At 45.3% G+C, this 144,179-nt stretch overlaps 1 protein-coding gene across 5 annotated transcripts; it reads left to right on the top strand.

The window, feature by feature from the left end:
• The first annotated feature begins 6,587 nt into the window (after nt 1-6,587).
• ptch1 (patched 1) lies at nt 6,588-110,746 on the top strand. 5 transcript variants are annotated; one of them, XM_038804796.1, is made up of 24 exons: nt 6,588-6,752; nt 14,103-14,295; nt 44,662-44,851; nt 45,128-45,197; nt 45,347-45,438; nt 49,758-49,956; nt 51,074-51,195; nt 53,134-53,281; nt 54,699-54,830; nt 60,147-60,302; nt 62,434-62,532; nt 63,466-63,591; nt 66,803-66,921; nt 69,741-70,146; nt 70,785-71,097; nt 77,047-77,189; nt 78,634-78,817; nt 83,565-83,845; nt 86,320-86,457; nt 97,804-97,946; nt 102,150-102,249; nt 103,344-103,598; nt 105,445-105,972; nt 107,791-110,746. In XM_038804796.1, the coding sequence occupies exons 1-23, from the start codon at nt 6,750-6,752 to the stop codon at nt 105,970-105,972; spliced, it is 4,140 nt and encodes a 1,379-aa protein (XP_038660724.1). In that variant the 5' UTR covers nt 6,588-6,749; the 3' UTR covers nt 107,791-110,746. The 5 variants fall into 5 exon arrangements, 4 of the variants coding, with proteins under 4 accessions (XP_038660724.1, XP_038660722.1, XP_038660723.1 ...); XM_038804794.1 differs by lacking the exon at nt 6,588-6,752 and adding an exon at nt 12,139-12,924; XM_038804795.1 differs by lacking the exon at nt 6,588-6,752 and adding an exon at nt 13,782-13,930.
• Nucleotides 110,747-144,179: the final 33,433 nt, after the last annotated feature.

Below are 144,179 nucleotides of genomic sequence, written 5' to 3' on the forward strand. Positions count from 1 at the left end.
TATTTGCCCACTCCACCAACTTATCTATGTCCTTTGTAAGTTCTATACTGCCCTTTTCATAGTTTACAATACTTCCAAGTTATGTATTAACCACAAATTTTGAAACTCTCTCTTGCACACCAAGGTCTTGATGATTAATATACATTAGAAAAAGCAAGCCTGGGAAACACCACTACAAACCATCCTCCAGCCCAAAAATATCCATTGACCATTACTCTCTGCTTCCTATTTTTTTCATTCAATTTTCTATCCACGTTGCTACTTTTATTCATAGAATCATAGAATTTACAGTGCAACGGTCTGTTGTGTGGCACTTTATTAATTTCCTTCTGAAAGTTCATGTGCATCACATCAATATCATTACCTTCATCAACACTTTGTGTTATCTCCTCAAAATACTCCGACAAGTTAGTTTACTGCAATTTTCCTTTTAGAAATCCATGCTGGCTCTTCCTAATGAACTCACATTTGCCATCTGACTATTAATTCAATCCCAAATAATTGTTTCCAGAAGCTTGCCCACCACTGATGTTAAACTGGCTGGTCTGTAATTGCTGAGGTTTTCTTTTCAACCTTTTCTGAGCAAGGGTGTAACATTTGTAATTCTCCCATTCTCTGGCGCTCCGCTAAGTCTAGAGAAGACTGGAAGATTAAGGCCAGTGCCCCATGCAATTTCCATTCTCATTTCCTTCAATACCCTTGGATGCATCTCATCTGGTCTCAGTGCCTTGTCACCTTTCAGTACCAACAGTCTATCCAACACTTCCTCCTTATCAATTTTGAACCCTTCTAGGAACAGAATTTCATCCACTGTCACAATGTAATGGGTAGCAACTACCTCCTTGGTAAAGACAGATGTAAAGTATTCATTTAATACCTCTGCTTTTTACCTTGACCTTTATACTTTTATACCTAAGTCTTTAATCTTGTGGTTTGCTGAGATAAGCTGCAGTTCTTTGCAACAGCTCAGCCCCAGGTTAGGTATTGTATGAGCAGGATGATATTACTCTGTGCTCTGGTATTAAGCGTCACCTTTAGATTTATAACTGTGTTTATTTCTCACCCTCTTCATGATCTGACTGTTTGAATGAATTTATTTTCTCTGGGGTACATTGCATCCAACCATTCCATACAAATGTATGGCACATGTATCTATTGTGTCCTCAAATTCATCATCGTCTTCCAGGGTTTGGGTGTTTAGGTTCTTTCCATTTTTTTCATTTGCCCTGTTGCTCTGTCTCTGATAACTTGTTTACCATTGTCTTTCGTTGTTCTGAATATCTTTTCCCAGTGGTTGGGAATTCCACAAGCTTTGCAATTTGAACCGTGTGCAGGACATTTCTTACTGTATGTAAACTCATGTGGTCATCCACAGCTCTTGCACATCTTACTCCCTATCTAGTGTGCATTCTTTTGCTGCTGTTTCACTGCAACAACCGTGCTGCCTTACTCTTGACTTTACTGAAAGTTAACCATTTTGGTAGTCAGCATCTTCAACTGTCTAATTGTGGTTTCATGCACTCTGGAAGTGCTTACAGGCTTGTGATATTGTCACTTACCCTTTCCAGTTAAATCATTTTTGTGCTTCAGAGTATGCAGGTCCCCAGTTGAACTGATCTAACAGCCTATCTTCTGTATCCTTGAATTTATATTTTCCAGCTGGATTTTTCAATTTTAGAGTCATAGAGTTTTTACAGCATGGAAAGAGGCCTTTCGGCCCATCGTGTCTGTGCCGGCCATCAAGCACCTATTTACTCTAAATCCATTTTCCAGCACGTGGTCCATAGTCTTCTATGCTATGGCATTTCAAGTGTTCATCTAAATACTGTTTAAATGTTGTCAAGGTTCCCGCCTCTTCCATCCTTTCAGGTAGTGAGTTCCAGATTCCCATCAGCCCCTGGGTGAAAATGTTTTTCCTCACATCTCCTCTAAACCTCCTGCACATTACCTTAAATCTTTCCCCCTGGTTATTGACCCGTCTGCTAAGGGGAAAGGTTTCTTCATATCCACCCTATCTATGCCCCTCATAATTTTATGCACCTCTGTCAGGTTTCCTCAGCCTTCTATGTTCCAAAGAAAACAACCCCAGCATTTCCATAGTCTCTTGATAGCTGAAAAGCTCCAGCCCAGGCAACATCCTGGTGAATCTTCTCTCTAGTGCAATCACTTCCTTCCTATAGTGTGGCGACCAGTACTGCACACAGTACTGGGGCAGCAGGGTAGCATGGTGGTTAGCATAAATGCTTCACAGCTCCAGGGTCCCAGGTTCGATTCCCGGCTGGGTCACTGTCTGTGTGGAGTCTGCACGTCCTCCCCCTGTGTGCGTGGGTTTCCTCCGGGTGCTCCGGTTTCCTCCCACAGTCCAAAGATGTGCGGGTTAGGTGGATTGGCCATGCTAAATTGCCCGTAGTGTCCTAATAATAAGTAAGGTTAAGGGGGGGGTTGTTGGGTTACGGGTATAGGGTGGATATGTGGGTTTGAGTAGGGTGATCATGGCTCGGCACAACATTGAGGGCCGAAGGGCCTGTTCTGTGCTGTACTGTTCTATGTTCTATGTTCTACTCCAACTGTGGCCTAGTCAGCGTTTTATACAGTTCAATCATAACCTACTTGTTCTTATATTCTAAGCCTCGGTAATAAAGGCAAGTATCCCATATGTAGCACAGTGGTTAGCACCGTTGCTTCACAATACCAGGGTCCCAGGATCGATTCCCGGCTTGGGTCACTGTCTGCGCAGAGTCTGCACGTTCTCCCGTGCCTACTTGGGTTTCCTCTGGGGTCTCTGTTTTCCTCCCACACATCCCAAAAGACATGCTGTTAGGTAATTTGGACATTCTGAATTCTCCTTCATGTACTTGAACAGGCACCAGAGTGTGGTGACTGGGAGATTTTTTTGCAGTAACTTCATTGCAGTGTTAATGTAAGCCTACGTGTGACAATAATAAAGATTTTTATATGCATTTTTAACCACCTTACCTACCTGTACACCAAGATCAGTCTGATCCTCTGTACTTCCTAGGATCCTGCCATTCATTGTATATTCCCTTGCCTTGTTAGTCCTTCCAAATGCTTTACCTCACACTTTTCAGTTAAATTCCATTTGCCTCTGTTCTGCCCATCTAACCAGCCCATCTAATAATAATAATAATCGCTTATTGTCACAAGTAGGCTTCAATGAAGTTACTGTGAAAAGCCGCTTCTATAATCATCTATCATCATCTATAATCGTCCTGAAATCTAAGGCTTTCCTCGTCACTATTTACCACACCACCAATTTTGTGTCATCTCCAAACTTACTGATCATACCTCTTACATTCACATCCAGATCATTAAGGTATACTACAAACAGCAAGGAACCCAGCACTGATCCCTGCAGAATACCACTGGACACAGGCTTCCAGTCACAAAAACAACCTTCGGGCATCACTCCCTGCCTCCTGCCACTAAGCCAATTTTGGATCCAATTTCCTAAATTGTCCTGGATCCCATGGGTTCTTACCTTCTTGACCAGTCTCCCATGCGAGATCTTGTCAAAAGCCTTACTGAAGTTCATGTAGACTACATCAACTGCACTACCCTCATCTACACATCTCGGCTCCTCTTCAAAAAATTCAGTCAAATTTGTTAGGAAATTCCTGATCTGATCATTTGACTTCAGCTGAAGATGTATGCTAAATTTTTTAAATTTTTGAAAAATCCCAGCTATTAAACAAATTTAACCTTTTCTCTCTGGCCCCACAAAAGGACATGGTTGACCTTTTCTTCTTCGCCATTGCCTTTTAGAAAGCTGATGAATGTCAGTTTGCACTTTTGCTTAAACTTCTCAAATGCCTCCATAACATCATCAATGTGTTTATTGCTGTGGAGACCATTTCATTTTCGCATGTTTCACTAGTTTCTCTCTGGCTCTGTCTGGCACTATTTCAGGCTGATTTTTCACACTAAGCTTTATGTTGGTTTAAAATGTTAGGGTTTTTACTCAGAAAGCTCACTGCCACCATGTTATATCTCCTCCTTCAGAGAATTCAGAAGAATCACATTTTTGAACTCAAAATGTTGGATCTTCAATGAATGTATTTCTTACAGTTTTCCGTGTGGCTGAAATAAACTGATACATTGCTATTGGGCACGTGTCTGCGGTGCAGTGTTGTGCCCTGGGCTATATATTTACATGACAATTAGTTCCTAGCTTTTTAAGAATAATATAACAGTATAGCAATGCATTTTTATGGAGAGGTGAACGATGCTTTTAGACCCATTAATTAAACCTGGGACGCCGCGTTCTCATGTGAATTGCATTTCAAACAGTTTGCAAAGCAGGGCAAGGCCCGGCCATGAGCAGTCAGTTAGCCTGTTACGATGTGCATCCTTGCTCGGTGAAAAAGCCCAACACCGGTCTTCGCCTCCAGACCGGGAGATATTAATGACAACTGCCGTCTCCCACCAACTTCACTCAAGAGATCCCCAACTAATAACACGGCATTAAACAAAACAACATATTGCTTTAGTTAGTGTTACTGTTATTGGAAAATGAGAATGGTTTCACTCTTGTCCCCCCATGTGGCAGTATCTCAGTAACTTCTCTGTCAATCTCCTGTTGCACTGTTCCTACATAACCATTTGGCCATTGAGACCGCGAGTCTGCGAGTGGGAAACATTCTGTGACATATTAAAGCTGCTGTTCGTTTCTACTGGCAGTACGATTTTTAAAGTTACTTTAATAAAATGTCACAGAAACTATTAACCCTGTTTGGGGCCGACTGTGCAAAACTATGCAGCCAAATTAAAACTAGAAAATTCGATTTAAAAAAGAAACAGGGTTAGTGCAATTAAAAGAGACGGGATTCATTAGGGGTTAAAATAAGTGTTTTTTTCTATTGTCTTCCATCTCTGTCTCCTCGTCCAGTAGAAAATGCAATTAAATCAGTTCAACACATATTCTGACATCTGATGAGTGTTCTCAGCTTCGAGGATGAAAAGAGTTCTCTTTAACTAAAATAATAATTTAAAGATTATCAACGTGCAATAACGATATCCCTTTTTATGATAAGATGACCTCCTCTAAAAATGAACCCGTCCAGCGTTGTCTTGCCCTCATACTGTTCATTTCTTGTGATGAACCGAATGGCCATTATTGATCGTTGTTCACCATGGCACAACCATGAGTGAACAGAAATCTGTACTTATATAATATATATAATAGGAAGTAGTGCTCTGAAAGCTCGTGTTTGAAACAACCCTGTTGGACTTTAACCTGGTGTTGTAAGACTTCTTACTGGACTTTAACCTGGTGTTGTAAGGCTTCTTACTGTGCTCACCCCAGTCCAACGCCGGCATCTCCACATCATATATAATATTTGTATAGACTACAACCAACAGGACAAAAATCAAGAATGACAGTTCTGCAATTACCCTGTATTTCTTGGTTCTGGTACATGGATTGAGACCAATCTATAAACCAATTAACAAAAAAAATAGCTACTACATATTGCACGTTGATGCATTAATCTCTTTCGCATATGCATTTATTTGCAAGCTGACCTCTTTGCTCACTGTGTGTTTAATTATCTATCACCCCCCCCCCCCCCCCCCCAAACAGACGCACACACTTTAACACTGTCTATATTTGATGTGTTTCTGACATTATTTCTTACATTTTTATGTCTTTCACTCTATCTCCTTTCTGGTGTCTCATTATTTCTGACACACTGTTTTTCTGCCTTTCACGTATTGCTTGGTGTCTCGTTCTCTTCCTGTTTCTCTTTTTCTCACCCATACACATCTTTTTGTCTCTCTTTATCCCACTGCCACACATCTTTTTTTCTCCATGTCTTTCCATGACTATTGTCTTGAATGTTGCATCCTCGTCTCATTCGCTATTATTGATCCCTTTTCGCCTCGTGTTACAGTTCTTAGCTAACGATGTAAAAATAATGAACAAAATAACGGTGACATTTAACTTCCAGTGGACTCAAATACCTTTGTTGAATTCTGTCGCAGGATAGCGTGATAACAATTCATGCCTAATGCAACTTCTAGATCGGGGGCGGATAACAGCATGTAGTTAAGGCTTATCACAATCAAATTATTTGGGCCAACATTTTGGGGTGTTTGAACAGCTATTTGTGAAAATAGATGAATTAAATGGCTGTCTCTCACAGAAGCGTGCTGATGTAAAGTATGTCGTTACACAACTCCATCTTTTCAAACTGAGTGATGTCTATGTACAATTGTGTTGCCATTCACTTTGGTCCCATTTATTTTCTCCACACAAAGAATTGTTTCGTGCAATTCCAAGCGCTCGATAAATCTGTCCTATTTTAGTTGTCAATATTTTGGAGAGCTGAATATGGATTTCACAGCAACTGAATGCATGGTTCCTCATGGTTTGTGCATTGCAGGCTGTTTACACAGGACTGATAGCATGCTAGTTTCGTTTAGATTTAAGTTTAGTTTATTGTGCAAGGGAGGGGGGTGGTGGTGGTGTCGGGGTAGTCACGTGACGGTGACAGGTCCTGCCTATTGAGAGCAGACCACCCACCTCGAGGATCGCGCTGCTTAATAGAAACAGGCATGTAATTGTGAGACCTTCCAGCACACAGCAGAATGACTGCAACCTAGCAGGATTATTACACTCCTTGTTCCTTTAAAATCACTTTTTAAACCTTGTGAAAAATAACATCGTACACTCCCCGAAAATATAAAGCAAAGCAAGACCAGTACGGTCACACAGGGGAGCCTCGAGGAAGATGGTAAGTAAAATTACCTTTGATGAAAAAAAAAGGGACTGCAATGCTCTTGGGGTAAACTCTTGGCAAATAGCATGGGCTTGTTGTGTTACTGATATAGTTAATGCAGCCACTGTTGCTATAGCTAATAGTGGGATTATTATGGTTGGGTGGTATAAGAGCATTGATATGTATCTGAGGTGATTTTGTTTTCTGACTGTATTCGGAATACTCACAGTTAGACTTGGTTGCTGAACAGACGGGGTCATTGATAGAAACGCTGACAGAGTTGGGGGTCCTTAGGATCCCTGTAACCTATTTTCACGCTCCGAGGGGTCGCCCCCAGCTTCCGTTCAGTGCAATTCCTATAGAGATGCACCTCTGGGACAAAAAGAAATCACTGATTACTGCTGTCTCTCAGCAGGAAAAAAAAGACATCTAGATTGTTTTTCCAGTTGTACCTCTGTAAGTGATGTGGTGTGCCATAAGATTGCTGTTTCATTTAAACTATTTCTGTCAGTGGGCATTGTATTCTTTCTTTGTTTTACTTCCAACATGTTTAACATTTTAAAGGTATTTAAATCAAAATCTAACCTAGTTAGCCCGCCCATAAAAGTAATCCAAAACGTGGGTGATAAACCGAATAATGTATTTTTGATCAAAGGCGACAATACAAAGTGCAGCCAGATAATTATATTTAAAGCGTAGCCCTTTATTTAAAAAAAATCTTCAACCACGAAAAGGGATGGTGGAGATCACTGCGTGTGAAGAAACGTCTTAATCTTTCTCATTTTCACTTAAATAGTTTCCCCCCATAGACATCAGCAACCCCCACCCCTTTTATTTTTTGCTGGTAATAGTCCTATTGAGTGATGTAGGCGTGAGGTGTAAACCGGATTAGTAGAGTCAAAGGGTGAACACAATGAGGCGCAATTGTTTTACTTCCTTTCATTTCTCATGCCTATATATCTAATAAATTTGTTGCTACAGCGGTAGGTCAAAGGATCGTGTCGCCAATCGTGTTCGACAAGACGTGATGCTAGGTTGTCAAATGAATGGCCCCTGAAATGATTAAAATTACTTACTGAAAGCAGATCTTTTTGTGTGTGTTTGTCAGTGTATATGTGCCTGTGTTGTACCCCTAATTCGGTGTCCATGCTTCGGACAGCATGCAATCCACTTCTCTTTCAGCTCGATCAAGGGTAATTAGTTGCATTATTTTGACAGATTTTGTGAGTAGCGCCCCCACCCCACCCCACCCTCCATCGTGTGTGGGAGAAGTGGGGGTGGGGGTGGCTTGACATATTGAAACGGGTTACAAGAAAACTGTGTTTGAAGATTAAAACCTATTGGGGGACAATATCTACTTCGGTTGAAAATCCGTGTTAACTGAAAATAGTTCAAAGGAAGAATTGCAAGCAATATTCGCAATCTGATGAATTGACCTTGTTAATTAGTCCTGACAAAAAGCTACACTGAAAATATGTTGCACTGAGATGAGTCAATGTGATCTGTGATGTCCCATCACTCAAAGTGCTCCAGGTGTAAAACCTAGTGTATGAGAAATTCAAAAGGAAACTAACGAATTATAGATATCGAAGAGAATTCTAATTCAAGATCAGTGGTTGAAACAAATAGCTCCAAAGAAACACTTGGTACGAGTTGGAAATGATGTCCATAGTCCCAATTCACTTGTAATTATTTGACTTGAAAATGGGATGAATGATCCATGTTAGTCAGTGATAGGCATTTATTTTTTGTACCGTTGGCGCCAGAGCTGCTTAGAAATGGGTGGAGTCTTTAAATCTTAAAAGATTCAACACCTTTTATATACGTTGGATTTGGAAGAGTACAATGGGAGCTGTGATGTCTAAATGTGCCACAGTCCATACCTGATGGCATTGCCTGTTTAGCGGGAGCTAATAATGCAATAGTTCAACATCTAAAGACTGGTGACAGCATGGACGGAGGGGCAAACAGTCTTAGCACAGTATAGGGATGGGTGGATAGACTGAAAAAAGCAGCAAATATCAGCCACATTTCACAATATGCACGGAATTACGCAAATACACATGATTGGATAGACTACTAAAACTTGTAACACCGATTCATAACAGTTCAAAAGATATATCCGTATTGCACATTTAAATACTAAAATTTGCTGATTCCCTCCAAATGAGACAATGGTGCTCAAAAAAGCATTATCCAGCAGTTCGTGATATTGGATTGTATGTATGTCTCCACCTAACCATCATGTTCAATGAAAAATACCAGAGTAAAGTTAAAAATCCACATAACGTAAAACATGGGTATCCAGTTAATGTACGAATGGATGGTTGATTAAAAGTACAGAAATCCTGTTAATAAGTGCCATTACAGGAAAAAAAGGGGTCAAAGGCAGGAGAGTCACACTAGCTTGCTAGTTGTACTCTGCAAAACCCAACTGACAAATAAAATTGATTCAATCCATTTGAGAAAAAAAAACGATTCTGACCACTATGAGGAGAGCTTTAGTGATTTGTTGAAGTTAACCCAACCGGGCGTCGAGCGCCGTTTACATGAGCAAGGCATGCATATTAAAGACAACAATGCTTCCAAATGTAAATAAGGCTAGATTGATTACGAACAACATTATCGCCTCGGAATGGAACACTCGCATGCATTAGCAATGAGGCAAATTGAGGGCATCCATAGCTGACCACCCAAGTTGTTAGTTTGTGCTCACACTTCTTCCTTTCTCTCCAGCCATACAGAAGCAAGTCAATTATATGCCAAATGTACTCCATCCAATCGCTTTGCCTTTAAAGCAGTTCACTCTGGACCACAAGATTAAAATGATTTTTAAACGTTTTCCTATTTAAGTAGAACAACCATTTATAATAAATTGGAGGAAAAACTGCCATTGCAGCTGGCACATTTTGTCAAAAACGGGACTCTGAACACGTTTGTTTTACTACAAACCAAATTTTTCACATATCGCAGATTTGCACACCTTAAGGAGGTGCGTGACAATGTTATCCACAGTTTCTGATTAACAACGCCTCCTTTCAGACAGTTTTGTAATGTTAAAATAGCAAATACATTCTCATGCAGGCCAGTGTAATTATCTCAGATTCAATCAATAAGAATTAATCACGTGAAGCTTTAAATCTACAGAGGTTTAATTATGCAACCGCGCAAAAAATGACCATTCTTGAGAATTCCGATATGGAAGATATATTTTGTGCATTGATTAAAATCCACATGCAAATATGTCATCCAATTAACAGAATGATGTTCCTTTAACATTTCGTGGTCAAAAAATGTGGAAAATGATCAATTAAGATGCATTGATTTTTACCCAGATTATATTTGTTTCATGGAATTGAATATTCTTTTCTCACGTTTCATCTGTGATTACTATATTTAAAGATGTGTATTATAAACGGAATACAAAGACCCCTAAGACACACGCATACACTTATTTAGAGAATGCATTTTGAACAGGAACAGTTGTCCTGGTAATACATGCTAATTCAGAATTTGGATTGCATTTCGACCAATTTATCAATCTTCAAAGTGGTTCATTGCAGTACCTGTTGGGGTCTCTAAGGGGCGTAGCATAAAATGTATTTTGGAGGAGAGGTACCATTAGAAACGTATGGTTAACGATATCGTACTGCATTGCAATTAACATATTGAGCAGATGTGTGTGTGTATTTGCATGTCATATATTCATAATTGGGACCACATTTGCTTTTCACTGTCCTAATACCAACAGAAATCCTGCTCCATGCAGATATATTGACCACATATAGGTAGTGTTCATGTAAGTACAGTCGAACTAAACTGAAACAGACAATGATTGAATAATAACTCACGCGGATGTAAACAGCTCGTGTGTATATTGAATAAATTATATCAGTAAAAAGTGATAGGTAATGTTTAGCTATTTGTAGTAGTGGGCAACGTTCTTTCCATTTACTCAATAATGACTTCTAATTGTGCTAAGAATTAAGATGTTTGCTTTAAAATAAAAATGCGAAAAACATTCGTCCTATAAAGGAATCGATTTATTTTCAATATTGGAATAAACATTGCTCTATTATGCAAAGTATGGTCAATTACTGTTAATTGGCACTTCATATTTCTGAATTTATAGATCGCGACTTTTGTGGTTATGTTAAACTTCTGCTTTGGTATTTCTGTAATATGACCTTACTTCCGTTTGATCTTATATGAAAAGGTTAGAAACGCTGAATAAACAATTCCGTATGTCCACCCGGTTCATCATCTGCCTTACCCACATGCTCATATTTCAGCTCCTACATTCCATGTGATTTCTGGCCCCTGTGATTTTTGAACTGTTATTCTAATTTAAACTTGAATTTGTTATAACATACTTTAAGTGTCACATTACAGTATTGCGCTCGATAAAATAATACACCTCAAACGAGCCCAGCTTAAGGCCTTGAAATACTATCTAATGGTGACATTGAATGAAAGGAGGACTGAAAAAAAAGTTCCTGAAGTTCGAACTTCCACCAGGAAAACGTTACAGTTTTCCGCGAATGGGTTAGATCTCGTTAGGAATGCCGGCTTGTCTCAAATTCTTTAAGCACCATCGCATACATGACGGTGAAATGCAATTAAGCGGGTTTATTCTTTCCCGGCCACCTCCTTTCCTTCCAGAAATTAACAGAAGTGAGAAGTCTGTTAATTAGCCATGCAAATCACATTGATCCTGATGGAGTTTGACAGGACCACTGAGGTTTTTGTTTTCTTCCTGTGCTCCTACAGTAATTCAGCCATTCCCACATTGTTGCAGCGCGTCGCCCTGGGTACGCCGGTCACATGACCTCCAGTGAAACTCCCCTATTTCAATGAATAAAATGAATGTGTGTGTGTGTGTGGTTTGTACGGGGGCGGCCGGGAGGAATGTGGGAGATTTTTATGATAAAAATTAAAGATAATCTTATTTGCATCCGAAATCCCCCGTGGTTTAGAAAGAAATAAGGTTTAATCGTTCGTCCAGGGATTTTTTTTTGCCCAGTCGGATAACTTTCCCATTTTACTCTGGGAGATTTTTCAACAAAAAAAAAGTTTGTTTTGATTTTCATTTAGTGTGGGTTGGGAAAGAGCAGCTATTACGGTTTCGAGTGAATGCAAAAATCTGACACTTCCCACTGCACGGTCCAGGCACTGTCATTATTTGTGCAAGCTGGCGATTCAACCGAGACCTCCCAGCATTTGTTACAACTTGAGGCCAAGATGCCGCTAAAGGATTTTCTTTAAACAAGAGCAAGTGCCTCCAAAAGTTCAATCTCCTCGCGAGAATCGGCCGCTGTGTAATCGACAGAAACCCCGATGCGCCGCTCAAGAAAGAAAAATAATCCTAGGATCTTTACATATCAACTCTTGTTTTAAACCAAATGCGTGCAAAAGAAGAGGGAGACGGGAGTGAAGAGCTATGATTTCTTTCAGGCGAACCGCGGCTCCCCTGAAGTGGGCACAGATGCATTCACCGCCTGGGTGGTCTCTACTTTGGTGAGCTGTTGCTAAGCAGCTAATAATAGTCGTGTTTGCTGAGTAATTTCTGCCTTCCTCAGCCAATCAGAGCCAAGCAATACAAGCCTTCTCCCAGCCATCTGACGGCCCTGGAGGCGGGTTTTTGCTTTCCTTCCCCCCCTAAATGGAGAGAGGCTTTTTTTCTATTGAATCAAGGCTCACAGAGTTCCAGGGCCTGGTGCATAGAATGGTTCAAGCGAGTGGTCGGTCCGGGTAAACGTCCAAGACTCTGAAAGAAGGTGAACGTTTTCAAGCTCCCCTCTCCGGTCTCTTTTAAAGCGCACAGTTCCCGTGAATGTAGAAGATCGCCAGGATCCCCCAGATCGCGAAATGTGGGAATGGAAGGCGCAAACTTTGACTCGCCATCGCTACGAGGAGTATGAAGTTTGCCAGACAGCGTCTACTTTCCTGAGGATTAAAGTGGCCGTTTGGTGGAAGCTAAGGCGGTGTGTGATTATACTAGCCCAGTCGCATCCACAACATGGCCTCGGCTGTTAACACTGCGGAGCGCCGAAGGACAGAGGAGGACCATGTTCAGCAAAACAGGAGGAGGAGAAGGAGAAACCTGCGGCATCCGACAGCGGTTTTAGATTATCTGGAACGGCCGAGCTATTGCGATGCTGCCTTTGCGCTGGATCAGATCTCAAAGGTGCATTTCCAGTTTGTAAAAAAAATAATCTTTTTTTCTTGTTTTTTTGCACACCGGGGGCCCTTTTGTATTCCCTATTATTATCCGAAAGCGAGATAGTGGGAGCTGAACGCTGCAGGATCATTGCTTTTTACCCGTGTTATCAACGAATCGCTGAAAAATAGTGAAAGTTTTAAGCAAGGGTAAACAAAGCTCAGCTCTCCGATCGGTGTTTGCAGAGTGCTGCAGTACAAGTAGCACGGAACATCGACACACTTGGATATGTGTGTGTGTGGGATTTCATGTCTCTTAACACGCCATTTTTCCACATAAATACTTTAAAGCAAAGAGAGGATCCCGGATTATCTTTTGTTTTTAAAAAGCACAAGCGGCAGCAAAGATCCCGGCTGCGTGTTTAAGTTTTAAAGTAAACAAGAAGCGAAGCATTCTTTAAGCGATGGTATCTGTTGAGTGTAGGGTTCTAAGCTGAAATCCATGTGGCTGCCCTCTTCCGTTCGCAAATATTGTTGTAACTCTCAGATGGCTGCTTCACTTCCTAATTCAGATCACAGCGTCCTGATACTGCTATGGAAATGAATTACTCCAGCTTATGATGTTACAGCAGAGCAACCACGTGGATGTACTATTTGCTACTATGTATCCCATTAGATGTTGACCCTATACATGTGGTTGTTATATGGAACACGTTAGTTGGGAAAATTTAACATGTTGATGCATTTTGATGTTTAACCATTTTGCAAACAGAAGCATAAACGCATTTGTTATGTCACCTTCATTCATTTGCTAATACATGTAGATTTCAAACCACGAGTATTTAATCTGTTTGCAACGCCTGCGCTTCACTCCCCGGAGTATCCTGTCACCACTGTCGGTAGATTGCAATGGATACTCCCCCCTGAGATGAAGTGACAGTCGCTGTAGTGACTGGCCGTCATCTTTAGTAACATAATACCTTTACGTCAATGTGTTTTGAACATGAAAGAGTCGCCGAATGGTGCTAGTTTGGGTAACCACATTGCGACATGAGAAGCTATTTATTTTCCAAGTGAAACGCTTGGTGTAGCGCTGGAAATGGTCTATCGGAAGGGGTGCTGCTGTCTCTTTAAGGGCGCGCGCGCGATTGTCCGCTGAGCTCTCTCGGTTCCTTAAGGTGTCTCTTCTGGTCTTTATTTTTTTAGGGAAAGGCTACTGGAAGGAAAGCACCGCTGTGGCTTCGAGCAAAGTTTCAAAGACTGTTGTTTAAACTGGGCTGTTACATTCAAAGGAACTGTGGAAAGTTCTTCGTTGTGGGCCTGCTGATATTTGGGGCTTTTGCTGTGGGATTAAGGGCTGCTAATCTAGAAACCGATGTCGAGGAGCTGTGGGTAGAAGGTAAGAGCAAACCTTTCTCGCCATATTCATTCTGCGGAATCTGGCTTTAAAACAAATAATAAGTGTGCTATTAGCAAGGCGGGGAGGGGAGGGGGGAGATTGCAGAAACATCGTCCCAGAATGGGATTGTTTATTGTATAGCTGTTTGGCCAAGAGCCAAGGAGAAGTTGTAAAAGAATTTGCTGTAATCCATAAAGATGAATTTCTACATTTGTGTAAACCTGGCTGGGGTCTGGTGTTAGGGGGCGATGATGGTGATTTGTGGCATGTTGTTGAGAGGAGGCAGAGGAGGTATTGAGTTTTCTTCTTAAAAGTGGAGCTTGTCAAAGCCGCCATTTTGTGAGAGCCCCCAGCAGCAGAATGTGATCAGTGCAGCTCTCTGTGCGCCAGTGTGTGTGTGTGGTCCTGTTTTGGACAGCTTTCAACTTTCAAAAAAAACATTTGTCTCACGAAAAAAGTGAAGTCGTACAGACTGGAACGCATGTTTGCAAAGTAGATTAATGTAACCTAGCGGGTGGTGACGTATGTTTAATATAATTGGAGTTAGGATTGCATTTTTTAAAAAAAGTTTACTATAAATTGTGTTTCTTTTCTGTGGGAGGAAACTTAAGTGCAATTAAGAAAGATTTTGTGAGCTTTGATCTACATTCTACTGGTCAAAAACAATGGGGCAAAAATGGTGAATTGTTAATTGATGCATGAGTAGTTCTGGATCTGAAATGCTTTTGGTGAGCTTTTAGCACTGCAAATGAACAGTTTTTATTGTTTGTGAGTGAGAAGTGAAAACATTGTTTTTGTCTCAAATGTTTCTACTTTTTCTCATAATTAAAAGTAGACTGAAACGTATGTTTACTATGTTGTGCAGGAGAAACGATTTTTCAAGATGTTAGTGCAATATTGTATAATGAAATGAAACGTTAATTTGTGAAATATTTTAGTTATTTATATTGATAAAGTCTCATGAAAGTTAATAAATACTTAACTTATGATTTAACAAAGTTTCAGCATATGCTATTTTTATGCGTAACTGTACGTTCTTTTTATTTCATTTGGTCTAAAGTTTTTATTGCTACCTGTAGCTGTGATTTAAAAAAAAAAGAATATTTTTTGTCTTCTCATTCGCTTCACATATTGCCTTTGTCCCTCTGTCTTTCCTCCTCCTCCCCAAATGGCTGACAGCAGCAGGAATCTTGTGTAGCTGTGTGTGTTCTCAGTTGACTGTGTAACGCTTTGGTCACGATCATGGGCTCTGCACAAATAAGCCAAATGAGCAGCAGTTGCATATTTCTGTGGTTAAATGTATAAACAGAAGGGAGTGCAGAGTGAGGGATTGAGAGAGAAGTTGAGGGAGGGGGTGCGAAGTTCTGTATCGGGGGACTAGTTTTCTTGGTTTGCAAAAATTGACAACATAAATGATGAGGGGTGGGCAAACATCACTAACAACAATTTCACAACCTTTATGTTCAGCCCATCAATTGTCAATCAAAGAAAGTTTGAAGCATTTTACTGTAAATTTAATTTGACTTATTGCAGAAAATTATCATTTTCATACTTCACATCACTGGGTATTGATTAAATACAGTAATTATACCTTGCTGATGACAGTGTGCTGAGTTCCTTTTTTAAAAATGTGTTTCAAATTGATGTGAGGATACAAAATCATTTTAGTCAACTTATTGTTTTAATCATTTATCATAAGGACACATAGCTATTTCTATAGTTACTTACTGGATTCTCATTAGTCACTGCAGTAAGGTGTGTGTGCATCTTTGCATATTGAGAAATGTGTACCATATGAATGAGGATGAAGGAAGACAATGTTTACTATATCTAGTCTTCAAAAGATTCTGATTTCTGAAGGACTGCTCGCTGAATACAAAAGGATTCTGCAAATTTGCCGTTTTCTCCCAACAACTCTTTAAAGTTATAATATGGTTACTTGAGAAGTTAATAAATTGTGCTTCATAACACACCATTGTATCTTTCTACATGGATTTAAATGTTCCTCAAATTTATCGCCAAAATATTTAAATTATTTATAATGTACTTTTGGAACAGTGTTACAAGATCCATAATAAATTATCGTAATTTACTCAGTTAGCCATTTGTGCTTCCATTGTTACTTATCACTTTATGTGAGTTCTCTATTGCTCCACTTTATTTCACCAGCAGGCACACTTGAGTAATATGGGATGGTTACCAGCCAACTGTTTTCTTCTTGTGGCCATGAATGGCTGGTGCTCCTAGGAGAAACTTGAATGTAGAAGTAATTTGTTATTAAAATTGATATGATTATAGGCTTCCTGATATTTTTAAAACAATCATTTTCTTTTGCCTTCCTATCAGTCAATTGAGAATAATTGGGCACACTAGATCATCACTAAATTTATATACAGTGTCTGGCACTGGTAGCATCTTTCAGGCCAAACTACAACTTATTCAGGTCATGTATTCAGTTGAAGTAGTTGATGCCAACTGCCTTGTTAATAAACAAAAGGACCGAAAATATTGTTCAGTGTTTGGCTAAAACAACAACGTTCAAAGTCTTCGCGAAAAAGGACCTCACTGTTCAGATCAGATCAAATGTATTTCATGTACTATGCCATTGGATACTAAGCCATACCATACTCTTTGGCATTGAACCGGAAGCATTCAGTGCAAATTAAAATGATCATAATTGATTACAAATATAACTGTTCCGAAAACAAATTTCAAACTGGGGTCTTTGCACCTTATAGAGTCACCGTAATCAACAGTTTTTGAAGCATGGTTTGATGACCACTATTCTGAATGAAATAATAAAATGATCTAATTAGATGAATAATCACTATTTATGAAAAGCTTAAAATTTACAATAAGTTAAATGTGTCTATGATTACAATTATAACACCTGGGAGCAGGTCAAGAACAAAATAAAGGGTGAAATGGGGGCAGGATGGGGGGCGCTTCACCCATCAATGCCAATGCTTCCACAGGCCATATATCTATTGTATTTTAAGTGTTTTCCTCTCCAGCCCATTTGGATTTCTTCTTACTCCCAATGTCCAAGAGTATTTAAGTATTCACACCCAGTACAAACAAGGGGTGGGATTCTCTGATCCTGAGGCTAAGTGTTGACATCGTCGTAAACGCCGTCGCATTTCTTGACAGCGTCAACATGCCCTCAGGAGCAGTGATTCTGACCCCTACAGGGGGCCAGCACAGCACTGGAGCGACCCACGCCACTCCAGCTGCCGAGACCGGCGTCAGATGGGCATGTGCAGTGGGACTGGCACCAGTGCACGCATGAGCAGTGGCATCCTTCTCTGCGCAACAAATGGGTGCCGCGGGTCTGCGCCTGAGCTGCGACCACGCGCATGCACACTGTGATCGGTGCAATTGAACGCATGCACGGTGGCTTCCTCCTCCGCACCAGCCCTGACGCAACATGGTGCTACAGGGGCCACCGCGGAGCAAAAGAGTCCCCCAGCCCGAGAGGCCGGCCTGTCGATTGGTAGGCCCCGATTGTGGGCCAGGCCACAGCGGAGGCCCCCCCCCCCCCCCCCCCCCCCCAAACCAGGCCACCCCTGAATGCATGCATGCCGAGGTCCCGCCGGGTAAGACCATACGTGGACGGCGCCGGTGGGACTCTGATTTTTTGTGCGCCCGCTTAGCCCATCCTGGGCGGAGAATCGCCGGGGGGCAAGCAGCCAGCGCCACACCGGTGCCGATAGCGCTGATTCTCCACTCTCCGAAGAATCGTCGGGCCGGCATCGCGCGATTCGCGATTCCCCGGCCCAGCCTGGGCTGAGAGAATCCCGCTCAAGGTCTTTGACGATTTGGTATCTGAGTTCTCAAATCCCTCCTATGCACAAAATTGTGACACCATGATATAAACTATTATTTGGCATCCTCTTAAGAAATTTCATTTTTTAAATTTAAAGATTAATCTTTACAGAGCCTCCCGTTCCATGTGCTAACATAAGAACATAGCACTGGAGTAGGCCATTCAGCCCTTTGAACTTGCTGCGCACCCCCCCCCCCCCCCCCCCATAATCCTTGAGTCCTTGTCTATCAAAACTCTGTCTAATGCTGCTGCCTTGAATAAACTCAATGACTCAGCCTCCACTGCTTTCAGGGAAAGCAAATTCCACATACTTTGAGACGAAGCTCTCCTCATCTCTACCTTAAAACTCTTAATCTTAAACTATTCCCCCTGTTCTAGTCTCTCGCACAAATGGAAACATCCTTCTGATATCTACCTTCAGGATCTTATATGTTTCAATAAGTTTACCTTTCGTTCATCTATGGATATAGGCCCATCCTGCCCAATCCTTCTTCATACGATACAACCCTCATCCCAGGAATGAATAGAGTGAACCTTCTCTGAATTGCTTCCAACCAAAACTGTACACTGTATTACAGATGCAATCCCACTAATGCCCTGTACAGCTGAAGTAAAACTTTTTCTCAGTTATATATTCCATTCCCCTCCAATAAGTGCCAACAATCAATTTGCCTTCCTAATCACTTGCGGTACTTGCATACTAACCTTTTGTGATTCATTTATCAGGACACCCAGATCCCTCTGTACCATGAGTTCTGCAATCTATCTCCATTTAAATAGTTTACTGCTTTTCTATCCTCCTACCAAAGTGAACAAGTTCACATTTTTCCACATTGTACTCATATGGCAAAAGTTTGCCCACTCACATAAACTGTCTCTATGTCCCTTCACAGACTCTCTAACTTCTCTTGACAACCTACTTGCCTACTTATCTTGGTGACATTGGAAAATTTAGCTACCATACGTTTGGTCCTTTCATCCACATCATTGATGTAGATCGTAAATAATTGGGGCCTTAGAACTGATCCTATCATTTCCACTTGTCACAGCTTGCCAACCTGAAAGAGACCCATTTTTCCCAGTCTCCGCTTCCTAGCAGCTAACCAATTCTTTATCCATTGCCAATATATTACCCCAACACCGTGTTTTTGTTGAGTAATCTTTGATGTGGCACCTTATCAAATGGGGAAGCACAGTGGCCTCACAGCGCCAAAGATCTGGGTTCTCTCCAGTGTTTACGTGAGTTTCCTCTGGGTACTCCGGTTTCCTCCCACAGTCCAAAGATGTGCAGGTTAGCTGTATGGCTCTGTTGAATTGGGGATAGAGTGAAGAATTGGGCCAAGGTAGGGTGCTTTTTCTGAGGGCTGGTGCACAATTAATGGACCGAATGGCCTCCTTCTGAAATGAAATTAAAATTGCTTATTGTCACAAGTAGGCTTCAAATGGTTACTGTGAAAAACCCCTAGTCGCCACATTCCGGCGCCTGTTCGGGGAGACTGCTACGGGAATTGAACCATGCTCCTGGCCTGCCTTAGCCCTGTGCTAAACCAGCCCCATTCTGTACTGTAGGGATTCTATGAAATGCCTTCTGGAAATCCAAGTACACCACATCTACAGGTTCACCTTTATCCACCTTGCTTGTTACGTCTTCAAAAAAACTCTAGTAAATTAGTTAAGCACAGCTTCCCTTTCAGAAACCTATGGTGACTTTGCGCGATCAAATTATAATGATCAAAGTATCCTGCGTTGATGGATTCTAGCAATTTCGTAAACTGATGTTAGGCTAACTAACCTGTAGTTACCTGCTTTCTGCCTCCCTTTTTTGAATAACAAAGTTACACTAGGTATTTTCCAATCCACTGGGAACCTTACAAAATCTAGGAATTTTTGAAAGGTTCTAACCGATGCATCTACTGTCCTTGCAGTCACTTCTTTAAAGACCCTGGGGTGCATGCCCATCTGGTCTAGGGGACTCATCCACCTTCAGGTCTAAAAGTTTTCCCAGCACCTTTTGTTTAGCGATGGTGATTATTTTAAGTTGACACTTGATTTTCAGGTATCTCTGGGAAGTTTTCTAAGTCTTCCACAGTGAAGACAGACACAACAAGCCTTTCCCATCACCTTGTTTTCAGTATCAGTTCTCCAAACTCACTCTCTAGAAGACCAACACAAGTTTTAGTTATTCTTTTCCTAGTTAAATACTTGTAGAAACTCTTATGATCTGCTTTCATATTAGTAGCTTGCTTTCTGCCATTCTTGTTCTTTGCTGGTTCTTAAAAATTGGCCAAACATCTGGCCTCTAATCTTTGCAGATTTGTATAGTTTTTTTTCAATTTGATACTATCCTTAACTTCCTTATTCAGGAATGAATGATGCATCCTTCTCAAAGAGATTTTCTTTCTCATGGGATAAATCTTTGCTGAGAGTTATTAAATATCTCCTTAAATGTCTGCCACTGCATCGCTCCAGTCTTGCATTTTAACCTATTTTCCCAATTCACTTTTTCTAGATCTGCATTCATACTCTTATAATTATCTTTATTCAGGTTTAAAACACACTAGTCTTAGACGCACATTTCTCCCCTTCAAATTGAACATGAAATTCTGAAATTTTATTACCATTTTCATGAGAGGCTCCTTTACTCTGTGGTTATTGACTGATCCTGTCTCATTGTTCATTAGTAAGTCCATAATCCACCGGCAGAACAAAATAAATCAATCTACCACTACTAAAAATGGCAGTATGGTAATTCAAAATTAAAAGTATAGTAAGATTGGTAATTTACTCCCAGATTATCCAACTACCGTTTATCGTGCAAAATAAACTTTATAATTTATAATTATAGCATATAAGTTGGAATATAATTAATTCATTAAGAATGCACTCCAACATGACCATTTATCAGTGGGCAATAAACATCAATATTTCCTATAACATACCTTGAGAAATACTGTTACAGTAATGTATAAACTTAAGATAACACAATTCTTTGAAAATTCCTTTCTTCGCTGAGATATTTTGTACCAGCTTATGTACTCACTGTCGAAAATACTGGGATTTGATCTTGATCACTAAAGTTTAGTTTGGAAATCAAATTAATTTCTCACCGAGAGTATACCTAAACTGTCCAGGCCACAGTGAACTTGACGGTCATTTATTTTCAGTTCACATTGTGTAGTGTAACAAAACATTTTGATCACCTCCGAGTTTACATACTTTTGTATCCTACAATTGTTCTGCTTCCAACATCCAAGTGCTTATATGCACAGGTGAACTAGGAGGAGGAATAGGCCGGTTGGTCCCTCTGAGCTTGCTCCTCCATTTAATAAGATCATGGCTGACCTGATTGTAACCTCAACTCCACAGTCTTGCCTATCCTGAACCATTCGCCCCCTTAATTAACAAGAATCTATCTACCTCTGCCTTAAAAATATTCAAAGGGCAGGACATTCCATGTAATCTGCTATGTGTTTCGCGGAGGCAGCCCACCGTTGGCCAACAGCAGGATCTTCTGGTCCTGCCATTGTCAATGAAGTTTCCAGTTGCAGGCACCCCTCACCAACCGGAAGATACTGATGGCATGAATGGCGAGGAAGTTCCAGCCGAACACTCTTCTGCTTTTTGAGGAAGAGAGTTGCAAAGACTCACGAGCCTCTGAGAGGAAAGAAATTTCATATTTGTCTTAAATGGGCGACCCCATATTTTTGAGCTTTTATTTATACAGCTTTTATTTTGCTGAGCATTATCTCCAAGTATCCAACCCCTGATCCCATTATTAATCAAGAACCTATCTTTCTCTGTCTTAAAGACACTCAGTGATTTGGCCTCCACAGTCTTCTGCGGCAAAGAGTGCCACAGATTCACCACCCTCTGGCTGAAGACATTCCTCCTCAGCTCTGTTTTAAAGGATTGTCTCTTTAGTCTGAGATTGTGTCCTCTGGTTCTAGTTTTTCCTACTAGTGGAAACATCCACTCTATCCAGGCCTCACAGTATCGTGTAAGTTTCAATAAGATCCCCCCTCATCCTTCTAAACTTCAACGAGTACAGACCCAGAGTCCTCAACCGTCGCTCATACAACAAGCTCTTCATTCCAGGGATCATCTTTGTGAACCTCCTCTGGACCCTTTCCAAAGCCAGCACATCCTTCCTTGGATACTAAGCCCAAAACTTCTCAAAGTACTCCAAATGGGGTCTGACCAGAGCCTTATACAGCCTGAGAAGTACATCTTTGCTCTTGTACTCTAGCCCTCTCGACATGATTGCTGACATTGCATTTGCCTTCCTAACTGCAGACTGAACCTGCACATTAACCTTAAGAGAATCTTGAACAAGGACTCCCAAGTCCCTTTGTGCTTCTGATTTCCTAAGCATTTCCTCATTTAGAAAATAGTCTATGCCTCCATTCCTCTTTCCAAAGTGCATAACCTCACACTTTTCCACATTGTATTCCATCTTCCACTTCTTTGCCCACACCTCTAGTCTGTCCAAGCCCTTCTGCAGCCCCTGCTTCCTCAATACTACCTGTTGTACAGTTGCTGCTTGAAAATGTTTTCTCCATGTTGTTCCACAATGCACAGTTCACACGAGTATGAGTATTGCATTATTGACTACTGTTTCAATCTCAAAGGTACATTGTCTATATTTCTAGTTATGCAGGAGCGACATTGGGCCAAAGCTCCCTTGGTTCAGATAATCTTCAATTTAAGTAATGGCCAACATTTCAGTTAACCTTCAATAACAGACATTCTAAAAATGGAATCCTAGCTGTTTGAAATGCTAGTCTTTTAAAATGAGAATGGACATTTTAGAAAAAGTTAACGATTTTGGTAGCTACTGGAACAATAATGTAACAAGTATTTAAAAATGACTCCAAATCCATGCCATTAGAACTCTGCAAAGGTTTTGTCTTTGGGACTTGCTAATAAAATAACCATTTTGCGATTGTATGAATTCATTCTGGTTTAAGCAAAATGCTTTAAATTTGGATTATAAGCAATATATTGCACAAAGCAGACCATTCTAGCCCATGCTAGAGTTTATGCTCTACACGTGCCTCATCCCATTTTTCCTCCACCTATCAAAACCCCCTATTCTTTCTCCCACTTATGCTTGTCAAGCTTCCCCACAAATGCAATTATTTTGTTCGCTTCAATCACTCGCTGCAATTGTGAGTTCCAAACTCTCATCACTCTTTGGGTAAAGAAGTTCCCTCTGAATTCTGTTTTTGTTGCTGATTTAGTCATTTCTTTCTACATAACTAGTACTTTAATTTTATTGAGAATCATTTTTTGTTTGTTTTCAACTCTCCAATAACAATTAGGCAGCACGGTAGCATTGTGGATAGCACAATTGCTTCACAGCTCCAGAGTCCCAGATTCGATTCACGGCTTGGGTCACTGTCTGTGCGGAGTCTGCACATTCTCCCCGTGTGTGTGTGGGTTTCCTCCGGGTGCTCCAGTTTCCTCCCACAGTCCAAAGATGTGCGGGTTAGGTGGATTGGCCGTGCTAAATTGCCCATAGTGTCCAAAATTGCCCTTAGTGTTGGGTGGGGTTACTGGGTTATGGGGATAGGGTGGAGGTGTGGACCTTGGTTAGTGTGCTCTTTCCAATAGCCGGTGCAGACTCGATGGGCCGAATGGCCTACTTCTGCACTGTAAATTCTATGAATTCTACAGCTTTATTTACCTGGTCATTCATTATCAAGATGTTCCAAAATGTATGAATAATTTCCAGTTTCAAATTCAACATTAATATACCAGTTTTGTTGATATTGGCGAATGTGGATGCATCTTCCACTAAATTACAGTCATGTCATGTGCTCTGCCCGATGGCAGGTAGTTGTCTCATTTTCTGCTGATGCTTCATCCTGAGCTGTTGTCAATTTTTGTCAGTGGTGGTTTTGCCATTGCCTTCCACCTTCAGGGGCCGGGTGAAGAGTGGGTCCAAAGCATACCTCAGTTGGAACAGAAATCAAACCCAGACTGTTGGTCCAATTATGAATCACACGTTAGCCACCTAGCCAACTGAGCTAATGACACTTCTTTAAATTACAGTGGAACATCTAATTTCTTGCACTTTAAAGAACATTAATCTGTTGAAATATTCACTCATCGAAGATCATTTTCTCCACTGTAAATCTAGAAACTATTCTAAAATTCAGGTCAATGGAGCAGCATTTGAGGCTGGCAGAAATACCGGTTATGTATTTTTATAATAAAATTTCTTAATATTGTACTGTAATCAGGTACCACACATTGCACAATAAAAAGCATCTTCTCTGACATAGGTCTCCTTACTGCATTGGACAACACAGGACGACATATGGGTAAAGCACATGGAGATTGTAAGATTTATTTTGCAAGGCTCTGACTCTGAAATGTGAAAAAAAGTTTGTATGTTGGACCAGTATTTAAACTGTACATGCGGTGCTTGAAGACTAAAATAAGACAGCTTCCAGATGTATGAACTGAGTGATCCATTTGTTTAGATTATGCTCCACAGCTGATGCCTAGATTAGTGCTGGCTGGACGAAGCTATGGGAGATTTGTCTGGTTTCCACGATGCCATGTTTATATTTCATTTGGATTCCTCCTTCAAAGCTGACCTCCCTGTGACCCGCTGATAGGCTACGTCCACTAGGATACTGGGGCTTCATCTTGGCTGCAACTGATCTCAATTGAAAAAATCAGATTGTATTTTCTTTTCTATTCTGTTTTTATTGTCCTGCTTTGGGATTAATTTTGTCCAAATAATTTGACCTTATACTGAGATGTTTCTGGTGGAAGTTGAAGGTAACTAGTTAATTACATCTTGTTGCCCTTTGGAAATGTATTATAGCAATAGACTGGATCACAGTATATATAGATGAAAATGTGCAGTTCTGTGTTTATTATTTAATTAGCTTAAAAGATAGTTTAGACCTATTGTTGATGGAAATGAGGGCAAAGTGGTTGATGCTATCAGCATATTTAGTGATACATTTCCAAATAAAACTGTTACAAAAGGGAAAAGGAAATAAATGGCTAGTGTACAGTTTTTAAAATAGTGTAGCTAAAAGGCTTTTGGCCCAAGGCTAAGGGATCCTGCCCAAAAATGCCATATGTATTACACAATCGAGCACTGCAATGTAAACAGAATACTGTGCCATGGAAGCAGGGTGGTCTAAAGCTCCATCCCTAGTTCCTCCCCCTTCCCCCGCGCAGTTAAAAAATCTTCTGTGCTGTGAAATGACCACAGTAGTTGTAGTGTTATTTCTGTTTTGGCTGCTGAGCCAGTTTTTGGAACAAAACTGACAGTGAACATTTGAATTATTATAGGCTCTGCACCGCCAAAGAACTGCAACTGAATTCAAAATCCGGTAGAGTCTGGGCCAGATCCAAATGTCTCATTGTTTTTCAACAGCTTAATATGCATATGAAATATATATCCACATTTATATTTGCCATTTCCAGTAACATAATGCATTTCTCTCTCTCTCCATATATATATTATATCTATATAATTTCTGCCAATGGTATAGCCCAATTTTAACCTCATTGCCTTTGGAGTAGAGAATCCCTTTAATAAAAGGGAATTTTAGTTGAAATGTATAACATGTATTTTAATTGCATCTAATATACAATCTTTCTTTGACAAACTCTGAAGGTGTTCGATAATTAAGGGGCTCAAAATATTGTGTAAAACCTTTTTACTTTAAAAGTAGAAGACAGTCTTTTCCCTGAGCATCCTGAAGGTGATTGTTACACAATACCTTTCAGCAGTCCAAGATGATTTTATTGTTAATTAGTAGTTCATTTATTCTCTGCAAAGCAATGGAGGAGGTGAACCTTTTCTATAACTTTTTATCCAACTAGTTTTATTGTTTTAATACCTGCTGTAAAAAGAACAAACGCGCTTCATTTTGGAGATCTTGGGAAGAAATGGGTGGATCTAGTAGTAGTTTTTCTTTTTAAAGCTACTGTTTCACATGGCTTGCAAAATATATCTCCTCTTTTTTTGTTTCCCACACCAATTGATTTATCATTTTGCTTGCAAGCAGACTTAGAATGTTAGGGCAGGAACACACTCACTTTTTTCTCGTAACTTTTTTGTTGCAGGCCGAAACCAGTTGACTTGAATAAATTTTTCTGCAGTTTGAATGAAGCCAGCAACGTGGAAAAATCTTGCCATTCAGGGTTGTCTGAATGTACATTTCAGCCACACAGTAAGCTGTATTTGTAGGCAGTGGACTGCTAAATACAACCATTTTTCGCAGCGGAGAGTTAGACAGGTGATTAGCATAATTAGCACAGACCAAGCTATACATATGGAAATGCTAAGTGTGTAAATGCCAGCTGCGGTGTAAAATTTATGTCAGGGGGTCGACAGGGCTGTGTGAAAGTATTGTGTTACAGCTGCAGGTCAAAGCCTCCATTGCTTACCCCCTTTCTTTTGATAGTGAATGCGCTAAACAGAAGAGAGGAGAGAAAGAACGGGAAAGAGAAGAGAAGAAGGAATATAACAGATAAGGCTTTGATAAAACATCATGATTGCTCTAAAAGTTTCCATTTTCTTTAGTGGGTTTGTTTTTATTCTTTTTCCCACCTTCAGTGCATCTGTGTATTTGTTGACATTAACCATTTCTCGCCATAATTTCCATGCAGTGTTGCCCTGATTTTATTCTCTGAAATTTGTGGAATACTTTTGAAAGGAAGCATCTGTTTTAGTTTGCAGTGAAATATAACAACCACTGATAAATACTTAAATGTACTTTTTGTTTAAAAAGTTTTTTTCCATGTGCATAAATATCAAATTGGTGGCAAAGCTGAATGAGCGTCTATTGTATCATGAGATGTGATCTAAAATGTCTAGATTTCTTTATTTTTTTCACATAGGTTATTAAATGTATTTTTTAAGTTTCTTCTTATTTCCTGACAGGAAAAAAACACTAGGGGGATATATTTGAATGAGCCCATAAATTTCATTTTCAATAAATTGTTCATTTAGCTTTTGGTTTTGTACCTATTTTACGATAGACTTGTGGTGTCGGTAATGGAATATAGTTAACATCACACTGACCCTGTGATGAAACTTCCTTGTGTCTGCAGGGGGTCCTTATGAGTCGGCCCCTAATCCAGCTAATCCTAGTCGCAACAAAATCATGAAAGTGGCCCCCAGTGATGTGTGTTTCCCTGCACAGATGCAGAAGGAAAAGTGTTGGTTATAAATCACTCTGAAATGATGTTCCATACAGACTGGGGAGCTTGTGTAAAGCTGGGGGCGGCCATTGTGTTTGCCCCATGTGGCCTACAGTGGAAAACCAATGAAAAGCGACTTTGTTGCTGAGAGGTGAGACCTGCTCAGAACTGATCAGTGATGTCAGCTTTGCAGAATGTGGATAAGAGGAGCGGGGTCCGTGTGACGCAACAAAAGTGAATGTAGTGACATGAGGTTGCAGATTTTATCAGAGTGTACAACGCAAGTTATTTGTAATAAGACTAACGTAGACATTGGAGGTAATTTTTATACTTTGGAACACCATTTTAATTCCTTTTGATATCATTAGTATTAAATATTGCCATATAAATTCAGGTATATTTTCCAAGAGGATAGTCAAAAGTTAATTTTGCATGGTCTTACAAGTTTGAATATTTACAGTTCAAGTTTACAGGCAGCAAAATTGTAAAAATGAAATTCTACAAAATTGCCATTTTTGGTTCTATATGCTCTTTTTATTTGCCTGTGGAATGTGAACATCGCTGGCCCCGAATTACCCTAGAGAAGGTGGTGGTGAACCACTTTCATGAATTGCTACAGTCTATTTGGCCTCGGGACACCCACAGTGCTGTTAGGGAGGGAGTTCCAGGATTTTGACCCAGTGACAGTGAAAGAACGGCGATATGTTTCTAAATCAAGATGGTGCGTGAATTGGAGTGGAATTTGTAAGTCATAGTGGTACACCCATGCATCTGCTGCCCTAGTTCTACTAGGTGGTAGAGGTCAAGGGTTTGGAAGGTGCTGTCAAAGGAGCCTTGGTGAGTTGCTGCAGTGCATAATGTAGATGGTACACACCATTGGTAACCCCTAAGAGGTTGATAATGGGGGATTCAGTGATGGTAGGCCATTGCATGTTGAGGGGAGATGGTTGGATTCTCTCATGTTAGTGATGGACATTTTCTGGCACTTGTGTGGTGTGGATGTTACTTGTCACTTATTAGTCCAAGCTTGCTGTAGCTACGTGCACTGAATGGTGCACCGATTTATCAAGTCTAATCTGTAACTAAGTATCTGTTAACTGATACAGTTAATCAGGCACTGTAGTTCTTCAAACCAGCAGTTAGGGTGAAGCAAAAATTAGGCCAAGGTTTCTGGGTGGAACCAGTTTAGCTATGCATTAATGCTGAATGCCTGATGACACTTGCTAGTACATGGTACCAGAGGTTGCTAGTATCAATGGAATGGTATCTCAGCATAATTTGTCTCCTTCACGGCAGCACGGTAGCATTGTGGATAGCACAATTGCTTCGCAGCTCCAGGGTCCCAGGTTCGATTCCCGGCTTGGGGCACTGTCTGTGCGGAGTCTGCACATCCTCCCCGTGTGTGCGTGTGTTTCCTCCAGGTGCTCCGGTTTCCTCCCACAGTCCAAAGATGTGCAGGTTAGGTGGATTGGCCATGATAAATTGCCCTTAGTGTCCAAAATTGCCCTCAGTGTTGGGTGGGGTTACTGGGTTATGGGGATAGGGTGGAGGTGTTGACCTCGGGTAGGGTGCTCTTTCCAATAGCCGGTGCAGACTCGATGGGCCGAGTGGCCTCCTTCTGCACTGTAAATTCTATGTAAAAATTCAGGAGAGAAAACTGAAACAGTAGGGGTGATTTTCCAGCTGTGTTGCACCCAGCACAAATGCCACTATGTCAGTAGAATAGCGGGAGGCCCAAAACAGGATCTGTGCCGGGCACTGAGCAGTGCATGGTGCTACCGGCCTGGTGCAGCTGACATGGTTTTGTTCACACACGTTCACATTGGGCATGAACCAGAATAGCATATTGGAAACAGCATTATCATATTCAAAATCGGCTCTAAGCTGAATCCTTCCACTATTCTCCCACCTGCCAGCGCAATGTGAAGCTGGTGGGAATCATTACTGGTCTCCATCACCGGAGACTGGCGTGGGATTCTCGGACCTCCCAGCCACGTGTTTCTCGGTAGTGGGAGGCCGTTCGCTGACAGCGGGATTCTCTGCTCCAGCTGCTGTCAATGGGAATTGTCATTGATGGCCACTATGCCGCCGGGAAACCTGTGAGCAGGGGTACACTGCCGGCAGGACCAAAGAATCCCACCACCAGCGAACGGCTGGAGATATCCGGCTCAGAAGTGATGACCATGCGGGGGGCTCAGATATCATAGTAGCCCCCTGAGTGATCGGGGACATAAAGGGTATTGTAGCAGTGCCAACATGGGGCCGGATTCACCGACCCCCCCCCCCCCCCCCCCCCCCCCGGGCCGGTCGGAGAATTGCCGGGGTTCAGCGTGAATCCCGCCCCTGCCATCCTCCAAATTCTCCGGGCTCCCAAAAATCGGCCCGCCGTGAGTTGCGCTGCCCGCCTCGGAGAATGGCGGGGTCCGGCGCGACTCGATGGGCCCCAGGGCTGCTCGAATTCTCCAGCCCGCGATGGGCCGAAGTCCCGTCTGTCTTTTGCCGGTCCTGCCAGCGTAAATTGGAGTAGGTTCCTTACCGGTGGGACCTGGCAGCGAGGGCAGCCTCCGGGGTTCTTTGGGGGGGCGTGGGGTGATCTGGCCCCGAGAGGTGTCCCCACGGTGGCCTGGCTCGGGATCAGGGCCCACCGACTCTGTGCCGTGGGGGCACTCTATCCATCCGCACCGGAGGCTGTACCGGTCTGCCATTCCCAGTGCGGAAGCGAAGCCCTCTGCGCATGCGTGGGGTTGATGCCAGCATGCGCTGGCGCTCCTGCGCATGAGCCAACTCTTGCTAGCCGGCGGAGGCCCTTCGCCGCCGGTTGGCTTGGCGCCAAGCCCCTTTCCTGCCAGCCGGCGGGGCGCAAAGCACTCCGGGGTGGGCCTACCCCTGAAGGTGCAGAGGATTCTGCACCTTTGGGGTGGCTCGACGCCGGAGTGGTTCATGCCACTCCGTCCCGCCGGGATGCCCCACCCCGCTGGGTAGGGGAGAATCCCACCCCAGGGATTTGACACTGCCACGGGATGGGATCTGAAGGGGGTGGGGCATGTATAGGGAAACTCTTTCTAGAAATGATTCGATGCCAATGATTTTTTTTTGGGTGGGGGGAGGGAGCAGATTGATGCCGGCAAGAATGGTGGATGTGGAGGGAGCACTGAAGTCGCCATACCCACGATGTTGGGGGCTACACTGAAGCCCTGATGCCGGCAACGTTAGGGGGGTGGAGTATGAGTGGCAGTGAAGCCCTGATTTTATGGGGGTGGGTGGGTGCTCACTGTCACTTTGAGATCTCTGTGAAACCAGACTTGCTGGCATGTTGAGGCCCCATTCCCCTCCATGCCAGTGCAAATCATGGCCACCTCCAAAAAACATGATGAAATGCTGGAAGATCCTGATGGGAATCATGCCGGAACAGCTGGCGCGACTAGCAACAGTTTTCATGCCCCAACTCTCACAGTAATTTTTGGGGAAAATTCCACCCAGTATTTCATTTAAAGTAATTGAGATACAAATCTTAATCTTGCTTTTGAATAGCTAGGTACCAATTCATACATGATAGTGTAGTGAACCCGACTAAATTCTTTGTAAAGATAGTAAAACTTGATTCTTTTAGTTTTCACCTCTTGATGGAAGAATGCGGGTTCCAAATTTATTTAAATTGTGCTCCTGGAGTGGAGGTTAGACGCAATTGTACACGGTAGGACATTTTCCAGGACCTAGGGACGCTAGAACTCTATTCAGAGTCCTGTCTACTGGCAAATCAAACAGTAGCATGTTTTTTCCATCCATTGCAAGCATCAGTATCGGAGCAGCTGACGGGAGGAAATTCCAACCACTTGAGAGGAAGCTGGACATGGGATGACCTCTTGTGTACAGGTCTGCTCAGTGGCACAGTTGGGAGTGCAGCATTGTTCCATCCCAGAATCCCTGTTGGAAATCACATAGCATGAATGGCATCAGACCCCAGCATCATAGAACATAGAACAGTACAGCACAGAACAGGCCCTTCGGCCCTCGATGTTGTGCCGAGCAATGATCACCCTACTCAAACCCACGTATCCACCCTATACCCGTAACCCAACAACCCCCCCCCCCTTAACCTTACTTTTTAGGACACTACGGGCAATTTAGCATGGCCAATCCACCTAACCCGCACATCTTTGGACTGTGGGAGGAAACCGGAGCACCCGGAGGAAACCCACGCACACACGGGGAGGACGTGCAGACTCCACACAGACAGTGACCCAGCCGGGAATCAAGCTGGGACCCTGGAGCTGTGAAGCATTTATGCTAACCACCATGCTACCGTGCTGCCCTGAAGTATTAAGTATTTTTAAAGACTTATCAGTGACCATTTTTTCACCAAGCTTCCTCCAGCAAGCCATGTCCATCAAGACAAAGGCCATCCATAATTTGAATGCAAATCAATTATCCAATCTTTCATAGGATGTTAAAATCCCTATAATGCAGAAGCAGGCGATTCAGACCATCGAATCAGCACCGACCTTCGAATTTATCTTGGAAATGTCAACAAGGTTAGGAGTAGGGGCCACCAGTTCACACTCTGCCAAAACCTACTGTGGCAGAGCAGGCCTAAGGATTTTTGAGTCCATTAAGATTGGTTGTGACATTACCACGAATGCGAATCTGGTTTTCTGTATAAATTGATTACGAAGCCTCTGTTATTGATATTGAACGAGAGTGGGTTAGCAGGACATATAATAATAATCTTTATTGTCACAAGTAGGCTTACATTAACACTGCAATGAAGTTACTGTGAAAATCCCCTAGTCACCACATTCCGGTGCCTGTTTGGGTATATAGAGGGAGAATTCAGAATGTCCAATTCACCTAACATGCACGTCTTGTGGGAGGAAACACATGCAGACACTGTGACCCAAGCCGGTAATCGAACCTGCGACCCTGGCGCTGCGAAGCTGCAGTGTTAACCACTGTGTTACCGATACTAACAATTAAACATAATCTTCCCGTGACCACTTTAGATGGGATTTTGTATCACCTGTACATTCATCCGCTGTGGCAGGCTGGGAAATGGGCGGTGTGACCACCAGTAGTGCTGTTGTACAGACAGCAATAGTGATTCTGTGGGGATTAATTTTCTCATTCATCTTTTCCAATACCATGTCTATAAATGGTTTCTTTCAATCAAAAGGGTCCAGAGGAAGTTCACAAGAATGATCCCTGGAATGAAGAGCTTGTCGTATGAGGAACAGTTGAGGACTCTGGGTCTGTACTCGTTGGAGTTCAGAAGGATGAGGGGGGAACTTATTGCAACTTATAGGATGCTGCGAAGCCTGGACAGAGTGGACGTGGAGAGGATGTTTCCACTTGTAGGAAAAGCTAGAAGTGGTGGACACAATCTCAGACTAAAGGGACGATCCTTTAAAACCGAGATCAGGAGGAATTTCTTCAGCCAGACGGTAGTGAATCTGTGGAACATTTTGCCACAGAAGGCTGTGGAGGCCAAATCACTGAGTGTCTTTAACACAGAGATAGCTGGTTCTTGATTAATAAGGAGATCAGGGGTTATGGGGAGATGGCAGGAGAATGGGGACGACAAAAATATCAGCCATGATTGAATGGCGGAACAGACTTGATGGGTCAAATGATCTAATATAGCTGAAATTGGGAATTTGTTCTCGTGATAATTCACTTTTTAAAATGGCTTCTGTGAAGGTGGGTAACGGAAACCGTATTGATTTTGCACAAATGAAATTCAGTATAAATAGTTGACAGAGTAGAAATATTCGAATATGAAATAGCAGATTCCATAGGTCCCAGCGAAGAATATTGGCAAAAAAATTTGTACTTTAATAAAAAGGAGACCTTCCTCGTTTCTAGCAGAACTATCACACTTCTTGGATTCGCCATTGTGACTGCAGGCAGTGACATGGGATGGGATTCTCCCGTACCCGGCGGGAATGGGGTTTCCGGCAGGAAGGAGTGGTGTGAACCATTACGGCGTCGGGCCGCCCCAAAAGTTCAGAGTCCACCGCATCTTCAGGGGCTAGGCCTGCCCCGGAGTGGTTGGCGCCCGTCGGCCGACGGGATGGGGGCTTGGCACCACGCCAACTGGCGGTGAAGGGCCTCTGCCGGCCAGCACGAGTCTAATTTACGCCAGCGGGACCAGCTACAGACGGGCGGGACTACGACCCATCGCGGGCCGGAGAATTCGGGTGGCCCTGGCGCCCATTGAGCCGCGCCGGACTTTGCCATTCTCTGAGGCGGGCGGCGCGACTCACGCCTGGCCGGTTTTGGAGGGCGTGAGAACTGGGAGGACGGCGGGGGCGGGTTTCACGCCGACCCCCAGCGATTCTCCCACCCGGCGGGGGGGTTCAGGGAATCCCGCCCATGATTTGAGTTTCACACACTGCAAAATGTTATTCTGGCCTGATCATGCTCAGCAGAGAGTATGCAGAGGAGTTCCAAGTTCTGCAACAATGCAAAGTTTTGAATAATACTTCATGGCAGCCAATCGTGGTACGTCATTTCAGTAAACCATACACAACCTATAATACTTTCAATGAATAAGTGAAACATCGATGCCGTATTGTAATATATATGTGCCTATGGGCACGATTCACTGGAAAAATGTGAAAGTCGGGTTTCGGGTGGGTTTGGCGAAGGCTGCAGTGCCGAGATTGACACTGCTATTCAACGGCATTTAGCCATTTTCTTGAGTCTTGGAGAGTTTCCCCTGTCAGGACACACTTAGAAAGTTTTCCTGACTGGGGAGCTGAGCTCACCAGCAGGGCCGGCTGCTCACAGATCGAGGTGCCATTTTAAAAGGCTGCCCCATTCTCTACCCCCCTTCGCATCCCCTTTCATGGGCATGCCCCCGTCCCAGGCTCTGACCTTTGGCCCTGCCCCTTGGCGGTGCTAACCTGGCACCTTGGCACTGGTATGGCCAGGGTGCCAGGCTGGTGGTACCTGGGGGAGTGCCACGGTACTACGCTGCCCCGTCCCCAAACACCTGGGGAGCTCGAGTAACCTGTGCGACCTCTCAAGCTGACATCACTCCTGGTCCATGATTGAGGGAAACAGTGCAAAATACCACCTGGTTTGCCTCACTGAGTGCTGAAACAAGTGTGGCGGGATTCTCTGATCCTGAGGCTAAGTGTTGACGCCGTCGTAAACACCGTCGCGTTTCACGACGGTGTCAACAGGCCCCCAGGAGCAGCGATTCTGAGCCCCTCAGTAGGCCAGCATGGCACTGGAGCGACCCATGCCATTCCAGCTGCCAAAACTGGTGTCAAATGGGCCCCGCGGGTCTGCGCATGCACGCTGCGACCAGCGCGAATGCACACATGCGCACTGCAACTGGCACAATTGCGCTCATGAGCGGTGGCTTCCTTCTCTGTGCAACATGGCAGAGGGCTACATGGGCCGGCGCGGAGCAATAGAGGCCTCCAGCCCAAGAGGCTGGCCTGCTGATCGGTAGGCCCCGACTGCGGGCCAGGCCACCCCCCCCCCCAACCAAACCAGGCTTCCCCTGAGAGGACTCACGCCGAAGTCCCGCCAGGTAAGACCACACGTGGACGACGCCGGCGGGACTGGAATTTTTCTTGCGGCCGCTCGGCCCATCCCGGCAGAGAATCGCCCGGGGGGGGGGGGCGCTACCAGCACCGCGTTGGTGCCAATAGCGCCGACTCCCCGCTCTCCAGAGAATCAGTGGACCAGTGTTGGGGCGGCATCGCGCGATTTGCACCCGGCCCGGTGATTCTCCGGCCTGGCGGGGGCTGAGAGAGTCCCACCCGTGGCCTTTTGTCTTGCACTCATCAAGACAATTCCCAAGAGTAACAAATGTAAAGAGAACAATACTTTATACTGCATAAGAAGAGAATGCTGGACTCTGATTAGTAGAAATATTGTCATGGAGAATACAGCAGTTAATTGATGGCTGACAGTTAACTGTCAAGCTTTGTTTAAATTCAAACCAGGCAGGTTGACTTTCATTGGTCAAGGCATTGCCCTGGAGAATGAACGGAGAGTGGCTGTCACTTCTTTTTTTAGTTGAAAAAGGCAGAATGCGTGTGCATGTTCTTTCTGTCTACAAAAGCCTAGGTTATGTGTAGTAATAGATCATTTCTAACATGCAAGCCTGACCAATAATCTTAAATTGTTGACAGTGTAATTCTTAGCATTAAGTGTGAAGCAATATTTTCAGCAGTAAGTCAACATACTTTATTATGCAAATTTTGACTGGGTCATTTGAAGAGCTGAATGTAGATGAATTAGAGGAAGGAGCTAAGAATTGATCCTGGAATATCTCCCAGTGTAACCGTGTGGACCTGGGAAGGGAAGCCATTGATAGTTTGGTAACAATTGGGTAGATAATGGAACCAGGCAATGACCTTTCTATGGAGGTTAACATCAGGAGCAGGAGAATTTTGTGGTCAAGCACATCACAATGCAAAGGAGGAATAATGCTTTATGGCTGATGTCATAGAGAATTGTTTTCACCGGTGAAATGGAAGGATGTCAGATTGATCAACGTATTGGGAGAAATGACCATGGAGCTGGGCGACGAGATGGAGGGATAGTTGGAGAAGAGAAGGGTCAAGTGTGTGTCTTTAATGAGGAAGTAATGATGGTGACTTTTAAAGGGAGGGGTGCAATTCTGGAGAACAGGGGCATATTTACTCTGTCAGCTAGCGAAGGATGTTGAATGGCAACGAGTGGGAATGGTGCCACCAAACCAGAAGGCAGGTGAGCTTGTGGAGGATAGCATGTGTTGGAGAGGGTCTGGAGGGAGATAGGGATTTATGGCTAGAGTGGAACGCAATAGGGGCAAATGTACGGGAGGTGGGGGTAGAGCAGCAAGGTCGGGACTCGCCTGATGAAGGAGTTACGCTCCGAAAGCTAGTGATTCCAAATAAACCTGTTGGACTTTAACCTGGTGTTGCCAGACTTCTTACTGTGCCCACCCCAATCCAACGCCGGCATCTCCACATCTGTATCTTAATATGTTAGAAGTATCCTGACGAAATGGACCAAATTGGATTAATGTAAACATTTGTTTGATTTCAAATGTTACTTTGGACTCTTGATTATTCCAATAGCATGATAAATACTGTTTTTATCATTACAGCATTCAGTTGCAGTCAATGTTGAGTATCTTTTTATATTATGCATGATAAAGTTAGTTTTTATCAAAAAGTCCTGCATTCACCTGCTTAGATTTTCCTTTGAGTTGAAGTTTAATGGTTTGATGTGTATGGATATTGGCAGCAAAAAAAGTTTCTGTTGATCTGAAATCCATGGAAATGTTTGGGACACAGTGTGGAATAAGGAAATTGTCCCAAGATGATAAAGCAATCTTGTAAGGAAATCGGGAATGAAAACCTGGCAAATGTTTTGTTACACAGACAGCAGCTCACTTGGATGTTGGTTGAAGTTCCACTTACACCTACATTGAACAGACCGAGGTAATCAAACGCCAGCGCACTGGGGAGTCTCAAGACTCTTGTAGCTGAGCAAAGCATGTATAATCTGGGAACCTAAAAGTTTGTCTATTTCTATGAGCTGTCCTTGGTTATTGCAAAATGGAGTCGTATCAAATCTGCTTCTAAGAACGTTTGAATTGTGACTTTGACCAAACCTTTCTGGCCCTGCCCGCAAGCGGGTTTTTCTGGTTCTGCTGAAGTCAATGGACCGTTGGCTGGCTCACTGCATCACAGAGGAACCAGAAAGCCTCAGGGTTTGAGCAAATGTAAGTAAACCAAAATGTGTTTTGGGCAGCACGTTAGCACAAGTGGATAGCACTGTGGCTTCACAGCGCCAGGGGTCCACAGCTGGGTCACTGTCTGTGCGGAGTCTGCACGTTCTCCCCGTGTCTACATGGGTTTCCTCCGGGTGCTCCGGTTTCCTCCCACAGTCCAAAGACATGCAGGTTAGGTGGATTGGCCATGATAAATTGCCCTTTAGTAACCAAAAAGGTTAGGAGGGGTAATTGGGTGACGGGGATAGGGTGGAAGTGAGGGCTTAAGTGGGTCGGTGCAGACACAATGGGCTGAATGGCCTCTTTCTGCACTGTATGTTCTGTGTGTGATGGAACCATTAAGTGGCTGGTCAATGTGACATTTACATCAATTTAAAACACTTTTTTAGAATTACTTCAGAAAAAAAATTGATTTGAGATGATCTTGTATTCTGGGAAGTGTAAATTCTACTATGCTCCCACATTTGTTGTTGCTGCATCCCAGAGACAGAAGAAAATAAGACGCCAAGTGCTAGAAATTTGAATATTTTCATCCCCAGATCAGAATATGTAATCTTTGAATTATATTGTATACATTTTCAGTTTCCTACTTTGTTATGTCTTATTGACACTAATTGAAAGCTTACATTTTATATTTATATATAATTATTAACTTTCCAATGACCACAAGTTTTATATCTGCTGCCATCATTTTTTTGTTGTTTTGGCCGACCCAAAATCAGATGTGATTTAATGGCAAGAGAAACATGTTTTATATATTGCATATTACAAAATCTGTACTGTTGATCTCAATGTCTGTCCTAGATTTAAGGTACTATTAACCTGAAAATTATAAAAGCAGAATGTTTATAAAAATCGTGCACAAGAAGTCTATGAACTGCTGTTGAGCACTACTGTGCCTTTTGTAGCTAATCACTGAGGATTTGCATAGAGAAATCAGATGGACCTGGGCACTAAGAGTCAAATACTCATTTTGTATTTGTTGTAAATTAATATGGAACTATTGATTGTTGGATTTAGAGTTTTCCTTTTTTAAGTGTTGTGGCAATGTCATATAATGCAGATCAACAAACCATGCTTTTAAGATCTTTAATGGAATGTGACAGGAGCTTGTTTGGGAAATAATAACTAGTGTTGATAGTAAACAGTTGGCCAGTTTGAGAAAAGATGAAGAATGTCTTGTTTGTCCTGGCCAGGGTTTGTCTTTGATGCAAATTAGTGTTAAATTCCATTGATCCCAAAAGGAAATATCATCTCTGGTAAGAATTCCTAATGGAGACCCATTGCTATTGAATGAAAGGCTGGCTTCTGCAGTTGAAGTTTTTTTGTCTTGACCCTGATGGGGATTTAACAAATCTTATTAACTAACACTTTATCTGTATGGATGTCAGGGGTCTTTACTGTTTCAGCTCTTTGATTAGGGTGATAGTGCTGGAAAATGTTACAGCTGCACTGATACTAAGCACTGATGCAGACTGTCTCATTCGTGGAGTAATAGAATCTCTGTACTGGTGATTGTTAATGAACTGTGTAAGTGGATCATTTTGGGCTCCTTTTGTACACTGTTGATTGCTTTACTATTGCATGGCCTTTTATTTTATAGAAGTAGAAAATTCCTGCGGTGTAAGTTCCGCAATATAGTGATTAATGAGAACCAGGAAGTAATTGCTATGATGGGAAATAATGACATTTAGTGCACAAAATTACTTTCTAGGCCCTTACAATAATTTAAATTTGGCGTGAAACAAAGTAATTTATTAAAATCAATGTTGAGTATCTTTACCTCAATTGTTCTGGGGATAACCTGAAAGATTTCCTATAATAGCTTGCCAAGTGAACCATAATAAAAGTGTCCTTGGTATAGAATTTACCCAGATAGTTGTGGCAATAAATAGTGAAGTTTTGCTCGTTAAACAGTAAATTTGATCTCTGTTGAAACTATTGTATTTGGGCAGAAAAGCATTCAAATAACTTTAGAAATTACATAAACTATTAACGTTTTTCTACTTGGAAAGAGGGAAAAATCAATTTTATTGCCGCGTTTGCACAAGTACTGCAGAATATAAATTGAAAATCATTATCAGTACACATATTGTAAGTAGCCCATTTGTTCTTGTGAAAGGTTGAGGGAAGGCTGGTTTCAGTGCCAAAATCATGGTTCTTTAGTCTAGGACAATAATGGTAACATTGTTCTCAGAGAATCTGATGAGATACAGAAGAACATTTTCAGTGACATTTTTTTTAATAAGTTAATTTGACCCATTGCATTCTTTAGCGATGTTTATTCGGGCTACAGGTACATATGAACGATGCGGGCTGTGGGAATATTTCAGCTACGTGAACTAAAATCTACATAAATGGACAACGATTTAAGCAGTAGCAGTAATTTTAATACTGTTTATGCATTGTTAATCTAATATCCCAAAATTTAAAATGATGAGTTATTTCATATTCACTTCTCTATAATTTGTGCTGCAGTAAAGCTAGTTTATTGTCCCATACTGTTCTGGTACTTTGTAATCCATAACTAGTTTAAATTTAAAATAAAATGTAATTAGATCTATTCATACCTGGTCTAGGTGTGAATTACCCTATCATTAACATCATGAATAAATTATTTGTGGCCGTAGAGTTAATCTTTTAATCCCATCACACCTGTTTTGCAAAACATAGGCATTTAGCATTCTCATTTGTCAGTTCTTTGGCTTTCTGTTATTTCTCATTTTTTTCCCCCCGTTTTTTTTCAAAGATCTCTCTACTTAACATCACGTGCTGAGAAGGTATTGTGTTGTTCAGTGCTGAAGGTTTGTTTCTGTCCTGCAGAATGTATTTTGTACATTTTCTTTAGCTATAACGTTCTCTAGTGTAAAACTATCAGATCTTAACTCCCAATTTGGATTGGATTGGATTGGATTTGGATTGGATTTGTTTATTGTCACATGTACCGAGGTACAGTGAAAAATATTTTTCTGAGAGCAGCTCAACAGATCATTAAGTACATGGAAAGAAAAGGAATAAAAGAAAATACATAATAGGGCAACACAAGGTATGCAATGTAACTACATAAGCACCAGCATCGGATGAAGCATACAGGGTGCAGTGTTAATGAGGTCAGTCCATAAGAGGGTCATTTAGGAGTCTGGTAACAGTGGAGAAGAAGCTGTTTTTGAGTTTGTTCGCCCTTGTTCTCAGACTTCTGTATCTCCTGCCCGATGGCAGAAGTTGGAAGAGTGAGTAAGCCGGGTGCGAGGGGTCTTTGATTATGTTGCCCGCTTTCCCCAGGCAGCGGGAGGTGTAGATGGAGCCAATGGATGGGAGGCAGGTTTGTGTGATGGACTGGGCGGTGTTAACTACTCTCTGAAGTTTCTTGTGTTCCTGGGCCGAGCCGTTGCTATACCAGACTGTGATGAAGCCAGATAGGATGCTTTCTATGGTGCATCTGTAAAAGTTGGTACGGGTTAATGTGAACATGCTGAATTTCCTTAGTTTCCTGAGGAAGGAGGGGCGTTGTTGTGCTTTCTTGGTGGTAGTGTCGATGTGGGTGGACCAGGACAGATTTTTGGAGATGTACACCCCTAGGAATTTGAAACTGCTAACCATCTCCACCTCAGCCCCGTTCATGCTGACAGGGGTGTGTACAGTACTTTGCTTCCTGAAGTCAATGACCAGCTCTTTAGTTTTGCTGGCATTGAGGGAGAGATTATTGTTGCTGCACCACTCCACTAGGTTCTATATCTCCCTCCTGTATTCTGACTCGTCATTATTCGGGATCCGGCCCACTATGGTCATATCGTCAGCAAACTTGTAGATGGAGTTGGAACCAAATTTTGCAACGCAGTCGTGTGTGTACATGGAGTACAGTCGGGGGCTAAATACACAGCCTTGCGGGGCCCCGGTATTGAGGGCTATTGTGAAGGAGGCGTTGTTGATCATTCTTACTGATTGTGGTCAGAAAGTCGAGGATCCAGTTGTAGAGTGGGGAGCCAAGTCCTAGGTTTTGGAGCTTTGATATGATCTTGGCTGGGATTATGGTGTTGAAGGCGGAGCTGTAGTCAATTTTAACATGCAACTGTTTTCAGAATACAGTATTAAATTGAACTATTTTCAGAAACTTTTATCTCCAAAGGAGATCCTGGCCCCATACTTCGTCCTGAGTATTGTATTGTTATAATTCTTTCCTTCCCTTTACTTTTCCATGTTCCTTTCTGATTTCCTTCCTTTCCTCCTCCCCCTGCCCCTGTTCCTCTTTGCTCTATGCAATCTTGTCTTCCCTTCCCCCTTTCTTCCTAATCAGTATTGGCTTGGAACAGGTCATGGAACAGGCTGATGAATAGCTCCCATGCTTTGTTGAAGCCCTCGTCCGATCCTCGGATGGTGTAAATGATCTTCTCCAGATGGAAAAATTCCAACAGGTCTCCCAGCTAGACTGCAGCTGTTGGTGGTGCTGCTGATCACCAACTGAGCAGGATTCTCCGGCATGTGATTAAGGAAGCAAGAGCACTAGCTCGCTTTCCCACATGTAGTTCTGGCTGGTCCGATACCCCAAAGACTACCACTCTCGGGCATGGTTTCACCTTCACCCCACAATCTTGGATATCGCCTCGAAGAACGCCATCCAGACCCCGACAAGTCTGGGGCAGGCCCAGAACATGTGGGCATGGTTGGTCGGGCCTCCCTGGCAGCATTCACAGTTATCCTCCACCTCCGGGAAGAACCTGTTCATTCGATTTTTGGTTAGGTGTGCTCTGTGCACCACTTTAAACTGCATGAGCTTAGCCTTGCATAGGATGAGTTGGAGTTGGCCCTACTTCGTGCTTCGCTCTAGAGTCCCTATCCTACTTCCATTACGAGTTCGTCCTCCTGTTTCTGTCTTCCCTGTCTAATGGTGTTCTTGCCGTTTCTTTTTTTTAATAAAATAAATTTAGAGTACCTAATTCATTTTTTCCAATTAAAGGGCAATTTAGTGTGATCAATCCAGCTACCCAGCACATCTTTTGTATTGTGGGGGCGAAACCCAAGCAAACACAGGGAGAATATGCAAACTCTACACGGACAGTGACCCAGAGCCGGGATAGAACCTGAGGCCTCAGCACCATGAGGCAGCAATGCTAACCACTGTGCCACCCTGCTGCCCTTTCTTGCCCTTTCCAAAAGTCACCTGTACGTGTCCCCACAGTTCTCCTCCTTACAGTCCACATCCAACAGTTCCTCCAGCAATGTGTCCCTCGGGGCCCGAGGGTACCTCGTTGTCTCCTTGCGGAGAAAGTTGTTGATTTGTAAGTACCGGAGCTCCTGTCTGTTCGGTAGCTCCAGTCCTTCCATTAATTCATCTAGGGTTGCGCCTCTGTCCCCCGTGTAAAAGTCCCCGACCGCCAGTGTCCCCCCCCCTATCCTGTCTCCATTTCTTAAAAGTGGCGTCTAGCATGGCTGGAAGGTATTTCTGGTTACCACAGATGGAGGCCAATGGGGGACATCTCGTTTAAACCGAAATGTTGTCTCATTTGGCTCCATGTTCTCAAAGTGGCTGCCACCACTGGGCTGGATGTGTATTTTGCCAGGGGAGGAGGGTGGCAGCGCTGCCGTGGCACGAGCTCAGAGGGTCGTTCCCTTGCAGGAGGACTCCTCCAGCCTAACTCATTCCATATTCGGTTAACTTATCCATCCCCGCACTCTACTTTAAATCAAATCTGCCCAAACTAAACCATTGACATTCACCGTCTGGTTTGATAAAACAAAAACCTTTTGGAAAAGCAAGGATCTCTCAATCTTCACATGATGAAGGGATTTGCTTGTCTGCTTCGAATGCATGATGGGAAATTCTGCAAACTATACATGCTCAGAATGCACAGTTATAGTTGGAAGCTCTGTGCCACTTCCAAAGCTAAAAGAATCAAATCCAAGCTTAGGTTTTTAAGAAATGCTGAGACCTTGAAGTAAAGCTTCAAAAAAGACATCAGGGCACAAAATGAATGATAAATTTAATCAAGTTATTGTGAAATATGACTTTAAGTATTTTGTTTAAAACTTATTTTCGACATTATAAATTTCAGTTACTAAGAAAAAATTACAAATATAACATTTTTGATAAACATTTTGATTGGTTCATCAACAAACTGACAGGCAAGTGGTTAAACTGTAAATTAACATTATAAATATTTATATCCACAGTTTCAATTTTAAATGTTGACTTGAAAATTGGATGGAAATTGCATGCTTATGAAATATTTTAATAAGATGAATTGATATTCTAGAGTATATGGAAAATGCTATGCATCAAGTCCTGACATATTTCAGATCAAAATCCCACACTTAAGATTATTTTGTCAGCACAAGTGTGTGTGTGTGTATGTGTGTGTGTGTGTGTAAAGTGTAGTCGTTTAAAACAGTGGAAAATGCAATATATAGAAATCTCTCTTAATCAATTGTGACACAGTAGAAGTGCATCTGAGTACTTAATGGAGTGGTTAATATTCAAGCAAACCTTCAAATAAATTGAGAATGGTGCATTTTATCAGCTTGTTCCTGTAAGGTAATAAACAATCTGGCATATTGGTGTTAAATGGGCTGCAAGAACTCCCAACTAGGACAGTGTTCTTGAGAGACATAAAGAAACATTATTTTATTTGATTTCTTTGTAAATAAAAGTGATATAATCAATTCATGATCTACCAAACAACATCAGGGTAGCTTTTTGTGCTTGCCACCTCGACATTAAGCACTGTCAGAAAATAGTGCAGAGTAGAAAATTGGTTGGGGAGAATTGCATGCCTGGTGTAGAACCTACCCTGTTTTCTTCCCATTAATTTAAATGAAAGGAAAGTTAGGCAGGTTGTGTTACTGGGATGCAGTCTTCCTCACTCGAGTTTGCTCTTGTGACCCTGTCATTCAATGCTTAACTCTCAGGCAATGAGGATGAATGTCTACCCAGCAGTATTTAGGAGAGTTTCATGGTGAAATGTTTGTGAGTGTACATAAAAAGAATAACAATGGACAGAAGGAAGCCATAAAACAACAGTCTCATCATTAAATTAAATGTGCAAATTGAGATTGGATAAGTTTGTACCTATATTTTGCATATGATTACGTGATTTTAATTGCCCCGTTTTTTATTTTTCTGGCATGAACCATTTCAGAATTGGGTAATAATTATTGATGGCAAAGATGTGCCACATTTGTTACGATTAATGGTTCAAGTGAAGAAATTCCTCTTGTTGCTGTATTCTGAAGTTGTTTTATCATCACGCATATAGGAAGTGGCTCATCCCTGACATGCACCGGCCTGAGTCCAATACCGAATCACTGCAGTGTCGCAGATTACATAGACAATTAACTGTTTTTAAAAAATTTTATATGCAGATTTTCTTCCGTGCTTGGGCTTATTCTTAGAACTCTGTGCAATATGAAGTTAGATCATGACCAAACAATTCATGGTTAATAACAGAAATGATGCCTTATGATGGATATATGGAAAATTGTAGTATGTTTTACATTATGCAGCTAAAACCTTTTCACTATTTGGGGATGCATTATAAAGCATGAATTTGTAGAAAAGTTTTGCTTCATACTAATATAATTTTTAAAAATCTTGGTCATAATAACTGAAAATACCCTTTTTTCCCCTTAGTTGGTGGTAGAGTGAGTCAAGAATTATCATACACGCGACAGAAGATAGGGGAGGAAGCCATGTTCAATCCTCAGATCATGATTCAAACATCTCCTGAGGAAGGTGCTAGTGTTCTAACAGTTGAAGCTCTGCAGCAGCACCTTAGCTCTGCATTTAATGCCAGCAGGGTGCAAGTTTATTTGTACAACAAGTAAGTGACACTGATTCAATCACATCTCTTGATATTTTCTAAATTATGTGGAACAGTTTACAAAATCAAATTAAATCTTTGTTCTTTATGGAAATTTGAGCTTTCAATGTAGGCAAATATACCATGCTGTTACTTTTCAGACCTGTTTTAAGTCTGGTCCAGTCTTGTAGAGGTGCAGTCAGATCATCCGATTTTTTTTGTTTTCAATTTATCTTGCTGATACACTTTTTAAACAAAGGATTTTTTTGTCTCTTTTTTTTTGTCCTCCTCATTTAGACAGTGGACCTTAGACAACTTATGTTATAAATCAGGAGCACTTGTAACAGAAACTGGTTGGATGGATCAGGTGAGTTTGGATTCCCCCCCTTAAACTAAACTGAACTTTTAAAAATCAAAATATTCCATTGGACAAAGTAATGTCTCCTCTTTTAATTTTTGTTTTTTGATGCTTGCAATACTTGTTGAGCTAAATGCTTGCTTCTATATTTTCACCAGCTTATTGAAAAATTGTATCCCTGTGTAATAATCACACCCTTGGATTGTTTCTGGGAAGGTGCTAAGTTACAGTTGGGAACAGTCTACTTGCCGTAAGTAAATCTTAGTTGTCTTAGTTTTAGTTCCTTCAGTTGAAAATTATAGGCAGGATTTAACTAAATGGAAACAAAGACCAATAGCGAGCGCGTTTAGGCATGTGTTTCCCGGCGCTTGCAGCACCGAGAAACACAACACTATAAATTGGCACTCTGCTTAAGATAGGGGACCTCAGCGGGGAACTCGCGGCCTAGGCTGCACATAGCCACGTTTTGTGCACTGAGGAGCTTCACTGGGCAGAACTCAGTGTAGTGAGAGATCTCTGGAGCTGAAGTGATTCTTCAATGACCATTGCTTTTGAGCCAGGAGAAACAGGAGTGCTCCCCAATCCTACAGTGTCTGATTGCTGTTCCACATCTACCCAACCCCTGCCCTCCAACCCCACTTCCTGGGACTTAACCTTCAGGCCGCTTGCAGCGGAGCAAGTGACCCGATATTCATTTTTCAAATGGGTAAGCTGCCTGTGGAGTTGCGACAGGAGCCAGCAGCCTACCCACTTAATAGTAATGAGACTCGAGGCACAATTTCATGCCAGATGCAAACCACCTGGTTCTAGTCACTCGTTTTGGCCACAGTCACACCTAAAACCAAGCACCGGTATATTTTTACCCTCAATCTTTTTACCCAGTTCACACAGCAAACATTTGGTGCCATCAATCTCTGTTCTACTGCCCATTCACATCACTCAATTAAGACTTTTGCCTGCTGACATCAATTAAGAGGGAGTAGTGAAAACATATTTTCTCACATGCGACTGCTTATCAGTCACTTCCATTTCGTATTTAGACACGGAACGTTATGTAGATTTATAAGATGATGAGCCAAAGCAGAATTGTGAGTTATTTGTTCTCTCCCTCTGAGACTTTGGAGGTTTGTTGGAAGGGTAGGCAGGCACGGGGAATTGCTAAAGTAAAAATGGGATTGTAAATAAGGGTTTTGTGTTTTCTGGTTGGGAGAGTTGAAATAATGACTCAAGCTTGGTTAAGCAGATACAATGTGGTTTGAACCACAAAATAACCCAGCCAAAAGCCTCTCCAGTCTGTCAGCATCAGGAAGAAATTCAAAAGCGGGGGGATGTTGGTCGATTGCCAGGTTGTCAAAGAGCATAAAGAAGTAAGGTATCATTAGTGGTAATAAAGGTCAGGTACTATGATTGATTCAAATAGAAAAACAGTTATTATAATACAGGAGGACTGTAATCAGACATTATGTCACAATCTTTTGATGCTGCCAGATGCTAACTTCTTATCCGGTTAATGTGCAAAAGTGACATCACATATTTTCACAAGTGGAAAAGTCTCAGTAGGCACAGGCTGTCAGCACTTACATATCAAATACTAATTTATCTCACAGTATCAATCAAAGTAACAGGCAGAATTTCGAAGCGCATATCTGTTAAAATATTTATATTTCTTTAGATTTAGCAGAAACTAATAACTATCCAGGGAAAGAAATGTTTATTTTTTTGGAGATGGAAGGCAACCAACATTTTCGCTGTTCACTCCTTTTCAATTTGAAGAAACGTAGTCAATAAGACAGTATTTTTTTAAATTCCACTTCAGTGTCTCAACATATAAATACATATTTTTAGCCCCACACTCAAAATTCTTTATTTTTGTGAGGATTTTTTGATCTTTGGACTTTATTCTTTTTGCCTGTTCAGCCTGATACCAGTGTAGGATCGGCTTCCAGCTCTCCAATGCTGTTGGTAGCCTCCAGGAGGTGCTAAAGATCACCTAAGTATGTCCTTCCCTCTAAATTTCTATTCTTTCTACTGGGAATCCTTTCAACATCCCACTTGATGCAAGTTTTATATGGAACTTCACCCAACTCCATGGCATTGTCTATTAGCATACAAACACTCAACTTCACTGAGCCTCTGAAAATATTCATTTTGACCCATTGTGAACTGATGGATTTTAGCACAAAATTAAAATGTTAATTTTATTTTTCAAGAATGCAAATTTAGAGATTTTATGTGGTGAATATTTTGAGTAACACTATAAATCTTTGTAAAGTTTATGGTTCACGATACTCTTATCTGTTAAACTTCAATGAAATTGATTGGGAATATGAGGCTGAATTTCTTGCTGATGTATGGCAGAAAGTGGTGGGGAAGATTTTCAATATTGTGAATTGGGCACCCATTATACAGCTCAAAATTTTCCTTTCCATCTCTATGGAAAGAAAAATTGAGTTGATGTACAATGGGCAGTCAATATGCTACCACCAGTTTTCTGCCTGCTATTGGAAGTTATGATCGATCGCCGTGAATTAAAAATCTGTGCGCCAATTTCCCAACGTGCTTTTGGTGTGGCAGCTCATTTGAGGAGCGCCAAAGTTGAAAATTTACCCATGGTTTTTTTCACTTGCTTACAGCAGCAATGTTGCCATGGTTTTGACTTTTCTTCTCACGAGTTATAGAGCCACCCATGGGGGACACCGCGGAGATAAGGTGGTTCACAGGGCAGCCTACAAATATGGCTGCAACAAAAGTTGTACATTGTAACTTGCTTTTTTTTAAAGAAAATATTTTATTGAAGCATTTGTAATTTTCGCAATTTAACATATTGACATTTCTAAAACAACCGCGCGGGTCAACGCACAAAATACCCCCTAATATAACAACAACAATAGACCACGTACCCCACTTCTCCCGCCCTATCCCCAATGACCCGTATACTAAATTCCCTGTCTTTTTTTAACATTACCATGCCTCCTATTCCCCCCCCCCCCCCCCCCCGCCCTTATTCCCTTTCCCCCTTACTGCTGATGTTCAGTTTTGTTAAAGAAAAAGATGAACGGCGCCAACTCCGGGCAAATCCCTATATTCATCCTCTTAGAGCGAACTGAGAAACTCTACCATATAGCTGACCCACACTCCTGATTTTGGGGGCTCCGAGTCCCTCCATCTCAGCAAGAACCGGCCCACCAGGAAGGAGAAGGTCAGGATATCGGCCTCCCCCCCCCCCTTGCCCCCAGATCTTCCGACACCCCAAATATTGCTAATTCTGGACTCGGAGTTACCCTACCTTCCAGGACTTCCGACATAACATCTGCAAATCCCTGCCAGAATTCCCTCAGTTTCGGACATGCCCAAAGCATATGACCATGGTTGGCCGGACTACCCCCATACCGGCCACATCTGTCCTCCACATCCTCGAAGAACCTACTCATCCGATCTATCGTCATGTGGGCCCTGTGGACTACCTTGAACTGAATCAAGCTGAGTCTAGCACAGGACGAGGGTGCATTTACCCATTTCAAGGCTTTTTCCCACAGTTCAGTTTCCAGCTCCCCTCCTAGCTCCTCTTCACCTCTCTGATAGGGGCCCATTCCCACTTTAACAATTCCCTGGTAACTTGCTTTTGTCACTACAAAGAGAAAGCAAAGATTTGCCTGCCTTTAGTGAACTTGCTACGCTCTCTTAACATGGAAATCTTGCCCACAGAGTGATATATATATAACCATCTGCAGTATAGCATGTGAATATTTGATGCCATATGGTATCCTAATGAATTAACTATCTGAATATTTCATTAGATTGAATTTTTAGCACGGAAAGACACCATTCGGTACAATAGGTCTATACCAGTGGGCTAGATTTTATTAACTGGAACTAGGGTGTCCAAAAATGGCAAGGGAAGACAGAAGGTGGGGGTTGGGGGGAGGATGTGTCACCTTCCCATTGCCATGCTATCTTGCTTGTGGCAGAGAAGGTGTTGGACAATCCCCCCATCAGTTAAGTCAATTAAGGGCCTCTTTCCATCACTGGTGTTTTACCTGTGGCCAGTGGATCTACTGCCTCGTGGGGAAACTGCCAGGTGAACTCAGGTGGCCTCCCAGTGAGTTCAGTGGATGGAGGAGGAATCTCCTATTTGGGAACTTGGCCCAGAGAAGAGCTCCCTGGCAGAAATGGCTGCTTCCATGGCTATGACTGCCCTTGCCCATGACTATGCTTGCCCTCATGTGCCCACCACTAGCTCCATACATCAGTCTCACCAGGGCCTGCGTGATTGGTTCTGGAGCCACTCAACCTGGTGGGAGGATACTGTACTCTGTGGCGTCCTCTTCCAGGTGCAGTTCTAGCGGCGACCACAGCTCCCGGTGATGCTGGTGGGTTGCTGAGCTCTCTTTCTACCACCGCACCTGGTTGGCTGATAGCTCCAAGGGGTAGGCAGCTATCAATAGGGGTGGCAATCCTGACAGCAATCAATTAGTTCATAATGTAACTAAGCTCATAATGCGACTCCTGTCTGTTGTAACAATTTTTAATGTTATTTTGTAATTGAATACTATATCTATTTCTTGACAGGGGTAAACTGCCATTGCAGTGGACGAATCTTGACCCCTTAGAATTCCTGGAGGAGTTGAGGAATCTAAAGTATGAGGTGGATGGTTGGGAGGAGATGCTGAACAAGGCTGGGGTTGGACATGGTTACATGGATCGTCCATGCCTGAACCCTGCAGATCCTGAATGCCCACATACTGCCCCTAATAAAAACTCAACAACAGTAAGTAATAAATATAGACCTTCTACCTAAATTAGGATTCATACCATGGTAATTATTACTGACCGTTCATTGTGAAGCATAGAAAAAGTGATAATTATGGGCGTGATTCAACCAAAACATGTCCGATTTCGGGTAGGGTTTTTCTCGGTGCCTGCAGTGCCGAGGAAGACCCCCTATCCAAAGACAGTTGGCTGTTTTTGTTTTTTGATTCGGCGAGCAACGTCCTGTTGAGACCGTATTTGCGTAATTTCCTGCACTGCTGAGCTCAGCTCGACAGTGCAGGAAGATTACCCATGGATCGCGGCGGATCTTTTGACCCTACTCAGTGACCCCACCACGGCCTCTGGATTCCCCCCCCCCCCCCCCAACTTACCTCTTCCGGGGGTCCTCAAATCCCCACATCTTATGGGCAAGGCAACCTCGGGTCTGACGCCTAGAACAGGCAATCGGGCATCCGGGCACCTTGACACCGTCAGCCTGACGCCCTGTCAGTGCCCCCAGCAGCCTGGCAGTGCCATCTGGGCACATGAATAAAGCCAGGGTGCTACTGCTAGGGTCACTGGATGGCAGTGCTAAGGTGCCTAAGTGCCAATGGGAACACCAGGGTATCACACTGCCCAATATCCAACCACTCAGAGGTCTTCAATCGCCCACCACGTGCCATTACGACTGATCCTTTTTTGAGTGGGCCAGTACTAAACGATGCCCTGACGAGTTCTTCCAGGTAAGGACGTGTATTCCAGGCTCTGGGAGAATCCTGCAATTGCATATTTAAATAAGCCTAATAGCTCATTTAAATATGCATATCTTGATCTTGCCCAGCGAATGCGAGTTTCAGATCGCAACGTCTTGCGAGGCGCTGTTAAATCCCACGAGACATTTTGAGCGTCACATATCTCGCAAGAGGCCTCTCGTGGGATTCAACAGCCTCATCCCAACACCAGGCCGAGTGATGAGGCTGTTGAATCGTATCTTCTGGTAACTCGTCTATATCTAAGTGTTAATTAAAAGTCTATTTGAATTGTAAATTGAAAAATGTGGAAAATAATGGACCCTCTTGTTACAGTTTGTAATTAAATGTACCCAGTTGTCTAATGATGCTTTATTACGTTTGCAGCCTCTTGATATTGCCCGAGTGTTAAATGGTGGTTGCCAGGGCCTGTCCAAAAAGTACATGCATTGGCAAGAGGAGCTAATTTTAGGGGGGACCGTAAAGAACAGCAGCAGAAGACTACACAGGTAAACAACCAAACTGGACTAGAACTGAAATCAACCCAAGTTATGGTGTTTAATTCACAGTATACAACAATCCATAAACAATCCGAAAATAAGCAACATAGGATCCTTTGATCAAGGCCACACTATGGGCCCCTGATTTTGAGCTCCCACCGGGGTTGGTTATGGAGATGACAGACACTCCTGGGAATTTTATACCCTCCCTACGTCATGTGTTCGTGTGGTGGGTGGGAGCATATTTAATCGAGCATGAGTGTGCCAGGGTGAGACCCCACTACCTTCCTGCCTCTGCCCCAATTAAGTACAAATCTGGAAGACATGTTGATGGAATTCCAACACTGGCGCCAATTGAAGCCCTTAAATGGGCAGTAAATGCCTACTTTAGGGCTTCGCACTCGTACAGACAGAGGGTACAAAATGCAAATCCTCCCCAGGAGCATTGGGGGTGAGGAGGGGTGGGGGGTGGGTGGAAGGAGAAATGGGTCACTCGTTCAAAGGCACTCTGTGCCTGATTGAGTGACCTTGAGTGACCTGGCATTGGTACGGTGAGGAGGACATTGGGAGAAACCACTGCCCTTTCTTACCCTCCTTCTCACAGTCCCTCTTCGCCTGATGGATTTCTGTTCCCACGGTCCTTGATCTGAGGGAAGGCCTGTTACTGGCCACATAAAGAAACACCTTTGCTGTTTATTTGCAACGTAAGGTGGCAAGACAGAGTCCCAACACTGATGTTCTTGCAAAGGGCTGTATATCTGGCATCAAGAGCATATTCATCAGAACACAGCTTTATTGGGTTGGTTATGCGGTTCACATGAAGAATTCCCACATACCAAAGACAGTACTCTATAGCCAACCAACCATGGGAAATCGCACCACAGGATGTCCCAAGCTTCGATATAAAGATATTCTGAAAACCAATCTCAAAGCTTGCAAACTGGATCCCAACAGATGGGAGAAAAACCAACTTTGGTGAGACTCAAATAGACAGGTCTCTGTTGTTATGCGATTTCAACACTTGTGGAGTATTTTCAGGACATGTGAACACAGCACCAATCCAATACTTCAACACTGACTTACTTGTTGTATGTGTAATTAGTGATCTAAATCGAGACTTTGTCTAATGTTATACATGAAACAACTTCAACCTTTTTTTATATGATTTGGTTTTTTTTATGAACTCGCATCTGCCAAATTGACAGGAGAGTTACGCAAGTGCATAAATAGCTATATTTAAATGTATTTTTAAGCAAATATATAATCTAGATTAACATGTTTATTTATAATATTTTAGTGTGGACCAGCCTTGGTCTGGCACAGACCACACAATGTGTTACATAAAGCCACTGAGCGATCATTTGGGAGACATTTTATTAAACTGAAAAAGTCCATTATTTCTATTCATAGCCTTCCTTAGACAGACAGGTTGGTGGGTTTTTTTTGCAGTGATGGGAGAAAGATACTTTCCATTTTTGCCCTGCTTGAATTCAATCTTTTTTTCACCTGACTACCATGATAAGCCTACCCTTGATAACAACCTTGAAGTTCACAGTTCTGGCTTCCAGCCGTGAGGACATTGCCTCTTTGTAAACGGATCATGAGGGAAGTAAGCAGAGAAAAAAAAAATTCATCCCAAGAAAGGTTTCCAATCTGGCTTCAAGTGGTGTTCATCTTTACTCTGTACAATACAGAACTTAATGAACTAATTAATAAAATAGGTCTCTTTCAAAGCAAAACTACTCATGTTTTCTATCCTACTATGAATTGGCATGTTTATTCACGAGTTCAAAGTAGCATTCCAGCTTAATAAAAGTCAAGTTTTTAAGAGTGTGAAAGAAGTAGCTGAGAAATCGTGAGCATTTCATTTATGACTTTGTAAACTGAGTTCTCTTCCTGATGATGTTTATTTTTTCCCATCCCCCATTTCGCTGTGCCTCTGTTCAGTGCCCAGGCTTTCCAGACCATGTTTCAGTTAATGACCCCCAAGCAGATGTATGAGCACTTCAAGGATTATTACGACGTTTCGGATATCAACTGGAATCCGGACAAAGCTGCAGCCATTCTAGAGGCCTGGCAAAGGAAATATGTTGAGGTAAAATGGAAAATAAAAAGTAAATTAAAAATGCTTTTATTTAGATGGTGAGGCCAATATATTGGACCTGGATATGCGGTAAATATATTTTAAAATCCAAAGAAAGAGTTATTTACCACAATATTCACTCTACAACATTGTAGCCATCCAACTGTTTGTGGGATCTTGCTGCATGCAGAATGACGGCTGTATTTGCCTTACATAACAACAGTCACTGTACTTCAGGGTAGTATATTGCACATGAAGTGCTTTGAAAGATTTTACAGAGACATGCAAGTTTTCCAGATATTTTACAAGACCATCGATAATTTTAATTTATTCCAAATAGGTAAAATCCCATTAATATTGCAAGTTTTGTACTTTTTGACTTGAGCTGGAAGTGCTATGAGTTGCATTTCAATGTATAGAAAACTTTGCATATAAGGCCATGTGCAATGGGAAGGATGTGTCTGTTGAATGGTCTATTTAGCCTCCAGATGTGGCTTCCTGCAGTGAAGCCTGCTTCTGTCTCTTTTTGCTTGCACAGTCTACAAAAAAAAGTCTTGAGCTATGCAGTGCCTGATTTCAGATAAACCTGTTGGGATTCAGAATCATTGGTATTGCTTTTTTTCAATACTACCTGTGGAGATTGTATTTTTAATACAAACAAAAGTTGTGTTAATATTTCAACCAAACTTACAATAACATTTGTTTTCAGCTGCATTTACAAACATAATGTAGAAACAACAAAGCCTTCACTGAAGTGAGCAACTGTCGCCCACTGTGATTGTTACTCTGTTTATTAAAAAAGGTGTCTGGAAAACATTAGCTAGGCACAGAATCTGCTCACAGCTGCAGTCCCATTGGTAGGGTCATGTGACATCATCTGGCATTTGTTTCCCGGGCAGTGACCTTTTTAAAGCAGCCTGTGACCCTGTGTGCTGGCCAGCCAATGAAGCATGAATGAGAAGGCCAGAATATATATATTTTTTTGTTTGAATGAAGACGAATCTGATGAATTGCCTGAGCGGTGACTTTTACTGTCAGTGGGGGTGGTTGGGGGGGGGGGGGGGGGGGGGGGGGGTCGGTGCAAGAAACAAAGATTGTTTTATATATAAGCAGAATAGGAGGTCATTTTACATATAAGCAGAATAGGAGGTTCATTAAATATCTGTAAATCAGAAATGCGGTTCAAGAAGCATGAAATACTTTACCTTATTTTCTAATGTTGCTCATACATAAGATAAAATTCAAAACTACTACAAAGATTATATGGAGACTGTGAATCTCTGATCTCTGCACCAAATTGATTAATTATTCCTTTGTTGCAACAGTTTTAAGCAAGCTATAGCATTTAGGTACAATTTTTACTAAAAATGTTTATTGGCAATCAATTGAATGTTCCTTTAAAGTTGTTTTTGTATAATATTTTCGGTAGGTTGTCCATCAAAGTGTTGCACAGAATTCAACCCAAAAGGTTCTTTCATTCTCTACTACTACCCTAGAGGACATCCTCAAGTCATTTTCTAGTGTCAGTGTTATACGTGTGGCTGGTGGCTATCTTTTAATGGTAAGTCATTCTGTAAAGCAGAGATTGCAGCTATTGAAATTCTATTGAAAGCACTTGTACTTTTAACAATGAAAAATAATGTTTGGGATGGGAAAAAAATAAACATCATCAGGAAGAGAACTCCGTTTACAATGTGGAACTGCCCACTTAGTGATGTAGAGAGTAACATGATGGTAGACTGTGCAGTCGAGTCTAGAAGGAGACGGTACCAATGCCAAGCTGTACCTTTGAATATGTATATAGTTATGGGTTAATAATAAATGATTTGTGTTCAACCATACAAGCCTCCAGACCTCTTACTGGGACACCAAACATTGTGACAGTGAAGGATTGGCTCGGAAATCCCCGAGATGCTGGAGAAGGAACCCAGAATATCAAAGCATTAAGAAGTAAAGTCTGATAGGAGTGAAGAGCAGCTAAATTGAAGATACAGTTGGAGATCACCTGAAAAGAAATCAAAAATGAGAGTTGGAGTTTACTTTAAAAAAAGAAAAGCTCCATTGCAGACACGAAGGCTGAAGGACTCCTATCAGGAGATCCATTGCCATGTCTGATGGAACGTAATCAAGGAAGGGACCTAGCTAGATCACAGAAGACTGAGCAAAATTCAAAAAAGGAGAAAAGGCTGTAAAACAGCAGAATCCACAGAGCAGATAAAAAGCTAGACCTGATCGAACATAGAGGTGGAGTCATAGGTCCTGCCCAGATCACAAAAGGCTGAGCAAAATTCAAAAAAGAAGAAAAAAAGGCTGAAAGTCAGATGAATAATCCACTGCACAATTGAAAAGAACTTGAGTGAACCTTTTTAAAACAGACAGCTATCAGCATCAACATTAGGATTCCAGAGCACCCCTCGAAAGCTGCAGCAACAATGCCATAACACGAGCTGGCAGAGCTCAACTGAATGAAAAACAATGTTTTTAAAATGGCAGGCAGAGCTTAAAATTGCCTTCCATTTGATTCCCGGACTTAAAATACCAAGTAGCTGGGCCAAGCATGCTATTTTGACAATTTCCTGCAGAGAGCATGGGTGGGATTCTCCCATCCCGCGGCAGAGTGTCCACGCCGTCGTAAATGCTGTTGACATATGATGGCATGAACGGGCCGCTCCCACGACTAATTCTAGCGTCTACAGGATGCCAATACGGCGCTTGAGTGGTTCACGCCGCTCCAGCTACAGATCACAGCGCAAACTGTGCGCCGCGGGATCTGCGCATGCGCAGTTGCGCCGGCACCAACGAGGACATGCGCAGTGCCACTGGCGCCAACGCACGCATGCGCAGTGGGTTCCTTCAACATGCCGGCCCCGACGCAACATGGCACAGGACTACAGGGGCTGGCGCATAGGAAAGGAGGCCCCCAGCCACAGAGGCCGGCCTGCTGATCGGTGGGCCCCGATCGTGAGCCAGGCCACATCAGAGGCCCCCCAATGTCGGACCCCCCCTTCGCCCCTAAAGGCCGCCGCCCGACCCTTGCACGCCGAGGTCCCACTGGCCCAGAGCAGGTGAGAACGGCGCAAGCGGGACTCGGCTCTTTTCTTATGGCTGCTCGGCCCATCGGGCCGGAGAACCGACGGGCCAGCCACGTACAGTGGCCCTCGACCGGCGCCGTCCCAACTATGCCAGCACCAATGGCACCGATTCTCTGCTCTGCGGAAAATCGCGTGCTGGCGTCGGGGCGGTGTGGCGCGATATGCGCGGCCCGCTAGTGATTCTCTGACCCGTCTGTTTTTAAAAAACAGCCCCATCAATGCAATGGGTACCTGCTGAAATCCAACCAATGCAAGGAAGAGAAAAAAGGCAGCTGAGAAGCCATTGAGAGAAATTTAACGAGGTTATGAAAAACAACCATGGAAAGTAAATGAAAACTAATCAAACAATTTGAGATGATGCAAGGGGGCCAAACTAGACCCAAAATTGAGTGTCAGTGAGCATAATTTTTTTAGATCACAGAAATACATCAGGATTAATCAAGAAATCAGAAGAAGCACAAGGTAATATGTTTTATACTCTTTTGATGTATTTGCGGTGAAGTAATCCAAAAGCAAGGCATTGATAAATCCTCAACCAGCTCTGAGATATTAAACATCTTTGACAAATGTTTTAAGTTGTGAATGCACAGTGCTTTAAAAGAGGTATAGACCAACACCCAAGAAAGCAACGAAAGGGCAAAAGACAATACCCAAGCAAACCACACAATGACAAAAGAAAGGCATCCAGAAGTCTCAAAAATATATCTTTTTGAAAATGCCGACAGCGTCACGTCGGGTGATAGTACAGAGCAAGAAGCTGGCTGTGAATGATGGAAAGCTATCTGAGGTAACCCAAAAGTAACAAAACCTGAAAAAAGAAAATGAAGCTATTCAACAGAAAATGTTTGTATCGAAACTGAGTTGAAAGAACTCAACCGGAAGTATGGCCAGGCAGAGAGAAAAGGTACTCAAAGAATTTGCTGCCCTGAAAGACTCTTTGAAGAATCAATATGTAGGTCTAGAAAAACATGAATTAAAAAAGATGTTGAATATTACTTCAGAAAAAGCTGCATTTGAACTATCCGTAGTGACAAAACAATGCAGTTAAAATAATGTCTGATTGTTCTTCAAGTTCAAATGCAAATGTAATACAAAACCCTTGCAGCAAGATAAAAGAAATGAAGACTGGCTTGAACAGCAGAATTGAAGGACAGCAAAACAAAGTAAAGGCAACTCTGTTGAATTACGAGAAAACACAAAACTAGGCAATTGAGCTTTGAATGAAAGGCAAAACCCATTGAAGGACCTTCGGATGCTACAAGGATCCCTCAGATCAAAGTTTGTTTTTCTGGAAAATTACAAAGAGAAGCAAAATTAATTTATTGTCACTTTGAATGAACTGAAGAACCAAATGGCAGAGAAGACTCAGAAATGTTCCATATTCCAGGAGACAGGTACAAGAAAGGGACAAGAGCGGAAGAACCAGCTGAATGGAAAAGAGGAGGCAGTGAAAGGAAAAACCATAAAACATTCCAAGCTACAAGTAGATAATGAAGACATGAGCAGTGCACTTACAGAACTGAAACAAGTTAAGACTTCGCTGGAGATAAACCGGGCCAACAGTGAAACCGAAATGAAGGACAAAGCTCTGTTGCAGGTGGAGAATAAAAGACAAAAATGAAATCAGAAAATGTAAATTCAACTCTGAAGCTCAATGAGTTACAAGGGAAAAGCACAAGATATCACAAACATACTGAGGACCATTGAATTGCTGAAAAATTAAATGGTTGAAATGAAAATCAAGAACCTAGAATGCCAAGAAAAAGTTCAATTGTTTTAAGAGAAAGTCGAAGTTCTCACAAAGGAGTGGGAAGAGTCTCAGAAACAGTTAGCAAAATTAAAGAATGTGAGCATGAAGGATAGCACAGAGGAATGAGGCCCTGCCAAGGGGAAAACTGTAGAACCAACATTCACCTAAGGACAATGAGTTTGCCAATAAAAAAAAATAGTTCTGGATGAATCTTCTGGATGAAAAGTATCAAAATATCATAAAAATGATTGGGACAGGATCAGAATTACTGATGAATCTGAACAGTTGGTTGAATGCAAAATTAACTACCAAAAAGGTTGAAATGTTGGATTGGATTGTCATCTTGAAAGAGCAAGGAAATTCATGAACTTCAGTCCAATCTGAAGAACCTGAAAGTTGAGATGCAAGCTTGGAAGAGCAAATCCAAACATTTAAAAGCAGATGTCTCTGAAACAAAGACCTCACCTCTGAAACAAAGAACTCACCAGAGTAGTTGCTGAACTGAATGAAAAGGTTCATAAGCTTGAAAAGTGATTGAAAAATGGGCAGCACGGTGGCGTAGTGGTTAGCACTGCTATCTCACGACGCTGAGGACCCGGGTTTGATCCCGGTTCCGGGTCTCTGTCCATGTGGAGTTTGCATGACCCTCCCCATGTCTGCGTGGGTCTCACCCCACAACACAAAAAGATGTGCAGGGTAGGTGTATTGGCTACGTTAAATTGCCCCTTAATTGGAAAGAAAATAATTGGATATTCTAAATATATACAAAAAAGAAACAAAAGGAAATTAAGATTCAATTTTTTTTTTTAAATATCCGTGTCCAGCAAGGTCGTGGCAGCCCCTACAGAAATGAAAATTGGAGTCTCGGAATGAACAGTGAACATTCCTCTTAGAAAGAATGGGACAAACCTATAATATCTGAACAAATCAGACTGGTTGTCAAAGGAATGCAATTCAAAGGAGTGCAAAAAGCGAATCAAATGGAGACAAACAAGTGTCAGAAACATAGAGAACGAGATTTCCTTTACACAGAGTGGCGCGTGCGTGGAATGCACTGCCAGCGGAGGTGGTGTAGTCAGAGTCATTAGGGACATTTAAGCGACTCTTGGACAGGCACATGGACAGCAGTAAATTGAAGGGGTGTAGGTTAGGTTGATCTTGGATTAGGATAAGTGGTCGGCACAACATCGTGGGCTAAAGAGCCTGTGCTGTGCTGTACTGTTCTATGTTCCATGTACCCGTGGCATATTTCTTGGAGACAGGAGGTGGCCTGCGTCGGCCAGCAATGGAATCTTCTGGTCTCACTGCTGTCAATAGGACTTCCCATTGAATTCACCCCACCTCGCCAGGAAACTTGCGGCTGGGGGGTGCCGTCAGCGGGATTGGCACATCCCGCCGCCGTGAACAGTCAGAAGATCTCACCCAGAGTATTACAATTTCAACACCACAATAACAAAGTCAACTCAATGAAACTGAGACTATCATTCCTCCAAACATGATAAGAATAAGATTTGGAAGAATTGTCAAGCCTCCAGGCTGTCTGAAATTAAAAAGTCAGAGATTTGAGAAGGGGAGCATGGAAGTAAAGGAGATTGTAGGACTGGGGGACGACTGGGGGAGGTATAGCATAAGGGTGTTCAGGATAATGTGGGACCGGGGATCAATACTGCCCACGTAGTGATGTAGAGAGTCGCATGATGGTCGATTGTGTGTAGTAGAGTTTGGAAGGAGCCAGCATGGAGATGGCCCCCAAGCAGAGCTGTACCTTGGAGAATGTATATAGTTATGAGTTGTTAAACAGTTTATATTCAACCAGATAAGCCCTAGACTTCATAGTGAGACACCAAATACCCTTACAATAACTACAATGTTCCTAAAATTGTCACAATTTATAGCACTCCTATATTTTTGAGTGGACCAATGTATGATTCATTGTTTTATTTCATTTTGACCTGCAGTTAAGTAATTATTTATTTGGAGAACATCATGAAAAATTGTATTTTAATGCTTGTCTTCTCCCTTGTTCTGCTTGCAGCTTGCCTATGCCTGTTTAACCATGCTCCGGTGGGACTCCGCCAAGTCCCAGGGTGCTGTGGGGCTGGCAGGTGTCTTGTTGGTTGCACTGTCAGTGGCGGCAGGATTGGGCCTGTGTTCTTTGATTGGAATTTCCTTTAATGCTGCAACAACTCAGGTATAAGTCAATTACTTTGTGGCAAAATGAAATACATTATCTTTTCAGTCATGTAACTATTTAAGTAATGCTATGTGTTATAATGTCATAAGAGTGATACATCCCCAGGTGTGTCCCACAGATTACTATTGTTGTGCTTTAAGATTAAATCATAAATAATATTGTAATGGCTTCTCCTTAGAGCTGTATGAATAATCATTTTGTAAAGTGGAGGGGATAGATAGCTTTTTCTTTCCCTATCTCAATAAAGTCAACGAGCAGAATCAGAATGGTCTTTTTTGAAATCCCATTGCTAGCAGCAGGGCATTCGTTTTGTTGCCTGATTGATTAGGAAACTCTCTGTTGAGATTTTGATTTTCTAAAGTTTAGCAGAAAAAAAATGAGTGAAATACGTTTTAAAAGCTGCCCCGAAAATGTCACCGATACTAAGAGATGGCAGACATGATTCAAAAATGTCAGCAGAACTCATTTATTGCAATGTTTGACTCAACAGTAGGATTACTTGAACAGCTCATTGGAGAAATTTAAAATGCAATCACTTAAATAATATTTTTTCAGGAAAAGGAATTACATGGGATGCTTTCAGAGGTTAGTACTTATTGATCATAGTACTTACTGTTTGAGTAATGTTACCCTGAACAGAATTTTATTGTCTTAAAATATGTGCCAGAGTTATAATCCAAAACTGACAAAATTCGAAACAAATAAACTTGCATTGTCAAAATTACCTGGTTGTCAAAAGTATAAAGTAGCATCTTTGCTGTCTTCTCTCGCCTTAGACATTTTGAATGCTAAATTGAGGGTGCCATGGTAGCACAGTGGTTAGTACTGTTGTTTCACAGGGCCTCAGGTTCGATTCCGGGCTTGGGTCACTGTCTCTGGGGAGTCTGCACGTTCTCTCCGTGTCTGCGTGAGTTCTCTCCGGGAGCTCGTGGGGGAACAAAAGTGCTGTTCCCCCCTCCCCCTCCCCCTCCCCCTCCCCCTCTCCCCCTCCCCCTCTCCCCTCTCCCCCCTCCCCCCTCCCCCCTCCCCCCTCTCCCTCTCCCCCTCGCCCCCCTCCCCCTCAATGGAATGGTATCTCAGCATAATTTGTCTCCTTCACGGCAGCACGGTAGCATTGTGGATTGCACAATTGCTTCGCAGCTCCAGGGTCCCAGGTTCGATTCCCGGCTTGGGGCACTGTCTGTGCGGAGTCTGCACATCCTCCCCGTGTGTGCGTGGGTTTCCTCCCGGTGCTCCGGTTTCCTCCCACAGTCCAAAGATGTGCGGGTTAGGTGGATTGGCCATGCTAAATTGCCCGTAGTGTCCTAAAAAGTAAGGTTAAGGGAGGGGGGAGGGGGGGAGGGGGGGGGGGGGTTGTTGGGTTACGGGTATAGGGTGGATACGTGGGTTTGAGTAGGGTGATCATTGCTCGGCACAACATCGAGGGCCGAAGGGCCTGTTCTGTGCTGTACTGTTCTATGTTCTATAAGTTTAAAGTCTACTACTACTAAAGTAACAAGTTTCATTTATATAGCACCTATAGCATAGAGAAATGTCTCTAAGTATTTATTCTTAATACTTAAATATTAAGGAACCCCAGCGGATCTCCGGACCAAAGGCCAGAGAATGGGATGGAACCTGAGAATCTGAGATTCCATCCCATATTTCAGGTATGGGAGGCTATGGGAAAATGTTCAGTCCACGTCCACTCCCATCTCCCCTTTCATTAGGGTGTGAGCAGGAGAATTCCTGGACAGCTAAGAGCTGTTTTGAGGCCTTCGCAAAGACACCAATCTTTACCAATCCATGGTACTCAAATCATTATTCAAGGGTTCCTTTATAGGTGGACAGTTTCAAATTTGGGTATCAGCACAAATACAGCTTCCCCTGCTATACTTCTGCCAGTGATGCAGGCCAATTGGAATTTTGATCCCTGAGGACTTTGTTGCATTTTGCACCAAGTATTGCAAGCACATCATAGAATTAAATGCAGATGAAAAATATTTTGTGACAGTTGTTTACTCAGTTCACTGATATAGCACCAGTGATTATTAGTTACTTCATCAGAACCACTTTAATAGAACAATTTTAATTCCACAACTAAGATACTTGTTAAATTTAGATTGTACTGATGAGCCTTTTTCTGCAGGTTTTGCCCTTTCTTGCTCTTGGTGTGGGAGTGGACGATGTCTTCCTTTTGGCGCATGCATTCAGTGAAACAGGACAGAATAAAAAGATTCCATTTGAGGTAAGAATAAGAACTTAATTTCAGGGAAGCTGGCAAATGAACTTTCTTGCAGTCTGTTCCTTTTTTTGTATTAGTGTCCCTTTGTGTAGCATATTTGATGATGTTGCAGAACAAGTGCCATTTTTATAACTAGGTTTATTTGCAGCTGGAGATAGGGGAGTCCTTTGAATCGGAAGTACCCGCCTAGTCTTTAATTGGCTTTTAACAAAACTCATGTCTATGCCTGCAACCTAGGTGTGGGCTTCTGGAGTTCAATGACAAAATAGCACTCTAAAAGAAACCCATATTTGCTTGGCTTTCTTCCCAGCACCAACCAATCCACCCTCCTCACACGCCCCCAACTCCCCGCACGTAATATACACTGACTCTTCAGTTCCCAGTGTCTTTGTTAGCAAGCTTAAAGCATTTTGACTATCTCATTCTGCTGGAGCTTTTATGTGCTTTAAATCAAAATGTAAACAGTTCCCTTTGATAGAAAAACATTATCCCTCTGGTTTTGAATGACAGACTAGCTCAATGTGTGGTCCAGCATTATATTGCTTCATCTTTTTTTTAAAAGAGGAGTGCCATTCTGTGTTGGAAGCCCTGCAGATGTACCATCAGCTGAAATATGAGGTCAACACAGGAATTGTTGTATCAAAAACAGGGACTGTTTAGCTTTGATGAAAAAATGCCACTATTCTTCTCCAGCACAATCGGGTTATGGCGCATTTTGTGAGAAGAACATTTAATATATGATTAGGACATCTTAAAAAAGTCAATTGTTTTATAGTGTGGAGGCTGCTGTCCTGCATGCATAGAGTTTCTAGCTTACTATGAATGAAAAGCTTATTATGTTCCTTCAAAAGCAACAATTTGTTATTTGATATCTTATGGGAATAGCCATCATAAATCTTGTTTTGATATTCTTCCACCTATTATGCTCCTCCACAGGACCGAACAGGAGAATGCTTAAAGAGAACTGGAGCAAGTGTGGCCCTTACTTCCATCAGCAATGTGACTGCCTTCTTCATGGCTGCTTTAATACCTATCCCTGCTCTGAGAGCATTTTCCTTACAAGTAAGTGAATCAATACCATTTAGTCCACTTTTTGTAAAATCATGTACTTCCCTGTCATTGCTATTGAATGAGCTATATGCTAAATTGTTATAAAATAAAGTGCACTCCCGAAATTCTGTAAATAAATGAATTGTGATTTAATAAAATAACAACACTCATGCAATTCAATGAGTCTTACTGTTTTATCAATAATGTTATTGTGGTAAGATGAGAACCACTAGTTATCTTTTAATGGATGATTGAAGAAACATAACTGACATACACACCATTGCTCATAAGTTGTCACGATAGAGAAACTCGGAGGTGCCTTTACTCAGCAGCGTACAGTTTGAGAAAAATATTCTGGTGCATTTCTACAATTATCATGAAACTGTGGTAAATCCTTTGCAGTTTGAAGATGGTCAGTATTTATAATGGTGCCTTGCTTGCCAGAACTATAAACACTGGAAGTGAAATTCCTTGTGAAATCATTTAATACTTTGCAGCTGTATGTATAGAATGCTGCAGTCACTTTTATTGCTAGATAGGTAGGTTAAAATTAGTTCCATTGTTAAAACTATAATCTAATGTATTTTTTCTAGTCACTGAAGTGAAATTCCTGCTCCACAAATCTGCAAAAGAATTATTATTCTAAAGTAATCCAACTGTTAAGTAAAACATCCATTATCAAGTCCAGTCAAGGAGTTCAATTAATTGGCCTTGATCCTAACTACAAAATCCACATTCTAAGTATGATAACCAGTAAATTATTTTTCTGTTTTGAATAGCATTTTTCCAAAAGCATCAAAAGGTAAGTACCACAGGCTAGCTGATATTCATAAACTCAAAGCAGATCATATTCCTTTGCAATATTGCTGACTGGAGACATAATTTCTTCAGCTTAACATGGAGACAATTTATGAGGTCAACCAACCTTTGCAGTGCAGATAAACTGTACTATTTCAAAAGAGTAATTTTACTTTTCGTAACCTGTGTCTCCACTCATTTTTCATGCTGCTTGACCTGTAACCTCCCCAGCGGAAGGGAAGGCTTGTAATTTTTCTTGATACCTAGGATAATTTCAGCAGCTAGACACTACCATAAAGACAGTGCTTTGAAGCTAGGAGTGACAATGTGCTTACAGTAATTGTTGTTTCTAAATGTAGAGGACGAAAAAGTGTTTGGACAACTGTATACTTTCGAAACACCCAATTGATAGTGCAGAGGCAAATTTTCACTCTTCCAACTCCCTTGATGATATAGGTTTGAGTTTGCAAAGCACCTGTTCAAATCAGTTTGATTGGCTCGCAAAGCAGAAGTTTAGCATTGAATGCAACTTTAAATAGAGAGCTATCCTCATTTTTCAGTTTCGTTTGACTTTTTTTCAATGGCTTTCAAAAAAATCCAGTTGATTTATGTTTCAAAGAGGGAGTTGACTTTGACCTTTTCCTTAAAACAGTGTGAGATAATTATCAAAGTATCCACGTCTTTTGAGGCCCAGTATCTGTAAAGCAATCCAGCCGCTGAGGGAGAATGAATGGTTTCCTGATTAGTCCTTGCAAATGCAGTCTGCTTTCAGTCTTGCATGTCAACGGTTTCTTCTTTCCTTTTTTCCTATTATTTTGCTTGGAATGTTTGGCATAGTTTTCTCCTCCTGAATTGTTGGTTGAGTAACAGATCTAAATTTGATCAGCTTTTGGTGTCACAGTTGACAAACATGTTAAGGTAATCAGATCTAAGTTGGTAATTTTATGAAACTTGCACAGACCTGCGAAGAAGACTGGGTGAAATACTTTTAAATACAACTATGCGTATTTATTTATGTAGTATGAATATTTCATTGCAAAACATTACGGCATATTGAAGAGGAAAAATATAAATTCTTGACACCATTGTGGTAGATTGAATAAATGTGGTGAATGGCCTCCACAGCCCCCCCCTTCCCCAATTATTTAACCTTTGTAGACCCCTGCCTTGCACTCCGAAGAAAAGCTGTTGCAGCAGTTTAGAACTGGGTATTGAAATGATCAACAAAGGGAGGATCTAGCAGAGTTGCAAGCAGGCAAAAGTAAGGTGGGAACTGTGGATGACAGGCCTCATCATCTGCTCAATACCTCTGGCTATGCATTACACTCATTCTCTCTGGGTGGTCTAGCAGGAATGGCGGATACAGCATGTGCCTTGGACTGGGCCCCTACCAACCAGTCATGCTGGCTTCTCTTTGTGTACCTCATGCACAGGCTTTCATTCTTTTTAACCTTAGCATGAAGTAACCAGTTTCACCATGAACTATTGATTGTTCATGTTTGAATTGTTTGATTTATTTGATTTGTTTAAAAAAAAGGTTATTTTCTTGGAATCACTCCTAAATCAATCTACTTTAGTGCTTAAATCTTAATTCTGCTCCGTTCCAGAGTCGGTATGTTCATTCAGAAAACATTTTTGAAAGATTTTACTTTTTTAATATTATCACTGTAAAATATAATTATTTTAAAATTCAAAAAGTAACTCTAAAATTCAAGAATCTTGCTGGAGCAACAGTTCATTATCATTAAAACGTTGAAATGTGCTTCTGCCTTTTTAAACACCAATTTTATACTTAAGGCACAAAAACTCAGGACTTTAAAAACACAGATGTATTTTGGGCAATCTGTCCAACAAGCAATGAAAAGTTAACTATCAGAGAATTCTAGAGACCAGTGCTAGCCTTTCATTGCTGTCCTTATTGTTTAGTTGTGGTGCAATGCACATTATTACATGGAATGTTGATCCCAGCCCTTGTTCTTTTTGATAAATGTCATATAAGTTACAAATGGCTTGGGGTACATTGATCTCGGTGAAGCACTATAATGTGTGAGCAATGCATGGCAAAACAAAGCTGATATTTCATCCTTCTGAAAATAAAATAGGAGAATAGAGGTTTCTATTAAATCAATTGGGTTTTACTTATTTACAGAGTAGTATTTAATATGAAAAAGTTCAAACTCTCTTTGAAAAGGACTGTGATTTAACATTTGTTATTCATTAATTTATGTTAAGTAGTTGTGGGAATTACCTACCTCCCCAAGAGTAAAACCATTGTTCCATAAATTATGAGCGGCAAATGTTTAAAAAATTGATGCTATAATTACTTAACACAAATGTGTGTCCAGATACTTCCAGCAATGTGTCCACAAAGCCTACTTTGTCTCTTTCTTTTCTTAAATGGGCTATCTTTTATTTTCGTTTCCAGGCTGCTGTTGTTGTGGTATTTAACTTTGCCATGGTTCTGCTCATCTTCCCTGCTATTCTCAGCATGGACCTCTACCGCAGGGAAGATAGGAGACTCGACATCCTCTGCTGTTTTACTAGGTATGGGCCAACTGAAAAACTGACTTTTGTACATCTCCTAAAGGTTCTGTGGTATGAGAATAATAGACCTCACAGCTCTGCGGCACTGCCTTTCTTGAGAGAAGTGGATAAGAATGAGTTTTATGGCTCTTTTTGACTGGATAATTTACTAGAAGCAGAATTGTTTGAAGAGCAATAAACTCACTTGGCCCCTGGAAAAGTAACAGATAAGTCAGAAAGTTGGTCTGCAGAAGAGAATTACAGATTTTCCCATGGATTTTAGTAGAACTGATTAGTTCAGTTCATATTTAAATGCTTAAAGTTGTCATTCGATTTTTTTTAAAAAAACACTAGTTTAATAATATTGATGCAAAAAGTTTATAGGATTTCTTGTTGACACTGGAAAAAAAATCAATGATGCTATCATAAATTTAGAGTAATTTCTAAGGCGCAGGATTCTCTGGCCATGCCCACCCGGCCACCAGAAATTCCCATCCGAGGTCAATGGACATTTACATGGTTCGCATCCCACCCGTGACGATCTTGCGGCGAGCGGGCCTGAAGAATACAGCCCCAGACTTTAGTACACAGCTGGTTTGTGTTACAACAGATAGGCATACATGGTGTATTTTGTGTATGGTGGACAGATACAGAGAAATGGGTGGTAAGTCCTCCGGTATTAGGTTATAGATGGTGCAGGGTATAGCTTTGGAGAATGGTATTAGTTTTTAGATACAAGCACTGGTACAACTTCATATTACAAGAATGCTGATGGGATGATAGATCGCTGCATGCTTCTCACATTGTTCTTGGGCGATAGAGGGAATGTTGCTGGTCTGCAGGTCAGAAAATAGGCCACATTTTGGAGAATCTTCCTTCGTACTGTGCATTATATTTTCCAACTGGGTTATTTTCATTGCCACCTCAGCCCACAGTGACACTTTGGTGAGTTTCATACATAGAAATATACCTAGAAAATAGAAGCAGGAGGAGGCCATTTGGATTCCACAGATTCATCACTCTCTGGCTGAAGAAATTTCTCCTCACCTTAAAGGATTACCCCCTTATCCACAAACTATGAACCCTAGTTCTGGACTCCCCGCCAATGGAAACATTCCTTCTGAATCTACCCGTCTAATCCTATTAGAATTTTATACGTTTCTGTGAGATCCCCTCTCACTCTTCTAAACTCTAATGAATATAATCTTTTTTTTTTTTAAATAATTTTTATTGGAATTTTTTACAGAAAATATAACAAAAAGTATAGCAAAAAGCAGTAATATGCAACTAACAGCCCCATAATACCCATAATTCCCCCCATACCGTAACATCACATGTATCACATTCCCCCACCCCCCCCCCCCAACAAGAGAACTTAACCATAAATTAAAATTAGATAAATCAAATTTAAATAAAATAAGCTAACATAATCAACGTCACCCCCTCCCCCCCCCGCCCCCCCCGGGTTGCTGCTGCTACTGTCCCAGTACCCTATCGTTGAGCCAGAAAGTCGAGGAAAGGTTGCCACCGTTTAAAGAACCCTTGCACCGATCCTCTCAGGGCGAATTTAACCTTCTCAAGCTTAATGAAGCCCGCCATGTCATTGATCCAGGTCTCCACGCTTGGGGGCCTCGCGTCCTTCCACTGTAGCAAAATCCTTCGCCGGGCTACTAGGGACGCAAAGGCCAGCACACCTGCCTCTTTCGCCTCCTGCACTCCCGGCTCTACCCCAACCCCAAAGATCGCGAGTCCCCATCCTGGCTTGACCCTGGATCCCACCACCCTTGACACCGTCCTCACCACCCCCTTCCAGAACTCCTCCAATGCCGGGCATGCCCAGAACATATGGGCATGGTTCGCTGGACTCCCCGAGCACCTGGCACACCTATCTTCACCCCCAAAGAACCTACTCATCCTCGTCCCAGTCATGTGGGCCCTATGCAGCACCTTGAATTGGATGAGGCTAAGCCGCGCACACGAGGAGGAAGAATTTACCCTCTCCAGGGCATCAGCCCATGTCCCGTCTTCAATCTGTTCCCCCAGTTCCCCAATGAATATAATCTTAACCGACTTGGTCTCTCCTCATATGACAGTCAGGCCATTCCAGGAATCAGCCTGGTAAACCTTCGCTACACTCCCTTCATTGCAAGAACATCCTCAGATAAGGACACCAATACTCCTTCACAGCAAGAACATCCTCAGATAAGGACACCAATACTCCTTCACAGCAAGAACATCCTCAGATAAGGACACCAATACTCCTTCATAGCAAGAACATCCTCAGATAAGGACACCAATACTGCCCACATAACTCCATGCGTGGCCCCATCGATGCCCTATACAATTGTAGTAAAACCTCCCTATTCCTATACTCAAATATTCTCGCAATGAAGGCCATTTGCCTTCTCTACTGCCTGCTGCACCTGCTTGCTTACTTTCAGTGACTGATGCACAAGGACACTAAGGTCTCGCTATGTATCTACCTCTCTCAATTTACACTCATCTTTTGATCCCACCACTGTCGGTGGGATTTCCCATTGAATCCAACCCCCCACCCCAGCCGGGAAACCCAAGTGAGGGGTCACCGTCGGCAGTACCAGAAGATTCCGCTGGTGATAATGGCCAGAAAATCTCGTCTCCCCCACCCGCCCCCGTCAAAGATGTTTTTGTACATATGAGAAAGTTTAGACTGCAGTGATATGAGCCTGACTTGTTTGCGCATTTGGTGATATCTTTAATTCCATACAGAAAGAAAGAATTGCAACAATGAGCAGCTCAGAGGATTAAATGAATGTCAACTTTGCACTGTATCATGCAACTGTTTCTTCTCTTTCTTTCAGTCCTTGTGCCAACCGGGTGATTCAGATTGAGTCACAAGCATATAGAGATACCAATGACAACCATCCTTGTCAACCACCACCACCTTACATCAATCAAAATTTTACCCAGGAGACTCAAATTACCATGCAGTCTACCGTCCAGTTGCGCACAGAGTACAATCCTCATACCCAGGCATACTATACAACTGCTGAGCCTCGCTCTGAGATATCTGTTCAACCAGTCACCCCAACCACACAGGATTCACTTAGCTCTCAGAGCCCAGAGACTGCTAGCTCAACACGGGATCTTCTCTCCCAGTTTACAGACCCCAACAGAAACTGTGTAGATCCACCCTGCACTAAATGGACTCTCTCTTATTTTGCCGAGAAGCATTATGCACCACTGTTGCTAAAGCCAACAACGAAGGTGAGTGTTAGAGTTAAACTGCTTTACCTTGTTTACTGTTAGCTGAAATAAAGCAATGTTATGACAAGTTGTTTGCATTCAACTTTCTGGGTAAATATGGAAGTAATTTTAAAGTTTGCCACCTTGACAGAATTACTCCTGACAGCGGTAAAACACGATGGCGTTTACAACGGCGTGGACTCTGCTGCGGGATGGGAGAATCCCACCCCGGGTTCCTGAATTACTAACTTAATGCATACAAAATCATTTAGAATTAAGGAATCTAAACAGGTTTGCAGAAAATATCTTAACCATAGTTGTCACCAGGATTTGTCTATTACCTTTGGAGAAATTGAACCAGCTTGTGTATTTGCTATAGAGGACAGTAAAGTAAATGTAAGTTTTAATATTTGATATCTGTATCAAGGTCAGCTCAGTAACTACAGTAAAATAATAATATTATCTCTGCTGATCATCATAAGCCAACATCACTGGTTTGATTCCGTGTCAATTAACATTGGTACTAAGTCATCCATGATTAGTTTGTTTGCTTGGGCTATCACCAAGTGTTTTCTGAACTAATCTTGCCCAGTTCCCTTAATGTTTGCGCCTATGCATCTTGTTGAGTTCTAAACCAGATTTTTTTCTTTATGTCACAGATTGTGGTCACATTGCTTTTTTTGGGTTTACTTGGGATCAGTCTCTATGGAACTACAACAGTCAGAGATGGACTGGATCTTACAGATATCGTACCTCGTGAAACGCGAGAATATGACTTCATCGCAGCGCAGTTTAAATACTTTTCTTTCTACAACATGTACATTGTAACTAAACAAGAAACAGACTATCCCAATGCTCAACACCTGCTGTATTACCTCCACAAAAGCTTCAGAAATGTGAAATTCATTTTGTTGGAAGACGATGGGAAACTTCCGAATATGTGGCTGCACTATTTTCATGACTGGCTGCAAGGTAAGAACAGCAATCCTTTTCTCTTATTTTAAAATTATAAGATGAGAATATATGAATTAAAACATAATGCATTTGATATTGTCTATTTTTCTTAAAGTACCTAATAATGTAGAATGATATAGCTGCAAACAGCAGAGCTCTGCAAGAGTGTATTTATTAGATATTCTTCAATACTGAACATTGATATTTATATATTGTTGTTTTGGTCTATCTATACTTCTGTGAAAGAACATGGGGTGAACCAAGTTAGAAATGGTATGTAGGGCGGCACGGAGGTGCAGTGGTTATCACTGCTGCCTCACGGCCCTGAGATCCCGGGTTCAATCCTGGCACTGGGCCACTGTTCGTGTGGAGTTTGCACATTCTCCCTGTGTCTGCATGGATCTCACCCCCACAGCCCAAAAGATCTGCAGGCTAGGTGACTTGGCCACGCTAAATTGCCCCTTAATTGGGGGGAAAAAAAGAATTGGGTATTCAAAATTTTAAAGAAAACAAAAGAAATGCTATGTTGTTGATGCATAATGTTATGGAATGTCTTAAAGTCCAAATGTTTATTAATATTCGGTAAAATCATAATGGAGGCCTTTTTAAGAGCAGAAAGATTGCCCGTGGTCTGTAATTTAGAACCTTAATTGAAATCTTTTGGAAACTATTGGGTACTAAAGATTCCCACGGGTTTGGCATGTTGTGGTATAAATGCTGAGATGCTCTCATCTAGGAGTTCCACTGTTGAGTTGGTCAGAATTTGAGGTGGGAATAGGTATCCTGAATTGCTTTGCAGACAGTTCTCTGTGCCACAAGGGGTACATCTAGGGTGTCGTCTGCTAGAAACATTCTGGAAAGTTCACTAGAAGAGGCTGAAATGAGGCACGTCAGGCCCACATCTCTCCCAGAAACATATAATTATCCTCCTTATGGCCCCTTTCCAAACCTTTCTCCTGTGGAGGCTCTCCATTTCCTAACTGGTTGTCTGGCCAGGTATACCTCTGTCAGTCACATGCCAGGTACTTTTTGATGCATAACACATGGCATACATTGTCCTTGACCTATCCTTCCTAGTTTGATTTTAATTAGGTAGATGCTTCATCCTTGCAAGATCCCCCAGGTAGTTTAGTGCTAGATTGGGACCCACTATATTTGATTTGGATGAGATTCCACCAAAGCTGTGCTGGAAGCCCAGCTGCAGATTTTCAGGGGTTGCAGTTATAATGTACTTTGCTTTTTAAATAATGTATCTAATGGAGTAACTGGCAACTGGGGAGAATTGTCAAGTTTTATCACAAGGCACTTGACCCGGGGGCTATCTTTTATTTGGATAAAAGATTTTATGTTGCCTCCTAAATTGGAGGTATGATGAAATTAAAAATTCTTCACCATTCCAGCCAATTAAATAATTACCAGAGAAGAAATGAAATGCAGACATCTAAAAGAGAGAACAATTAGGGAAACTGTTTATCCCACTGGAAGAGTAAAGGGAAAAGAAAGAGAGCGTCAGTGATATCTCAACTAATAACAAGTAGTGCAAGTTTCAAAAATCATCATGGAGGCAAGTTGACAGTACCATGTCATGTAATTTGTATTCCAGTATTGTAGGAGTTTTTGGAGGGGGAAAACAAAATTGTTAATGTATTGCTTGTTCATTAGTCCTTGTAAAGTGGAAATTACGAAGTGTAATTTTTTTTTTTTTAAAATTTAGATTAGCCAATTATTTTTTCCAATTAAGTGGCAATTTAGCGTGGCCAATCCACCTACTCTGCACATTTTTGGGTTGTGGGGGTGAAACCCACGCAGACACGGGGAGAATGTGCAAACTCCACACGGACAGTAACCAAGAGCCGGGATCGAACCTGGGACCTCAGCGCCATGAGGCGGTTGTGCTAACCACTAGGCCACCGTGCTGCCCTACGAAGTGTAATTTTGACATAATTCTACATAACTCTGCTATAAACAAAACCTTGGCCGCGATTCTCCGAGCCCCGGGCCGAAGAATCGCCGCAACCGCGACACAACGCCCCGACGCTGGCACGCGATTCTCCGAGGTGCAGAGAATTTGCGCCGCGTTTGACGTGGCGCAGGCCGCTGGAATCGGCAGGGCCGCTGATTCTCCGGCCTGGATGGGCCGAGCGGCCGCACAGATACGGCAGAGTCCCGCCGCCGCCGTTCACCCCTGGGCGCTGCCGCCGGGAACTCTGCGCAAAGGGCCGGGGGTGGCCTGTGGGGCGGGGAAAAGCGATCCTTCACCGGGTGGGGGGGAGGGGGGGCTCCGATGGGGTCTGGCCCTCGCTCGAGGCCCACCGATCGGCGGGCTAGCCTCTTCTTCCCACCCCATGGCCTACTTTGTGTGTGTGTGTGTGTCTGTAACATTCTGTTCCATTCCCAGATTCACCTCTCACTGCCACTTCCGGCTCCTACCTGATGCTACTGCTTTGCTCCAGTTTGGGGCTCTGCTATGATATCTGGCAGGAATTATGTACCATGATGGTTTTACCAGATGAGGAAATCCAGCCTGCAGAGCATAGCAGAGTCTGATCCCGAAGCAAAACAGCAGAATTGGTAGATATCAGATCAATGAGACTTGTAGCAAGAAGCTTTTTCAGTTACTGGGGGAAGGAGGGAATGTAACATTTATGAACTGAGATGGACAGCATGAAATATTTCAAGTCTTTTCCCACAAAAATTTGGAAATATTTTGCCTGGTGTGTTCTATTCCAACATAAAATAAAAAGGTTAACATAGTTCATTTTAAAATTCTGTAAATAGTTGTTTTTTTTATTGGTCAGTTATAAAGTTTATTACTGCAGTGGTAGATTTTTGTGTTGATGGGTTAGTAGATAATCCAGTTGGATGATTATTATTTAGGGAAGCTAAGCTTTGAAAACATGTGCTCATGCCAAGGCCACACCGAGTGGAGTGCTTTGAAATCACCTAGGTGGTATTTACAAATTGGTTCCTCTTCATTTCAAGACAGGTCTGGGAATGTGCATCAAGTTTGGCAGGTGTGCTGCTGTATGTTATTTTTAAGCTGCTGCCATTGTTTCAGACCAGTTTGTTTTAAGTTGATGTCTGCAGGTCTACATGGGAGTTTTTTTTTTCAAACTGGAATGAGCAAGCTCAGCCCTTAGGCAATGGCATTTGTGCCTGGCTTCTTTAGCCTTATCTCCTTACAGCTGTAGTTAACCTATCAGATCTGTAATGATGGTTTTGATTACAGCTTCAGTGCAGCTGTGAGGTGGGTCTGAACGTCGGGGTATGTGGTTTGTCATCTGCTCACACAGAGGCGCGTTGTACAGGGTTGTGGCTTCCTGTTCCAAATCTGATCCAAATTACCTGCTTGGAACAGCTAGTGATCTTCCATGCTTTTTAAAAAAAGGGTACAGGGGAAAATCTCAGCTGAGAATGAATAGGTGTTGGCTGTGATCTTTACACGTGCTGGCAACAGATCTCACGACTTGTAAGTGCTGCCCAAGTCAAACAGATGGAATGAATTGAGGACACAGTGTTAACTCATGCTGTGCTCAAGGAACGGCTGAGTTCCTTTTACTTTTCAACTTGTGCATTCATACTGTTTTCTCCTTCAGTGCTGAACACATTTTCCTCCAGTCTGTTCCATGGAATTTGGTTGTGTAATATTGCTATTAGAAAAGTTTGCCGTGACTGTACTGTGCATACTGTACATAATTACAGGCTTCACATTCAGGATTTTATTGTAACATGCATCTATAAACAAGGAAACTAAGAGGGAGCTTAAAGATATTTATGGATCAATTTTAACCTGGTGCAGATTTAGCGGTGTGGAAATTGAAGCAGGTAGTGAACTATCCAACTCGCTGGTGTGAGGCCCAGACACTGACTCCTGTCCAAATACAGCAGGAATGCTATTGAAGTTGGGCGGGAGTGGAGAGTCACATGGCAGTGCGGCTTCAGGGCGGTCAGGTCACTGGTAGGGACCCGTTGAGGTGGTCCCTACCAAACTAAGTGAGTTCAGAGGATGAGCAAAGAACACGGGGGGAGGGGGGATCATAACCGAGCAGCGGAGGCCCAAGCATCCTCATGGGACCAGGAGGAGCAGCTCTGCTCCTATTTGCTCACAAGGACCGTTAAAAAAGAAAATGAAATTTACCTGGGTCTCCTCTGTCCAGATGGAACCTGCAACCAACTTTCACTGATGGGTTCAAAACTGCGCAATTCTTCATCAGTGTAGAGTTAAAATAGTGAACATGCCTGGTGACATTAATGTAATTAAATATTGCCATTAAAATTAGGCCCCTTTCTCTGGGCGGGCAGCCTTTCCCATGCCTACTTTCAGCCAAGTTAAAATGGTGGGATAGGGACAGGCAGTGATGGTGGGAACACATTGGACAAAAATTCTGTTCAGTAGGTTGGATTAAAATTGAATCTGTAGCCTCTAAATCTTCAGTTGTTAAATATTTGGGGCAATATGAATGTTTTTGGTATCGATCGTCTTAAAATTGCTTTGTGTGAATTTTAGTGTTGGTTGTTTGTGTGTAATTATATTCCTGCTATTTTAAGACCGGTATTAATTTCCCTAAAGCAACTGTTTAACATCCCTCTTGAAATATCAGTGTAGGAATTTGATTTGAATATATAATCCATTTGTATGTTATAATTTACATAGCAATACTTAAGACCTCAGTGTTTTAGATTAAGTAAGAATGACTATCTTCCTAAACTTTTCAGCCAGTCTGTGTATGCCTTTTCCTGCAAAAATAATCTTTATTAGTGTCACAAGTAGGCGTACATTAACACCGCAATGAAGTTACTGTGAAAATCCCCTAGTCACTACAGGGTGAGCATATTTGATGGCTGAGGCAGCCTTCCTGCCCCCTTCCACCAGTGCTCTGTGGCATGAATTGACTCCTCAGTGCTCTTTTTGGGAGAAAGAATGAATTGCTATCATAATTTTTTTCAAAACATTCCAACTGAGACAGCAAGCTCACTATGTGCAGAATCTCAGTCATAAACTCCAGACCCCGCACTGTGAACACAGCAGGATATCAAACTAACTTGCTGTGTACCAATTTGCACTACCTAATATCAAGTGTCTCTTAAAATACATTTTCTGCCAATGATTTTGTAATTCTACTGGAATGTCTTCTCTACGTTGCCCATCCCATCGGGGATCTGACATACACATTTCTTGTAATAATGCTACAGTAATCAAAATTTTCATGTTGGCTACAGTTCCAAGAGCAGCAGTGACCCTTTAATGCCATGTATAATTGGTCAATTTTCATGCATGAGTCCAAACTGTGAACTCTCAAATTATTCAACCACAAGGGGCATCACAGTCAAGCCCAAGCTGTTCTAATTTTGATCTGTACAAATGCAATTTAGAGCACTGTTTGCTGAAGAGAGGCCAGAAACAGGAATCCTGATCAGCCTTCCCTTTTTTAGCCTTGGGATGTTGTGAGGGCAATTTGCAATTGCCAGCTGTCAATGTCTTGCCTAAAAAAACAAGCAGCCAGCAATTGAAATCAGGGGGTTGGGGCTGGGTGGAGAATGCCGGCTCAATTGCCGCATTTGATACACAAGGCCCTGTTGATGCAAATTTCAGGTGAGCCTGTAAATAGATAAGCAGCTCGCCCAAGTGTATTCAGGTGGACATGCTAACATATTCATTTTCAGCCAGAATCAAATCTTGCGACCTTTTGTGACCAAATGACTCTAAGGCGGCAAGTGGTGTATATTTTTTAATCTTTTAAGCTCCATAAACTTTCTTATTCACAAAATTCTGAATCCATTTTCGAATGTAGAAAGAAGGCAATTTCACAAAATGCTGTCACACACTTTCATTTGTCACATGTTTTCATTTCCATTTGTTGTGACATATGCCAATTATTCTCTATAGCCAGGTCTCAAATTTGATAAATGCTTTGGAGTTCCAAGCTACTTGTTATACACAAAATGTTTCAACTCTTGTCTAATCAGGTCTACAAGACACCTTTGACAGGGAATGGCAAGCTGGGAAGATTACTCACAACAGTTACAAAAATGGGTCTGATGATGGTGTTCTGGCCTACAAGTTGTTAATTCAGACTGGCAATAGGCATAGACCAACTGATCTAAGTCGGGTAAGGTTTTTTTAAAGATATCAACGCCTGTTTTGTTGACGAGTGAGAAAATAGCTCAATTTCTTTTGTCTTTTGAGTTGCTGAGTGTGAACCCAAAATTCCTCAAACATTTTAGTGGCCCCTCTTGTAGTAATACATTATTTCTCCACATGGTTTCTGCACACCAAGGTTACAGAATTACAATTTTTTATTTGTCTGCCTTCATTACAAACGTGAAGTCTCAGTGGAAATGGTACTGAGCACTGAAAAAGCAATTAGGTCTCGTTCAAGCCATTTGTCTTTTTTTTCATTTTTTTGGCCGAATCCCATCAATAATGTGCTGAAAGTAGTTCTGCTTATTCTCTACCTCCCCGTCATATTCAAGATGACAGTTTTACAGAGTACATTGTTTAAAGTTATTATGTGGTGTAAAACATGTTGGTTTACTGCAGACTACAGCATACCCGTTAACACTGAAAGAAATAAGTCACAAAACACTGATGTAGAGTTAGGCTGAATGAGTATTTACTCTGGTAAGCTTTAAATACAGTAGTTCATTCTTTACTAGGTGTAGCTTGTGGGACCAAGTGTTGGACTGTAACTTCTGATGTAATTTCCTGTGCCTGGGAGGGAGAAAAGTGTGCCATGCCCACAGGGGTTGCTAGCTGCACTGTTTGATTCCAGATACAGCTGAAGACATACAGTTGCTGAGTATCCTGTGGATTAATTGAATCCAGAGCCTGCGAATCAAATCTTTTTTTGTACTCCTGTCACAGTTGTGTTTCATTCAAAAAAGACCTGAAATGGAAGCTTGGCCAGTGTGCTGAAAAGCAAAGGAATACATATTTTCCGTAAAATAATTTTAACATTCAGCATTCCAGCACCCCCCCCCCAAAAAGTGCAAAAATTGGCAGCTGCAGACAGCTCCTTTTGGCACTATAGTACATGCTGCTGTTTGCCCAAGATTAATACTCGAAAGATGATTCCCCCCCACCCCCGTGACCCAGGCAGGATCTCGCTTCTGTCTGTTACTTGGCGTGGTGCATTTTCCGAATATACACAGGTCAGGAGAAGCAAGTGCTAGCAAAATTTGTACAGATGTTGTTTTATTTTTATAGCTCTCCTCCATTTGCTGGGTGGCATTTCCTTCAGTGTTAACAACAGAGGTTAACTGCGCACAGACGTGCACAGGGACCCTTGCCAATTTTTTTTCTTTCTCTTTTTTTGTTATTCTAACATTCATATTGTTCCTATAGATACTTAAATTCTTAAAGAGAACAAACAATGTGTTTTGTAGCTTCAAATTGAAGTTAAAATTGTTGCAATTTGTTACCTGTGTGAAGGCAAGATTGCTTTCCTTAAGCATTATGTTCATATGAGTTGTTTCTTTTTTGCCCTATGGTATTAAGACACATTGATTTTTTTTTAATCCATGCGTTCTAAGTAACTTTTCATCCTGTTACAGTTGACAAAACAGCGCCTAGTGAATGCTGATGGAATCATCAATCCAAATGCTTTTTACATCTATCTGACTGCCTGGGTCAGTAATGATCCTGTGGCCTATGCTGCCTCTCAAGCCAACATCCGGCCACACCCTCCAGAATGGGTACATGACAAGGTGGATGACAGGCCAGAGACTGCGCTCAGAAGTAAGTCTACTCTTTTTTTCCTTCCTTCAACAGTTTTACCTAATTTCTTCACCTCCAGTACTTTCACTGTCATGGTTGTAATTAATGGTCTTTAACGTCAATTTTTATTGCCAATTTTGAAAAGTGGTGTGCTTTTGAGTTTTATTTTTAGCATCAAATACCAAATTAAAATAACAGAGAAAAATCAGAGTTTTTTTTAAAAAAACAATTATATCTGAAGAAAATCAGATTAAAAATCAGCTTTTGTTTTGAATATCACTCTCGTTTTGTTGCGTATTTTATTCAAGTCCACCTAATAATTTTACCCAATGATTTACTCTGTACAGTCTCAATTTATGTGCTGTATGTATGTGATTCAGACTTGCCTTGATATGTGTACTAGACAGTCTTAGTTTATCATACATGCCACACAATTGCACCTCATCGTGTTACTCCATATAATCTTAACATGTAATGTACTTTATAAGGGTTGAACTTTGGAACATTTGAAATGGGATTTCATGAAACCAAATATGTAGTTCCAATCTTGTTAATATCTCAGGGCCCCTACAATCCCCCACTGTAAATTCCCTTACAGTGATACATTTTATTCTATATTTAATGAAAAGTAAATTAATAGCAGTTGCAACATTCTTAATTCCATGGATCAGCATTTGGCAGCAAAACAATGAACTCCTTGGATTTCTCACTTTGTAAATTATTTTCCTCTTGACATATCTAAAGTTTCCAATCATCTAGAGAATGAAGAGGGTAATTGTAACCTAGCCCACCATGAGGGAAGCTGGCACCATCAGATTAGCAGCCTTTTTCACACCCAACATGATTTTGCTTACAATATTGTGCTGTTGGTGTCATTCCACATGCTACTTGACGTATTTGGACAGAACATGTATGATGTTGTTCAAGTGACCCACTGTTGCTCAAGAGACCCACTGAAGACCATTGAAATCGGAGAGAATTCTTTCTCTAATCGTGGGAAATGGACCAAAACTTATTTAAATCATAGAATCCTTACAGTGCAGAAGGAGGCCATTCAGCACATTGAGTCTGCACTGACCCTCTGAAAGAGTACTCCACGCAGTGCACTTCCCCTCCCAATCCCAATCACCCCTTGACCTAAACTACACATCTTTTACACACTAAGGGGAAATGTAGCGTGGCCAATCCACCTAACCTACACATCTTTGAACTGTGGGGGAAACAGGAGCATCCAGAGGAAACCCATGCAGACAAGGCGGGAACATGCAAACTCCATGCCGCCCAAAGATTTAAAACCCTTACTATCTGGGAAAATTAGGGTTTTATTAGTGGAAATTAGTTTGTTATTAAAAATCATTGATTTTAACTTACATTAGACTACAGATTCTCCCTCTGTGAACCCGAACAGGCGGTGGAATGTGGTGACTCGGGGCTTTTCACAGTAACTTCATTGCAGTGTTAATGTAAGCCTACTTGTGACAATAAAGGTTATTTATTTATTTTGATTTATTTATTTTATTAAATGTATTAATTAGTTTTTAGAATTGCATCAGTCATACCAATTATCTCATTAAAAAATATTTATGCATTTGATACCTTGTCAGCCTTGCTAAAAATCAGAAATTGTAAATTGGAGGAAGAAATGGGATGGAAACACCTTTTCCCCCAAGTACAGTATATTTTTTAAAACACGGTATATTTTTAAAAACTTACTTTATATACTAGCCAATAGTATACTAAATGCAGTATAATCTTATTATACTTGGATTATTTAAAATGAATATAAAGTTACAGTCTTACAGGAATAATTCAGGTGTCACTGACCAAACATTTAAAAAAATCTGAAATTACACATAACCTCTCTCCCCAATACAAAAAGAAAGCTAAAGGTTAAGTGAGGGAAAATATTGTGTGTGTATTTTTTCTAGGATTCATTTTATTTCCTGTAGAAAAAGAGCATTTTTTATTTCCTTTACATACTGTAAAGGGTTTTCCATACCCATTAGTCAATGATATGATATCAGTATGTGGGTTGTTGTACACCTGTGCTTCATCACAATAATTCTGTGGAGTATTGACCAGGAGGGGGTCCTTTATGTCTCAAGGAGGGAACTTGGATTGATTTAATTTCCATTTAGGATTCAGTTATGTGACTGCCTGCTAGTTGAGGTTATTGGTCTGTGGAGTGGGCTCCTGAAAATGTGATTGGATAATGAAGCTCCACTGTATTCCAAACCCTGGAGCCTGGTGGCAGCCAGCCAACTCTTGTCTTAATGAAAATTTATAGTTGAGATTATAATAGGGCAAATCATGTTTAGCAAGTCAGTTGAATGACCCTGCAGGGTTTGGAACACACAGCAGCAAAAACTAAATGCTGGTTTTGTTGGGAATTTTTTTTTTGGTAAAGTCTTGCATTTAAAAGGAAGGAAAGGCACTCGTTGAAAAATAGAGTTGGTCCTGCAGATGTAGAGATTTTAGATTTTGAATTTAAACAAAGGCATCATTGTCATATTGTATGATCACATTTAGTTTTACCAGTTAATTAGGTCTGGATACTCTTTAGTTTTAATGCCACTGAGGCCACCCAGATGTAAATTTCTAATATTGATTCAAATAGTTGTTCTGTAGATAAATTACAGAATACTGTGCTTGTTGTATAGGTGTTTGTTGAATTGCTTTCTAACTAATTTAGACTGTTAACATGCAAAATTCATTTGCACATGGATGAAATGAATGGTTTTACTGGTTTCCTTACAGTATGTATAACTAGTTGTTCAATGTATTCAGAGTTCTTGGTGGAGGGGAAATAGTCGTAACATAATGCTTTTTACATTAAACCTCATTCACAGCTGACAGATACCGATATTTCTGCGACTACAAATATTTACTACGATAATTTGGTCAGCACAGTTTTGCTGATTTTAAAAGAATAAGTATCTGGCAGAATGCAATTCTGCTCTCAGAGGCATGTAGCAAGGTGGGAAGGTGCAAGTTAGAGGTCATGCCACCTTCCTGCCTCCCTCTGATTTAGTCCAGGATGGATAAGGAGGATGGCCTTCCTGCCTGAAGGCCAATTGTGGCCACTTAAGGGTTTGATCCCGATGTTACTGGTATTTAACTGGCAGGGCCCACACCAAGCAGGCCTATCACCAGTAGTACTCTAGTGGTAGGTGTGGGTGGTGGGGGCTCCTTGCCAGAAACTCGATTACTGACAGAGACACCCGCCAGCTGGAACAGAGGGAGCTTGAGTAAGAACCCTCTGTGTCCTTCAAATCAAACCCCCTCCCTGCCTGGTTGCAGCAATCTCGCTCCACTCTAAATCCCCCACTGTCAACATCCTGGGAGTTACCATTGACCAGAAACTGAACTGGACTAGCCAAATAAGTACTGTGGCTACAAGATCAAGTCAGAAGCTGGGAACTCTGCAGCAAGTAACTCGCATCCTGACTCCTCAAAGCCTGTCCTCCATCTTTAAGGTGTGCAATGAAATACTCTCCATTTGCCTGGATGAGTGCAGCTCCAATTACACTCAAGAAGTTTGCAACCACCTAGGACAAAGCAGTCTGCTTGATTGCCATCCCATCCACAAACAATCACTCCCTCCATCACAGACGCAGAATGGCAGCAGTGTGTACGATCTACAAAATGCAGCCAGGAACTCACCAACGCTCCTTAGACAACACCAGTACCATCTGGAAACACAAAGGCAGCAGACACAGGGAAACACTACCACCTGGAAGTTCCCCTCCAAGCCATTCACCATCCAGACTTGGAAATATATCGTAATTCCTTCATTGTCGCTGGATCAAATCACCCTCCCTAACAGCACTGTGGGTGTACCCACGCCATATGGACTGCAGCAGTTCAAGAAGGAAGCTCACCACTACCTTTTCAAGGGCAATTAGGGGTGGTCAATAAATGCTGGCCATTCCCGTGAAAGAATAAAACAAAAACTCACCTTATTTTCAGTGCTCCGTTGTCAATCCTCGACCAAGACCGCACTGCAGTACCTGCAGTGGCCACTGCTCTTGGTAATGTTGCTGGTATGGAAAGGTGCCGGCCCCTGATGGGATGGCAGCTCTTGGGGAGGGGGTGGTGCTATTCGCCTTACACCAGGGTTTCTGTGTGTAAAGTCCCCTCACACAAGCCAGGAAGTCCAACAGCAGGAAATTAATTGCCCAATCAGGGGCTTAACCCCATTAGTTTCCCAAAAATGACAGTGTTGGAGTTGGGACTGGTTTACCTGCCAGGATCATTAAATTCCACCGATTGTAATTTTAAGGGTCTGTGTTACATCCCACCCAATTTCCCTTTCCTAACCGAATCCCTCCTATTTTGTGCATTCCTATTTAATTCCCATTCTGACTGTTTATTCCCCTCCTGGAAGTGTTGATTCCTTCAAAGTGATCATTATTTATGTGTAAGCTTTTTACAGTGAGACCTACAGGCTATCTATGTGTCAAACATCACAGCCATGCCTACTCCTACAAGCACCTCTCCCAGGAGTAAATTAGTGATGATCAGGAGCTATTTGTTGTTTTATTTTACCTTCTTCATCGTAGGAGCAAACTCCGCACATGCCAATGATTGAACCTAGATCTTTCTGGTCTGAACCATTAGGACAGTTGTATCATTGTACGCTAAGAAACTTCTTTCGATTCAGTAATTCTGACATGCCATAATCGACTAAATCTATTTGTGAACACACATATGCATTAACTGAAAGTTAGTAGTTTTTAAAAAATAAACTGGTTTACTTTATGTTTAGTTCCAGCAGCTGAGCCAATTGAATATGCCCAGTTTCCTTTCTACCTCAATGGACTGCGTGAGACTTCGGATTTTGTGGAGGCTATTGAGAAAGTCAGAAATATCTGCAGTAACTTTACTAACCAAGGACTTTCCAGTTATCCAAACGGATATCCATTTCTTTTTTGGGAACAATACGTTGGGCTGCGACATTGGCTGCTGCTTGCCATCAGCGTGGTCTTGGCTTGCACTTTCCTGGTGTGCGCACTTTTCCTCCTGAACCCATGGACGGCTGGAATCATTGTAAGTTTACAAGGAGCTTTGTTGCTGCTTGAATTCCTTTTGGTATAGCTCTTTCTTTAGTCGGGAAGGTTTTGTTTATGTCTGGGCCTCTGGTGGGGTATGCCTGTGACATCATTCATGAAATGTTTATTCGGCTTGGAAAGATGACGACAATGAAAATTTAAGCATTTGTGGGGGAAAAAATCCTATAGTTTCACATTTTGTAAGAACTTGAAGGGAAAAAAAGTCATTGTTGCTTTAGATAACTTGTTTGTTACAAAAAACATGCAAGGCACTGTTGCTCTCTTGCTTTGACTAATTTCAGAATAAGAGTAAAATTGAACAAAACATTAGAAGTTGTTCAAAATAATACCAGATGTGAACCAATTAACTGAGAGTGAATTGTAAACTTTATGTAAGTAAACATATTTTATGGAGAGAAATGTTTAGTCTGCAGTGTGCTTTGCATGGATGGAGTGTTCAAGTGGAATTAAGATACTACTTCAAATTTCATTAAAACTTAAATTGTTTTCACACCAGACAAAGATTCCTTTCACATAGGTTGCTTGTTATTTTTTTTAAAATTGCTTTTGGTTTTTGTGTTCCATTGCAGAGCATCATTTAGACTCTTTGCAGTTAGTGCTACTAGTAGTTTTAAAAAGTTTTACTGTTAGATGAGAAAAATGTCATGACTTTGCCTCAAATTTAATTGTTTAATTTAAGTTGCAACCAGGCCAATCCTTCAGTGTTTTTTTTAAGAAACAGAGAGGCCCCTGTAATCTGACACTCATCAGCTGATAATGGCATTATAGTTTTTAGAGGCTCTTGGCCTGCCTCAAGTCATCTTCACTTATTTAGGATTCCTGTAAAACTATTCGGAATACTCCAGTTTTTTTCTGAACCTTTGTAAACAGTTTTCAGCTCCCAGCACCTAATTAGATTCTAATCAAAATCACAAATTATATTCTTTGTGAATGTGACCATGCTATCACTCCTTGACCTTTTCGACCTTTCTACGAATTTGACATGGTCGACCAGAGCAGCGTCCTCCAAATACTCTCTTCCTCTTTGCAGCTAGTGGAACTGCTCTTCTCTGGTTCCATTTCTATAATCTTAGGCTGAGAATCACCTTCAACCTCCTCTTCATGTGTCTTACTTTGCTACCCCTGAAACCTCCTAAGGATCCATCCTTAATCCCATCCTGTTCCTCATCTACTTGCTGCGTCTTGGTTACATTATCCATAGACATCAGTTTTTGCATGTTTACTGGTGACATCGTGTTCACAAAATTGGTCTCCTATTTGACCCTGAGCTGAATCTCTGACTCCTTGCCCCTCCACCAGAAAGACCATCTACTGCCACTTCTTTGACATTCCAATATCTGACCCTCCCTCAGCCCATATTATGCTGACCCCTCATCTGTACTTTAATCAACTCCAAACTGAACTATTTCACTGCTTTCCTGGCACGCTTTCCATCCTTCCATAAACATCAGCTCATCCGAAGCCCTGCTGCTTGTATCCAAACCCACATCACCTATCACCAACTATCCTTGTGTTCATTGACCTGCATTGGTTCCTGACCAATTACTAACGGAAAGATTACCACCCTTGTGTACAAATCCCTTCATGCTATCTCTGTAACTTCCTCCATTCCAACTTTCTGAGAACTCCACCATCTTATGAATACACCATTACCTTTAGCCCATCATTAGCATTTTGTGCTTTCAGTTATCATGGCCCTCTCTAGAGTGGAGTTCCCTCTCTAAACCTCTCGGCCCCTACATCTCTTTGTCCCTTGATGACTTTTCTTAAAACATACCTCTGACCAATCTCTTTGTCACCCCTCCTGATTTCCTCTTCTTCAGCTAAATGTCAGGTTTAATTTGATTGCATTTCGATAAAGTGCCAATGAACCAAGGGTATGCTATAAATACCGGTTGTCATTGAATGAGAGCGAAAGCTAATTTTGAAATATTTGCTAACGTTTGTTGTGAAACACTCTATTTAGTGTTTAAAATGTGAAGGGGTTGATTTTCATAGAATCATAGAATTTACAGTGCAGAAGGAAGCCATTCGGTCCATCGAGTCTGCACCGGCCCTTGGAAAGAGCACCCTACTTAAGTCCACGCCTCTACCCAGTAATCACATAAACCCAGTAACCCCATCTAACCTTTTGGACACAAAGGCAATTTAGCATGACCAATCCACCTAACCTGCACATCTTTGTTCTGTGGGAGGAAACCGGAGCACCCGGAGGAAACCCACGCAGACATGGGGAGAAAGTGCAGACTTCACACAGACAGTCACCCGAGGCCGAAATTGAACCGGGGTCCCTGGAGCTGTGAGGCAGCAGTGCTAACCACTGTGCCACCGTGTCACCCCTTTTCATTGGTTTAAGATAGATCCTATACAAAAGGGGTTATTTTGTTCTCTACCATAGCATGTTTACTTACTTTGACATAATTAATGATGCCTTTTCTTAACTCCATTTAGGTATTAGTCCTAGCACTGATGACTGTGGAACTTTTTGGAATGATGGGCCTCATCGGGATAAAACTGAGTGCAGTTCCTGTAGTGATCCTCATTGCCTCTGTTGGAATAGGGGTGGAATTCACCGTTCACGTCGCTCTGGTATGTTAAATGAACTTCATTCACTTTTACTTTAGTTTAAACAGAATGCAAGAAGGGCACACAACCTTCCAACGCCCCTCTCTGGCAAAAAAAACACTGAACTAGAATCACAGAATGACAAAGAAGGACAAAAGGAAGCCATTCGACGCATCACGTCTGCACCAGCCCTCGGGATGAACAATTCACTTAGTGCCATTCTCCCCATAACCATGCACATTCTTCCTTTTCACATAGCAGACTAATTCCTTTTGAATGTTTCGATTGAACCTACCTTCGCTACACTCTTAGGCAATGCATTTGAGATCTTATCCAGTCACTGCATGAATACGTTTTTCTTCTTGGTAAGTTCGCGGATGACACCAAGGTTAGTGGAGTGGCAGATAGTGTTGAGGATTGTCAGAAGATACAGCAGGGCATAGATAGGTTGGAGAATTGGGCAGAGAAATGGCAAATGGAGTTTAATCCGGTCAAATGTGAGGTAATGCATTTTGGTAGGTCTAACATAGAGAGAAATATACCGTAAATTATAAAATTCTCAGCAAATAGAAAGTCAGAGAGATCTGGGCGTGTAGGTCCATAGATCTTTGAAGGTGGCAACACAAGTGGACAAGGTAGTCAAGAAGGCATACAAAATGCTTGCCTTCATTGGACAGGGCATTGAGTATAAAAACTGGCAAGTCAAGCTACAATTGTATAGAACCTTGGTAAGGCCACACTTGGAATATTGTGCACAATTCTGGTCAGCACACTATCAGAAGGATGTGGAGGCTTTGGTGAACATAGGGTGCAGAGGAGGTTTACCAGGATGTTGCCTGGTCTGGAGGGTGTTGCTATATGGAGAGGCTGAATAGACTCAGACTGTTTTCATCACAAAGACGGAGGTTGAGGGTGACCTGATTGAGGTCTACAAGATTATGAGGGGCATGGCTAGAGTGGATGGGCAGGCACTCTTTCCCAAGATGGAGGTGTCAGTCACCAGGGGATGTAGGTTTAAGGTCCGTGGGGCAAAATTTAGAAGAGATGTGCGAAGCAGATTTTTTTTACACAGGGTGGTGAGTGTCTGGAACGCGTTGGCAGAGGAGGTTGTGGAAGCAGATACATTAACGGCGTTCAAAAGGCACCTTGACAAACACATAGATAGGATGGGTATAAAGGAGTACGGCACAAGGAAGTGCTGAGGGTTTTGGCAAAGGTTGGTAGCATGACTGGTACAGGCTTGGAGGGCTGAAGGGCCTGTTCCTGTGCTGTATTGTTCTTTGTTCCTGGTTCTCAAATTGCTTTTGTTTCTTTTACCAGTTACTTTAAATATGTTGGCTCTCATTCTCAATCCTTTCATGAGTGGGTCTGTCCAAACCTCTCGTTGTTTTGAATACCTCTGTCAAATCGCCTTTGTTTTCACTTCTCCAAGGAAAACAGTCCTAATTTTCCCATTCTGTCTTCATACCTAAAGTTCTTTATCCCTGGAACTATTCTCGTGAATCTTCCCTGCACTCTCTCTAATGCCTTCACATCCTTCCTGAAGTGTGACTCCCTGAACTGGATGCAATACTCCAGCTGAGGCCAAACTAGTGACTTCTGCAGGTTCAACATAACCTCTTGCTTTTGTATTCTATAACCCTCTTAATAAAGCTTAGAATACTGTGGGTGCGATTCTCCGCACTCACGCCGGTTCGGAGAATAGCGGGCCGCGCATATTTTCATGGCGACGCAGGTCCGACGCCCTCCCGCTATTCTCCGAACCCCGCACAAACTACACGTCGGCATTCCCGGCAAAGGCCTCGAAAGCCCCCCTGGCACGACCAGAATCGCTACTTATTGGCCCCCCACTATTCTCCGGCCCCGATGGGCCGAAGTCCCGACGTCATCACGCAATGTTTTCACGCCGACCAACACACCTGCTTTTCAAGTTCGTCAACCAGTCGTGCTGGCTGACGAGAGCTTCGAGTAGGTCAGCGCACCGCTCAGCGCACCGCTCAGCGCACTGCTGGAGTCTGGCCACAACGGGGAAGGCATCCCCGAGAACGGGAGGGGGGTCCAGAGTGGGGGAGACTGGGGAGAGTGGGGGAGACGGAGGGGGGAGTGGGGGAGACGGAGGGGGGAGTGGGGGAGACGGAGGGGGGAGTGGGGGAGGGGGGAGTGGGGGAGACAGAGGGGGGAGTGGGGGAGACGGAGGGGGGGAGTGGGGGAGACGGAGGGGGGGAGTGGGGGAGACGAGGGGGGGAGTGGGGGAGACGAGTGGGGGAGACGGAGTGGGGGAGACGGAGGGGGGAAGTGGGGGAGACGGAGGGGAGGAGTGGGGGAGACGGGGGAGACGGAGGGGGGGAGTGGGGGAGACGGAGGGGGGGAGTGGGGGAGACGGAGGGGGGAGTGGGGGAGACGGAGGGGGGAGTGGGGGAGACGGAGGGGGGGAGTGGGGGAGACGGACGGGGGAGTGGGGGAGACGGGGGGGGAGTGGGAGTGGGGGGGGGTAGGGAGAGAGTGAGCGAGTGACCCGTCCAACCCAGGTTATAAAATGTCTGCCACCATGCCATGGCGTGCCGGTCACGAGGACACGGCCGCTGGTTGCCCTGTGGCTTACGGCCACAGGCCACTGACGCACCGGTGAAGAGGACGTAGTTAACTGCCCGTTGGATGCAGAAAGTGACCAGGGGTTAGGCTGCCCGCGTGTCAGCAGCGCGACCAGGCCACCGGGACACACAGGTATCCCGTGGCAGGCGGCTGCCGAGGTGACGACTAACCTCCGTCTAACATGTCCCGTTTCTCTGCCCCCCACCACTCTTCTGTAGGTTAGCACAATGTCTGCGAACAGAACGGCTATGTTCTGCGCAGTGGTTGGGGCCGCTGCACTGCATTTTGAGATGCAGCAGCATCCACACCCACAACCCGCAGTGGCTGCAGGGCTAGCTGCAGCAGCAGAGGGACGGGCTGAGGAGTTGCCAGTCGTCGAGCAGCATGGGGGGGGAGGAGGAGAGAGTGAGGGTGCAGCCACGGCGCCAGAGGCGACGACCAAGGCCGAGGGTGTACCGTGCCCGGATCTCTTTCCTAACAATGACGGACATCACCTGCAGGAGGAGACTCCGGCTGAGTAGGCGGACGGTGATACATATCTGTCACCTCGTGGCGCACCTCACCCCACGTGGAACGGGGGGAGGACACGCAATCCCGGTTGCCATCAAGGTGAAGGTCGCTCTTAACTTCTATGCGACCGATTCCTTCCAGTCTCCGAGCGGGGACCTCTCCGGGATCTCCCAGTCATCGGTCCACAGGTGTACCCGGGATGTGACCGACGCCCTCCATGCCATCGCCGACCGCTACATCACCTTTCCCGAGGACCGAGCAACTCAAGACTCACGAGCTCGTGGATTTGCCAGCGTGGCCGGGATACCGATGGTGCAGGGGGCAATCGATTGTGTTCACGTGCCCATGCGCCCGCCTGCAGGGGACAGGGAGGTGTTCACAAACAGGAGGGGGACATACTCCATGAATATCCAGGTGGTATGCGACCACCACATGAACGTCTGTGCAAGGTTCCCAGGGAGTGTGCATGACTCCTACATACTGGTGCAGTCGTACATCCCTGCGATGTTTGAGGGACGTCCCCCCCGGCTGACGGGCTGGTTGCTAGGCGACAGGGTTATCCGCTCAGGTCTTGGCTGATGACGCCTATACGGAGGCCTCAGACCAATGCGGAAACCCGATACAACGAGGCCCATGCAGCAACCAGGGGTGTGGTGGAGCGCTGCCTTGGCCTCCTGAAGATGAGATTCAGGTGCCTGGACCGCTCCGGAGGGGCCCTGCAGTACCAGCCTGACAGGGTCGCTCGCATTGTTGTGGTCTGCTGTGCGCTGCACAACATCGCGATGCAGAGGGGAGATGACCTGCTGCAGGAGGCGGAGGGAGAAGCCAGTGGCAGTGGTGCCAGCACAGAGGAGGAGGAGGAGAGGGAGGAGGACGAGGAGGAGGAGGCTGGCGGAGTGGCGGGCGCAGCACGCAGACACGACCCAGGTGCTGGTGATGTCAAGGAGGCGGCATGACGGACCCGGCGAGGACGGCGGGCAGGCGACGCCTTGGTGGCAGCACTGTTCACGCGTCGTATGCGACGTCCCCGCTGAACACCAAACCACCACCTGCATCGCTAGTCGTGCAGAGGGTCAACACACAACTCCCCCCCACCCCTTCTCAGTGTACGCTGCTCCACTTCGACATCACCCTTACCACTGGGTCCAGACGGTATGGCATAACATTGATGGCTGCGTCAGCAGGCGTAATCAGTGCCATGTGGAATGATGACAGCCCGCTCTGCGAAGAGCTGTGAGCCCAGAATCGTTAGAGAGAGTCTGACCCATGGCAATAGCTGAACCATCCACCTTGGTGGCCGCTGAGATCGTCACGGACACTCCATCACGTGCCCGCGTGGGCTAGCTGTGGGAGGGGGTGGGGGGGGAAGGGACTGCACACCCGGCACCGAAGTTTCACCGCTCGTCAACCCCAGCGACACTCGGTCACCATCACGATTCCTGTGGCTGTGGAACAATCACACGGTATTACAATTAAGGTGGAACAGTGCGTTTAATGTGAACAAAAATTTACAGGTGCCCTAGCCCCTACAACTAAACTGTGCCCTTCACCCGTGCCAACTTACTCAGCGTCTCTCTTTGTTGCCTTACGGGCCCTACCACTACGTCTAAGTGATTCCCCAGATGATACAGCAGGAGTGGAGGAGGACTGCTGACAATCGCCCCCTTCGACTTGTTTCTCCTTCGGCAAGCGTTTCCCGGGGCGACCCGGCCTTGGTGGGCCAGGCTGCTCTGCAGGCGTCTCGGGTGACGTGCTACCCTGCTCTGCCTGCTGCCCACCCGATGCACCAGGGATGGGACGGGGGAGGCCGAGAATTCCGGGACGTCCCGTGATGGAGTTAATGGGACGGGCCCCGAAACCTCCTCCTCCCTCGGGGAGCCCGGTGGCCCCCGGGCTTCACTTTGGGACAGAGGTGCAAGCGGGGAGGTGCCCCGTCGCGCCACCGACACCTGGCGCTGCCAGTCCTGGAGGCCTGCAACGGTATCCACCAGGATCCGAAGGTTTGCAGAGACGGAGTCCAGGGAGTTAGACATTCCCGCCAGGGACTGTTCGATTTCAACCTGTGAGTGCACGACACCATCCAGCACATGTGTCAGGCGGTTGATGCTCTCCGCGACTGACTGCTGGGACTGTGCCATCGACTGCTGTGACTGTGCCATGGCGTGCTGCGACTGGGCCATGACCTGCTGAGACTCGGCCAAGGCCCGCAGCGCGCCGGCAATGTCGTGTTGGCTCTGGCGCATTGCTGCCTATGAGAGGGCAACCCTGTCCAGGGCCGAGGATGACGCGTGCACATTAAGCCCAACGCCTTGCATAACCTGACCCATTGCCTCCACCGTGGATGCCACCCGTGCGGTGTCAGCCTGGGTTGCTGCCATGAGCGGCACCACTCCCTGCTCCTGGACGCGGTTCGACTCCTCTAACAGCGTCTGCAGAGTCTGGAAGACAGCCCTCATCCCGTCATTGTCTCCCTGGGTTTCTTGATGCATCGGCTGTGCGGGTGGTTTGAGAAAGTCCAGGAACTCGGAAAACGTCAGGGAGCCAGCTGCATGCTGGGCTTGGCCTGGCCTCCGCCAGTCCGGGCCTCTCAGCTGCTCCGACCTCCACCTGCTGTACCTGCTCAGCTGTGATGTGCGACCCAGACTGGACCAGGAGCCTCATCACTAAATAGGCCAACCGGGGTGAGTGTCTCTGGGATTGTGGATGGTGTGGGAGATAGCTGTGCGGCAAGCTCGAGGTCGTCTTGGGTTGACGCCTCCTCTATGTCATCGGCCCGCTGAGAGGCCGCAGGGTGTTCGCGGGCCATTTCTCTCTCTTGCTCTGTCGCCGCCCTCTGGGCGTCCTGCTCCACAGATTCAGTTGGGGAGGATGGGACTCCCCGCATATCGGGCACCCTCTGTTGTGCGGCCCTGGGTGAGGTGGGGGCAGATTCCTGTGTCCGCCTGGAGGCAGACGGCCCTGGTCGTTCGGCATCACGTCCTAGGGAAGAGAATGAAACGGGTTATTTAGATTCGCTCGGCCGGGCGCTGGATGGTCCCAGTGGGCAGGGTGTGAAGGGACAGAGGATGGGGGAGGTGTCCAAGTGGGCAGAGTGTGTGAAGGGACAGAGGATGGGGGAGGTGTCCAAGTGGGCAGAGTGTGTGAAGGGACAGAGGATGGGGGAGGTGTCCAAGTGGGCAGAGTGTGTGAAGGGACAGAGGATGGGGGAGGTGTTCCAGTGGGCAGAGTGTGTGAAGGGACAGAGGATGGGGGAGGTGATCCAGTGGGCAGGGTGTGTGAAGGGACAGAGGATGGGGGAGGTGTCCAAATGGGCAGGGTGTGTGAAGGGACAGAGGATGGGGGAGGTGTCCAAGTGGGCAGGGTGTGTGAAGGGACAGAGGATGGGGGAGGGGTGAGTGTTTGTCATGCAGGGTTGTCTCACTTGTTGCAGCTCCGCCAACCTCGCATTGCGCGATCTCCCGGGTGGCAGATCCCCCAACAGGGTCCAGTGCCCTCTGCTCAAACGTGGTGAGGGGGTGCAGGATGGGCGAACCCCCTCCAGTCTTGTTCCGCTCACGGGTGTTGTGAGCGGTCTTGTCCTGTTGGGGGAGGGGGCATAGGTAGATCATTACAATACGGCAGGTATCAGCAGGCCGTTCAGATACTGGCACAGTTTGGGGGTCAAGTTGTAATAAGACCATTGCGTCTCTCCACGGGGGCCAGAGCGCTGGGTCTGTGACTACTTTGTGAACCACCCTCAACTCACTCTTCCCCAATCCCCCTCCACCCCCCGTGCCGGGGGGGGGGGGGGGGGGGGGGGGGGGTGGATGATTACGTAAAGGGGGGAGGGATGGTTGTGACCCGGGGGCACCCTCTTGGCTCTTACCCTGGCAGCCCTGGTGAGGTCCTGCATCTTCTTCCGACATTGGTCTGCAGAGTGAGGGGTCTGCCCCACAGCACTGATGGCAGCAGCCACCTCACGCCAGGCCTGGCGCACCGCACTGGCAGGGTGGCGATACCCTCAACGCGGGCAGATGATGCCCCTCCTCTGCTCGATTGATTCGAGCAGCGTCTCCACGTCAGCCTCAACGAATCGCGGTGCTGCTCTCCTGAGCTCCGACATCCTGGCCTAGTTTCTGTGCTCGCCCGCGCCTTTTTACGGCGTCGGGCGGCCTCACGTGGGCGTGTTTGTAGCGTCGCTGCGTTCCGGCGTCATCGCGCACGTGATTGACGCGGCCCCGTTCCTAGCCCATTTCCCGGACGTGAATACCTCGGGAAATGGGCCGTGTCGGGCCGTCGACGGCCGACTTCGCGATTTTCCGTGGGTGCGGAGAATCGCGCCCACTATGCTTTATTAGAGACACTCTCAACCTGTCTGGTCACCTTCAATGACTTATGCACATAGACACCCAGGTCCCTCTGCTCCTGCACACCCTTTAGAATTGTGTCCTCCGTTTTATTTTGTTCCTCCCATGTTCTTCATACCAAAATGAATCACTTCACACTTATCCACATTGAATGCCATCTGCCACCTTTCCACCCATTCTACCAACTTGCCTATGTCCTTTTGTAGTTCTACACTAACAGTTCACAATATTTCCAAGTTTTGTATCATTTGCAATATTTGAAATTATGCTCTGGACAACAAGTTCTAGGTCACTGTAGCTCAAGCAAAGCAATGGTCCCAATACATACCCCAAATACAAACATTCTCCTGCTCAAAAAAACATCCATTGATCCATCCATGATTCCCACACATACTTCCCTCAGTAACCGTGGGCGGAATTCTCCGACCCCCTGGGGGGTCGGAGAATCGCCCGGGGCCGGCGTCAACCCCGCCGTGGCCCGAATTCTCCGCCACTCGGGAATCAGCGGGTGCGGGAATCGCACCATGCCAGTCGGCGGGCCCCCCGCGGTGATTCTCCGGCCCGCGATGGGCCGAAGTCCCGCCGCTGACAGGCTGTTCCCGCCGGCGGGAATCGAAGCATGTCTGGTATTGGCGGAACTGGCGGCGCGGGCAGGCGCCAGGTCCTTGGGGAGGGAGGGGGGGGAGGGCGCGATCTGGCCCCAGGGGTTGCCCCCACAGTGGCCTGGCCTGCGATCGGGGCCCACCAATCGGCGGGCGGGCCTGTGCCGTGGGGGCACTCTTTTTCATCCGGTGAAGGCCATGGCGGGGGCGGAAGAGACCCCCTCCCCTGCGCATGCGCCGGTATGACGTCAGCAGCCGCTGACGCACCGACGCATGCGCGGACTTCCGCCGGCCGGCGAAGGCCTTTCATCCCCAGCTGGCGGGGCGCCAAAGGCCGTTCGCGCCGGCCGGCGGTGTGGGAGCCACTCCGGTGCGGGCCTAGCCCCTCTCCACACCTTTGGAGAGGCCTGCGCCGGAGTGGTTCTGCCACTCCGTCCCGCCGGGACCCCCCGCCCCGCCGGGTAGGGGAGAATCCCGGCCGTTTTTATCTGATCTGGTCCTGGTGCCTACCCTATACCACCTCCCTATTGATATAAAGGAAAGTAAAGTTGCAAATAGTCCCAGATGACCAAATGCTGCTTTCCAATGTGAGGGGGAGAGCTGACTGATGGTGATTTAACTGGAGGATCACCACACCTTAGGCAAGGCGCAAGGTTGAGAAGGTGAGGCCCTGGTGAATAACCTCAGCCGGTACGAGAACTGAACCCACGCTGTTGGCCTCCTTCTGCATATCAAACCAGCTGTTCAGCCAACTGAGCTAACCCAATCTTTTTAAAACCCTTCCAGTGTCTGAATTACTTCCTCTTCAACCATGACCTTGGTAGCATTTTTCTTCCTTGTTAAAGCCGTGGACTATATTTTCAAGTTTTGAGTACTCCGAAAGATCTTTGGATAGTTGGTATTAATTATGTGTAGAAATTGCTAATAGAAAAATTAGTGGTCATGGTTAAATCATTTAAGTACATAGGAAAAGTTTTCATGGTCATGTCCAGGGAGTTGATTTATATTTTAACTCAAACAAGATGAAGTGGAATAGTACAGAAGCTGCAAATAAATTACAGATAGCATCATATTTACAGTGGTCTCGCAGCAAACATCTTGAGACATACCTGAAGAAAATCCACGTTTTAAATAAAAAGCTATTAAAAATATTTTGTCCAAAAATAATCATGAGATAATACCCTTCCTACACTGGGATTAAATGAGAGTTGTTTAGATGCATTGTTTAGACCAGAGGTATATGGGTAAAATCTTGTGGGACAACAGGAGTTTCGGTTTCCAGCTGGAGAGCTGTACAGTGCCCCGTGTTGCCTCTTTCTGGCAAGGCCACCCAACTCTGTGGCACTCGGACATTTAACAAGCCAGCGGCAGGCCTCCCTCCATGATCAAAGACACGGAGAACTGCGGGTCAGAGGCTGACAGCTCATCTGCACTCAGCAGCACCACCAGAGGTGGCGCTACACCCCATTCCAGGACTCAGATGGAAAATGGACCCAGACACAAGTGAATGATGGCGGGAAGGGAGTTGCAGGGTAGTATGGCAGGGGAAGGATGGGAAGAAGGTTGGGTACATGAGCAGAGAGTGATTTTATGGCAACCCCCCCCCCCCCTCCATCCCACTGCTGGGTTGCTCACTCAGGCACTGAGAGACTTTGAATTAGATACCCTGGATGGGCGCCTGCAAACAACCTCACATAGGTTTACCAGTCATGTTACCCACATGTAAGCCCCTCCAGTGGCGACAGGATGAGGCCCGTAAGTGGACCTTGATTGTCCACTTAACGACCTCACTTGGTCGGCAGAGCAGTAAGGCTGTCCAGGGGCTTTCCTGTCATGGACTGAATCGAGATGGAGGCAGGAAGTGGTAGAATCCCCATCTGTCCTCTTCCGCCCAATTAAATACACTGCGCTACAGAGGGTTGGCATATTCTCAGTCTAGTATGGACTGACTGTTCAACTTTGTGTTTTATACTCGTACACACTAGCATGAGTAAAGACCATTGTTGTTCCAATACATTAACTCATCCAAGGAGGCATCCAACAACATTTTGGAAATTAGAAGCCAGCTATAACTAGAATCAGATAATTATTATGAATCACTGTGGAATCCTAAATGACAGTAAATTTAAATAATGCTCAGTATGTTGAGAAAAAACTCGGGCTTTACATGGTGGAGGAATTGAGGAGCCAGCAGTCATGTAATTTAATGTAATATAAAACTGTTTAGGTGCCATCTTGTTTCTCATCTGAAAACCCTTTTTTGTTGTAATATATAGAGACTCTGGGCGCAATGTAATGGGGAAAAAACAGAGTCCCACTTTGGCCTCATTAAGCGGGGTGTTTCTCGGAGCCTGCAGTGCCAAGAACAACCCCCGATCAAACAGGAGTCTTTTTTTTGGCCACGACGAGGAACACCCTGCTGAGGCTGCACTTCATTTCCTGTACTGATGATCTCGACTCATAGAGTAGGAAGAGATCTGGGTGCCATTTTTAAATGCCACCCTGATCTCTTGATCCCCACCCCTAATCGTGGCCTCTGGAGCCCCAAATGCCCCACCTTACCTGTTAGGGGATCCTCAATCCCACCTCATAAGGGCATCCCTGACATGGGCAACCTGAGCACCTTGGCACTGCCAGTTTGTCACACTGGCTGTGGCACTGCCAGTGCACCCAGGTGGCAGTGCCAAGGTTCCTGGGTGGCAGCAAGAGTGCCAGGGTACCACCCTGCCCATAGTCCTACCATCCGGGGGCCTCCGATGCCATGGAAGATCATGTTGTGCATGGTACATGTTTGTGCATACCAGTGCTAAGCGGTGCCATGGTGAGGTTTCCCAAGGCGGGCATTTGTTACCGGGTCTTGGGAGAATCCACCGGCGACATATTTAAGAGAGCCTAACAGCTCACTTAAATATGTAAATCTGGATGACGCTTTGTGCGGGCGAGATCCAGATTGCGACGTCTTTCTCGCGAGTCTCTCGTGAGATTTAACAGCCTCGTCGCATCACCGGGTTGGGTGCGATGAGGCCATGCCATCGCATCCTCTGTTGAATTTACAGGGGTCCACCCAATCTTCTGTTGTAACTGCAGCATAAGAACTCCACGTAGCTCAGAAAAATGGTGATGTAAATTTAACCCCTCTATCTTTGGTATGTGGGTTATCCAAAGATTTTAATAAAGTGTCGCCATTTTTCTTGCTTGGCTGAAATTAATCCACAGTATTCAGTCTGTCACACAAACGAAACAGTTGCTGAACTGTTGGGTAGTTCTTTCTCAATTTTGGTACACATGAGGTCTGATTGTATTGATCTTATTGCCTGCAGGCATTTTTAACTGCCATTGGAGACAAGAATCGGCGGGCAGTTCTTGCATTGGAGCACATGTTTGCCCCTGTGCTAGATGGGGCCGTGTCAACACTCCTTGGAGTTCTCATGCTTGCTGGATCTGAATTTGACTTCATCGTCAGGTAAGCAGTTTCCCATTTTCATGGCTAGTATCCGTGTTCTGTTCCTCACTGGCCAGGATTCTTCGATCTGAGTTCACTCTGCCACCGTAGCCAGTGAGATCAGAGAATTTGGCGCTCAGCCAAAATTCAATTCACTGCAGTGGGACTGGAGAATCTGCCGGTGTGAATGGTCGAAGAATTCCGGCCACTACCCATCTATATTTTGAGCTGCATGGCCATTTCTTTTTAAATCTTATGTCACTCTTTCTGTGGCATTATATTGTAAACGACTTTTTGTCTGAAGTTTTGTTTGTGGTAATTAATTGGTTGAAATTCATTTTACCAATGTGTGCATGATGTTTATTGATTGAAACCACTTTACCTCATCTACTATTAACTCCATTCTAAAGGCCCAGGCTTTGGTCCTTTATAATTTTAACAATGGAATTAGAATGATTAATTTGTCATAACTTTTATATGTTATATTACCACATAATTATATCAAAGTATCCTGAATTTTAAGAATGTAAGATGCCACGGTTGTAGCTGTGCAACAAAAATCGAAGCTCACAACTTGAAGGGAGTTGAGGTGGAGAAAGAGAAGCAGTAGAAATGGACAAATACATCAGGAGGGGATTTGCCGTGCTCTCCCATGGCCTGTTTCTCTGTGGCCGGAGGCAGCCCGCTGTTGGCTGGAAGTCCCGCCGCTGTCAGTGAGATTTCCCATTGAACACATCCCATGCCGCTGGCAAACACACAGTGGTGGTGCACCGTCGGTGGGACAGGAGGATCCCACTGGCCAGAACAACCAAAAAATACCCTCTTTCCAGTGTCAGATCATCTGGTTTACTGGATGCAGCTGTTTTATTTACCATTTTGAGATGAAATTTCCCCCTATTTCTTTGTATAGAAGTTCATTCTTTTTATCCTTATGAAAAAATAATATGAAAATTGCCCTAATTTCTGTACTTTCTTGGATGCATATTTCTGGGTAGGCACTGAAACTCTGTGAACATCACTACCACGTCCTGAAGCAAAGTTGGCTGGAAGCCAACTTGCTTGACGCTAACCCATCCCACAGTCATAAGGCACTGTTGGCGGGTGAAATTGTCTGACAGTGGGACCTCTGTCCCTCACTGGGGAGGAGCTCTTGCCCTCGGGAGCTACCAGACCATTAGACCGGCAATCCTGGTAGTGCCAAGAACTCTAGTGGTCGCTGCCAGAGCTGCAACCAATTCCAAGAAGAAGATGCAATGGGATTCCAGAGGAAGTTCAGGTTATTGGGTGAAGAGGGTTTGGCCTGCTTTGGGGTGCAGGTATTTTGTATTAGAGAATGGATGGATAGGAAGAATGTGGGGGATACTATCTTAGGGGGTGCTGTTCCCAATGCACAAAGGGCGCTCCCCGAAGATAGTAACTCCTTTCCTTTTTTCCCTTCTATTAAAAACGTTTTAACAAGAACATCCTGTCCACTCCCACCTGACTGACTGCCCATGTCAACTGTCTTATGGCATGAACAGCGTACTATTGGTTCGTTAAAAAGCTCAATTGACCCTTTATGAATTATTTAAATATATGGACAGCTGCCAATGTTGGCTCCGCCGCCTACATGTTATGGGAGTGAGCTTGGGAGTGAGAGGGAAACTGATGGGTGGAGTGGGCATGCAATTCCCATTGAGTTGGCCACACACTCCACAGTAAACTGCAGAATTTCGCTGTCCAACAAGTAAGCCGATACATGCTATCTAACATGCTTTGGAAGTTCCCTTGTGGACAGTCCAATGCCTTCAACAAGTTGCATGTGTACAAAAATTGCATTTGCTTAAAATGTTGAGTCCCTGATGTCTGTCTTCGTCCCTTTCAGCTGAGCTCACATGTGATCAAACCCTCCTGTTTTAATTTTCTTCCCTTCTGAAGTTATGGACTCATACTAATGTGCAGATCCACAGAGGATCTCCAGCACCTCACACGAGTGGTCATTTTGCGGGTTTAAGCTTGGACGTTAAAGACGTGATCAAACCAAATGGAAACTATGTCCCATAGCGTGTGCGTTAGCCACGTGTTTCCCGGTGTTCGAGAAACACAATGCTAACGCAAATCTGGTTAGATATGGGGCCTCGGCAGGGACTGAGCGGCTGAGGCCACACTTAGTCCCGTTCCCTGCACTGAGGAGCCCCACTCGCCGAAAATCCTCAGTGCATGTTTTGAGCCCCCGGCATTACCCCTGAACACCCCCAACCCGCATATAAGGGGGCCCTCTAGCCCCCCCTGCACCTCCCCCACCACCGCACATGTGCACAGGGCACCCTGCAGTGCCCAGGTGGCACCAGCAGTGTCCGGGTGCCATGCTGCCCAGAGGGCAAGCAGCTGGGGACCTCCGATCCCTTGGAGACCATGTTGCTTTTCGGGCGCAGTGTGGCTGGTGTTCACGCCCTAAATGTCAAATTGTTACTTGATAATGAAGGACATCACAGAAGAGCCTGATCCTGTTCTTTATTCGATAACTCCACAGACAACTTTCCCTTAGAGTCACTGGATAGCGATCAGGAATGGGATCCCATTTCCCTTTCCAACTAATACATATTTTACATATTGTAGCATACAAACTGCTGCTTCTTGCTGAGATTAGCTAACTCGGCATGCAATGAAAGATTGCCATGCCCAAATTCTATAAATTAATCATTAAAAAAAACCCAGTACAGACCAGGGATCAAAGATGTTCTGCAACTGAACCAACTAAGGAAATGCAGCCTGGTTTTTAACTACCAATTTAAGTGGATACATTGCTTTTTTTTTTTGCAGTTTATTGATTTTGTATTTAAAATACAATTTTGGTGAGGGTGGGGCCTAATTCTAGCCACTACACAATTGGCAAGATAGAGAGAGGAGGGAGTCAGTAAGCCAAATAACTAAGGCAGTTTAACTAATGAAATATATTTGAAGTGATCAGACATGACATGCATAGATAAAATGGTTCTATAATATATTGCTGATATGTCACATTATATGAAATTTTATATTTCATATTGTGTAGTAATGACAACATCTGCATTTTGTGAATTTAAAGACAGGCGGATGTTTGCTGCTCAACTTAATGCATTCAATATATTTAAACAATAATTGTGTATTTGGACATAGTGAAGGTAACTGTGCTGTACTGCTGCACAATAAAAGACTGATCCTTAATTTGAGCGAGTCCATTAAAAACATACTCAAGGTATTTGGAGTCATTACTCATAAACGTGTCCATAAGTTTAGTCTTAGTCCCTCCTGTGCTTTATACCAGCTGGTAAGACCTCTTGTTAAAAGCTTACCTTGGTATTTATGAAATCTCTCCGTTCACAATCTTGAATGGTGGGAATGGTCAACCACTTGGATGCTTTTTCTTTTTCACCAGCATTCTAGCTTTTATTTTTAAAATGGTTGACGTAAAACAACCGTATTCATAATGTTAAATTGTACTACAAAAGATTTAGTTTGCAGTGCAATGATGCTATTGTCTGAAGTGTTCTTATCAAATACAATGCTAGAATCTGCCATAGAACTGGCAGCTAGAATCTGCTATAGAACTGGCAGCTAGAATCTGCTATAGAACTGGCAGCATTTTGAAGCAGAATGCTGGTTTGGCTTTATAAAGGATTGCAATTTGAGCTATTTCGTAAAACTAAAACCCAGCATCTCTGAGGATTGTAGGCAGAAAGTTTTGATTAGTGTTGTGAGAGGAAACCTACTTGATACACTTGAGATTTAATTAGTGATTCTGTTGTGAGATGCAGCAGCATTTCACAGTGGATTAGCTGCTTGAGACTTTGCTTCTCCTGTCTCTAGACTAAATTGTTTGAATTCTGCACTCTTTACTTCATTTGTTTGCTTCTACTGGGTTAAGGTAATGGGGCCCCTTTCATTGTGCATGTTGTATGGTACTGTTCAGTCATTCAGTTCACGTTCCATATTTTTGTGTGTGTGTAACAAACTATTCATGAATAACAGTCCATACTATGTGTTTGTCAATAAAATTAACAAACTAACATACTGTTCTTTTTTTTTTGGTCAACTAACACTGTTGTTGTGGGATGTAGCCTCACTGATGTAAAAGGTAAAGAATCATTGTGGTATTTTCTGACATGAAGGTTTGAGTTGTAAATGACTTTTAAAATGCAATTAGCTTGACATAAGTAAGGAAGTTTTTAACATTAATTGCACTACTCTTTGCAACTATTACAGGTACTTCTTTGCAGTCCTAGCTATTTTAACAGCTCTGGGTGTTCTCAATGGATTAGTACTACTTCCGGTTCTTCTTTCATATTTTGGACCATATCCTGAGGTATTTTTTTCTCTTTTTGTTTCATGATAGTTCGACCATATTTGGACTTCAGAAAGTTATTAGCAGAAAATAAAGATTTATTCCCTAATTATGTATTCTTAACGGAGCCAGGCCTGAATGGAGCAGAGTCAGAGAACTAGCATGACAATGTGGTAGTCCTATGTCTGACCCACACACCTTCAACACATAGAACTGGAAGCACAGAATTGCTGAATTCATCTTAAAACAACATGAGTTACTAGGGAACCAGATAGGTGCATAAATGATGAATTGGAAAATCGCAGAAAAGATTTTTGTTTTAATTACAGTCTATATTCTTCATGAAAGAAGCTAGATTTAGAGTGCCAGAGCTTAACCGATGCATAAAGCACCAAATGCCTTCTTGACCCCTACCTAAATCCATAAATCTGTAAAAAAAACAATGGAAAGTCAGCATTATAAATGGGGATAATGCTGGACCGATTAGAATGTTTGTGCCCTATTCTTTGAGCTACAAAGAACAGAGAAGATTACAGGCTATTTCCCATTAGCCTAGCTGAAGGATAGGCGTTGATTTGGCAGGTGCTTGCATAACTCCACAATCAGGTGAACCTAAAATAATCGGGATCAGGCGTAGTTAAGACTACCAAGGAGGGAAGAAATTAAAAACATAAGAATAATACTTGAGGTTAGCTACCCAATCCTTGGTGTAAACAAAGTCTAAGTGGTAAAAACACATGCATATTTGACAGATAGCTGGTCTTGAATTAATTACCAGACCTGGTTTCATCATGTCAAACTTCATCGTGTCTTGTTTTCCTTAGACAAAACCACTCCCAAGATCATTCAGGCAACAGGTGGGGGATCAGGGCAAGCTCAGAAATTAGACATCCTATAATAATATGACCATAATGAACATAGTACGTGTGCCTTGTATTATCTTTGGAAAGAGTTAATGTTCTGCAAAGAGCCACGTAACTGTAAGAGCTCTCACCAGGCCACCTCTGTACTCAGTGTGAAAGAAATGTCGCTCAGTGTTACAACTGACTGGATGTGACAACAGTGTGATGAACACTAGATGAGGCTAATTACTTTTTGACATATTTGGCTCCTAGGTTTCACCTCTCGATGGGAGAACCCGACTGCCTACTCCATCACCAGAGCCACCACCTCGGGTTGTGAGGTTTGCCGTTCACCCTGAGCAAGGGAATAATGGATCTGATTCTTCAGATTCTGAATATAGCTCACAGACTACGGTTTCCGGGATCAGTGAAGAACTTCAGCATTATGAATCGAATCCCAGCTCTACGGCATCAACCCATCAGATCATGGTGGAAGCAACTGAGAATCCTGTCTTTCCCAGATCCACAGTATGTGAAACTGGACCTTGCTTTCTTGAAAAAAACTTCTTGCCAGTATTTGAAGTTTCAGCATTTTCTTTTAGCTATCTATCATTGCTTTAATTTCATCTACAATATTCACCCATAACATGAAATTTCAAGTTATTTGAAGTTAAAGGCAATGCATTGTTACTTATAATGTTTGACCAAAGACCATTATTTGCCAGTGACACCTATTTCTTTTTTACTTATTTGTTCACGGGATGGGGGCATCGCTGCTGGACCAGCATTTATTGCCCATCCTTAATTGCCCCTTGAGAAGGTGTCAGCGAGCCACTTTCTTCAACTACTGCAGTTCAGTGGTGTAGGTACATCCACAGTGCTATTAGGAAGGTCACCTGATGAAGGAGCTGCGCTCCGAAAGCTAGTGATTCAAAACAAACCTGTTGGACTTTAACCTGGTGTTGTAAGACTTCTTACTGTGTCCACCTCAGTCCAACGCCGGCATCTCCACATTAGGAAGGAAGAGCTGGGATTTTGATCCAGCGCCAATGAAGGAATGCTGATATAGATCCAAGTCAGGATAATGTGTGGTTCAGAGGGTTACTTGAAAGTGGTGGCATTTCCTATGCATCTGCTGCCCTTGTCCTTCTAAGTGATAGATGCTGCGAATTTTGACGGTGCTGTGGAAGGAGCTTTGTTGAGTTGCTGCTGCGCATCTTGTAGATGATACACCCTGCTGCCACTGTGTGTCAGTGGTGGAGGGAGTGAATGTTTAAGGTAATAGATGAGGTGCCAAGCAAGCGGGATGCCTTTTCCTGGATGGTGTCAAGTTTCTTCACTATTTTTGGGGTTGCACTCATCGAGGCAAGTGTAGAGTTTTCCATCACGGTCCTGACTTGTGCCTTCTAGATGGTGGACAGGCATTGGGGAATTGGGGGTAAGTTATTCACCACAGAATTCCTTCCTTCTGACCTGCTCTTTTAGCCATAGTATTTCTATGGCTGGTCCAGTTCAGTTTCTGGTAAATGGTACTGGTGGGTAATTCAGCGATGGTAATGCCGTTGAATGTCATGGGAGATGGTTACATTCTCTCTTGCTGGAGATGGTTGTTGCCTGACACTTGTGTGACAGTAGCATCCCGCTAGTTGAAAGTATCACTTGTGTAGCTACTGCTTAGCAACTGCATGGAATGACAAGTTTCACCTGTTGCTTCACCTTTTGAGATACTTTACCATTCAAGGGTAATTTGAGGTAGACTGGGCATTTTTCAGGTCTGAAAGTGGGAGGCTTGGGCCCTTTGTGAATATACAATCTTTACAGCGAGAAATAGTCTGATCAGGATAAAATTATTGCATCCATTTCCTTCAAATTCCTCCACTTAAAAAAATTGGAAAGGCCTAGCAACTATATTTAAAGTTGATGTCTGCTTACTGCTTGATGTGGTTTATGGACATGTGTTTTGCCTAAGGCAATTGCGTGATTCCAGAAACCGGATTCCATCAGGGACAGCTTCTGTGATGATGTGCATTTTAACATAACAATAGGAGATCTTTAGGAACATTAAAGGGCCTTTCTCTTTTTGCTATTCACTATGATTTCTCAGCATTATCTCTTCTCTCTCCAAAAATACATTGAATTGTTTCTTGAAAATATTTGTCTAGCTACTTTAATGGCTTTCCCAGGTTACTTCTTCTAATAAATACCTTTAGGGATGAGAGCATTCTGCATGACTTTTGTCCAGCCTCACTCAGGCTTTTACCAATTTAAAATAGTTTAAATGAAGTTGTGTTATAAATTGTTTATCAAGTTACAATGCAGCATAATAGTAAATAAATTGGTATGTGCAAGTATTAATAAGTCACATTGTTTACAGGTTGTTCAGCCAGATTGCAGATTTCATCGACCAAGACCAAGGCCATCTCCACAACAGGATATTAAACATCAACAATCCCGGAGGAATTGTAGGGACCACAGTTTGGAGGCAAGGGAAGTGTTTCGACCGCCTCCTTGCAGACCACGCACGGACGCTTTTGAAACTGCTCATGAAGGGCATTCCAGACTCAGCAATAGGGATCGACAGAGTCACAGATCCCGTTCTCAGAAGACTAGGAACCCAACATTCACTGCCACTGGTGCTGCAGCACCAACATACTGCCAGCCTATCACTACTGTGACTGCCACAGCCTCAGTTACTGTCGCTGTGCATCCTCCCATACCCAACCAAAATGTATTTGGAGGGTACCCACATTATGAGGGGTACAATGAAACTGATGAAGGAGCATTTGTTGATCCTCATGTGCCTTTTGATGCACGTTATGAAAGAAGGAACTCAAAGGTGGAAGTTTTAGAGTTGCAGGACGTTGAATGTGAAACACAGAGCAGTGGGAACAGAACACATTAGGTATGTTTCCTACAGATATTCAATGAAAGGTGTATTACTGCTTAAAGTATTATGAATCATGGATAATTATGTCAAATTTTGGGCTAACTAAAAACTGACAAAATAATTGCTTGATGTCACTTTGTTATTTCACAAGTTAAATTTGTTTTAATAATTCGTAAATGTAATTAGGTTGGAACTAAATAAAGTGTAATTAATTTCTGTTTATGTAATATCAAAATAATTTCATACACCAGGGGCGCGATTCTCCTCTGCCCAGGCTGGCACCCCCCGCGATTCTCTCTCTCTCCCCCCCCCCCCCCCCCCAAAACACGACACGCCGCTCGGAGAATCACGGGTCGCCGTGTTTTACGACGACCCGCGATTCTCCGGCCCAGATGGGCCAAGTGGCCTGCCGTTCCCAACCTGTTCACACCGGCGGCAACCACAGCTGGTTGCTGCCGGCGTGAACATAGCGCGAAAGGTGAGTTTGGGGCCTGTGGGGGGCGGAGAGGGGATTGAGCACCACGGCCGTGCTCGGGAGGGGACTGGCCCGCGATCGGTGCCCACCGATCATTGGGCCAGCGTCTCCAAGAGACGCACTCTTTCCCCTCCGCTGCCCCGCAAGATCAAGCCGCCACGTCTTGCGGGGCAGCGGAGGGCAAGATGGCAACTGCACATGCGCGGGTTGGCGCCGGCCAACCTGCGCATGCGCGGCTGACGTCATTTGCCGCCGCCGGCCGTGCCATTATCTGCGGGCCGCCTTGACGCCAGCGTCAAGGCCTGACATCCGAGTTCCACGAAACGCCACTCCTAGCCCTCCGGAGGGGGGAGAATAGGGAGCGAGGAGCGGCCTCCGATGCTGGAGTGAAACACTCCGGGCGAAATTCTCCCAAAACGGGAGAAATCGTCAAACTGCCGTAAAACCCGGGCGGGTTTTACGGCATCGCGCCCCTTCCCGACGGGGGACCGATTCTGGTCCCCCGTCGGGGCTAGCAGCCCGACGTCGGAGGCTCCGACAAGTCGGGCTTAACGAAAATCGTTAAGCCCGCTTGTCGGACTTAGCGCCGGCTGACGCGTCATATGACGTCAGCCGCGCATGCGCAGGTGGGAAGACTCCACCCGCGCATGCGCGGGTGACGTCATCGCGTTTTTGCGCGAAACCCGCGCATGCGCGGTCCGGGTTGCCCCTCAGCCGCCCCGCGTATTGATACTGCGGGGCGGCGGAAGGACAAATAGTGCGCGGGCATCGGGCCCGCTGCCCGCGATCGGTGGGCACCGATCGCGGGCCCATGGCACCCTTGGCACGGCCGTGGTACTGCCGTGCCAATCGGTGCCATGGTTATTTTTTTCCAGGTGGTCACGACGTTTTTACGAACGGCAGGACCAGGTGTGTTTGCCGTTCGTAAAAAGGTCGTAAAGGGCTGGGACTTCGGCCCTTCTAACAGCTGTGAATCGCTGCCGGCCGTAAAAAAACGGCGGCAGCGATTCGTGTCGGGATTTCGGCGGGGGGGCGGGAGAATAGCGGGAGGGCGTCAAAAAAGTCGGGAAGGCCCTCCCGCTATTCTCCCACCCGTCGTGGGGGGGGGAGAATTTCGCCCTCCAGGTTTCACAACGGCGTCGGCCATTGCGGAGAATTCTGCCCCAGGATTTTCCAGCTCTGACACTGGTAAACAGGAAAATTTGGAGAGCCGTGACTTTTAACGGCTCCAAATTCTCCCGTCCCACTGCGACAAATCCCGGCCATTGTCTTTATACAAATGCCTTTTTTAAAACTTGAAATTAGTTACCAAAATCTTTCTCATATCTGTTCCTAATAGTTTTTTTTACTTTTTCCAGTATGGAATTTACGATGCACAGATGGCCAAAGATGGAAAAACTCTTTACTTGCATAGTCCTTGAAACTCCAAGCTATAAATACAGGCGATCCAGAACTGGGAAAACAGTTTACTGCAAATATTAATCTATTGTATTATTTGTTAAATATTCTCTAAAATATTTAAAGGATGTACACATATGTATTATACAGATGTACAATGTAAAGTAGTATAATATTAGGAGCTGTAAACTTCCTGTGAAATGGATTGGGAACAATGTTGTGTGATCTATACATTATGTACATTGATCTGTGTATCTGTGCCACATTTACGCTTAATCTAGTCATAAATGTCAGCATATGTTGCTGCTGCTTAAAATATTGTATAATTTACATGTATAATTATTCTATGCAAATATTGCTCATGTGATAGGATTTTTTTTGTAAAGATACACATTTTTAAAAAATATTTTAATTTTGCATATCACAACCCTGTGGTAGTATAAAATGTTACTGTTAACTTTCAAACACGCTATGCGTGGTTCTTAAAATGATCAGAAATGAAGAAAAGCACGTTAATCTTTATGAAATTGTTAGTTTTAGTTATTTGATCCTTTTGCTGTGTATTATACAGGTCTGTGTTGTTTTAATTTAACCCTTAGTGTGTGTATATTTATTGATCCCCTCCAGATTCTTTGTATGATAAACTGTATCTGCAATTTCTAACGGTCGGGACTAACACAGAAACGGTCCTTTTATATTTTTTTCTTTATTTATTGTCAATCTAAATAGAATGGATTTTTTGAAAATGACCCACCATTAAGCTCAGACACTGTTCTCTTTAGCATAGATTTTAATATTTGTAAAGACATGCATTCAGTAACGGAAACTTGTGATAGGGAGGCTTAAAACCAATCGCGGCGTTATTTGTAAATATTTAGGGGGAGAAAAGTGTCTCTTTTTAACACTGATTTATGTTAACGTTGAGCTCATCTACTACTTACACATGTTTGGCATCACTGTAATCAAATCAGGTGGACATGCAAGGTATGAATCTTCCAGGAGGAGTCTTAAATATATGCTTTTTACAGAAATAAATTGTATTTTAAGAAAAAAAGAGTTCCTACATCACAACAGAAAAACACTTCATTGGCTATAAAGTAGTTTGGGGCACCTGAGGTCATGAAAGGAACAATATAAGTTCTTTCTTTTCACTCAATGTTCCAAAATCCAAATGACATCTGTGATTGAACCACAATATTCAGTTAATGACTATCCTAGTGCCTTACTGAGTTTTGGCGGGGTTTGTCCTGATAATGAATTGGTTTCTCATTATGGGATGAAATTGCTTTTATTGATATTTGTAACGAACAGGCATTCACATGAAATTTGTCCTTGCATTATTGTAATGCATTTGTTAACTTGTCTAAAATAAATGTGTAATCAGATGCATTAAAATAACACATAAATGTAGCAACATGATAATTACAAATGTTTCAGACAGTCGTTTTCACATATTCCGTTTGAGGTTCAAGATTGAAGGATTGGGGGCAATTTTGACTTTGGTCATTTGTGCAAAATGAGCAACGTTGAATCTGCTGCTCGCTTTATACCTCACTCTCAGGTAGGAAAATCAAGAGAGGAGTATAACAGGCGGTGGCAATCTTAGATCGCCTATTTTACACTCTCGCCGTAAATTACATTATAGCCATTGAATCTTGTGACTTATTTTGGTACTTTGCCACAGTCTTGTTGCTATTGAAATTACAGATGATGCCAAATTGTGTCACATAGCAAGTAGATTGAGTTAAATTTTCTGTTTTTAAATGTTAAAATAAGCTACTGCCATTAGCACACTAAGGGTTAACCCTAATTGCCAACTTTATTTTATCAAGAAAAATAGTTTACTTTCTGGCATAGAAATGTGTGTGACATTGAGCCACAGATTTCAATGCTGCACTTGTGGTGGATTGACCTGAGATCATCCAGGATCCACAACAAAAACTGTATGGTGTTAATTGGAACTAACTTCAGCTGCCATAGTGCTTATTAGATTGTGTCAAAAGTTCAGAGTGGCTTCCCACTGCTACTGCCTTAGCGTTTGTCTGTCACTTCTCACCAGTTATTTTCTCCCTCTTGTTTAACGGCACAGATTCTATCAAATGCAGATATAGGTATGTGTACTTTCTCCCTTCCGTCCCCCACTGTCTGCTGCTTCTGCACAATGTAGACATTTTCTCCTCCCGTCACATTGACAAAGGGAGAACTTCTCAGTGGCTGGCAACTATGTTTTTAAGAAAAAATGTATTTTTTGTGATATTTATATTTTTGTATCATAAGAATGTTTTCTTACAGTATTTGTTGTATGCCAGTTTATAACAAAAATGCAGGGATTTTTTTTTCTTTTACAGTTATGTTTTACTTTGTAATGGATTTTAATCTGTATAAAGTGCTTACTAATGTTAATAACTAAATAGGAAAGATATATAACAGTTACATTAAGAACTCGTAGATTTTAGTATGAGGATGCAAAAGGAAAAATATTCAAACTGGGTCTCATCAGCTGCTTGTTTTGGCAGAGATGGGTTTGTGTCATTTCAGTTACAAAGATAAATGTATGCCATATAATTTATTTATATGAAAATTTATTTTTGTAGTGTATATAGTAGTCATCAAGTCTTTTGACAGAAGTATATTTTTAAAGAGTTTATATGTAATGATACCATTATGTTGTATCAGAACTGAGACAGTTACAGTGCACACTTTCATTGTAACTTACACTTGGAGAAGATGTTTTACAGTGTTAAAATGAAAGCAACTATTCTAAATGTTACATAATTTGGTTCCAATTTCCATGGAATACGTGCCTTGTATGTTTTATCCATATGCATCATGGGACATGGAAATTGTGCAAGCTCTCTAAATATTAATGTTCAAACACTGATAGAATTTCTAACAAATAAAAATAATATAACTTAACCGTGGTATCGCATCCTTGTTGTTTGAGTAAATTGTTCTGAACTTAATAGTCCCAAAAATCCACAAACTTGCTGGTATATTCAAGCCCAGCAGAGCCATTCAGCATCAGAAACTGGTTACACCAGATCTCCATCCAACTGAGCTTTTCACTGGAATTTCCTGTAGGGGTGGAGTCAGGCAATTGTAGCAATGCTTCCTTGCAGACTGACACCATAGAGGCTGGGCCAGCAAAATGGCAACAGTCACCAGAATTCCTTCTGGTCTCACCTCGGGTGTTCCCAGACCTATGTTATCACCAAGGGTGGAAATGGGGCCCATAAGGATGTTCCAACCTGGTTCCATGCCCTGAAACACTGAGTAAAAAGAAATGTTGCGCTTGGAAAGGGAATGATATCCAATTCTTGACACAATCTGACCTGCCAGCTCTGCACATAAGCACCTAACCACCCCCACATTGTTATCAGTACTGTCCCCATTTAGCAAGTGTTAGCGCTGAAACTAGCACAGGTACCCTCTGTCAACATGCAAATTCCTTGACTCCTAGTCAGTCACTTCCCTTCAAGGGGCTTCAGACATTCCATTCCATTCACAATGTGGTGGAATTGGACCACACCTGGGAGGGAAAATTATATGGGCATAAACAATCTTTTCGCAAAGATGACGGTAAACAGTCATCTTCTAATCAAGATGAGGAGTCCCTATACTTTACATAGTTTGACATTGTATTTAGAGCACATAAACAAGCCAATAGGCCAGGATCCACACAAGCTTCCTCCACACTTCATCTAACCCTGTCAACAAATCCTTCTATTATTTTCTCCCTGTTTAAGGTTTCTCCCTAAATACCCATATTTGAATCACTCCCTGACAAAGATGTTTCTCCTGAATGCTGTTGGATTTTTAGTGAATATCTTATCTTGGGTCACCCAAAAATGGAAACATCTCTATGTCCACCCTAATAGCTCCTCTCAGAACCTTAAAGGCCTCTGGCAGGCCAACCTCAGTTTTCTTTCCAAAGAGAGCCCAGTTTGTGCTAATTCCTAACCTGATCCAAAGGCAAGGAAACTTTTAGATTGACCCACTTCACTGCTGTTAGTGTCAGGAGCAGCCAAAGGCTCTGCCTCTTCAGGGCATATAGGAAATCTCTGGAAACAACAGAGGTTTCAATGAAACCCCAAAGAATATTGGATAGTGCAGGATGGCCCCCTGGAATGTGGGTACCTTGGCACTGCCCAGCTAGCACCTTGGCATTGCCAAGATGCCCAGGTGGCATTGCCAAACCGACAGGAGCACTGTTAGAGTGGCAGTGTCAGGGTGGCACTGCCAAGGGTTGGGCTGAGGGGCCATGTCAATGAGATGAGTATGACGGGTGAGGATGTGCAGAGAAAGTAAGAAGGGGCCTCTGGGAGATTGGGGTGACGGTTGGGGGGGGTCATGTAAGGAGGCGTGGGGAGGGGCCTGAAGAGGCAGAGCTCCCAAGCAGTCCATAGCAGGGTGTCCTCACTTGGGGTGTGTGGGGACTGACCCTTCCCTCAGGCAGAAGGTACAGAATTCTGAAGACCCGCACATACAGACATAGGAACAGCTTCTTGCCCACAGCTACTAGACTCCTCAATGACTCTCTCTCGGACTGATCTGTTCCCTGTAAGAACGCTATTCACGACACCCTATGCTGCTCTTGCTCGTGTATTGCTTGTTTGACCCTTGTTCCGCACCATAACCAATCTCTATTTGTTGATGTACTATTTATCAATGTGATAATGGGAGTACAGCAAATAGAGATTCCATTACAGTTCAGTTGTACAGGTTATGAAGCAGATATAAGGCGTGAAGTTACTACTGACAATGGAGATATGGACACAACCTTATTCCGGACACTTCTATTGAAGTAGTAGAGTGAGGAATTTGGTGCAGGCATATAAAGTTATCCTACATCTATGAGGCCAGACTCCTGCCATGCTACTCCTCCTAATCCTTTTCTTGCTGACCTCCCTGGTGCCAAAGGCTTTTCCCTCAACTTGGCCAGGTTCTGGAAGATACACAGACATTACCTGAGCCACATGTAAATTGGCATCTGGTAAATAAAGTTAGTGAGCGGAACGCATGGCTCAAACATTGTTGTGGAGAAATGGGTTTCGATTCATAGAAAACTGGCAGCAGTACAGGGAAAAGTGGAAGCCTTATCATTGGGACAGTCTTTACCTGAAGCTGGAACCAGTGTTCTGGTGAGTTGTTTAACTATGGCAGTAGAGAGAGTTTGAAATGAAGTATTGGGGTTGAGGTATCAAGTAGGGGAAGACATGATCAACTAGAGGTGACAAGACAAGAGAATAAGGTAGCAATGAGAGAAGTGATAATCGGAGCATGGCAGGTAAGGATGGAAAGTGCAAACATAAGAATATGCCAACAGATAAGGCCAGAGATTGCATCTATGGTTAAAAAAAATACAGAATTAAAGGGTCTGTATCTGAATGCACATAGGGTTCATAACAAAACAGATGAATTGATAACTCAAATTGAAATAAGTATGTATAATCTCATAGCCATTATAGCGACATGGCTGCAAGATAACAAAGTCTGAATATTCAAAGGTACATGACATTTCGGTGGAACAGGAAGGTAGAAAAGGTGGAGGGGTAGTCTGTTAATTATGGACTGTACAAGAAAAAGAGGTGACTCAGTTCTAAAGATCAGGTTGTAGTATCAGATTGATGAAGATAGGTAATAGCAAAATGAGAGTAGTTTATGGGCCCCTAACAGTAAACACACTGTAGGACAGGGTGTACAGGAGAAAATAATGGGGGGTTGTAGGGACGTGGAGGTAGTGGTCGTAATGGACGCAGAGAAGTCATTTGATCGGATGGAATGGGATTATCTATGGGAGGTACTGGGGCAGTTTGGATTTGGACGGGGCTTCATCGACTGGGTTAGGTTGCTGTATCAGGCATCCGTGGCGAGTGTTCGGACGAACATGTTGACATCGGAATATTTTAGGCTGCACCGGGGGACGAGGCAGGGATGGCCCCTCTGCCCACTGCTGTTCGTGCTGGCCATAGAGCCGCTGGCAATTGCGTTGAGAGCCTCATGTGGCTGGAAGGGGATGGTCCGGGGGGGGGGGGGGGGGGGGGGGGGGGGGGGGGGGGGGTGATGGAACACAGAGTCTCGCTATACGCAGATGACCTGCTCCCATATGTTTTGGACCCACTAGAAGGAATGGATAGAAGGAATGGAATTCCAGTGGGTGCAACCCTGTCACATCAATGCAAAATCCTAGGCATTTCACTTCTGAGGCCTGGATAGTACATTCTTTGTGTTTTAGGCAGACCCCTGCATCGCAAAACTTCTTTAATACTTCCTCTAGGCTGGCAATGTGTTCTTCTGGTGTATTGCTGGTGACTGGCATGGTATCAATGTAAACCATCACGGTGGAAATTCCCTGGAGAAGATTTTCCACCATGCACTAGAAGATAATTCAGGCTGAAGCAATGCCGAAAGGCAGTCTGTTATACGGAGGGGGCCTTTGTGAGTATTGATTGTAGCAAACCTCTGAGACGCCTCATCCAACTCTAGTTGCAGGTAGACATGACTAAGATCCAATTTTGAATAGGTAAGACTCCCGTCAACCTAGCGTAGAGGCCCCTGATTCGGGGAATCAGATACCGATTGACCTGGGCAGCCTGATTTATGGTCAGTTTATAGCCCACACAAAAACTTATTGAATTATCTGGTTTAAGGTCAGGGATTATTGGCACCACCCACTCTGAAAACGGCACCGGCTTGATTATAGCCAGCTCTTCCAATCTCTAGCTCTGCTTCAACCTTCTGATGCAATGGTCTGGCTCTGAAGAGTTTTGTCGTCTAATCTGGATTGACATATAATTTGTTTTTTTACCCTTAATCTGGCCCACGTCTTTGTGGAAGATGTCTTCATAGCTCCTTAGCACAACTTAGGGGATGCCTTTGGATGTTTTGAAGATATTCAACCAGTTGAACCTAATCTTCTGTAGCCAGTCTCTTCCCAACTGGTTAGGTCTATGTCCTTCCATGACAACCAAAGCCAGATTGGCCTCTTGCCCTTTGTAGGCCATTGAGGATTGGCTGTTCTAAGGATCTTCAAACTTTCCCCTGTGTATGTTGAAAGTTTGGTTGGAGTACTCACCAAGCTTAAAGACTGAGTTCCTGCACAAAGATATTGGAAAATCTGCTCCCCCACTTCGGTCACGGAAGATAGAACACGAAGCCCTGAAACTTCCATTTGAAGGCGCTTGCTGTTTCCCCTCAATTTAAATGTGGCTGAAGGGCTTCTGTTTCAGTGCCTGCCCACCTGTCATACTATAAGCATTAACTTGAGGGACACAGGTGAGAAGATGGTGGGTTAACTACACATTATTTTACAGACTGCACCCCCCCCCCCCCCCCCCCCCCCCCCCATTCCCTCCACCATCTTGCTGGAAACACGCCCACCAGGGAGTCGGGACACATAAATTCCAGCCCACTGGTTTTTCAAACACAGCCCTGGCATCTCCTTTTCAGTTGGTCAGAGCATTGCCATCAGACAAAAATGCTCCTCAAACTAAAACGGCTTCTTGCTCCACTTCTTGTAATATTAATTCCAGGCTTCTGCCTTAAGGAGTAGGCCTCTTGCTCCCAAGGCTTTTACATTCTCTTCCACTATCTCTAAAATGCAATCAAAAACAAGTGGAAAACATTGCACTTGCAAGGCTCAGAAAAATATCATTGCCCCTTTCAGGCACTGCTGCAGCTCTTCTGCACCAGGTATTCAACACCCCTCCCCCCCCCCCCCCCCCCCCCACCCTGACAATACAACCTCTTCACTCGCCTCCCGCTCATGAGCCAATCTGCCCTGGAAGCACCAGCGTGTGAGGAGAACATTGGGAAATAGCAGGAGTTTCCACTATATGTCAGCAATTGGAGATTTATTTGTACACTTCTGGGAGTGAAGCAAATGAAAAATCTCTCCTTTTAATTTCATCCTCAAAGCAGATTTGAGGATCTGAAGAAATTGATAGTGATACAGTTAAATTCATACCTTATACGGTAAGTAATCATAGCAGGCATAAAAAAGTTGCTCAAAGACTAACTGGTGAAGTCCCACTGTTTTCAATTGGCCACAGGGTGCAGATTGTCTTTACAAGCTAATATAAATCAATGCTTGCAGGAACTGACTCTCTAAATAATAACATCACACACTGAGAAACAAAAAAACGCTTGGAATTCTTGTAAAAATCCTGACTGCTGCTAAGGTACTGCTGTCGGCTTTAACATCTCCAGGCAGTTTTAAACACAATTTTTCTGCATTTAGGTATGACGCCAAGCAGTGTCAAATACAGAAAAGTAATTTACCGGAACAAGAATTGTTAAAATTACCTGAATATAATAGTAGTATTCCTGGAGACATGTGGATTTCACAGTTGGTGGGCACAATTTACTGGCCTCATCGCATCTGACTTTGTGACGTGATGAGGCCGTTAAATCCCATGAGATTCGTAACGCTCGAAATGCCTTGCGAAATGTAATGAGATTTCGCGAGACGTCATTAGGCTCATTTAAAGATGTCTGCACCGTGTTCACTCGAGGAGCCCAGTGGTAGTAGCCATGCTTCAGACATGGTACCAAATGAGGCAACACTTCGGCCTCATGGAAATGACCATAATGGCCCCCATCTGCAACAACAACAGGTTCACTCCCGCAATAATGAACGCCACCTTCAAAAGATGGAGAAAGGAGGGGACACTGACCATTCAGATAAAGTTAGGGAGAGATTCCAGTTACCAAGAGGAAATGACGTGAAAAACACTCAGGTCAAAAACTTCCTCCGTAAGGAAACAAAAAAGTACCCCAGACACCAGGACACTTGTTTGTAGAAGAACTCCTGGATGTGGGCGACCTAGGGAAGGGGAACTGTGTGAACCTGTATGGGAAACTGTTGGAGGAGGTACACTCCCACTGGCAACCAGGCACCTTGGCATAGGTACCTAAGTGTCACTGCCAGGCTGGCAAGTGTTGCCCTGCTAAGGTGCCTGGGTGCCAGGTTGCACGTGCCAGGGATCGGACCTGGGGGTGCCTTATCCTTAAGAGGTGGGGTGAGGCGGAGCTCAAGGACCTCCTGATGAGCCATCAATTGCACGAGAGACGAGTTGCTATACAAAAGTTAGGCTTTAATAAGCTAGAACTTAGCCCTGCGGTTGTCTACAATAAAATGGATGACCGCCGGGCGTTCCGACTATTTATACCTCGGTATGGAGGCGTGGTTAACTCAGCCTCTCGACCAATCGGAGAGCTGTCACATGACTGGTCTCAACCAATCGGTCGAGAGGCACATGACCGACCAGGGCCAATGGTAAGCCGGTGTTCTGCACCAATGGCAGAAGCTATGCAAATCATATCACCACATTCACCCCTTCCGGAGAAAGAAGCCGGGGGGGGGGGGGTTCAACGAGGGCCGGGGGCGGGGGGGGGGGGGGGAGAACTGGTGATATGAGTAGCAGCCGGGAGAACAAAAATTTTCTCTCCTTTTCTTTTATTACATTTTTGGCTTCCCACTGGCCCAGACAATTAGCAATATTACACAAAGTCCCAACAAAGTCCATGGAGCTGTTGTAATTCAGATCGATTCGATCAGTCTTTTCGTGGCCCGTGACGTTCTGGCAGACCGCCGCAGTGGAGTAGGTGACATCAGTTCAGCCGATGGTGGTGGTTCCGCTGACGTCCTGGAGTCCGGGAGCGATGGTCCTTGAATAGTCTCCGTCACCCGAGCTGGCTGTGGAGACGCCATGGATGGGGAAGGGGTGACCTGAGTGGGGCGCTGGGGGAGAAAAACAGAAAAACACCAAATCTGTGGTGAAGGGGGGAAGGCTGCACGCCGGCGGGTGCCAGGTCCCTGAGGGAGACCGTGTCCTGCCGACCGTCGGGGTACTCCACATACGCAAACTGCGGGTTAGCATGGGGTAACTGGACTTGTTCCACCAACGGGTCGGATTTGTGCACCCGCACATGCTTCCAGAGCAAGATGGGTCCGGGAGCGGCCAGCCACATCGTCGGGAGAGGGGATCCGGAGGACGACTTCCTGTGGAAGACAAGAAGATGTTCATGAGGTGTCTGATTTGTTGCGGTACAGAGGAGTGAGCGGATAGAATGTAGGGCATTGGGGATAACCTCTTGCCATCGGGAAATAGGAAGATCTCTGGACCGGAGGGCCAGTAGTATGGTCTTCCAGATGGTACCATTCTCCCGCTCGACCTGTCCGTTACCCCGGGGGTTATAGCTGGTCGTCCTGCTAGAGGCAATGCCCCTGTTGAGCAGGAATTGATGCAGCTCGTCGCTCATAAAGGAGGACCCCCGATCGCTGTGTATGTACGCAGGGTAGCTGAACAGGGAGAAGATGGAGAGGAGGGCCTTAATGACGGTCGATGTGGTCATGTCGGGGCAGGGAATGGCGAAGGGGAAGCGGGAGAATTCGTCAATTACCGCCAGGAAGTAAATGTTGCGGTTGTTAGAGGGAAGTGGCCCCTTGAAGTCAATGCTGAGACGTTCGAAGGGACGGGATGCTTTGATCAGGTGTGCGCGCTCGGGGCGGTAGAAATGCGGTTTTCACTCGGCGCAGATGTGGCAGTCACGGGTTACTGTCCTGTCTTCCGCGATGGAGAAAGGCAGGTTGCGGGCCTTAATGAAATGGTAGAGACGGGTCACCCCTGGATGGCAGAGGTCCGCGTGGAGGGAGCGGAAGCGGTCTATCTGCGCGCTGGCGCAGGTACCGCGGGACAGGGGATCAGGAGGCTCATTGAGCTTCCCAGGACGATACAAGATCTCATAGTTGTATGTGGACAACTCGATCCGCCACCGTAAGATCTTGTCATTCTTAATCTTACCCCTTTGTGCATTATCAAACATGAAGGCTTTGACCGTTGGTCTGTGAGGAGGGTAAACCTCCTGCCGGCCAAATAGTGCCTCCAATGTCGCACCGCTTCGACTATGGTCTGGGCTTCCTTTTCCACAGAGGGGTGGCGGAGTTTGGAAGCCTGGAGGGTTCTGGAGAAAAGGGCCACGGGTCTGCCCGCTTGGTTCAGGGTGGCCGCCAGAGCTACTTCTGATGCGTCGCTCTCCACCTGGAAGGGGAGGGACTCGTCAATGGCGCGCATCGTGGCCTTTGCGATGTCCGCTTTGATGCGGCTAAAGGCCTGGCAGGCCTCTGTCGACGGCGGGAAGGTCGTGGTTTGAATGAGGGGACGGGCCTTGTCAGCGTAGTTGGGAACCCATTGGGCGTAGTAAGCGAAGAAACCCAGGCAGCGTTTGAGGGATTTGAGGGTATTAGGGAGAGGGAGTTCCATCAGGGGGCGCATGCGTTCGGGGTCGGGGCCTATCACTCCTTTACGCACTACGTAGCCAAAGATGGCTAGACGGTCGGTGCTAAACACGCACTTATCCTTATTGTATGTGAGGCTAAGGAGTTTTGCGGTTTGGAGGAATTTCTGGAGGTTGGCGTCATGGTCCTGCTGATCGTGGCCGCAGATGGTGACATTATCAAGATACGGGAAGGTAGCCCGTAATCCGTACTTGTCGACCATTCGGTCCATCTCCAGTTGGAAGACCAAGACCCCATTTGTGACACCAAATGGAACCCTAAGGAAGTGGTAGAGGAGCCCATCTGCCTCGAACGCAGTGTATTTGCGGTCACTCGCGCGGAGGGTGAGCTGGTGGTAAGCTGACATAAGGTCCACAGTGGAGAAGACCTTGTATTTTGCGATATCGTTTACCATGGCGTAAATACGGGGGAGAGGATACGCGTCCAGTTGCGTAAACCGGTTGATGGTCTGGCTATAGTCGATGGCCATCCGGTTTTTCTCCCCAGTCCGGACCACCAGCACTTGGGCTCGCCAGGGACTGTTGCTGCCCTCGATGACCCCTTCCGTCAGTAACCTCTGGACCTCCGACCTGATGAAGGACCGGTCTTGGGCGCTGTACCGTCTGCTCCGTGTCGCGTCGGGTTTGTAATCGGGGGTGAGATTAGCAAACAAGGAGGGGGGGTCCACTTTGAGGGACGCGAGGCTGCAGACAGTGAGGGGGGGTATAGGGCGCCGAATTGGAAGGTCAAGCTCTGCAGGTTGCACTGGAAGTCCAGTCCTAGGAGGGCGGTGCGCAAAGGTCAGGGAGGACAAGGAGTTTATAATTTTTTAAAACCTTCCCTTGGACCGTGAGGTCCGCGATGCAGCACCCGGTGATGCGGATGGAGAGCAAACCTGAGGCTAACCCGATTTTGTGTTTTACAGGATGGACAGGGAGCGCGCAGCGTCTTACCGTGGCAGGGTGAACGAAGCTTTCCGTGCTCCCGGAGTCCAGCAGGCAGCCCGTCTCGTGGCCGTTGAGGTAGATCAGCGTTGTTGTCTTGGCGAGCGTGCGTGGATGTGACTGGTCGAGCTGAATGGCCGCGAGCCATGGAGAAAATCCGTATTCGTCGTCGTCGTCCGAGTAGATGCTGGAAGAACCTTGCGTGCCAGTCCCAGAAGGTGGTGCCCAGGATCCGCACGTGGAGTCGGGATCCCAAGATGGCGGCGCCCAGGACCCACACATGGAGTCGGGGCCCCAAGGTGGTGGCGCCCAGGACCCGCACGTGGAGTCGGGGCCCCAAGATGGCGGCACCCGTGGGGCCCTCGTGGTTGCTGGGTGCGGGGTTAGCGGTGCCGGCGGGCTGATTGGAGCGGCCGGGAGCGGGGGCAGAGAGGGGCGCAGGCCAGGCGCGGGGGCCCGGGGGCGGTGAGCGGAGAGTAGTGCGGTGCGCTGGAGGGGCCTGGAAGGGCCCGGAGGAGAGAGAGAGGCGCGCAGGCCAGGCGTGGGGGCCCGGGGGCGGGGGGGGGGGAGAGTTGTGCGGCGTCCAGGAGGGGCCAGCAAGGACCCGGAGGTGGGGATCCCTGGTCGCTGCGCAGAACCGCAGCGACCGTTTTGGCCTGGCAGACAGTGGAGAAGTGGCCCTTCTTCCCACAGCTCTTACAGAGGGCGGAGCGGGCTGGGCAGCGTGGGCGAGGGTGTTTCGCAAACCCGCAAAAGTAGCAGTGGGGCCCCGTGGACTTGTCTGGGCGTCCCATGGCGCAGGCCTGAGGGAGGTCGGGAGCGGTGGATGGCGGTGGGGAAGCGTGCCAGGAGGCCCAGGTTGGTGCCGCGCGGCTGGGGACATAGGCGCGAGCGTTTAGATCGGCGACCTCCAGGGAGGTGGAGAGAGTCCGTGCCTCAGTTAAGCTGAGGTCGTCTTTCTCCAGCATCCGCTGGCGGATAGCGGGGGACTGCATCCCAGCCACGTAAGCGTCTCTGATCAGCAGTTCCATGTGCTCCGTAGCTGAAACAGCGAGGCAGGAGCAGTTCCTCCCCAGGATGGCGAGGGCCTGGTAAAATTGTTTTAATGACTCACCGAGGAGCTGTTGTCTGGTGGCCAGCAGATGTCGGGCGAATACTCTGTTGACTGGTTTAAGGAATTGTCCATTCAGCTTTAGCATGGCGGCATTGTAATCTTTCTCCTCCTTGATTATCGCGTAGGCTGCTATATCCACGCTGGAGTGGAGGATGGGCAGCTTCTGTGCCATGGTGGGGGGGCTGATTGCAGACTCCAGGTATCCTTCGAGACATGCCAGCCAATGTTGAAAAAGTTCTGCAGAGTTCGGAGTTTGCGGGCTGATGCAGAGGCATTCGGGCTTGATCCGGAACTCCATCTTCAAAAATCTAGCTTATTAAATTGATGAGCCATCAATTGCACAAGAGACGAGTTGCTATACAAAAGTTAGGCTTTAATAAGCTAGAACTTAGCCCTGCGGTTGTCTACAATAAAATGGACGACCGCCGGGCGTTCCGACTATTTATACCTCGGTATGGAGGCGTGGTTAACTCAGCCTCTCGACCAATCGGAGAGCTGTCACATGACTGGTCTCAACCAATCCGTCGAGAGGCACATGACCGACCAGGGCCAATGGTAAGCCGGTGTTCTGCACCAATGGCAGACAGCTATGCAAATCATATCACCACACCTCCTAAGAGGTAATTTGGGTGCATGGGGAGGGGGACGGTCTGGAGGTTGTGGTTGGGTGGGTGGGTGAGGGGGGTCAAAAGATCGGGGCAGCATTTAAAAATGGTGCCCCAATCCGCAAGTCGCCTTCCTTCACTAGCGAGTTGAGCTTGTCAGTGCAGGAAATTAGGTAAATGCGGCCTCAGCAGGCTGTTCCTTGCTGAGGCCAAAGAAAATGGCAAAGTCCTATTAAATAGCACAATGTTTCTCGGCGCCGCAGGCACCAGGAAACACCCCATTAAACGCGCCCAAGATAGGACTCTGTTTTTGTCCTTTTAAATCGCGGCCAGTATGATTTCAAAGCAGTGTGATTTACAACTGCCTTCAAAATAATAATAATCTTTATTAATGTCACAAGTCGGCTGCAATGAAGTTATTGTGAAAATCACCGAATAACCATGTTCCGGCGTCTGTTCAGGTACACAGAGGGAGAATTCAGAATGTCCAATTCACCTAACAAGCACGTCTTTCAGGACTTGTGGGAGGAAACCGGAGCACCCGGAGGAAACCCACGCAGACATGGGGAGAACATGCAGACTCCGTACAGACAGTGACCCAAGCCAGGAATCGAACCCTGGTCCCAGGCACAGTGAAGCAACAATGCTAACCTCTGTGCTAATGTGACGAGCATAAAGTCAAACGTCCGCCAAAAGTCATGCGTCTGGCGACCTGAACTTTGAGGGGAGTCAGAGATGAGAGCACACAACTCAGTGCAGAACGTGCACGGATCCCTTCTTGGAATTCAAGGAAGCGGCACTACAGATTCGCGGGGCGGTGGGGGGGGGGGGGGGGGGGGGGTGGGCACAGGCAAGTGTCCAAAGTGGCTTCTTCCTGGCTGGTTTTCAGTGTGATGCCAGAGCAAGGACTGAAGTTTGGATGTGGGGGGCGAAGGTGGTGGGTCGAGGGCAAGACAGGGAACCTGAGAGCAAGGGCTCCAGTGCGGAGAGAGGGCAGCAGGAGGTGACACAACACCAAAAGGTGCCTCAGGGTAAGGGGTGCATGACAGACTGTGCAGCACACAAGCACATGAAGGAGAGGGAGGTGAAGAAATCAGCCACGTATTTTGGAAAATAATTTCAAATTTGAGCATTCTTCCACAGCTGAGACCGTTCTGCATTAGCTCCATTGACTCAATTGGAGTCTGGCTTCTGAAGGCAACACAAATTCTTAAGGCAAATTTGATTTTCTTCAACCTGAGATACCCTGCCATGTCACTGACCGAAACCCCTTACTTGGGTGGCTCCGAGTCCCTCCATCCAAGCAAAATCCGTCTCCGGGCCACCAGGGAGGCAAAGGCAAAAATGTCAGCCTCTCTCCCCCCCAGGCTCCCGGATCTTCCAACACTCCAAATATTGCCACCTCTAGACTTGGAGTCACCCTCCCTTCCAGAACCTCAGTCATGACGTTCGTGAATCCCTGCCAAACTCCCCTCAGCCTCAGACACGCCCAGAACATGTGCACATGATTCGCAGGATCTCCCCCATACCGCCCACACCTATCCTCCACCGCCTCAAAGAACCTGCTCATCCGGGCCACAGTCATATGTGCCCTGTGGACCACCTTAAACTGGATCAGGCTAAGCCTGGCACATGACAAGGATGCATTGACTCTCCTCAGGGCCTCCTCCCATAACCCAACTTCCAACTCCCTTCCCAGCTCTTACTCCCACTTCCTCTTCACCTCCCCTTTTGAAACACCTTCCCATTCCATCACTCCGTATATATTTCCAAAACTTTCCACCAAAACTTTCCAATCCCCGACTTGTTTTTGACATCACTTTATCTTGTAGCCCCCTTAGTTGGGGGTGTGGGAAGCCTGGGACCTGCCTCCGAACAAAGTCCCGCACGTGCAAATACCGGAACCCATTCCCACCCGGCAACTCAAAATCCTCCTCTAGCCCCTCCAAACTTGGAAAGCCGACAGCAATAAAAAGAGCTCTGAATCTCTCGATTCCTGCCCGCTGCCCCCTCCTAAAGCCCCTCTCCAGCCCCCCCCGGATCAAACCAATGATTATTGCAGATTGGTGACCACACCGACGCCCCCTGCAGTCCCATGTGCTGCCTCCACTGTCCCCACACCCTCAGGGCCACCCCCACCACCGAGCTTGTGGAGTACCAAGCCGGCAAGAACGGCAGAGGTGTTGTTAACAAAGCCTTCAGGCTTGTGCCCTTACAAGATGCCGCCTCCACTCGCTGAAAAACATTGAAAAACGAACAGCAATCTTGGGAGGACTGTCATTTTCACAGTCTGTACCTCCCGTCCGCCATCAGTGACAATGAGAACACGTCCCACTTACGGAAGTCCCCTTTCATTTGCTCAAATGAAATGCCCAAATTTAGATTATGTAGCTGACCCCAGTCCCCTGCCATTTGAATTCCCAGGTACCTAAAATTCCCTTCCACCACCTTGAATGGCATCTCCCTCAATCTCCTCTCCTACCTCCTTGTCTGGATCCCAAAAATCTCGCTCTTGCCCATATTCAGTTTATAACCTGAAAACCGACCAAATTCCTCCAGTATCCCCATAATTCCTGCAATCCCCCCCCACGGGTCTGTTATATAAAGGAGCAAATCGTCCACATAGAGCAAGACCCTATGCTCCAACACTGCGCCTCCTCACTATCCCCTGCCAAATTTTCGATGTTTGCCGCCATTGCCAAGGCTTTATGGCCAGGGCAAACAGTAGTGGGGATAGTGGACATCCCTGTCTCGTCCCCCGACACAGGCTAAAATATTCCGATCGCATCCGATTCGTTCTTACATTTGCCACCGATGCCTGATTGAGCATCTGGACCCAATCTATAAATCCCTGTTCGAACCCAAATCTTCCCAGGACCTCCCACAGATATTTCCACTCCACCAGGTCAAAGGCCTTTTCTGCATCCATGGCCACCACTACCTCGACCTCGTGCTCCTCCTCAGGCATCATTATTATGTTAAGGAGCCGCCTAATGTTGGACACCAGGTGTCATCCCTTAACAAATCCCGTCTGATCCTCCCCTATTACTCCCGGCACACAATCCTCTACGTGTGGCCAAGATCTTTGCCAGCAATTTTGCATCCACATTTAGCAGGGAGATTGGCCTATACGACCCACAGCTTTCCGGATCTTTATCCCGTTTCAAGATAAGGGAAATTGCTGCCTGCGCTAACATTGGGGGAAACACTCCCAAATCCTTTGAGTCATTAAAAGCCTTTACCAAAAGCTGCCCCAGCAGCTCAGAAAACTTTTTATAGAACTCCACTGGGTATCAGTCCGCTCCCGGGGCTTTGCCCGATTGCATCGCCCCCCAACCCCTCAATAACCTCCCCATGCCCAATTGGGGCACCCAGATCCTCCACCAACTCCTCATCTATCCTTGGGAACTCTAACCCCCAAAAATCGTTTCATCCCCTCCTCCCTGGCTAGGGTTTCCGATTTATACAATTTACTGTAAAACTCCCGAAACAAACTCCTGCCGGGTTCAGAACATCTTCCCCCTGTGTCCCTCACTTTCCCAATCTCTCTCGCCGCCTCCTGTTTCCTCAGCTGATGCGCCAGCATCCAACTGGATTTCTCCCTAAATTCATAAACCGCCACCCTTACCCTCCTCTGCTGTCCCTCCGCCTTACCTGTGGACAAGAGCCCAAATTCTAACTGCAGCCTCTGAAGCTCTTTCAAAAGCCCGTCTTCCGGAGTCTCCGCGTACCTCCTGTCTACCTGTAAAATTACGCCTACCAGTCTGTCTAACTCCACTGCTCCGCCTTCTCCTTATGGGCCCAAATTAAAATGAATTATCCCCTGATAACTGCCTTCGATGCCTCCCAGACCACCCCCATCGACACCACTCCCGTGACTACACAAATTCCTGACAGGACCATTGATAGCTCCTGAACTTTTAACCATTCAGATGTAGACTTAAAATTAAATAGATTTTTTGGGATTGTGACACAACTAGGGGATGGACAGGTTAGAGGATCCCCTTGTGAGAGGTGGGCATGGAACAGTCACTGAGGGAGGTGATCAGAACCCCAGGCAGCTGTGTTTGTGAGGCCCTAATTGCCACAGGATTCGATGAGGAAGATGAAGAGATGCAGTGTGGACTCTGCTGAGGCCACAAGATCGCAACTGGCAGGATTTAGCACCAGGACAGCAAAGGTCAATGCAAACCTTGCTGGAACATGGGACGGGATTCTCTGAGCCTCCGCACCGAAATCACGATCAGAGGCCCCATGGTGATTTTCCGACGTAAACTGTCCGAGTTCCCAACGGCGTGCTTCGAACCACGTTTTACCTGTCGGGAACGGCCAGTGGCAGCAGCGGCGTCAGTCCACGGCTGCCATGGTGGGGGGGCAGGAGGATCCTTCACCGGGGGGGGGGCTCACGGTGGCCAGGCTATTGATTGGGGCTACCAATCCGCGGACGTGCACGATCTTTGGGGGGGGGGGGGGCTATCTTTTTGGTGCCGGTCTGCGGTGTGGGTCCTCCATGTCACATGGGGGGGGGGGGGCGCCACAGGCCGCCGCCGTGCACTTGCGTGGACCCCCAACCGGATGTGCAGGGCCCCGTATCAGCAGTTGGAGCTGCTTCAGGAAAGTCCAGAGTGATTCGCCCGCATTTTGATGCTGGCGTGGGGACATAGCCCCATTATTGGAGAATCCTGCCCATGAACTTTAAAAGTACTTGATCTTTTTGCTGCAAAATAACCTCTCCCCTGTCAATAGTGACCTGTCCCCTTCGGCATTACACCTTCAGCTGTCAATAATAACCTGTACCCTTCAGCATTACACCTTCACCTGTCAATAATAACCTGTACCCTTCAGCATTACACCTTCACCTGTCAATAATAACCTGTACCCTTCAGCATTACACCTTCACCTGTCAATAATAACTTGTACCCTTCAACAATGACAGGCAATGTGTCCATAAAATTAAGTGCCAACACAACTTTGTCTGCTACTGGTGGGGGCAGGGGGCATATAGGGAGTGGGAGTTGGCTAAGGGCATCCACGTGTGCAATCTGTGCACCTGGGTGATACTCAAAAATGTATTCATATGCTGCCAACAATGCCCATCGCTGGATCCTAGCAGAAGCTATCGGTGGTATCACTTTATCAACTTTGAAAAGGTCGAGTAAGGGGTTGTGGTCTGTGATTATTGCAAAGTGTCATCCATAGACATACTTGGTGAAATGTTTTAACTGTAACGGTGATGACCAGTCCTTTCTTTTCAATTTGAGTATACCGTCTCTCTGCTTCAGCCTGCAGATGTGTAGGCTATCAGCTGCTCTATCCCGTCGTCCCACCAGTTGTACAACACTGCCTCGATGCCAAATGGGGAGGCATCGCACATGAGCATCTGTGGTTTTGACAGTCAGAATGCATCAGTCGCCTGTAGAATAACAGCTACTGCTTTACTTTGACAAATGCCTCCTCTTGTGGCACCTTCCATGCTTATTTCTGGTGCTTCTTTAAGAGCACATGTAGAAACACCAGTTTGGTTGCCTGATTTGGAATAGATTTTTCATACTGATTAACGAGCCCTAGGAATGACCTTAGTTCTGTCGTGTTTTCTGGTGTTGGGGCCTGCTTGATGGTTCGGACTTTCTCTTCTACTGGGTGTTATCTGTCTTTGCAGACCCGGTATCCCAGGTATATGACTTCTCTTGCCTGGAAGATGCACTTGCCCCTTTTCAGGCAGACACCTACTTCGTGAATCGGCGGAGGACTTCTTCTAGGTGTTCCTTATCGGAGGCTCCTGTAATCAACACATCGCTCAGGGAGACAGCCACCATGTGGAACCCTTGAAGAATGCCTTCCATTACCTGCTGAAAATTGGCTCATGTGGACGACACCCCGGCGGTGGTAGTGGTTGGATCCTGCAGGTGCTAGGTCCCGGAGGGATACAGTGTCCTGACGGCCGTCAGGGAACTCTACAAAGGCATACTGGGGGTTTGAATGCAGTAGGAGTACTTTCTCTATGAGTGGGTCAGTTTTGTGCACCCTGACGTGCTTCCTGAGGAGTACAGGGCCTGGTGTCTTCAGCCATGCCGGGACCGACACCCCCATGGTAGTGCCCCTGGAAATAATAAAGAGCCGCTCGTGAGGGGTCTGGTTGGTAGCAGTACATAAGAGGGACCTAATAGCGTGGAGCACATCTGGGAGGACTTCTTGCCAATGGGAGATCGGGAGATTCCTGGACCGGACGGTCAGTAGGACGGTCTTCCAGACCGTCGCATTCTCCCTCTCCACCTGCCCGTTCCCCCTGGGGTTATAGCTGGTAGTCCTGCTCGAGGCGATGCCCTTGCCGAGCAGGTACTGACGCAGCTCGTCGCTCATAAAGGACAAACCCTGGTCGCTGTGTACATAGCTGGGGAAACCAAACAGGGTGAAGATACTATGCAGGGCCCTAATGACTGTGTGGGAGGTCATATCGGGGCACGGGATAGCAAAGGGAAAACGGGAGAACTCGTCTATGACGTTCAGGAAGTACACATTCCTGTTAGTCGAGGGGAGTGGCCCTTTGAAATCGATAGCGAGGCGTTCAAAGGGCCTAGAAGCCTTCACCAGGTGGGCCCTGTCTGGTCTGTAGAAGTGCGGTTTGCACTCCGCGCAGATCGGGCAATCCCTGGTGATGGCTTTTACCTCCTCGGTGGAGAAAGGCAGATTTTGGGCTTTAATGTAGTGGGCGAGCCGGGTGACCCCGGGTGGCAGAGGTCATTGTGGATGGTTCTTAAGCAGTCGCTCTGTGCACTGGCACACGTGCCGCGGGACAGGGCATTTGGGGGCTCGTTGAGCTTCCCCGGTCGATACATAATATCGTAATTGTAGCTGGAGAGTTTGATCCTCCACCTTAGAATTTTGTCATTTTTAATTTTGCCCCTTTGCGAGTTGTCAAACATGAAGGCAACCAATCTTTGGTCGGTGATGAGGGTGAACCTTCTACCTGCGAGGTAGTGCCTCCAGTGACGAATAGCCTCCACAATGGCTTGTGCTTCCATTCGACTGAGGAGTGTCGAAGTTCCGAAGCGGAGAGGGTACGGGAGAAAAATGCGACTGGTCTCCCTGCCTGATTTAGTGGGGCTGCAAGAGCGACGTCTGAGGCATCGCTCTCAACCTGGAAAGGGACGGATTCATCCACCGCCCGCATGGCAGCCTTGGCGATCTCCTCCTTGATGCAGTTGAAGGCCTGGCGAGCCTCAGCTGACAGGGGAAAAAGTGTGGCCTTAAAGAGTGGGCGGGCTTTGTCCGCATATTGAGGGACCCACTGGGCATAATACGAAAAGAATCCCAAGCACCGTTTGAGGGCCTTGGGACAATGAGGGAGAGGGAGTTCTAAGAGGGGGCGCATACGGTCCGGGTCGGGACCCAGGACTCCGTTTTCCACGACATAGCCGAGGATGGCTAGTCTGGTCGTGCGGAAAATGCATTTCTCCTTGTTGTATGTGAGGTTAAGCTTCTGGGCCATCTGGAGAAATCGGTTGAGGTTGGTATCGTGGTCCTGCTGGTCATAATACGGAAACGTGGCCCGCAGCCCGTACTGGTCCACCATTCGGTCCATTGCTCGTTGGAATACCAAAACACCATTCGTGACGCCAAAGGGGACCCGGAGGAAGTGGAAGAGGCGGCCATTGGCCTCAAACGCTGTGAAGTGGCGGTCCTCCGGGCGGATTGGGAGTTGGTGGTATGCAGATTTCAGATCCACCGTGGAAAAAATTCAATACTGGGCGATCTGATTCACCATGTCTGCAATCCTGGGGAGTGGGTACGCGTCGAGGAGCGTAAACCGATTAATAGTCCGACTATAGTCTATGACCATGCGGAATTTTTCCCGGTCTTGACGACCACCACCTGAGCTCTCCAGGGACTGTTACTGGCCTCTATGATCCCCTCACGTAAAAGCCTCCGGACCTCGGATCGAATGAACACCCTGTCCTGTTGGCTGTACCGCCTGCTGCGAGTGGCTATGGGTTTACAGTCCGGAGTGAGGTTGACAAAGAGAGGAGGGGGGGTGATCAGCAGCGTGGCTAGGCTGCAGATAGTGAGTGGGGGAAGGGGTCCGCCGAAGCTGAGGGTGAGACTCTTGAGATTGCATTGAAAGTCGAGTCCCAATAAGAGTGGGGCGCAGAGTTCGGGCAGGACGTATAGTTGGAATTTAGAATAGCTAATGCCTTGGATTGTTAGAGTTGCGACGGTGCGCCCTTGGATATGGACAGAGTGGGAACCCTAAGCGAGGTAGATAGTTTGCCGCGCAGGGAAAACGGGGAGCGAACAGCGTCTTACCAGATCTGGGTGTACGAAGCTCTCAGTGCTCCCGGAGTCGAAAAGGCACGGTGTACTGTACCCGTAGATTTTGACCGTGTCATAGAGTTGTTGAGATGCTTTGGGCGCGATTGGTCCAGTGTGACTGCGTTGAGTTACGGGTAGTCGGCTGCTCGATCAGCTGCGCTGGGATGGCCCCGCGATGAGTGCCCGCTGAGGTCGCAGTCTTCAATCGAGTTTTCTGAGTGTGGAGAGGATGGGGCCCAAGCTGGCCGCCCCCGTGGATCGCACGTGGCGGGCGGCGAGGAAGATGGCATCCAAGATGGCGGCCCCCATGAGTCGCCCGTGGTGGGCCGCGTGGTGGGGGTCCGCCAAGATGGCAGCCCGCATGGATTGCACATGGCAGGTGGGGGCGGAGTCAGGGCATAGGCCGCTGCGTTCCGGGGCCTGCGGGCCTGCGATTGCGGAGAGCGATTACTCTGTGCCGCTGGAGTTTTAGGGGCTAGGGCCTTCCTTGCCAGGCACACTCTGGCGTAGTGGCCTTTTCGCCCGCAGCTGCTGCAGGTCACGTTGCGGGCCGGGCAGTGCTGCCACGGGTGCTGGGGCTGGCCACAAAAGTGGCAGGCTGGGGCAGCATGGTGGCTGGGTGGCCGCGCGGCGCAGGCCTGTGGGAGTCGCTAGTCGGGGGCCCATGACGGCGTCGCGCAGTCGGCAGGAAACGAGGGGAGGCTGCGAAATGAGACCTCCATGGTTGTAGCGAGTTCAACAGTATCTTCTAAATTTAGGGCCTCCTTCTCCAGCAGTCGCTGGCGCACGTAATTCGATCTAAGGCCTGCAACAAAGGCATCACGGACAGCAAGTTCTCTATGCTCTGTAGTAGTTACAGCCTGATAATTACAGTCCCGGGATGAGGCTTTTAAGTCTCTGAGGAATTCTTCTAGCGATTCTGCAGGGCGCTGGTGGCGAGTAGTAAAAACGTGGCGCGCGTAGACCTCATTGATAGGCCTCACGTACATTCTATCGAGTAGGGGTAGGGCCTCTGTATATGAGCCGGTACAGTTTAGCTGAGTAGCTATACGATGGCTCACCCTCGCGTGCAGTAGACTGAGTTTCTGCTCCTCCGTCGTTTCTGGGGTGCTTGCTTCAGCCAGGTAGGCCTTAAAACATCGGAGCCAATGCAAAAAGATTTCTTTCGCCTCTGCATCCTGCGGGTCGAGTTCCAGTCGGTTAGGCTTGAGGGCTGATTCCATGGTCATTCCTTACTGTTTCTTAAGACGATTAAGTTGATGAGACCATCAATTCACACGGCACGTGGTTAGAAGTGAACAGTGGTTTTAATCGTCTTACAACAGAGCCTGCCTGTGACACGATGAACTCCAGATGAACTGCAGGCAGGCTCTCAGCATCAACCTTTATACTTCCAGTTAGGGGGGAGGAGCCGTGGGTGGAGCCAAGGGTGGAGCCCAGTACAAACTCCCGTACACTCCCAGTGCATCGCCCCCTAGTGGCAGAGCAGCGCAACTGCTCGTGTGCCGAGCTTACAGAGACATAGTAATACAGTGTGAATTACGTTACTGTGATTCACCACAGGTACATCGAGCGAGCACCATTTGGGACTGGCCCCACAAAAGGGAAACAGACAGGACGGCACTTGTGGGGGTCTCCAAGGAGATTGGAGGCCCCCAGCTGCATGCCCTTTGGGCAGCGTGGTGCTCTGGCACTGTTGGTTCCACCTGGGTACCCTGGCAGTGCCAACTGGGTGCCAGCCTGACACTGCCCAGGTGGCACTGCCAGCTGGCATGTGCACTGCCACCTGCCATTTGGTGGGCTGGGGGACCCTCCCATGTTGCGTTCGGGCTGGGGGGAGGTTGGGATTCTTTTTAGGGCCTCAGAGATCGGGACATTTAAAAATGGCGTCCCGATCTCTCGCTACTGTAAAAAAAATGGGGCTATGTGCGGTCCTGGTCGCACATTCCCCATTCAGACTCCTTATTAAAAGCGAGTTGCGTTGAATAGCCATGCGTTCTCGGCACTGCGCTCACTCAGGGACTTTCTTCCCTTTTGGGAAGATCGCGGCTGTAACCTTTTCCAATCAGAGAAATCAAGTCTCCCAGCCAGGCCACCACCCCCGGCAGCGTATCCAAACTGCAATTTAACAAGATCCTTCACCGGGCAATTGAAGAGGCAAAGGCCACAACATCGCCCCCGCCCTTCCCCTCCAGCAGCTTCCACACTTCTGATACCCCAAAGATCACCACCATTGGGTCCGGCCTGATCTCCACACCCACAATCTTAGCTAGCATCCCAAACACCGCTTCCCAGTATCTCTCCAGCTTCTCGCAACCCCAAAACATGTGCGCATGGTTTGCCGGCCCCCACCCACACTTCTCGCTCTCATTGGCCACCCCTTGGAATAACACACTCATCCTTACCTGGATCGTATACATCCTTAGCGACACCTTAAACAGCATCAAGCTCCTCCTCGCGCAGGAGGATATTGAATTCACCATCCGCATCGCCTCGCATCACAGTCTCCAGCCTATTCCCCCCCAACTTCTCCTCCCATTTGTTCTTGGTCCTCACCCACCACACACCTGCTCCCCCAACCAACCCGTATAAATCCCCAATCCTACCCTCCCCAACTCATCCGGGAGCAGCAGTTGTTCCAATAAAGTGTATTCCGGCAACTTGGGAAACGCCCTCCCCTCCTTTCATGCAAAGTCCCTCACTGCATATATCTAAATTCACCCCCCCCCACCCCCCCCCCCCCCCCCCGCCCCCCCCCCGCCCCCCCCCCCTCCCCCCCCGGCAATTCAAACCTCTCCTGCAACTTACTTTGGCTTTCTATCGGTGGGCTTGCTGCTTCCTCTGCTGTGACAGAGGATGAGGTTGAAGGGGTCACAGACAAAGGAAATTCAGAAGAAGCAGACAACCTCTGAGAGTCCTGAGTGGATGACCCGAGCATGTCCAGCTCCTTCTCCCTTGGAGTGCCAGAGGGCCCTGACCTGACTCCTTGAGGGGAAGGGGAATCTGGAGGGATGTTGAAGTGGCCCATTCCTCTCTCACATTGCCACTGAATGAACACAGTCGCATGCTGAGCTGCCCTTGAAATTGCTTTTGGGAGGAGATGTGATGTCCTTGCATGAAGATTGTAGATTCTGTTGCGCATGGACCATTGTTTTTAAGGGAGGATGAATGCTGGTGGCTCCACTGTCTTTGTTGGTGATATTGGTGTCAGCCCAAAGAGAAATCCAAGTCTCCTTTAGCGACAAACCAGACAAGAACAAACCATACCCTAAGTACCTTGGAGTCACCCTCGACTACAGCCTTATGTATGTTGAGCGGACAGATGAAGAGATCACAGGGATGACCTAGACCAGAGTAAACATTATTCGGAAACAAGCTGGCATCAGCAGGCAAACCAGTGCATGTACTCTTCGTACTGCTAGCCTTGCTTTCATGTACAGTAAGGAATACAACACCAGGTTAAAGTCCAACAGGTTTGTTTTGAATCACTGGCCTTCGGAGCACTGCTCCTCCCTCAGGTGAATGAAGAGGTGGTTTCCAGAAACATATATATAGACAAGTCAAAGATGCAATACGATATTTTGAATGCAAGTCTTTGCAGGTAATTAAGTCTGCAGGTCCAGACAGAGCAACGGGAGAGAGTCATAATCACAGGTTAAAGAGGTGTGAATTGTCTCAAGCTAGGACAGTTGATAGGATTTCGCAAGCCCAGGTCAGATGGTGGGGGAGTGAATGTAATGCGACATGAATCCAAGGTGCCGGTTGAGGCCGTACATGTGTGTGGAACATGGCTATAAGTTTCTGCTCGGCGATTCTGCGTTGTCGCGCGTCCTGAAGGCCGCCTTGGCTTACCCGAAGATCAGAGGCTGAATGCCCTTGACTGCTGAAGTGTTCCCCGACTGGAAGGGAACATTCCTGCCTGCGATTGTCACGCGATGTCCGTTCACCCGTTGTCGCAATGTCTGCATGATCTCGCAAATGTACCACGCTTCAGGACATCCTTTCCTGCAGCGTATGAGGGAGACAAGGTTGGCCGAGTCGCACGAGTGTGTGCCACGTACCTGGTGGGTGGTGTTCTCACGTATAATGGTGGTACCCATGTCGATGATCTGGCACGTCTTGCAGAGATTGCCATGGCAGGGTTGTGTGGTGTTGTGGTCGCTGTTCTGAAGGTTGGGTAGTTTGCTGCAAACAAAGGTTTATTTGAGATTGCGCGGTTGTTTGAAGGCAAGTAGTGAGGGTGTGGGGATGACCTTGGCAAGATGTTCATCTTCATCGATGACGTGTTGAAGGCTGCGAAGAAGATATCGTAGTTTTTCCGCTCCGGGGAAGTACTGGACGACGAAGTGTACTCTGTCGGTTGTGTCCTGTGTTTGTCTTCTGAGGAAGTCGGTGCGGATTTTTGCTGTGGCTTGTTGGAACTGTCGATCGTTGAGTTGAGCGCCGTATCCTGTTCGTACGAAGGCATCTCTCAGCGTCAGTAGATGTCTGTTATGCTCCTCCTCGTCTGAGCAAATCCTGTGTATACGGAGGGCTTGTCCATAGGGGATGGCTTCTCCAATGTGTTTAGGGTGGAAACTGGAGAAGTGGAGCATTGTGAGGTTATCCGTGGGCATGCAGTAAAGCAAAGTGCTGAGGTGACCGTCCTTGATGGAGATGAGTGTGTCTAAGAATGCAACCGACTCTGGAGAGTAGTCCATGGTGAATCTGATGTGGGATGGAACTTATTGATGTCATCACGTAGTCGTTTCAGTGATTCTTCACCGTGGGTCCAAAGGAAAAAAATTGATGTATCTGGTGTATAACGTTGGTTGAAGGTCCTGTGCGGTGAGGAGGTCTTGTTCAAACTTGTGCATGAAGATGTTGGCATATTGAGGTGCGGATTTGGTCCCCATGGCTGTTCCGTGTGTCTTGGTGAAGATCTTGTTGTCGAAGGTAAAGACATTGTAATCCCGAATGAAGCGGATGAGTTTCAGAATTGTGTCTGGAGATTGGCAGTTGTCGGTGTTGAGTGCTGAGGCTGTTGCAGCAATGCCGTCGTCATGGGAGATGCTAGTGTAGAGTGCCGAGACGTCCATTGTGACGAGGAATTCTCCTGGTTCAACTGGTCCATTGATGCTGAGTTTCTATAAGAAGTCCGTCGTATCGCGACAGAAGCTGGGCGTTCCTTGTACGATGGGTTTCAAGATGGGCTTGATGTAGCCAGAGAGGTTCTCACACAGGGTCCCATTGCCTGATGCAATAGGCTGGCCTGGTGTGTTGGCCTTGTGTATTTTCAGGAGGCAGTAGAGATCTCCAACACGGGGGTACGTGGGATGAGAGCACGTAGGGTGCTCTGAAGGTCTGGATCCAAGGTCTTGATCAGTCTGTTGAGTTGGCGAGTGTGTTCCTTGGTTGGATCTGCGGGTAACTGTCTGTAGTGCTTCTAGTTGTTGAGTTGTCGGTGCACTTCTTTGCAGTAGTTCGTTCTGTTCAGCATGACGGTGGCCCCTCCTTTGTCTTCTGGTTTGATGACGATGTTGCGGTTGGTCTTGAGAGCGCTTTAGCAAAATACTGCTCCCATGTGTGAGCAGAAAGCAGCCATACAAACACTTGGACACTGTCCTCAACATACCAATACTGTGCTGAAATCAAAGACTGTCTAATATCCCAAGTCCTGACATGCATCAGAAGGCAAAAACACTGGAAGAGTTTGACTGAACTGAAGTCAACCCAGAGCTGCCAATCCATGGAGACCTTCAAAACCTGCCACATGCGTGGCTCGAGCTCTAAGAATAGTTTGAGTGATATAGGCTTTGACAAAAAGCACCAAACGGCAGATGGAATTTGATGATATAATTGAGAGGTGTCACCTTTTGATTAATAATAGATGAAAGTGACAATTGTACATTGAATGGCACACATCTGGGTGATGTGCAAAAGCAGAGAGATTTAGGGCTTCTGTTTCTGGAGATATTGAAAACAGCCTCCCAGTGGATAACATTGTTAAAAAATAAACAAATTGATTATTAAATCTTAAGGCAAGATGTGGAGAATATGAAAGTGGAGATAACGTGGTCAATTCATATCGTGCATGAGTACGTGCACAGTTTGACTACAGTGTGTATTTACACCAACAGGGAGGAGGTTGAGGTGTTATGGTGCAAATTTACTGCAATGCTCCCTCGTGTGAGGAAATATAAATATGAACAGAAACCTGAACAACTGGAAAGATTTTCGGTCGAACAGAGGAGATTAAGAGGTGGTTTGATAGAGATGTTTAAAATTTACCAAGAAAAGATAAAAACTAGTTGTTCCCATGATTGAGCTGTCTAGACCAAGAGAACGTAGATATAGGATTAAATGTAAATGAATTAGGATAGAGAGATGGAGAAATTTGCTGACAGTTGGGGTTTGACCCATTTTGAGTGTAGATTGGAGCACATGCGACAGACTCCTAGTAGGTGGATCAAAATTGGGCCTTGGAGCTCATTAGTATCTATACTTTTTCAAAAATATTTTTATTGGCATTTTCAATTATACACAGTAAAACTTTATATTCAATATTTACAGCACGTGCCCTTCTTATGTACATACAATCATTCTTGGTGTTTTCTCCACCCCCCCCCCCCCCACCCTTCCTCTCTCCATGCCACCCCCTCCTCCCTGGCTGCTCCTTGGCATCCCCCTCTTTCATGCAAGGTGTTCTGTCCACTGGCTCCTATACTCCCTTGCCCCCCCGCCTTCCCTTTGTGTTTTCTGTTTCCGGCCCTGTGAGTTTGGGAGGGGGGATGCCATGCTTCTTCTTGTAGTTCCCCTGAGTTTACTTGTCTCTTCCTCCCCTCCTCCCGTTAGAGTTGTGTGTTCCTGTCTGCTTTCTCCCATCTCTCACTTTTTCCCTACTCGCTGTTGGCTTCGAACAGGTCTAGGAACAGGTCGATGAACTGCTCCCGTGCTTTGAGGAACCATTCTTCCGACCCTCGGATGGTGTACCTGATCTTCTCCAGATGGAGAAATTCTGCCAGGTCTGCCAGCCAATCTGCAGCTTTGGGCGGTGCTGCTGATTGCCAGCCGAGCAGGATTCTCCAGCGTGCGATTAGGGAAGCGAAAGACAAGGCGTCGGCCCTCTTCCCCATGTGTAGTTCTGGCTGTTCTGATACCCCAAAGACTGCCACTATCGGGCACGGCTTCACCCTCATCCCCACAACCTTGGACATTGCCTTGTAGAAGGCTGTCCAGAACCCTACAAGCCCAGAACATGTGGGCATGGTTGGCCCAGCCTCTCTGGCAGTGTTTTACATTTAACTTCCACCTCCGGGAAGAACCTGGTCATTCGGTTCTGGTCAGGTGCACACCACCTTGAAGTAAATGAGGCTGAGCCTTGCACAGGGGGAAGTGGAGTTGGCCCTGCTCAGTGCTTCACTCCAGAATCTCCAGCTCACATCTGTCCCCAGTTCGTCTCCCGATTTTCATCTGGCTTCGTCCAGTGGCAGTCTCACCCTGTCCAGTAGCTGTCTGTAGATTTTCCCGCAGTTTCCCCCGCACAAACACCATGATCATTTTGTCTATGTTGTGGAAGAAGGCCTTGGGGATGCAGATCAGTATGGATATGAACAGGAAGAGGAATCTCGGCAGTACGTACATTTTGATCGTCTGAACCCATCGGGTACCGGTACCTTCCCTGCCTGCATGGAGTTGAGCCTCTCCATGATTTCTCCCAGATCTATTGGTGCTTCCAGTTCCACCCGCATGTCCTCCCTCACAACTGGCATGTCCAGTTCGTCGAGGAACTGTTTCATCCCCGCATCCCGTCTGGAATGCCCGGTTGACCTCTTTTGGTTCTGATACGAGTCTGGCTCTACTGTCTTTTACCTGCACTATTTCCCTCGTGGCTGCCTGCTTTTTTAGATGGTGAGCCAGTAGGCGGCCAGCCTTTTCTCCGTGTTCATAAAAGGTCCCCCCCCCCCGTGTCTGGCTGAGTTGGTGGATAGCTGGTGGATAGCTGGTTAAAGACAGGGCAGCACGGTAGAATAGTGGTTAGCAGATTGCTCCACAGCTCAAGAGTCCCAGGTTCAATTCCCGGCTGGGTCACTGTCTGTGCGGCGTCTGCACATCCTCCCCGTGTGTGCGTGGGTTTCCTCCGGGTGCTCCGGTTTCCTCCCACAGTCCAAAGATGTGCAAAGATGGTCTGGGATAGCAGGACAAAGGTGCTGTCGAGGACAAAACAGGGAGGGGAAGGTGTCCGATGTCTGTAAAAATGATAAAATGTAGAGAGCCTGGCAAGGGACATTAAGCATAAGCGGGAGGAGGAGCTGGGATGGGAGGTGGGGTCCGAGACGTGGGCAGAGGCCTTGCAGAGAGTGAACGCGTCCTCATTGTATGAGAGGCTAAGCTTCATCCAGTTTAAAGTGGTAGGTTCTTCGAGGGGGTAGAGGATAGGTGCGGGTGGTCTGCGGGGGGCCCACGAATCACGTTCACATGTTCTGGGCGCGTCCAAGATTGAGGAGATTCTGGCAGGGGTTCTTGGACATGATGAGCGAGGTGCTGGGTTTGGAGGTTGTTCCGAGTCCAGAGGTGGTGATGTTTGAGGTGTTGGAAGACCTGGGAGTCCAGGGGTTGACAGAGGTCGATGTACTTGGCCTTTCCCTCCCTGAGAGCCCGGGGATGGAGGTTACTTGAGTGGCATGACTCGGAGCTGCTGAAAGTGGGGGTGTGGGTATCAGGACACCTCGCTCATCATGAGGTAAAAGCAGGCAGTGACAGACACCCAGCTGAGCCAATCAACATACAGAACAGAACACAACCAATCACCAGACAGAACACCAGAGAGGGGTTTCCAACTATAAAACACACGAGGCATCAGCACTCTGCCTCATTCCACTGGTGACAACTGTAGTGACAGTCAGGGTGTACATATCAATCAACACATTCTACACGTGGATCAGAGATAGCCTGGTCTAGATAGTTAGAGTTAGTTTACTTAGAGTAGTAGAGAGTCAACCCACAGGCAGCTGTGTGCATCGTTACTGAAGTTTAATAAATCTTATTGAACCAACGCCTACGTTTGGTGTATGCTTTATCGTTTATCTGCATCGTGTTGCAGTCCGTGTTACCCCATGATGAATACGACATGATACCAGGAGTGGCTACTGCTTCTAAGTAATTTACCTTCGAAAATTCACTGACGACCAGCAACTGCCTTCCAGCAGCATGGAAAAGATCCAGGCACCTCCACAGCTCCGGATCTCCGGGACACTTGGTGCCAACTGGCGGGTCTTCAAGCAGAAATTCAGTCTATACATTGAGGCCTCAGGCCTTGAAAGTGTGTCCGATGCCCGGAAAATCGCACTGCTACTATCGACTGCGGGGGACCAGGACATCCAAATCTTCAATTCGCTCACTTTTGCCGACGGTGAGGACTAGACCAAGTTCCAGACCGTCTTAGCCAAATTCGACAATCACTGTGAAGTCGAAACGAATGAAAGCTTCAAGCGTTATGTCTTCCAGCAGCACCTTCAGGGTAAGAATAAACCTTTCCAGTCTTTTCTCACCCATCTCCGCATTCTAGAGCAATCCTGTAACTACGGTGACACCGCTGACTCTCTCATCAGGGATCAGATCGTGTTTGGCGTCTACACCGACGCCCTGCGGGAGCAGCTCCTGAAAAAAAAAAAATATGACCCTGCCAATAGCCATCGAGACGTGCAAAGTCCATAAACAGGCGAAAAGTCGCTACTCACGGCTTAAGTCGGCAGAGCAGGACCAACTTGCCTCCCATGAGGCTGAGAGTGTACAGGATGCCCGAATGCAGCACCTGAGTATCGATGAAGGCGGCCATTTTTCACGCTTTTCCAGAGGTCCCACGCATGCGCACTACGGTCGGGAGAACGAAGCGGCCGAAGACCACACTGCGCAGGTCCGAGCGGCGGCTTCCCGCACTGCGCACGTGCGATGACGCACGGAGGGTCACAACGTCGATGTGAAGACGTGCCCCAACTGCAGCACTGCCCACTTAAAGCGGCAATGCCCTGCAAGAGGCAGGCGATGTCTCAACTGCAAGAAGCCTGGCTATTATGCGGCCTTGTGCAGGTCTGCACCTCCGATAGGGGGCCAATGATTCCAGTTCCAATGCAGACACGTTCGAAGTGTGCAGCAAGGGCTGCTGGATTTGGAACCTGATCCCGCCACGGATCCAGAGGATGACTGCCCAGAGTCCCCATATCGAGTGGGCATCATCACCATGCATGACAAGGCCTCCTCGCGCTCAGCAACACACACACCCATCCTCAATGTGGATTCTGCGGACGAGTGGCATGCAACAGTACAAGTCAACCATTGTATAATCCGGATCAAGCTGGACACTGAGGCTTCGGCCAACCTAATCTCCTAAACAGATCTTGATCGCATCCAAAGGCAGCCAATAATTCTTCCGCCGGCCTGCCAGCTGCTTGACTACGACGGCAATGCCAGCACTACGTTAGGGTCCTGTCACCTGCATGTGTCTAACAAGGCCATCAAGGCCACTTTGCGATTTGAGATCGTCAAGCCCGGCAAGGCTTCTCTGCTTGATGCACATGCATGCAAGCTGCTCCATCTCGTCCAGCGCCTACATGCCATGTCCTCTGCCAACACCACGATTCAGCACGGTGGCCTAGTGGTTAGCACAACCGCCTCACGGCGCTGAGATCCCAGGTTCGATCCTGGCTCTGGGTCACTGTCCGTGTGGAGTTTGCACATTCTCCCCGTGTCTGCGTGGGTTTCGCCCCCACAACCCAAAAATGTGCAGAGTAGGTGGATTGGCCATGCTAAATTGTCCCTTAATTGGAAAAAATAATTGGCTAATCTAAAATTTATTTTTAAAAAAACACCACGATTCAGACCAACATTGATGAGCTATTATTGCAATACCCGTATGTGTTCAGTGGGATGGGAACGCTGCCCCACCGCTATATAATTTTGCTCAGACCTGATGCCACGCCTGTAATCCATTCGCCGCGCTGGGTGCCGGCGCCTCTAAAGGACCGTCTAAAGGCGCAGCTCCAGGAGCTCCAAGATCAGGGTATAATACCCAAGGTGACGGAACCAACTGACTGGGTCAGCTCAATGGTCTGTGTCAAGAAGCACTCTGGAGAACTGCGCATTTGTATCGATCCCAAGGATCTGAACTGCAACGTTATGCGGGAACACTACCCGATCCCGAAGCGGGAGGAGCTGACAAGTGAGATGGCACATGCCAAATTCTTTACAAAGCTGGATACATCGCATGGCTTCTGGAGGATACAACTGGACGAGTCCAGCAGGAAGCTGTGCGCGTTTAATACACCTTTTGGAAAGTATTGCTAGCTCTGATCCACGTGTAGAATGTTTAGTATTGTTTCAGCCTCTGAAAGCTTTCATCGAATAATGGAACAAATGCGAGAGGGCATTGAGGGTGTGCGGGTTTATGTTGATGATGTCATCATCTGGCCCACGACCCCGGAGGAACATATTTCTCGTCTGCAACAAGTCTTCAGATGCATACATGCCAACGGCCTGAAGTTAAACAAAACCAAATGCTCCTTTGGCATGTTGTCAATTAAATTTCTGGTGATCAGATATCCCAGCAGGGCGTGCAACCAGTCTCGGACAAAGTCAAGGCCATCAACTCAATGAAGACCCCAGAAGACAAAAAGGTGGTCCTCTGCTTCCTGGGTATGGTAAATTATTTGGGGAAGTTCATTCCCAACCTCGCCTCACACACCACAGCTCTCAGGCACCTGTTGAGGAAGTCCACGACTTTCCAGTGGCTACCCGCACATCAGGCTGAGTGGCTTGGGTTGAAGGCGAAGCTAACCACCGCTCCTGTTCTAGCTTTTTTTGACCCAGTGAGGGAGACTAAAATCTCCACAGACACCAGCCAGGACGGCATTGGGGCGGTGCTCCTTCAGAAGGACGACACCCCGTCCTGGGTCCAGAGGTCTACGTGTCAAGGGCCATGATCCCCACTGAGCAACGCTATGCTCAGATAGAGAAAGAATGCCTGGGCCTTCTCACTGGCATTGTGAAATTCCACGATTATGTCTATGGTCTCCCAACTTTTACAGACCCCTAGTGCACATTATACACAAGGACTGAAAGACATGACGCCCAGGCTCCAGCGCATTCTCCTTCGACTCCGCAGGTATGATTTCGAACTGGTTTACACACCTGGAAAGGAGCTAATCATCGCGGAAGCCCTGTCGCGTGCTATCACCTCGCCATGTGAGCAGGTAGACTTCTTACATGATGTTGTGTAGCACGGTAGCACTGTGGATAGCACAATTGCTTCACAGCTCCAGGGTCCCAGGTTCGATTCTGGCTTGGGTCACTGTCTGTGTGGCGTCTGCACATCCTCCCCGTGTGTGCGTGGGTTTCCTCCGGGTGCTCCAGTTTCCTCCCACAGTCCAAAGATGTGCAGGTTAGGTGGATTGGCCATGATAAATTGCCCTTAGTGTCCAAAATTGCCCTTAGTGTTGGGTGGGGTTACTGGGTTATGGGGATAGGGTGAAGGTGTTGACCTCAGGAAGGGTGGTCTTTCCAAGAGCCGGTGCAGACTCGATGGGCTGAGCGGCCTCTTTCTGCACTGTAAATTCTATGATATTGAGGCACAGGTGCAACTGTATGCCAGCACCTTCCCGACATCCGACAAACGACTTGTCATCATTCAAGAAGAGACCGCCAAGGACCCTCTTCTGCAGCGGGTCATACATCACCTCATGAATGGCTGACAGAAAGTGCAATGCCCCAGTACTATAATGTAAAGGATGACCTAACAGTTGTCAAGTGGATCCTCCTTAAATTGGATCGCATCGTCATTCCTCGCAGCCTCCAGAGTTTGGTGCTCACGCAGATCCACGAGGGACACCTCGGTATTGAGAAGTGCAGGTGCAGGGCCCGGCAGGCTGTCTATTGGCCCAGCATCAATGAGGATATACCAAACGTCATCCTCAATTGCGCAACCTGCCAGCGCTTCCAGCCTGCTCAGCCCAAAGAAACGCTCCAGCAGCACGAGATCGTGACCTCTCCGTGGTCTAAGGTAGGAGTTGATCTCTTTCACGCCAATGGGTGTGACTACGTCCTTATAATTGATTACTTCTCCAGTTACCCCGAGGTAATGAAACTGTCCAACCTAACATCCAGGACTGTCATCAAGGCCTGCAAGGAGACATTTGCCAGGCATGGTATCCCGCTCACGGTTATGAGCGACAACGGTCCCAGTTTTTGTAGTCAAGAATGGTCCAACTTCGCAAGGCAATACCAGTTCCAGCACATCACCTCGAGCCCGTATTACCCGCAATCTAATGGGAAGGTCGAAAAAAATGGGTCCATATCGTGAAGTAAATGCTCTGAAAGGCTGCGGACTCAGCTTCGGACTTTAATCTTGGTCTTCTGGCGGACAGGCCAACCCCTCTGTCCAACGGTCTGTCTCCGGCACAGCTCCTTATAAATCGTAACCTGCGGACGACTGTTCCGGCCATTCATTTACCTGACCTAAATCACCTTCCAGTGCTGCAAAAGATGCAGCAAATCAGAATCCGGCAAAAGCTGACATATGATGCTCATGCTACTGATCTGCCAGTGCTCTCTCCGAAGGATGCTGTTCGCATCAAGTTGCCTGGTGGAGGCTGGTCAGCTTCAGCTGTTGTTGTTCGACAGGCTGCTCCCAGGTTGTTTGTGGTTCACATGGCTGATGGATCCATTGTCAGGCGCAACAGAAGGGCACCAAGCAAACTCACGTTCCCAGATGTCGTAATGCCTTATCAGGACACCTCGCTCTATGAGGCCACCAGTGTGCCAGCCTGTCAAGACGCCATCAGCCCCACCCCCACCTCTCAGACGGTCGACAAGAATCTAACTCCAGCCCCAACGACTGGACTTATAAATAGTTACTTTGTATATATATACTGTTATGTTTCTGCACGCTAGACACCTTACATGTACATATGCATTCACTCACTAATTGCTGTAAATAGTTACTTCTGTAATTATGTCGTATATGCAATAAGCAACCGATAGTTTTTTAAAAAAAGGAGGAATGTCATAATATGCACCCATGCACATCACGAGGTAAAAGCAGGCAGTGACAGGCACCCAGGTGAGC

This window comes from Scyliorhinus canicula, chromosome 8 (assembly GCF_902713615.1).
Source record: "Scyliorhinus canicula chromosome 8, sScyCan1.1, whole genome shotgun sequence".
In the NCBI taxonomy this organism is placed as follows: Eukaryota; Metazoa; Chordata; class Chondrichthyes; order Carcharhiniformes; family Scyliorhinidae; genus Scyliorhinus; species Scyliorhinus canicula.

Bases quoted from the DNA above. Each gene is read 5' to 3' on its own strand.
- ptch1 (XM_038804794.1), top strand. From the start codon at position 12,757: ATGGCCTCGGCTGTTAACACTGCGGAGCGCCGAAGGACAGAGGAGGAC. The intron at 12,925-14,102 runs GTGCATTTCCAG...TTATTTTTTTAG, and splicing joins CGCTGGATCAGATCTCAAAG to GGAAAGGCTACTGGAAGGAA. The intron at 60,303-62,433 runs GTATAAGTCAAT...CTTTTTCTGCAG, and splicing joins TTAATGCTGCAACAACTCAG to GTTTTGCCCTTTCTTGCTCT.